Here is a 144,179-nt window from a genome sequence, read left to right on the forward strand (position 1 = left end):
CTGTGCAGGCAAGTCAATTCCGACTAGGCCGCTGGAAAAGTGAAAACATCCCCCTGTTTAAATAAGTTAGCCAAAATTACTCATAGCCAAAATCGCTGGTAAAGTTAGTCAAAATCTCCTACTGCCAGTTCAAGGGAAAACGCTCAGTCAAAGGCCCTCATTCCGAGTTGTTCGCTCGGTAAATTTAATCGCATCGCAGTGATTTTCCGCTTACTGCGCATGCGTAATGTCCGCACTGCGACTGCGCCAAGTAAATTTGCTATGAAGATAGTATTTTTACTCACGGCTTTTTCATCGCTCAGGCGATCGTAGTGTGATTGACAGGAAATGGGTGTTTCTGGGCGGAAACAGGCCGTTTTATGGGCGTGTGGGTAAAAACGCTACCGTTTCCGGAAAAAACGCGGGAGTGGCTGGAGAAACGGAGGAGTGTCTGGGCGAACGCTGGGTGTGTTTGTGACGCCAAACCAGGAACGACAAGCACTGAACTGATCGCAGATGCAGAGTAAGTGTGAAGCTACTCTGAAACTGCTAAGAAGTTTGTAATCGCAATATTGCTAATCTTTCGTTCGCAATTTTAAGAAGCTAAGATTCACTCCCAGTAGGCGGCGGCTTAGCGTGAGCAACTCTGCTAAAATCGCCTTGCGAGCGAACAACTCGGAATGACCTCCAAAATCTCTTCGTGTGTATGCACCTTAAGTGTGGGTAAAGACATAATGTCCCAGATGTAGCTCTGTTTAGTTCAGTGTCTGGATTTATGATAATATGAATGTGAACATTCTCTAGCCCAGACATAGTAGACAAAGTGATAGATATCTGCATTTGTGGTAGAGTTTAACAATAGCACAGATAATGGGGGGCTTATATGATGTACAGTATATGGTGCTCTCTATATGTTCTGTGATAGATAGATAGATAGATAGATAGATAGATAGATAGATAGATAGATAGATAGATAGATAGATAGATAGATAGATAGAAAACAGTCGTCTGCTCTTCAGCATTAAAGGTGGCTTAGTCCTTTATATAGGCTTACCATACTATTACTTTAATGAATTACACAGGTCCTGTGAGTTATCTGGATTCATAAGAAGCTACCCAGATTCAGCTGGTGCAATTTATTCTGGAGATGTCCACTAGCTCACACAGCATTCAAACCACCTTATCCAGAAATGGTGCAACTCTACCTCCTCCCGCTAATCCAGCTCCAACTGTGCCAGTTTCTTCTCCAGCAGTCAATACACCTTCTCGACTACAGCTATCCGTGTCTAATAAATTTGATGGAAACCCCAAGATGTGTTGAGGATTTCTAAATCAATGTAAGATCCACTTCAAGTTGCAAGCTGTCAACTTTCTGACTGCAAAGACTTGGGTGACATACGTCATTTTGTTGCTCATCTGACATTTTATAGATTGGGCTTCCCCTGTCTTTGAAAGGTCTGATCCTATTCTAACTAATTACACATAACTCATGGCTACTTTTTAAAGAATCTTTGATGAACCTGGGAGAACCTCTTCACCATCTGTAGATATTCTGCATTTAAGTCAAGGAAACAGAACTGCGGCTTATGGGGTAATTCCAAGTTGATCGCAGCAGGAATTTTGCTAGCAGTTAGGCAAAACCATGTGCACTGCAGGGGAGGCAGATATAGCAAGTGCAGAAAGAGTTAGATTTGAGTGTAGTGTGTTCAATATGCAATCTAATTTGCAGTGTAAAAATAAAGCAGCCAGTATTTACCCTGCACAGAAACAAAATAACCCACCCCAATCTAACTCTTTCTGCACATGTTATATCAGCCCCACCTGCAGAGCACATGGTTTTGCCCAACTGCTAAAAAAAATCCTGCTGCAATCAACTTGGAATTACCCCCTATATGTAGTCCAATTCCAGACCTTGGCATCTAAATTGAATTGGAATGAGGATGTGCTCATCTCTGTCTTCTGGAATGGTCTTTCTGACAAAATGAAGGATGACTTGGTCTCACGAAACCTGCCTACTAAGTTGGATGATTTAATATCCCTATGCAACAAGATCTACAATACAGGCAACAAGCTTATGAAAAAAGTCATAGTGACCGATACAAGCTTCGAACCATTTCACATTCCTGTCCGCACACAACTAATAGGAAGGAACCTATGAGAATTAATAGGTTTTGTCTCACTCCTGAAGAGAAGTAACATCATCAATTTGAGAACTTATGTACTGTATGTATTGTGGCTCACCTGTGCACTAAATCAAGACTTGTTCCCAGCAACTGGGAAACTCCAGCTATTAGCCTGCTTCTGATTCTCCACAGGAGGTCAGAATCTACTATTATCAACATTCTTGAACATCCAGGCAGTCCAGAGTCTCTCCAAGCTCTTCTGAACTCTGGAGCTGCTGCAAATTTCACTACTGCAGATTACAGATTGAGCCATGCTCATCTAAGCAGCTCAATCACAAATGTGCACTCCCGGTGCGGCTAGGCGATCCGGCACGGGAGTGCACAGTGATGCTCTTATTGCAGTGAATGGGGCATGTGCACATCTCCCACGCACATGCACCCAGGACGATGCGATAGGCATGCCTCGGTGGGTGCACTGCGGCGCAGCAATTAGCATGGCTCCATCTGTATGTCAGGCAGTTCCAATTACCCACGCAATATCTTAGAAGACCAGTTAGTCTCACAGCAGTGGATGGTAGCCACTCTCCTAAAGGTCTAATTACCCGGCCAACCACCCCGGTAAGACTCAGAGTTGGAGCGCTGCACTCAGAGGATCTAACCTTTCTGGTAATTCCTAAAGCTTCACAAATACGGGTTCTAGGGCTTCCTTGGCTGCAGAAGCATAACCCACATGTGGATTGGTCAACACATCAGATAACCTCCTTCAGTCTGTCCTGCTTCAAGACCTGCCTCCACAAAGTGGTTTTACTTCAGGACTCTGAGACTGCTTTGCAACTACCCCAGACTTACAAATTATTTAGAGATATATTCAGCAAACAAGGGGCTGAGAATCAAGCCATGGAGGAATACATCAAAGAGAATTTACAAAAAGACTTTATACGTCCTTCAATTTCACCCTCTGTAGCAGGATTTTTCCTAATCAAAAAGAAAGATGGCGGGTTATGTCCCTGTATAGATTATAGATGCCTTAATGACATAACTTTGAAGAACCAATACCCATTACCATTAATCGCAGAATTTGTTGATCGCGTCAAGGGCGCTACAGTTTTTACCAAACTTGATTCGAGAGGATCTCATAATCTCATCAGGATATGTGCTGGAGATTAATAGAAGACTGCATTTAACATCAGGGATGGTCATAATGAATACAGATGTAGCCTCCGTTATCTTGACTGTTTCTCCGCCTAGATGGGCGTTTAGTCACGCTAAGGCGATAGCTTAGCTTGCTGAGTTTAATCACGGGCAGGCGCATCGAGGCGATACTAGATACTCAGAATGCATTACACATCTCCACCACTGGGTGGCTGATGTTCCACAGTACTTTCTACAGTACTTTCGATCGTATAGCGGTGGATTTATCTACAGCTCTGGCAATTGGTCAGTGACGACTGTAATGTTAATACTGTAGATGGTGACCAATGGTCAGACGGTGAGAGTTCTTAATATACAGTACTGTAAATACTGTAGTTTATACAGACACAAACAAACATGTTAAAACACTTGTGTATGCAGACACAAGTTTGTGTATGGAGTACTCTGTGTTTGGAGACACAACTAATTGTGGAAAAGGAAGAATGTACAATGCATAAACACCATGCTTTTGAAATACATATACATGAACGTCTGAGTTCCCTAAAGTGTAATGGGGATGGTGGAAAATACTGTGCTTTAGAAATGAGAGCGTCCGAGTCCCCTAAGGCATAAACCAACACCAAAGGGGAGGGGTCACTGTTTGCAGTACTTTTATACATGATATTGTGAATCTCTCATGAGGCTTCGTGGGCTAGCAATGAAGGCTCCCACCTCCCACGCTGGGGGTCCAGGGTTCGAGTCCTGAAGTGCCATATTTTTTTTTATGTGTTACCGTGACATTCACTTACAGTACAGTACATATTTTTTTTTCTTTGTAAGACATTCAATGGAAGGGTGCACACAAGTTTCACATAAATCAGAGTAAATCTGCAGGAGTGATTCTTTACGCTAAATGCAAATACACAGCGTTAATGAGTGTAAATGAGTGTATTCTGACTGAGCAAAACAGTACTGTAGATCTTGGGGGTTTGTGTATTGCACATGATCTGATCTGCCTCCCTGTCTACTGCATGACCTGTGCAGGCTCCCAGGGGGGAAGGGAAATGGGCTAGCAGGAGGCAGTGGAAAATACTGTGCTTTAGAAATGCAAGCGTCCAAGTCCCCTAAGGCATTAACCAACACCAATGGAGAGGGGTCGCTGTTTGCAGTACTTTTATACATGATATTGTGAATCTCTCATGAGGTGTCGTGGGCTAGCGATGAAGGCTACCACCTGCCATGCTTGGGGTCCAGGGTTCGAGTCCTTAAGTGCCATATTTTTTTTTAATGGAATTTATGGAAAAGAAAGGTATGAATTGGGAACGCACACCACCAGAGTGAGTATTCTTTCAACACTGTACAAGTAAAATTTTGGCTAGCACTCTAGTACTGTAAATGTACACTGCTCAAAAAAATAAAGGGAACACTAAAATAATACATCCTAGAACTGAATTAATGAAATATTCTTATTAAATACTTTATTCTTTACATAGTTGAATGTGCTGACAACAAAATCACACAAAAATTATCAATGGAAATCCTGCAAGATGAAGGCATTGATGCTATGGACTGGCCCGCACGTTCCCCAGACCTGAATCCAATTGAGCACATCTGGGACATCATGTCTCGCTCCATCCACCAACGCCACATTGCACCACAGACTGTCCAGGAGTTGGCGGATGCTTTAGTCCAGGTCTGGTAGTAGATCCCTAAGGAGACCATCCACCACCTCATCAAGAGCATGCCCAGGCGTTGTAGGGAGGTCATACAGGCATGTGGAGGCCATACACACTACTGAGCCTCATTTTGACTTGTTTTAAGGACATTACATCAAAGTTGGATCAGCCTGTAGTGTATTTTCCACTTTCATTTTGAGTGTGACTCCAAATCCAGACCTCCATGGGTTAATAAATTTGATTTCCATTGATAATTTTTGTGTGATTTTGTTGTCAGCACATTCAACTATGTAAAGAACAAAGTATTTAATAAGAATATTTCATTCATTCAGATCTAGGATGTGTTATTTTAGTGTTCCGTTTATTTTTTTGAGTAGTGTATTTTTTGGTTTAATAAACAGTACAATACCATATGTTTAATTTTCTCTATTTAACGTCATTAATTGACTAACATTTTTTTCTGTACTCCTTTTGTTTTTTGTTTTTTTAGATCACCAGACATGAATCCAATTGAATTAGTGTGGGCTCAATTGAAGAGATACATTAGGGGGTATATGCAATTGCGGTCTAATTGACGCGAAAGTCGAAAACCGGGACCTTTTCGCCTCAAAAACCCTGTCGAATTGGAGTCGTCTATGCAATACAGTACTTTTCACCTAAATACCAGCCTTTCAAGATTCGACTTTTAGCAATTCGCTTTTTTCAAAATTCGACATGTCTGCAATGGTGAAAATCCGTTTTTTCGCCTAAAGTATATTCAATTGAAGAATGACTATTCGACCACAGTGCATTTCGACCGCAAATTCGCCCTTTTCAGTCCGCCTCATTTTGCTGGTGGGATCTAATAAAAAAAATTTTAAACCTGATTTTTTTTTTCCTTTTTGGATTGCTAATAGCATATCTATTTATATTTGAAGGGATTATCTACTTGGTTTGTCTTTTTTTGACTCACAAGTATTATTTACTTGATTTTTTAAACAAATATTTTTTTCTTCGCTCTGCTGAGGGAAATGTACCCATGATTCCACAGTTTTACCCAGGATACACTTCTGCAAAGCCCCTCCTATCTCATCACTCCCGGGTTTGAGACTACAGGGAGAAGAGCAGCCATTACAGTCAGCTCTCTTGTGGAATCGTTTTTTTAGGACAATCCCTGCGTTTTAACTCATTTATATCCTATTTTTGTACGGACTACAATAATGGAGCCTTTTTCTGACACGATTGTGATGTTCATGTTGGCTGCTAGCATGGAGGAAGAAAGGGAAGTTGAACATTAGGATCAAGGTCAGCAAATGTCTGCATTGGGTGAGCCAGTACTGCGTGTTTCATTCCCACGTCCACGCCAGTATCGCACTAGGCGTGAACTGGAGGATCTCAGCGAGTTCGAGGTGATTCAAAATTATCGCTTATCGACTTGTGACATATATTCGCTGTACGCTCTGTTGGAGGCCGACCTGGAACCTCGTGCACGGACCAATCGCGCAGTCAGCGGTTTCCAGAAACTGCTGGGTACGTTACATTTTTTGGCGTCAGGCACATTCCAGCCTACACTGTCTCAAACATGCGGTTTTTCACAGTCGACACTGTCGCGCTGTATAACCCAGGTCATTAGGGCTTTCCGCAAATTGAAGATCCAGTTAATTACATTTCCAGAGACGGACAGCGAATGTCGTGAGATCAAATTAGGCTTTTTCACCAAATACAAATTTCCCAATGTTCTGGGCGCGATTGACTGTACCCACGTGCAGATCAGACCACCCCATAATTCGGAGGAATGTTTTCGGAACCGAAAACATTTCCATTCCATGAATGTACAGGCGGTCTGTGATGCCAACATGAAATTTTTAAATATTTTTGTGGGATTTCCTGGATCGTCTCACGACTCCTTCATTCTAAGCCAATCATCCCTGTTTGAGAAGTTCGAAACAGGAAACATGCTGGGTGGCTGGCTGTTAGGTATGTATTTTAATTGTATTTTTTTTAATTTATTTATTTATTTTTATATTGCACACCATTTTTTTCATTTCCATAGGCGATGCGGGTTATCCCAACAAATCGTGGCTCTTGACCCCATTGTCTAATCCTGTTGGTAGAGCAGAAAAACGTTACCAAGAGACACAAAGCATCGAGGCAAATAATTGAACGTGCCTTCAGTGTACTTAAAAGCCGTTTTCGATGTTTAGACACTTCCGGTGGTGCTCTTTCGTACTCACCGGTGAAGGTTTGCGGCATGGTAAATGCATGTTGTATTTTACAGAACATATGTGTCGCAAACCATTTGCCGGTGACTCTTCGTCGCAGTGCTTTCCGACGCGGGAACTGTTCTTCTGCTCTACCGGTGGGTATGGATGAAGGAGATGATTCCCGATGGACAGTGATCCAAGGTTATTTTTCCGTTGCCTGTTAGTATACTTGTAATATTCGTATTATCGTGTACACAGAGATTGTAATATTCTAAAAAAAAAATCTTTATTTATGTATTTCAGAGTTTGACGTCCTGTTGACGCACTTTCCCAGGCCTGTTTGCCAAGTTTTGACCTACATGTTACCCCCTGTTTTTTTCTGTTGTTGGGTTTCCTCAAAAATTGGATCCGTTATCCAAATGTTCCGAGGGTGACCTACTTGTGATGTGGACTTGAATATCTGCCATGTAGCAGACAACCCCGCTCAGGTGAGATGTATTGCCCTAAACTCCCCTTTGTCCAAAGTCACCCCGCCGTGTCCCAAGTGCAGCCCTCCGGCACTAGCAAAACTGCACACCCAATCATGTCCTGACAGCAATGCTTACGGTGCATCAGGGAATGCTTGGATGTGTAGTTACGCAAGTGCCGGAGGGCTGCATTTGGGACAAGGCTGGTGGAACCTGCTTGTGTCAAGAAGTGTTGCTGTTACCTTGTCTTTTCCTTTGAAGGGTGACACTATTACCAATTGCTGGAACCTCATACTATTCTCTTCCACAGGTCTTGCGGAGTATCCTTCCCAAGTGGCGTTGCTGGATGCAAAGAGACACGACATGTCCCCTGATGTTCCATAGGTGACCTACTTGTGATGTGGACCTGACACTCCGCCACGTAGCAGACAACCCCGCTCAGGTGAGATGTATTGCCCTAAACTCCCTTTTGTCCAAAGTCACCCCGCCGTGTCCCAAGTGCAGCCCTCCGGCACTAGCAAAACTGCACACCCAATCATGTCCTGACAGCAATGCTTACGGTGCATCAGGGAATGCTTGGATGTGTAGTTACGCAAGTGCCGGAGGGCTGCATTTGGGACAAGGCTGATGGAACCTGCTTGTGTCAAGAAGTGTTGCTGTTACCTTGTCTTTTCCTTTGAAGGGTGACACTATTACCAATTGCTGGAACCTCATACTATTCTCTTCCACAGGTCTTGCGGAGTATCCTTCCCAAGTGGCGTTGCTGGATGTGAAGAGATTCAATGTTCCATGGGAGACCGAACACAATACCACTTCATCTCATATTTAACATTGTATTTACTAATAATTTGAACAAAAACCACACAAAACTTCTCTTTTTGAAAATTTATTGGAAAAAAATTGACATTTATTTTTTCAATAAAAAAAATATGAAGAAAAAAAATATGTTTGTTCTTCTTTTATATTTTTTTCTTGTGTAGATATCTGTGAAGACAAAAAAAAAAAATTAAGTAAGGACACGAATGTCATGTTCCTTTCCCAAGAACATTTGTGGAACCGCACAGCCCAGCATGACTCATTGCTGGGTTGTGTGGTTCCACAAAGGCAGGCGGCCCAAAGTGGAATAGTGGTGTCAGTGGTCAGCACTTTGGTCCGTCTGCACTTGTGGAACCGCACAGCCCAGCATGACTCATTGCTAGGTTGTGTGGTTCCACAAAGGCAGGTGGCCCAAAGTGGATTAGTGGTGTCAGTGGTCAGCACTTTGGTCCGTCTGCACTTGTGGAACCGCACAGCCCAGCATGTCTCATTGCTGGGTTGTGTTTTTCCACAAAGGCAGGCGGTCCAAAGTTTCTTGAATATATACAATGAAATATGGCTCTACTAACCTTGGTACGCACAACACGAGCTATGCTGTCCACTTCAAATTTCCATCCAATCCTATGAATAACACAAAAAAAACCCACTAGTGAATAGTAAATTCACACAATAGTGAAAGCCGATTGTACACCAATACAAAAAGGATTTTTGTAGTCAACCAAAAAATGGGGTATCAGAATAGCTCTTTGGCCCATCAGCTTTCATCCGTTACCACCTGCGCCCGCATACATGCCCGCGCATGTATGCCTATACAAAGCTCCTTGGTAGTACCTGTTCACAGGTGGGGGAGCCCAACACATAAAACAATAGTAAGAAGAAAAAAAAACTAATGGGAGGGGGAGAAAGGGATACATGTAAAACATAAGCGTAAATAAAACAATACGACCGGGCTTATGGTGGTCTTCTGTCCGGATCCTCGCCTTCCTCCTGATAGGGTGTCGATGTCCTGGGTGGCTGGGTAGTGTGTTGACTTGGCATAGGTGCCTGTGCAGGTAAAGATGTGGCCGGTGTTGGTGGTGGAGGCATCTGGTGGGTGGGGTACATCCCTGTATATCCTTGGTATAGCTGTGACCGTCTATACCAGGATGGTGGTCTAGGAAGGGCACAAGGCGTCCATGTGGCTTGTGTTGGCGGAATTGGTGGATCACCAGCGTGTTGATGAGCTGGCTCTGGGAGCTTATCATACATCATCTGCAGTGTGGTTGCGATGATGTCTTGGCTGGATGACGAATGTCGATAGCTCTCCGACATGTTGTCTACACTGTGTGCCAGGCATGATGTGTTATCCACCAGCTTGGACATGGATGTGGCCAGAACATGAAGGATGTCCATAGTCTCCCTGTGATCTTCACGTCTGGTCCTTTGCATTTCAGCCGTGCTGTCGGTAAGAGCCTTCTGCATTTAAAACAGACCATTTGCCATCTTCTCCATTGTCCTCTCAATGTTGTCTAGTCTGTTTCCAACGACATGCGTGTAATTATCCTGGCGCGAAGAAATCTCGGATGCCAGGTTGTGTACCCTCTGAACATTTGAGGGATCCTGCCCTTCCTGTATGTCTGCTACCACCTGCAATTGTGCAGCTGAAAAGAAAATTATAAATTATTATACCCAGTCATACATTTGTTTGATGGCTCACAAATCGATATTTACTTACACAGGGATGTAGTAACAGCAGACTGCTGCACTTCCACCTTGTCATCCTCTGACGAATCCTGTAGGAGATCCGGCCTGTAGAAGGAACCAATCCCCGACGAAAGTCCTCTGCTGGTCCTTGGCACCTCTGTTTGCAATAGAATTTTTTTTTTCAATAAAATATATAAAACTGGTGCACCCCAACACCACCCCTCCCATCACACCCCAAAAAGTAAATACAAACCTTCTCCAGCCTGAGGTGCCGCTGCTCCAGGAGCTTTGCTTGGCCTCAATTCTGGAGACTTTTCAAGGGTCCGGCTGGATAATTCTTCACGGCTGTCTTTAAACCCACGAAAAGTCTCATCCGTTACCCCTGTCGACTCAAACAGTTCAGGTGATGGGTTCACAAGGGTAGTGTCTTGTTGAGGCTCTTCGGTCACAGTCCCAGAGCTCCTGGAGAGATGACGATCTGGTGATGGCCTGCGCACAGGAGCTGTAGTTCGGCGCCCATCTTGTGGTGTGGTCGCCGACGGTGTCTGTCGCACAGGTGACGTTCTGCGCGCTGATGTCTGGCGCACAGGTGATAGTCTGCGTGCTGACGTCGTCTGGTGCACAGGTGACAAACTGCGTGATGACGATCTGTGGCGCACAGGTGACGATCTGCGCGCTCCTGATGCTTGCTGCGCAGGTGACGGTCCGCGCGCTGCTGTCGATGCCTGCTGCGCAGGTGATGGTCCGCACGCTGGCTATGTCCTGTGCGCAGGTGATGTCCTCTGGGCAGGCGTGTCTGTGTAAAAAAAAAAAAATACATTAGCAAATACTAAAATTAAAGTTTTTGTACAGCTCATCTGAATGTATTCTTACCATCAGTCCTCCTTTTGGACTGCTTGTCTCCCGCCTTCTTCCGTCTTCTGGGCGGTTCTTCCTCCTCGGGAAATCCAGCAGGATGGCTAGAGTTCACACCTCCGTGAACTCCTTCGACCATAGCAGGGTTTATGTGCCTTTTTATAACTTCCTCCCAGGGTAGCCACTTCAAATTGAGAGCCGGTCCACCTCCCGTAGCTGTCTCATGTCGGCGCTGAATCCCCATCTTCTTTTTGGTCTGTCTGCGGCAATCACTGTACCGCTTCAGGCAGTTTCTGGTGATCCGGTGGTTTCCAGATACTGCAGTGACTTGTCTCGCGATGGCCTCCCAGATGTTTCACTTCGTCTTTGGTGCTGTGGTCTGTGCCCTTGGTCCATACAGAACGTCGTAGGACCTGTCGACGCAATCCACTAGGGCACAGTTTTCCGCCTCAGTGTATCTGGGTCCACACGGCTTCTTTGGTCCTGCATCTTCACCAGAGGCTTCCTCCTCCGACTGCTCCTCTGGCTGGCTTCTTGCCTTTAGGGATTAAAAAAAACAAAATACATGCATTTACTAAGATCTGTATGTACCTGTGAGTGTCATTATCCCTGGCAGTGCGCAAAGATACCTGTAGGTGTGCATGGCAGTGCGCAAACTAGGGTGTGTCAAGTTGGATGCTATTGTGTCTGCAGGTGTTGTCAGTATGTACCTGTCTAGGCTTTTTCTTTTTCTTGGACTTCTCCGGTTGGGCCCTTGACGACCGCGGCTGGTCACTGCATGCCTGGTCGGTCGTATCCTCCTCATGGGTCAGCTCCCACTCCTCATTGCTATGCAGGGAAAGTTCTTCTGAGGGGTGGGGGGAAAGGGGGGATCGGGGCTGCTTGTCTCTGGACATCTCTGTTGTAAAATGAGGGGGGAAAAAGGACAGACATTAAAAAAAAAAAAAATATATATATATTTTAACACATTCCAAAATCACATGCAACCACACATCATGCTGCCGGGAAACCAATTTCTCAAGCAGGAACCAAAAAAATAAAAAAAAGGTGGAACAGAAAATGGCTGCCACACACAAAATGGCTGCTCCAAGTACACCCAAACAAGCCAGAAAGCATCCCTGCAGATTCTGGAGGTACACTAGTGCTAAAATAGGAGGGAAAAACATGTTTGGCAAACAACCGACATGAGCCGTCGACCACATGTATGACACAAAATTGCTCAAAGTCACCCCAAACAAGCCAGAAAGCATCCCTGCACATTCTGGAGGTACACTAGTGTTAAAATAGGAGGGAAAAAACATGTTTGGCAAACAACCGACATGAGCCGTCGACCACATGTATGACACATAAATTGCTCAAAGTCACCCCAAACAAGCCAGAAAGCATCCCTGCACATTCTGGAGGTACACCAATGCAAAAGCATGACCCAAAAAGTAATTTTAAGAAAAAAAACGTGAAAAACTAACCAAAAACACAAAACACTCCAAAAAAACAGCAGCAATACATGAAGGAGCTATACACATACCTGCACACATATACATACCCCAAACACCCAATGTACACCTCATGGCAAGCCCCACTACACAAACACAGACATGCAATACAAGACCCACATGTGGTACTTACCTAATAATGTAGAAATCGCTCCAAAAATGACTCTCCTCCGGGGTAACAGGTCTCCTCCTGTCTGTCCTGGATTAAAGCCTGCTGGGTTTCAAAACGATACCACAGCAAACAAGAACCAATTTGCTAGCTCTGCACCTCCACACACCTCTCTGCAGGTTCACAAAATGGCTGCTGAGCATGCAGCAAACAAGCCCTATAAAGGGCTCAAATCGGCGGGAAGTCGAATTGAGGACGCCCACTACTCGCCTATTGGTCCGTTATTCGACTAGGGGAGTGTCGAATGCGTTTTGGATTGCATATGGTGAATTCATGGTCCCGGCGGGAGGGCTGCGGCTGTCGAGTGCGGGCAAATTTTAAAACGGGCGGGAAAAAGACGCAATTCGGTCAGAATTGCATATACCCCTAGGAGTGTTGCAAAGCCAACAACAAAAACAGCAGCTGTTGGATGGGATACAGAAATTTTGGCTAGAAGTACTCACACCTGAACATTGTAATAATTATATAAATCACCTGTATAAAGTATTACTTGTTATAGTCAAAAGAAATGGTCAAGCCACAAATATATAGTTCTGTACTGTATTTTCTGTTTAAAATTTTAAATTGGTGCATTATTAAAAATGTTTATAAAATTGCCTTTGTATGATTATTGCATAAGCTAATGTATAATAGTATACATTATACTATACAGTAGTAATGTTATTGACGTGTATGAACAGTTATTTTCAGTTTTATAAGTCCTGAATAAGAGTACTGTACATTTTTGATCAGTACAGTACATGGAATCAGATGTTGTAATAAATACTTTTTTTACATTAATATTGATGCTTTTCCAATAAATATTCCATTATAAAGTATGGTATGGTACAGTACATGAGGGTAAATGTACAGTATAATGTTCCGTTATGGGGGAGAAATACTGTAATCACTAAATGTACAGTAAATTGTTTTGTTTTTTTATTACAAACACACAAATGCATCCCAGACGGAAATCTGCTATACAGTACACAGCAGACAGCTTATGGTGACAGAACTCACTTACTGTATCCCCACCCATAGTCGTGGTATATTTTAGATAGCCTAATGAGACACTCCTGCAGCATTGCCAATGATTCATGTAAAACCTGTGTGCAAAAAGTACCTCTATTGAATGCAAAGTACAGTAACAGTACAGTATACAGTATTACCAGAGCCGTACCTGACCAACATGATGCCCAAGGCTAAATTTTGGCTGATGCCCCCTTGCACATATGCTAGTTCCGCCTCTAACCCTGCACCCCTTTCCCAGCACCATCACCCATTTTTGTACTCCTATCCCCTATATTTTAAATATGAACAGTGTGCACATTTAGTGCCAGCCCAAAACGGTGCATGTTCTTGCTGGGAAGGGGCATGGCAACACAATAATTCCCCCAGTTGAAATGACACAACACAGTACTGCAACTTTATTCACATTATGTCATGCAATAGTGTCTCTTATTCTCATTACATCATATGGTAGTACCACATTACTCCTCACAGTAGTGCCCCTTATTCACATTACACCACACCACATTGCTCTTTATTCATATTAGACCATGCAGTAGTGCACTTTTTTATGTTACGCCAGAAAATATTGTAGTACACCTTATACACATATTGCCGCACATTAGTAATGCATTTCAGATTTCAATTTTCATATTTCATTTCATAGAGCTGCAGTCACACACAGAATATAGGCATGTAGCATCTCATTTTATTCAGCAGAAGCTGATTATTCCCCGTTTGGCTAGTTTGCCGGCTCTGTATATTACAATAGAAAAAATAATAGTGTCAGTGAAAAAAACACCTCATGACAAGCTCATGTCTAGATGTACAGTAAGCAGTGATCCCTTGCCATTGGTTCTATATTAAGCCCTAATGGCTAGGGGACTTGGCCGCTCACATACTATACTGTATCACATCCCTGACTTTAATAAACCACACTGTTGCTTAAACTCCCTGTTTTGGGTCTGTACATTATACAGCATTTATTATTTGATCATTCTATGGGACCTCATTGCCTCTGTGTACAGTATTTTAGCTAGGGGATTGTGACGCTCATTCAGCATTGCCACGTAGCCTGCAAAATTTATGTCATCTCTCACTCCATATCCGAGCGCTGCCTGCCACGTGGTGGGGGTTCAGGGGCGGCGGACATTTTGCCAGTGTGCTATGCGATCGAGTCTGGTGTACCGTAATGTGCATAGATCTCGCTTATCCCTATCGCCCCTGTGTACAGTATTTTAGCTAGGGGATTGTGACGCTCCTTCGGCATTGCCCCTTGGCCTGCAAAATGTATGCCATCTCTCACTCCATATCCGAGCGCTGCCTGCCACGTGGTGGGGGTTCAGGGATAGCTGACATTTTGCCAATGTGCTATGCGATCGAGTCCTGTGTACGGTAATGTGCATAGACCTCGCTTATCCCTATCGCCCCTGTGTACAGTATTTTAGCTAGGGGATTGTGACACTCCTTCAGCATTGCCCTGTAGCCTGAAAAATCTGGGCTGTTACTTGCTCCATAGCCTAGGGCCTCCACGTGGCAAGAAGTCACAGGCGGTAGCCATTTCTATTGAGTCTGCCCTGCTACAGAATTGTATGTGTACCGTACGGTGCATAGAACCTTAACAGTAGAACCGCTCCTGCAGTTTTGCCATGGTTTATGTGAATTAGAAAAAAAAATAAAGTGTCTGGAAAAAACTAACATGCATTCGTACTTTAGGAATCGAACTCGAGACTCTGAGTATAGGAAGCGGAACACTTCACCACTTTGCCGCAGACAGATGAATAAATCCATCGGTTTTGATTATGCTGTAATGCAGGCTTTTTCAACCAGTGTGCCCTGGCACACTAGTGTGTCGCGACCAGTTGCAAGGTGTGCCGCGGAGCCAGAGCAGCTTCCTGCACATTCAGAGTGAACTGTTTGCCCAAGTTCTTCTTAGAGGATCAGTCGTGTTCCAGCCGTGACCTTTGCCTTGAAAACGGTGTGATATCATAGGTCACGGCCGCCGCGTCTCACCACCCAGCCAGCCCACCTGCCTGCATACACATCTTCCAGTTCCCGTCTGCTTACACAGCTTTCCTTGACAACCCACATCCACACCTGACCGACTACCCGATGCTCAGTATTCGCAGAACTACACTATGAACAACCCCCGCTACTGAGGAACAGGTAGGAGGACAGCTGATAATAATATTTGTTATTTTATTTATCCTGTGCGGAACAATAGGATTTCAATAGGATTTCTGTTGGGAATAAGAATTTATGGATCTATGGGGGGAACAATGTGAATAATTCATGTGGGGAGCAATAGGATTTATGTGGGGAGAAATGTGATTGATTTATGTGTGGAGCAATAGGATTTATGTAGGGAGCAACGTGATTTATGTGGGGATCAATGTGATTGTTTTTTTCTGTGTAGGCCAATGTATGTGTGGATTTTTTCTTACTGTGAGGGCCAAAATGTGTGTTTTGTTTTTTTCCTGTGGGGAACTGATGGTGTGCCTTGGCAAGTTTAAAATATTGGAGGTCATTCCGAGTCGTTCGCTCTGTAAATTTCTTCGCATCGCAGTGAATTTCCGCTTAGTGCGCATGCGTAATGTCCGCACTGCGACTGCGCCAAGTAATTTTACAATGAAGATAGTATTTTTACTCACGGCTTTTTCTTCGCTCCGGCGATCGTAGTGTGATTGACAGGAAATGGGTGTTACTGGGCGGAAACAGGCCGTTTTAAGGGCGTGTGGGAAAAAACGCTACCGCTTCTGGGAAAAACGCGGGAGTGGCTGGAGAAATGGGGGAGTGGGCGAACGCTGGGTGTGTTTGTGACGTCAAACCAGGAACGACAAGCACTGAACTGATCGCAGATGCCGAGTAAGTCTGAAGCTACTCTGAAACTGCTAAGAAGTTTGTAATCGCAATATTGCGAATACATCGTTCGCAATTTTACTATGCCAAGATTCACTCCCAGTAGGCGGCGGCTTAGCGTGTGCAATGCTGCTAAAATCGTCTTGCGAGCGAACAACTCGGAATGAGGGCCATTGTTCGATGTGCCGCGAGTAAAAAAAGGTTTAAAATCACTGCTGTAATGGCTACGGGATTAAGACGCTAACATACTGTACAATATTCCTAATCTCAAGAGGCAATAGTGAACTTCTAAAGCGTTCATTTGTGACAGTGTACACTACTGGTTTTATGTTGTTTTGTCTGCGGGACTTGGATGCTCACATATTCATAAAGTACTGTAGATGGATCATGTACTGTATGCTGTACTATTTGCGTCTGTACCGTATATACTGTTTTAAATAATACAGCGTAATGAGTATTTACTGTATGCAGCGTAATGAGACGCCTTAGTAAAGTAGTTCTTACTATATATTTCAGTATTGTAATTTACGGGAGACCACATGCATGCGCAGTGGTGATTGTAAAAAGCGACATCTGGTGGATGATCGCAGGTATTACATGTAAAGGTAACGCCAAACGCCCAGTCTGCTCAGTGCGATTGGGCATGCCTCTCTGTGACTAGGCACGCCTCCCTGCATCCCGGTACGCTGCGTATGCCTGATCGGGACAAACGCCTCAGCCAGTCAAGATAACGGTGGCTACATCTGTACCTCAGGATGCCCTTCAGTTTATGTTATGCTCCCACCATATTCCAGCTCTTTGTTAATGATATTTTCTTCATGTGTAGTTGTCTCTTTAGATAACATTCAAAATTTTTTTAAAGATCTTAAGTCCCAACGTTAGCAGGTTAAGTTGGTACTCCACAGACAGCGAATCAACCAATTGTTCTGCAAATTAGAGAACTGCGTCTTTGAAAATTCCTCTTACCCTTCTTGGGGTACATTATTTCTGGCTCTGATCAGTCATGTGGTCACTATGCTCTAAAGTTTTTGCCGGCAGAGAACAACTACTCTATTGGTGACCAGGAGTTGCTTGCCATTAAGCTGGCAATAAATTAATGGTGACATCTTTTTGAGGGTGAAGTTCCCTGTGATTGTGTTCACCAACCACAAAAATATTCTGCACTTAAAATCTGCACAATGCCTAAAGGCCCCCATCCACTAGTGCGATATCGGCTCTTTGTATGCGATTGAGACGAACTGCTGAGAAGTATTCCATGAAAAACGTCACATCGCATGTCATTTTCATGCGATTGCGATGTAAGATGGGTTCCCACTTCCCATGTGCCTCGCATTGCAGTCGCAGATCACACGGGCTGACCATGATATTTAAATCAATCACACAAAAATAGGTTTAATAACGTTAGACCGCATGAGATAAATCACTTGTAAAAAATACACTCATGTAGCAAATTGCAAGCTCCTGGCCAGATTGTAGGAAAAATGGATCCAACTCATTGCTGAGATAAAACTTCTTAGTGGAAGGGGACCTTAAGAACCAGGAATGATCGGTAGGTGAAGTTTTTTTCCAGATTTAATTTCAAGCTGACCTGTCCAGTGATAAAAAACTGTAAATCTGATGCCTTATCTCATTCTTTGTATCCTGAAACTGAGTCCAAACCCTTGTGAGAAACCAAGTGTGGACCCAGCTACCTTTGCTTCTGTGGAGTTGTTTCCTTGTCCACCTCCGAGAAAGTCGTTTTTAGCCCTGAATTTATAGAAGAAGCTCCTTCAATAAGCTCAACCTTCTTATTTCTCTAGAGCAGAGGTTCTCAAACTCGGTCCTCAGGACCCCACACAGTGCATGTTTTGCAGGTAACCCAGCAGGTGCACAGGTGTATTAATTACTTACTGACACATTTTTAAAGGTCCACAGGTTGAGCTAATTATTTCACTTGTGATTCTGTGAGACCTGCAAAACATGCACCGTGTGGGGTCCCGAGGACCGAGTTTGAGAACCTGTGCTCTAGAGGCATACAGGAGTCCAGAAAGTTACAGTATTTAATGAATGTTCTTACTAGTGGCCTACATTGAAGTAAGATGTAAAAGAATTTGTATTATCTTGCAACAAATGTGTCAACATAAATTTCTCATCAATCATCCATGGGCAGCTCCAGTCACCTATGGGGGCAGTGTCATCAGCGGCTGGGGTGGGGCAGCGGCAGGGGGTTGGGTGTCAGCTAAGCCAAGCAGCTAAAGGACCAGGACAGTTACTAGCGGGGACAGAAGAGGAGGCAGCCAGCCGGCTGCAGTGACAAGAGAGCATGGGAAAGACAAGTAGCAGCAGTGGTGAGAGCATGCGCAAAGACAATTTCACTGTATTTTTTGCAAAAAATATAGTGAGAAATGTGTGAAGGAGATTCACCGGAACAGAGCTTTCTCGCAAGCCCTGTACCTGATGCATTCAAGTGATATTGTGAATTTTGGCAAAAATATCAAATAGAGACTTTATTAAGCTAAAAATATATATATATATTTTTTTAAATGAATAGTTTCCCGGTGACTGTCTCTTATCTCAGATAGTAGAGCAGGGTTCTGGAACAGCGGTAATAGTGGGGTGAAGTCACGGTTCTCAGGAGCTAAAAGGATGATGTCCATCCTCCACCTTGTAGCTCTTACACAGTGGAAAGATGGCACCGCACTTACAGATGGGTCCACGGTTATCTTGGCTAGTTTGCTGCACCTAGGCACAACATGGTTCATCTATTGTTCTCAGCTGCAATACAATACAGAGAACAATACAGCAGGGGATTAAGTCCGACTGCCCAGTCTCAGTTAATCCTATTAAAGGTCAAGATAAACATGGACTCATCTGTATGCAGATACACTTTAGAGAGCCATCTTGGTTAGGGAGTGAAGTTTCCCTAGAGGAGCCATTTTGTTAGAGTCTGCACAGTATACACCCTCATGTGGAACTTCCACACCCGCTTTTCTCAATAAAGTTAGGTTCCAGTAGTAAATTTACGAATTATATACAGTATAAATGAGGATTGGATTCTAGAGGGTATATTTACTAAAGTGCAGGTTTTTAGACGTTGAGATGTTGCCAATAGCAACCCATCAGAGTCTAGTTATCATTTATCTAGTACCTTCTAGAAGATAATAGCTAGAATCTGATTGGTTGCTATGGGCAACATCTCCACTTCTATATCCCACACTTTTGTAAATATACCCCCTAGGACTTCTAAAGCTCTCTGGTGTATATTTACTGTGAATCTTGTAGATAAAGCTACCCTGACTGTGACTTGTGCGTGGTCACCTAGTAGAAAGCAAACATTTGTTGAATTCACCCTTTAGTTGTCTTATTGGTTGATTTTGGATGGGATTAATTTATACTCACGTTATAAAGGGTGGGTGTAGCAGTTGTTATTATGGGTTGGTATCGAAATATCGGTGGGTGGGATTCCCGATAGTCAGAATCCCAACACTCAGAATGTCAATGGATCCCAGTAACTATTTCAACACTAACCCTACCCTACCCCTGACTCTGCCGTCCCCTCCCGCAGTCCAGCTCTGTCTCTACCCCTAGTGCCTAATCCTAACCCTAATACTCAACTTGGGTATCAGTCAGCATTGTCAGAATCAGCATTCCGGTGTCAGGAATCTGACCACTGGGATCCTAAGTGCATCCCGTCATTACTGCCTCATGGCTCTGAGGTCAGGGGGTAAAGTTACTAAAGGATCATTTAGGTAGATTTGTTCTTTTTCTGCGATATCGTGGCGAATTTTCAAATTGGAAAATTTGTGAGATCGTGTGCGATTGCAGTTTAACACCTCGCGCATAGACTTACCGCTGTGCGCGCATGCGCAGAAGTTTAGGAATTGGCAAATAGAGATTTCCACACTTCTGCGGGACTTACTGAATTAGGCCCTATGTCCAGCAATTTGGTTTAAAATTCAAACACAACTGTTAATAAATTAAACCCATAGTGTTCAATTCCCAGTCATTGCAGCTATGTGTGGAGTTTGTATAGTCTCCCCATATATGCATGGGTTCCGGGGTTTACTCCCACAGTCTAAATTTAAATTGGTAGGTTAACTGGCACTGACTGCTGACAAAAAAAATGATATATTATCACCAGCGTATACAGTATGTGTGTCCATGTGATAGATTGTAAGCTCCAATGTGACAGGAACTGATGTGGATGACTGAATCATTCTCTGTAAAGCCAGTGGCAAACGCAGGATTTGCATGGGGGGGTTTCCAGAACTGGGTGGAGCCAATCACGGGGGTGGGGACTGAGGTGACCCAGTATATGCAGGTTCCGTAAAACTAGTGAACTAGTGTGTCTGTGTGTATATATATATATATATATACACATAAATATCTACACATACATATCTACACATATATAGGGTTCACTATGGTATGCCGGCGGACGGGCTCCCGGCGACCAGCATACCGACGCCGGGAGCAAGACTGCCTGCTTACCGACAGTGTGGCGAGCGCAAATGAGCCCCTTGCGGCCTCGCTGCGCTCGCCACGCTATGGCCACGCTATTTTATTCTCCCTCCAGGGGGGTCGTGGACCCCACGAGGGAGAACAATTGTTGGTATGCCGGCTGTCGGGATCCCGGTGCAGGTATACTGTGCACCAGGATCCCGTCAGTCTGCATACTGAAGACCACCCCATATATATACCGTGTGTGTGTGTATATATATATATATATATATATATATCTCTATATATACACACACACACACACACACACACACCCACATACATATACACAGCATATTAAACATGCATATATTTATATATATACATATATACATATATACACACACATACAGTACACGTATATATACACATGTATCTATATCATGTGTGTGTGTGTGTGTGTGTGTGTGTGTGTGTGTGTGTGTGTTTATATGTATGTATGTATATACATGTTTATATATGTATGCACAAGAATATATATGTACTATAATTCAAATAAAGTAAACTTTTATTGCACTTACAAGTGCCACCAGGAAGACAGGAGGCTGCAGAGGACGCTAGACAGCCATTAATAATACTCATGCAGCTAAAAAAAAATATATATATATATTTTTTTTTTTAAGTGGAGGGGGTTTCTGGGTACTCGGAAACCCCCCAACGGTGCGCCACTGAAAACGCTACATAATATGTGTCTGTGTGCGCTGTAAAAATACCTGTTAAAAAATAAATAAATGTAATATGAAAAGTGAGAGATCAGCAGGAATACAGAGGACCCAGCACTAGGGAGAAGAGGAGGTATTGGACTGAGATGTGTTCTGGGATAGGAGGGAAGATTATGGAGTAATAATAATAAACAGGACAGAGGTGAGCTGAGTTCTGTGTGTGGGATAAAGGTGAGATACGGTACAATGTAGTAAAATCTAGTAAAGGTGAAGTGTGAAGGTGCAATGGAATGTATACAGCTGTTTCCAGTTCAAAAATAATTCCTACATTAACACATATGTAACAAATTACTGAATACACAAAGCTATAACTTAAAAATATAACAAAACTGTACCCACATGATGCAGTGTGAAAAAGATCTACTCTACATTGTGAATTTGTAAAACACTGCTGCATCATTTGGTGCAAAAGTCATAAAAAAAACAACAACAACAGTCTCTCTCCTATCTGAATTTCTTACATAGGATAGGATCAGCAAACATACACATGAATAGAAGAATTAATACATTCATTATGAATTGTACATCACATATATATGGGTGTGACATCACTGTGGGGGTATGGTCAGTGGTCTTTGAGTTGCTGTCTATGCCCCCTGTCCATCTCTCGCATCTACTCAGCAAGTGAGAGAGGGTCTCCCAAGTGCCCCGCACACCACGTGACACTGGGTACCGTGGATGGAACAACTGGAAAGCCCAAGAAAAACGGGCATGACCTGCAAAGATCGGGACAGTTGGGAGGTATATATATATATACAAACAGAAAGTTCAGCACTCACCATAGCAAGCTCACTTATCCTCACAACATCAATAAATAAATGATGGGGGTTTAGTTAGTGGATTGGCCAATGCACGGAAGCCTGCATACCGCTCGCCAAGGTACCCCACCTTCATGCAGGTCCTACACTATCACAAAGTCTCAAAAATTAAAACCTGGCAACTGTATAATATACTGCACACATGCCCACCAGGTTTAATGTGTATCTGCCATGCATCTTATTGCTTTTAAAGGTACACTAGTCACCTGACACTGGCTGATAAATTACTAAGGAGCAGCTGACACAGGTTTAGAACAAGTGAGATTACACAGGGGTGCATCAAAAGGCCTGTGACCATGGTTAATAAGAGTTAACCAAAGATTAACCCCGTCATATACAAACAAATCTAGAAAACCACAGCACTCGCCACCCCAGAAGCGGGGTGCAATATCTGCACTCCCCACTCATAGGGTGGGGTGCATGCAGCCCATGGTCACCAACCCAAATACAGTATATACAAACAGAAAGTTCAGCACTCACCATAGCAAACTCACTTATCCTCACAACATCAATAAATAAATGATGGGGTTTAGTTAGTGAATTGGCCAATGCACGGAAGCCTGCATACCGCTCGCCATGGCAGATACACATTAAACCTAGTGGGCATGTGTGCAGTATATTATGTGTGATACAGTTGCCAGGTTTTAATTTTGGAGACTTTGTGATAGTGTAGGACCTGCAAGAAGGTGGGGTACCTTGGTGAGCGGTATGCAGGCTTCCGTGCATTGGCCAATTCACTAAACTAAGCTCCCATAAATTATTTATTGATGTTGTGAGTATAAGTGAGCTTGCTATGGTGAGTGCTGAACTTTCTGTTTGTATATATTTGGGTTGGTGGCCATGGGCTGCATGCACCCCACCCTATGAGTGGTGAGTGCAGATATTGCACTCCGCTTCTGGGGTGGCGAGTGCTGTGGTTTTCTAGATGTGTTTGTGTATATATATATATATATATATATATATATATTATACACACACTGCTCAAAAAATTAAAGGAAACACTAAAATAACACACCCTAGATCTGAATGAATGAAATAATCTTTCTTAAATACTTTGTTCTTTACATAGTTGAATGTGCTGACAACAAAATCACACAAAAATTATCAATGGAAACCAAATTTATTAACCCATGGAGGTCTGGAGTTGGAGTCACACTCAAAATTAAAGTGGAAAAACACACTACAGGCTGATCCAACTTTGATGTAATGTCCTTCAAACAAGTCAAAATGAGGCTCAGTAGTGTGTGTAACCTCCACGTGCCTGTATGACCTCCCTGCAATGCCTGGGCATGCTCCTGATGAGGTGGCGGATGGTCTTCTGAGGGATCTCCTCCCAGACCTGGACTAAAGCATCCGCCAACTCCTGGACAGTCTGTGGTGGATGGAGCGAGACATGATGTCCCAGATGTGCTCAATTGGATTCAGGTCTGGAGAACGGGCGGGCCAGTCCATAGCATCAATGCCTTCGTCTTGCATGAACTGCTGACACACCCCAGCCACAAGAGGTCTAGCATTGTCTTGCATTAGGGCCAACCGCACCAGCATATGGTCTCACACGGGGTCTGAGGATCTCATCTCGGTACCTAATGGCAGTCAGGCTACCTCTGGCGAGCACATGGAGGGCTGTGCGGCCCACCAAAGAAATGCCACCCCACACCATTACTGACCCACTGCCAAACCGGTCATGCTGGAGGATGTTGCAGGCAGCAGAACGTTCTCCTTGCTGTCTCCAGACTCTGTCACGTCACGGGACATTTACGCTCCATGCCCGTGACGTGCGTTCGGAGGCCCTCTCTTCCTGCCCATGGAACGCAGGCCTCTTCCTGCGTTGCACATGAGATTAAGTTCCACACAGTATTTCCTTCTATTTCCGGGCACTATAGAGGCCGGGACCGGATATCCGCTGGAAGTTGTCTGCGTTCCAAAGGGCCGGAATGCAAATGACTAATTTTATAAGAATATTTCATGTTTTAAAGTTATCCTTTCAGGTATTAACATACAGTTGTATTCTTGTAAAACACCTATCACAGTTATATCCCAGTATAAGGGATTTAGATACTGGTTTTTGAGCTAATTACCTTTCCCCGCCCCCTAAGGGGGTGGATCTATAGCTTAAAGTATATATAGATACCATTTGCAATAAACATTTACCTTGATAAAGACTGCTTTTCGAAACGCGTTGGTTTTACTGCTGGAGGACATATGATTTTGGAGGGGTTCAGTCCCTGGAAGCGTGACAGTCCGGACCTTATCTCCATCCAGATTCTGTTTCATTTTACCATCTGCCCCCCAAAGTTCATTGTGTCTCCCTTTTTATAACTCACATTACTTAGGATGTGACCTTCTTTTATTTGTTTGTATCATTAAAACCTTTTAACCCACTTTCTGGATCAACCCCTCCTGATTTATTCATAAGATATTCAGAGGAAAAATATAGGAAGGGATTAGCGAAAAGGAGGGGTCTGAAAGGAACCTCCATATACCTTGTGTCCCTACACCGGCCAGTGTATACCCTACCATTGGTTCCTTGTTTCTGCTTGCCTTTGTGGGTGCCACGAGAAAAGCTCCAAAGAGGGGACCACTGGAACAAGATACACTGCAGGAAGGCTAACGCTGACCATTAGATAATAGAAGCCATAAGGGAGAGAAGATTGTAAAGATACCTTTATGAGCACGGTTCACCACCTGCCTGATGTGAGTAGGGTACGCTTAACCCAGAAATACTTCCTTCCACTTCTCCTACTTCCTCCATCTGTTAAAGATACCTTTATATAAAGATCCACACACGTTTCCACGTAAGTTTGGTACGTTGGGAATCCTTCCACTACCCATATAGTTCCAAGTTTCCCCCTCCATTCATCTTCCACACACTAGTTGGGATATACTATACCATTGGTCTTTTTATTGTCTATATTTTCGGTTCCACATGGGAGGATACACACCACCATGAAGAAATCCATCCAAACATACTCCACCTAGACGAGACCTCAACTGGAAAAGAAACCTTTATGAGCACTGATTAACCTCCCCCAACGTGAGTACGGTGTGTACCCCGTGGAACTTTTTCTTGTCCTTAAGAACGCTCCTTTTTGATGATCACCCACCCCACAGGGTTTTCATCGCTTTGAACATTGACTCATTCACTTCATAATTTTATTTTATCATTGTGTTGTCTATACAAACGTTAAATTGTTTATTTTCTGTATTGTGTTGGATAGCGCGTAAAGGTGTTAGCATTTTTATTCTCACATGTCTGTCACATGTGCTCAGTGAGAACCTGCTTTCATCTGTGAAGAGCAGAGGGCGCCAGTGGCGCATTTGACAATCTTGGTGTTCTCTGGCAAATGCCAAACGTCCAGCACGGTGTTGGGCTGTAAGCAAAACCCCCACCTGTAGACGTCGTGCCCTCATACCACCCTCATGGAGTCTGTTTCTAATTGTTTGAGTAGACACATACACATTTGTGGCTTGCTGGAGGTCATTTTGCAGGGCTCTGGCAGTGCTCCTCCTGTTCCTCCTTGCACAAAGGCGGAGGTAGCGGTCCTGCTGCTTGGTTGTTGCCCTCCTACGGCCTCCTCCGCGTCTCCTGATGTACTGGCCTGTCTCCTGATAGCGCCTCCATGCTCTGGACACTACGCTGACAGACACAGCAAACCTTCTTGCCACAGCTCGCATTGATTTCTCATCCTGGATGAGCTGCACTACCTAAGCCACTTGTGTGGGTTGTAGACTCCGTCTCATGCTACCACTAGAGTGAAAGAATCGCCAGCTTTCAAAAGTGACCAAAACATCAGCCAGAAAGCATAGGAGCTGAGAAGTGGTCTGTGGTCACCACCTGCAAAACAACTTGCTAATTGCCTATAATTTCCACCTGTTGTTTATTCCATTTGCACAACAGCATGTGAAATTGATTATCAATCAGTGTTGCTTCCTAAGTGGACAGTTTGATTTCACAGAAGTGTGATTGACTTGGAGTTACATTGTGTTGTTTAAGTGTTCCCTTTATTTTTTTGAGCAGTGTACATACATATATATATATATATATATATATATATATATATAGTAAAACGAATGCCTGCACGTTTCATGAAAAGGGTACACACATGAGTATTGAGAGTCCCTCTTATTGAGAGTGAACACTATGTAGAGAGATTGCTATACTAACACAACAGGAGATAAAGGGGCTCATAGCGGAGAATATGACAAAATAGGAGAAAAGCATCGAGGGACTTTTCACCTGTTTTTTTCCTGTTTTGGGATCATGTTGGCTTTGATTCCACAGTAGGTTTTTCAGAGTTGTTCCACCAAAGAGAAGGTTTCCTGCCCTAGTGTCCCCTGTTTCCCATCACCCAATCTACTCCCCCGATCTCCCTTGTCCCTCTCTCTCCCCACCAGTCCATGTTAGGCGTGTTGCCTTTGCTTTTGTGGTGACTTGCTAATGTGTTTATTGTGGCCCTGACTTTGTTCCTTTCAGGTGCCATGTGTGATTACAAAACTGTTCAGGTATTTGGACGCTATGTCCTCTTTTGCCTCAGACACGGTTACATTCTTGGGTACATATGGGTTCAGATGGCATGGCTTTCGGGGTCTTTGTAGGGACACCTTTAAAGATAGCCTACTGGCAATGGCCATGCAGTTTGGGATCCCCATACAGTAGTTCTGGAAGTTCACATAGGTGTCACTGACTTGCGTAAGATAACATTATTGACTTGAGAGTAATCATAAACTGACTGATGTAAATGTGGCCTTGATCTACACTGTTGTGGGTATTATTATTCCTCAACATTCATGGCATGGCCATCAAGTAGGAGGGCTTCTAGCATCTAGGGTAGGTTTGTGGACCGGCATGATCATATTTCCTTCTCAATGCGGGATTTTCTTAGGGTTTTAGTTTGATAGTTGTGCTAGGTGGTGACCATGCTGTGGATCTTAGAGAAAGTCTTGCATGGTGCTGGTCAGGGGCAGAAGATTTTGTGATGTATAACTGGTATACTGCCCTTCACAGAATTGCTTGGCTGATATCTCAAATCCAGGAGTTAGTGACAGCATCCTGCTTGGTAGGTCATCATTTTAGGCATGATATGGAGGAGTAAGGAAAAGCATGTTGATAGGCAACAGGAACTGGTCACTGCCCCCTTTTCTTTATACATTTGCGTCTTCTGCTTCATTGTTGGCCCTGATACATATCTCCCAACTGTCCCGCATTTGGAGGAACAGTCCTGATTTTCAGGGACTGTCCCTCCATCTCACCAGAGCAGCAGAGTACCGTGTGCATTCACAGCAGAACAGCGGGTGATCAGATGCCTAGTGCATGCGGGAGTTGGGAGTTATGATGCTGCTGTTCTCCCATCCCCCTTTTACTTGCCACCATACAATTTTCTTATTCTGGTTATATTTATGAATAAATTGATGTCCATTGCATCTTTATTATGCCACATTGCAATTAAGTATGTGACGATATGACTGAGGTTTTATAGCTGGGAAGGAATTTAACAGTACAGCATTGTTATTAAACACTGCATTATTAACATTTATTATTATTACATTTATTTATAGGGCGCCACAAGTGTTTTGCAGTGACTTACAAAGGACAGTACAGGGAGATGAAACTTAGCATGACAGTAAATGAATAACAAAAATAAAGTACAGGTAACAAAGAGCACCGCAATTCTTAAAACATAATACGGCTTAGATGTAAGTAGCGAGGGAGTAATCATTGTACTACTTGGGGCTGGCGGCCATAGTTAGAGAGGAGCCTTTACCAGTAGGAGAAAAAGCAGGTAAAGCTGGTTGCTGAGTGAAATGTGTTGAGAAGAGGGCTTAGACAACAAGAGGAAAGAGGGCCCTGCTCTGAAGAGCTAAAAATCTAGTGGGGGAGGGGCGACAGACAGATGACATGAGATGCATGCAAGCGGAAGGAAACCTGATGGCAGTATGCAAGCAAAGCAGAGATGTTCAAGGCATGGGGCAGGGGGATGGAGAAGCAGCCTCAGGACTAGGTTATGCATCGGAGGGCATCGGAGTCTTTTATATATTTATATATTTATATATTTTGAATCTCATGATTGGACAGTCAATCTAGAGGGCTATACACTGTTTAGGAGAGACAGACTAAATAAAAAGGGTGGAAGGGTGTGTCTTTACGTAAAGCCGTTTTTAAAACTTAATATATGGGAAGATATTCAGGAGGGGACTGTAGACACTGTCGAGACATTATGGGTAGAAATTGCATGCGGGGAAAAAGGAATAAAAAAGTTAGTATTGGGTGCATGCTATAGGCCGCCTGGTATCAACGCATCTGATGATAAATTGTTACTAAAGCAAATTGAAAGAGCAGCAGGAGTAGGAGACATAGTAGTGATGGGAGATTTTAACTATCCAGAGATAAACTGGAATAACGATTCATGTGATACTGCTAGGGGTAATATGTTTTTAAACACACTTAATGATAACTACTTAGTCCAACTAATTGAGGAACCAACTAGGTACAATGCAATCCTAGACCTGGTATTAACAAACAATGGGGATTTGGTATCAGGTATTATAGTAGGGGAACCCATAGGAAACAGCGACCACAATATGGTCACATTCAATATCAGTTTCTATAAACAGCCCTATACTGGCTCAACTAGGACTTTAAACTTTAGCAAAGCAAATTTTGAAAAGATGAGGGTATTTTTCAGGGATATTGAATGGGAAGGTTTGTTTTTAGGAAAAAATACTACGGATAAATGGGAGGTACTAAATTTCCTGCTAGCTAAAAATACACTCAAATGTATTCCTATGAGTAGCAAAAAAAGGAATAAAAATCATAAACCGTTGTGGCTTAACAAAAAGATTAAGGAATTTATGGGCAAGAAAAGGCGAGCATTTAAAAAATACAAATCTGACGGGGAAGCAGAGTCATTTCAGCACTATAAGGAATGTAACAAAATTTGCTAAAAGGAAATAAGAGCGGCTAAAGTAGAAACTAAAAAACTAGTAGCAAAGGAAAGCAAAGCGAATCCCAAAAAAATCTTTAAATACATTAATAGCAAGAGATTAAAGAAGGAGAGTATAGGCCCTTTAAAAGACAAGTTGGGAGTCTTAAGCAAAAATGATAATGACATAGCGGGCACACTAAATGAGTTTTTTTCAACAGTATTCACTCGAGAGGACCCAATTCAGGGACAAACACACAATCTCAATAATGAGAATGTCACACTGATAGGTACTTATTTAAGCGAGGAAGTAGTCTGTGACCGATAAAACATTTAAAGATTAATAAATCACCAGGGCCCGATGGTATTCATCCAAGGGTTCTAATGGAGCTTCACTCTGAAGTGGCAAAACCGCTATCTTTGATCTTTAAGGATTCAGTTATATCTGGTATGGTTCCCAAAGACTGGCGTATAGCGGAAGTAGTGCCTATATTCAAAAAGGGAAGTAAAGCTGAACCAGGTAATTATAGACCAGTTAGTCTTACATCTATAGTGGGGAAAGTATTGGAAGGTATTCTAAGAGATAGTATTCAGAAGTTCCTTGAAACCAATAAGGTCATTAAAAGGAATCAACATGTGTTTATGAAGGACAGATCCTGTCAAACCAACTTACTTGGCTTTTATGAAACAGTAAGCGCAAACCTAGATCAGGGTAAAGACGCGGATGTAATCTTTTTAGACTTTGCCAAAGTGTTCGATACTGTACCACACATGAGACTTATCTACAAGCTACAAGAATCAGGGCTAGGTAGCACAATATGCACTTGGGTCAAAAACTGGTTAGATAATAGGAAGAATACAAGGGAATAAACAGAAAAAGACACCTGTCCTTATCTGTTATTCTTCCGGCGCTGATAACAATTAGTAATTAATTACATAAAGTGCATCAATAGCAGCTGAGTAGGACAACTTGCTAGGTTGCCAATTAATTGGAAAACAAGAAAAGAATTGTATACTCTGCGCTATATAACCACTATATCAGATTGAACTATAGTGTGCAGTCTGTCATATAGAATAATTGACTCAGTAGAACTGTGAAAGTATAACAATAAATTCTTTATCTAATATTAAAAAGCAGTATACATTTTGTACAGAATAAGCAGCATGTATTAAACAACAATTAATCTATAATCACAATTAATATAGCATATAATGAGATAAAATATCTTTGTTGTATTACTAAAAAGATGATGAATGAAAGTACACTGGCGTCCCAGTGATTAATAAATGTCTCGTAAAAAATAATCACAGCTTTATTTAATAATGAGCTTTTGTGTATATTGAGGTATATTTACCCATGTGCAGATTTCTGAGAGTATGGATAAACCGGATCCGTTAATATATATGTGCACATCAATGGGTATGCAGTTTAATTAAACTGATTAAAGCTGGTTTTGAACAGGCCGTATATTTTTCACGGCTACATTCCGGATAGATATAGTTCTTATTAACCTGTGTGAAGATCTCCAAAGAACCCACCTCCTCAAACCGGGTGTTAGACCTCACTGCAGAGGCCAGTAGCAGTCACTCGGTACGGGAGAGCGGAAAGCTGGACGTCTGTGGTAATGGCAATCTCCTCAAGCCGGGTGTTAGACCTTAATGCAGCGGCCAATATCACTCACTCGGTACAGGTAGGAAGAGAACCTGACGTCTGCAGCACAGCACTTGGACGGATGTCAGCGTCCTCGCCGAGAGCCGCTGGCCGGAGTGCCCGGCGTGTAACCAAGCCGTAATGGGATGTAGCTGTGGAGATCGTTGGCTGTGAGACAGTTTAGCAAGATGGGTCAGCAGGTAGTGCCGAACAGCTGAACTTCGGAAAGTGGGCGTCAACGCGTTTCGTCTCCTTGGCAACCGGAGACTTCCTCAGGACGAAAGATAATAGGAAGCAGCGCGTTGTGGTTAATGGATCTTTTTCAACTTGGACTGAAGTGCTAAGTGGTGTGCCGCAAGGCTCAGTATTAGGACCGCTATTGTTCAATATTTTCATTAACGACCTAACAGAAGGTCTAGAGAGCATGGTGTAAATATTTGCAGATGATACCAAATTGTGTAAGGCTATAAATACAGAGGAGGATGCCGAGTCTCTTCAGAACGACTTAGTTTGAATTAGAAGCATGGGCAGCCAAATGGAGAATGCGCTTCAACACAGACAAGTGTAAGGTAATGCACTGTGGTAACAAGAACAAAAATTACACCTACCTACTAAATGGGGTAAAATTAGGGGATTCTGTACTGGAAAAGGACTTAAGTGTCCTCATAGATAGCAAGCTAAGCAGTAGTACCCAAAGTAGGACTGCAGCAAAGAAGGCTAATAAGATATTAGCATGCATAAAACGGGGTATTGATGCTAGGGATGAGAGTATTATACTCCCGTTATATAAATCACTAGTGAGGCCACACCTTGAATACTGTGTACAATTCTGGGCACCGTACTACAAAAAGGATATCCTGGAGCTTGAAAAGGTACAGAGGCGGGCGACCAAACTAATTAAGGGCATGGAGACGATGGAATACAAGGAAAGGCTTGAAAGACTAGGCATGTTTACATTGGAAAAGCGGAGACTACGAGGGGATATGATCAACATCTACAAATATATAAGGGGACAATAGACAGAGCTTGCGCGGGACCTGCTTTTGGTTAGATCAACACAGATGACTCGTGGACACTCGCTCAGGTTAGAGGAGAGGAGATTCCGCACAATACGGCGTAAAGGCTTTTTCACGGTAAGGACAATACATGTTTGGAATTCTCTGCCCGAGGGAGTTGTAATGGTGGAATCTGTCAACACCTTTAAGAATGGGTTAGATAAATTCCTAATGGATAAGGATATCCAGGGGTATGGTGCATAGTCATGCATTATAGTTACTATAAATAGGGATAAAATGTAACGGCTGACAGCATCATCAGTCAGAAATTTTAGTCAAATCATCATGCATAGGAGACCACAAATAGGTTGAACTCGATGGATAATTGTCTTTTTTCAACCTCAGATACTATGTTACTATGTTACTATGTTAGGTGGGTTTTCAGTGCCCGTTTGATGCTTTGCAAGGTCGGGGAGAGTCTAATGGAGCGGGGGAGCGCATTCCGCTGAAGGGGTGCAGCACGGGCAAAATCTAGAACTCGTGCATGGGAAGCAGTGACCAAGGCAGAGGAGAGGCAATGGTCATAGGCCGACCGTAGTGGGTGGAAGGGAGAGGAGGTTGGAGATGTAGGGAGCAGTGGAATAAGAGATGGCCTTGTATGTGAAGGGGAGGAGTTTAAAGAGGATTCTGTAGGGGAATTGGAGCCAGTGTAGATTTTGTCGAAGGGGAGTGGCAGATGTGGAGTGGTGGGAGAGGAAAATGAGCCTAGCTGCGGAGTTGAGGACAGATTGGAGGGGAGAAAGATGGGAGCAAGTGAGGTCAGTGAGGAGAACATTGCAGTAGTCGAGTCGTGAGATGACCAGTGAGTGGATGATAAGTTTTGTTGAACTCTGGGAGAGAAATGGCCGGATGTGAGCAATGTTGCGTAGCTGGAACTGACAGGATTGCCCCAGAGATTGGATGTAGGGTGCAAAGGAGAGGGAGAAGTCAAGAGTGAATATTGAGGGAATGATGCCGGTAGAGAGCGATAGGTTAAAGAGGTGAGCAAGGTGGGAGCAGGCAGTGGGGGGGGGGGGGGGGAGCGGAGAAGACGGGAGGGGAGGGGGTCCAGGGGGCAGGTTGAGGGGGGGAGGATAAGATGAGAGAGTGGACTTCCTTTTCTGAGGTGGGATGGAAGCAGGACAGGGTGGGATAGATGGAGGAGAGGGATGATGTGGGTAGGGGGGCAGCAGAGAGGGGGGCAGCAGAGGGGTGGCGGGAGGAGATTTCATTTTGGATATCCTCAATTTTGGAGATGAAGTAGGAGGCAAAGTCAGTGGCAGTAAGGGAGGAGTGGAGGGGATGAGGAGGGGGGTAAAGGAGAGTGTTGAAAGTTTCAAAGAGTCAGCGTGGACTGGAGGACTGAGAAGAGATGAGTGCTTGGAAAAAGGATTGCTTGGCGAGAGAAAGAGCAGAGCTGTAGGAGGAGAGAATAAACTTGAAATGGAGGAGGTCCGCCAGAGAGTGAGATCTCCTCCAGGAGCGTTCTGCGGAGCGTGAACATTTTTGTAGAAATTGTGTAGTTTGGTGTGCCAGGGTTGGGGTTTGGAGCGGCAGAGGGGGACAAAGGAGAGGGGGGCCACAGAGTCAAGAGCAGCGGTAAGGAAAGAGAAATAGAAGGAGGCTGTCTGGTTGGGACAAGTCATAGGGGAAAAAGGAGAGAGGAAGGTCTCGAGGGAGGACAGGATAGCGGGGTTGAGAGACCCGAGAATGGGTCTGGTGATGGTGGGTCTGGGCATGGAGAGGAGAGGGGAAGATGAGAGGGTGAAAGAAAGTAGATGGTGGTCAGAGAGAGGGAAGGAAGAGTTTGTGAAATCAGAGAGATCACATCGGTGGGTAAAGACAAGGTCGAGGGAGTGACCGAGATTTTGAGTAGGGGTGGAGGACAATTGAGAAAGTCCAAAGGAGGTGGAAAGGGCAAGAAGATTAGTGGAAGCTTCATTAGTGATGATGATAGGGATGTTAAAGTCACCGAGTATGATAGAGGGGAGGTCGGAGGAGAGAAAGTGGGGAAGCCAGGCAGCAAAGTTGTCAAAAAAAGGTGAACAGCAGCCAGGGGGGCTGTAGATCACTGCCACATGGAGGTGAATGGGGTAGAAGGGGCAGATAGTGTGGACCTCAAAGGTGGAGGAAGTGAGAGAGAGCTCAGGTGGGATGACATGAAAGGTGCAGTTTGGGGAGAGAAGGATGCCCACGATTTCACCCTGGCAGCCATCAGCTCTGACCGTGTGGGTGAAGGAGAGGCCTCCATACGAGAGGGCAGCAGGGGAGGTGGTGTCAGAGGAGAAGAGCCAGGTTTCAGTGATTTGCAAAAAGGTTAAAAGAGTGGCAGATGAAGAGCTTGTGGATAGTTGGTTGCTTGTTGCAGATAGATCTAGCATTCCACAGTGCACAGGAGAAGGGACAAGGGAGATGGGGATCAGGTTGGCTGGGTTCTGAATGCGTGTGGGCGGTCTGGAAATTGGAAGGGGGGGGGGGGGTGACCTAGCTGTGAGGATTGGTATGGGACAGGATTGAGGAGCCATAATTCCAGTACAGTAGTGTTGTTCAGAGGAATAATATAGAATGTAGTGGGTGTAATATAGAATGAACAATGAGAAGGGGGTGTAGTAAAAGCAAAGACAGTGTAAACCGCTTTTTTGGTAAATAATGGAAGGAACAGAAAGCTGAGAATGTTACACAGTGGTTGTAGAGAGTATAAATGAGGTGCAGAACGCAATGTGTGAGAGCAGTATGGCTGTTACTTAATCAGACAGGGAGGTCAGTGTCCAGGCTGTGCAGTCTGCAGGCGTTGGTTGTACTGGATTAGGGTGGCACTCATTCCGAGTTGTTCGCTCGCAAGCTGCTTTTAGCAGCTTTGCACACGCTAAGCCGCTGCCTACTGGGAGTGAATCTTAGCATAGTAAAATTGCGAATGAAAGATTAGCAAAATTGCGAATAGACACTTCTTAGCAGTTTCTGAGTAGCTCCACACTTACTCGGCATCTGCGATCAGTTCAGTCAGTTTAGTTCCTGGTTTGACGTCACAAACACACCCAGCGTTCGCACAGACACTCCCCCGTTTCTCCAGCCACTCCCGCGTTTTTCCCAGGAACGGCTGCATTTTTTCGCACACACCCATAAAACGGCCTATTTCCGCCCAGAAACACCCACTTCCTGTCAATTACATTACGATCACCAGAACGAAGAAAAAACCTCGTAATGCTGTGAGTAAAATACCTAACTGCATAGCATATTTACTTGGCGCAGTCGCACTGCGGACATTGCGCATGCGCATTAGCGACTAATCGCTCTGTTGTGAAAGAAAAATAACGAGCGAACAACTCGGAATGACCACCTAGGTTACTCTCTGTAGGCTGTTGATTGCAGGTGGGGAAGATAGTCTGCTGTCCTTCTGTTTCTCTTCTGTTTATCTCCAAGTATCTCCAAAGGTCATTGTTATTCCTAGTGTTTGTATGTGTCTAGTGTGGGGAGGAGTCATTTGGACTTTATATAGACCTTTGTGAGTCAGATGTGTTGCAATAGAATGGATTAAATATTAACCAGGTGTCTAAAAGCAGACACACACATACTGTACATACACACAAACACACAACTCACTGCAGCCGTACAGGAGAGAGAAGAGAGAACCAGCACACAGTCTAATCTCCGCAGGACTCAAGGTAAGCAATAAATTCTCTGGATTCTCATAAAACATTTTGCCTTACCTTATACTGTAAAATGCCAGTGTGCATCTGATTTACAGACACTTCAATGTAACCAGGGCTGCCATCAGAAATTGTGGAGTCTGAGACTGACAAAATAGACAGGGCCCTTCCTCCCAACAAAAAAGATTCTGCCGCCACACTCTACCCCTAGGTAATGCCATACATTGTCATGTTACATACTGTATAGATGGGAGCATTGCAGACCTACAGGTACGGGTCACAGAAAGCTGATACGCAGGGAAAGATTGTTTTAAGAATTCCTCCCTGTGCATCAGTCCGCTGTTGTTTCACAGCCTGGTGCAGCTCTCCTGGTATTGGCGGTAGGAGCCAGGGGTGGGCCCCCCACTCTGTATGGGCCCAGGTCACCAGTACCAACACCAGCACCAGTACACCGCCCCCCCCTTGATGACTGCCCTAAATGTAACTATACAGAATGCACCTGTATATACCAATCACTATACAGTTTGCTGAAATGAGTATATCAGATTAGTTAAAACATGTAAATGGTTATCAGGATTTTAGGTTGTGTGTCTAACATCTGTCTCTGGGTCTGATTCTTATTTGGCAATACATAGGCTTACCATACTATCCCTTCAGATGAAATTGTTACTTGTGGACAGCAAAGAAACTAGTTAAGGAAACCTGTTTGGTCATCAATTTCCCTGGTGCTGCTACCACTTGAACCATACCTGCCAACATGATCACCTCCAGGAGGGACAGAATACTCTGTTTCTGGACTACCCTCTAAACGTATGATTGCCATCACCTGTGCTGAAACACCTTTCTTATCCATTACCTGTTCAACACAGGTGCCGGCAATCATAGAGAAAGAGAAAAGTTCAGAAGCAGAGCATTATGTCCCTCCTGGAAAGGGTCATGTTGGGAGGTATGCTTGAGAACAAGGGTGGTCATTCCGAGTTGATCGCTCGCTAGCAGTTTTTAGAAGCCGTGCAAATGCTATGCCGCCGCCCACTGGGAGTGTGTTTTAGTATAGCAGAAGTGCGAACGAAAGGATCGCAGAGCGGCTACAAAGTTTTTTTGTGCAGTTTCAGCGTAGCTCTAAACTTACTCAGCGCCTGCGATCACTTCAGACTGTTCAGTTCCTGTTTTGACGTCACAAAACACGCCCTGCGTTCGCCCAGCCACGCCTGTGTTTTTCCTGGCACGCCTGCGTTTTTCCGAACAGTCCCTGAAAACGGTCAGTTGACACCCAGAAATGCCCTCTTCCTGTCAATCACTCTGCGGTCAGCAGTGCGACTGAAAAGCTTCGCTAGACCTTGTGTGAAACTACATCGGCCGTTGTGAAAGTACGTCGCGCGTGCGCATTGCGCCGCATACGCATGCGCAGAAGTGCAGTTTTTTGCCACAGCGAACGAATGCAGCTAGCGATCAACTCGGAATGACCACCCATATACGGACTGCTGCGTTTTCCCTCATTTCAGTGCCCAGTGTGAATTGGAGCATCAACGCCAGACTACTCAGCTGGTGATATCGCTTCCGGCTGCTCATAACGGACCACTGGTGCATTTTGAGCCTGGTATAAGGAATATGGCTTTTGTATCTGCCTATATGAGTTGGGTATGGGTTACAGGTGTTCAGCATCCCGACGCTGGGATCCCGGCCGCAGAATGCCGACGGGGGTGGGCGAGCACAACAAAGCTCCTTGCAGGCTTGCTGCACTCCTGACTGCCGGTCACATAACTTCATCCCACCTATATAAATAAACTGCGCTCAGACACTGGATGGTGAGCTAAGTACAGCTGCATTATACTGGAGGTTGAGCATGATGCAAACTGCCCTATTTACTGTATATATGCCACTTAATAATAAGGACAAACAATTGGACTGTGAAATTGTTTGTTTCCAGGGAATTGATATATACATGCAATAATTGTATTGTGATGGAATTTGATCTACTAATATATTGATATTAAATAATAGCATTTTAATATGGTAAACCCTTTTATAGTGCTGCACTATATAATAATATATTGCTATTTTACAAGTATTGTAATAACTGCTCAATATTTAACTGACAGAATTTTTATGTTCCTGTTTTTCTATGTTTGCTACATTTTAGTAATACATTCTTACTTATTTATATTGAAACAATCTGGGTGAGGAATTAAACTTTTAAGGTTCCTGTGATTTAACACAATATTCAGCAGATAAAAAAAACCTTTGTATTGAAACCACACATCCCATACAGTTTTCTCCTTGTTCCTACTCACTAATATACCCCTACCATATTCCCCCCCATATCCCCCCCCCATTTATTACAATACCGCATCATAGCAGATAATGGGGGTCATTCCGAGTTGTTCGCTCGTTGCCGATTTTCGCAATACTGCGATTAGTCGCTTACTGCGCATGCGCATGGTACGCAAAGAGCATGCGCTTAGTTATTTTACTAAAAACTTAGCTGTTTTGATGTGGCTTCTGCGGCGCTTTTCCGTTGCACTGGTGTTCGGTAAATGATTGACAGGAAAGGGGTGTTTCAGGGCGGCAACTCAGCGTTTTCCCAGCGTTGGCTAAGAAACGCGGGAGTGTCTGGAGAAACGGGGGAGTGGCGTGTATGTGACGTCAAACCAGGAACGAAACGGGCTGAGCTGATCGCAGTGTAGGAGTAAGTCTCGAGCTACTCAGAAACTGCTGAGAATTTTCTATTCGCAATTCTGCTAATCTTTCGTTCGCAATTCTGCTAAGCTAAGATACACTCCCAGAGGGCGGCGGCCTAGCGTGTGCAATGCTGCTAAAATCAGCTAGCGAGCGAACAACTCGGAGTGAGGGCCCATATCACATATTTACTTTTCTTTCAAAGGATTGTGTATAAGGCTGGATACAGCATCCCAATGTTTGTAAATAATAATTTTTACCATTGCTCATTGGAAATTGTTGGAATTTTTTATTTTTTTATTTCTTAGATTACAGAAGATCTTCTCTTTTTAAATTATCTACTTTATTTTTTGCATTTTCCAGTTTTGGTCTTTATAATTCTTTTGAAGTCCTCACTCATACATTCTACCTGATCTTTTATTTTATTTTTTCATTGATCTCAAACTCAGTACATACATTATTCTTTTTAACTACAGTGCCCAGCTGCATAGTGCTGATCCTCTTCATAGGAAAGAGTGGACCTGGTCATCTACAGTACAGTATATTTTCGTTGTCTCTATTTTAAAATTTCTGCAAAAACCTTAATACTAAATAATCATCTTATAAGAAATTTGATATTTCCCGCAGAATCCCCAGAAATTATTTAGCCGCCAGTAACGCGTATGTATTCTGAGCTTATACTCTGTAGCTTTTCTCAATGTGTCATGGACTCGGCGACTCTGCCTCACCAGGGATCTTTCTTGCAGAAAATATGCACCTTAATTCCATGTATGAAACAACTGGGAGTGCCAAAACTACTTTGCTAGATTACGCTGATCAATTTGAAGTGCGACATTTGTACATCTGTGTCGACTGAGTCTCAATCGATACAAAAAGGGCTCCAATGGCTCCATCTTTTTCTCACGCCAAGTTCCATTGTGCTTAATCTGTTAGTTTTAGGTGTGTAAAACCAATTCCTGTGCTGCTAATGTCACAGCCCAGTGTCTCTGGTACACAGGCTGTCTTGCACCGTATGGCATATATAGACACAAGGTTTATAAAGCATAGGCAAACGCAGGGGGTGTGTGGGGGGGTGGGGGGGGTTCCGGTTGCCCGAAACCTGCCTCCTCTTGGCAAGTGGTTTACATGATGACAACAATAGCAATGGTATACTATATAATACAATTACTAGAGTACTAGAGCTGCCACAACATCATGCAGTTTAAGGGACATGACCAGTGGCAGCAGCTTCTTCTACCAAGTTTGCTGTGTATGTGGATCTGAGTCCTCAATCTGTGCATTAGACCAGAGAGCAGCTACCAGGAAGAAGAGACAGGAGCCTTACAATGAGGTGGAAGAATGTGTGCTTAGAAAGTGCAGTACTCTGCATCTATAGTGTTCAAGATTAATACTGTTTTCCATACAGTATGCACTGCAGTGTATAAAAAGACCAATGTTTACATTAATGTCCATGGTCGTTACTAGGGTTCTTCTACGGCTCCCCCAGACTCCTGCACTTGCCCCAGTGTTCTACAGAGTGGGATATTATGGACTATATTTGGAAACCCCCCTCTAGAAATCCTGCGTTTTCCACTGTAAAGATACATCAGGATTTTGCTGGACGAGTTATTCTCAGTAACTGCCAAGTCTAAATGATGGAAGGATGAGTCAGTGAGGAGACAGATTAAAGAGGCATTTGGATTCCAAATTTTGTTTAGGTAGCAATGGTACATTGGAGGGTGGTGGTGGGGGAGGGGGGTCTCTGAGTAGACAGAAACTACCCATGATGCATCAACATTGATTTTTTTATTGCTGATTTATGGACAGCGATCGTAGGCCTGCCCTCTCGTAGTATTAGGCCATGCCCCTCCTCCCTTCCTCCACAGCATTTTGCAACAATTTGATGGCCTGTGAGGAGGAGGGGGCCGAACCAAAATTCAACCAAACCATACATTCAGTCATTATATACGGTTGATACGAATCAGGCAAAGTTGAGGTACTGTTCAGCAAGCTACAGAGGAGCCATGTTCCGATAAGTAGTTCTTCACTTTCTCTAATCCCTAACTCTTCCTCTAGACCCTCTAGTGTCTAACCCTAAATGCCCTTCCTCCCCTGCAGCCTAACCCTAATCCTCAGACTGTCAGCATTTCACATGGCGACGTGTCATATGTCGAAACTGTGAACTTGTTGACAGTTTGCGGATGTGTTGATGTGGTGTCTGGCAACAGTTTGACCTTAACTGACATTTTGGGGGGAATTCAAATTGTTTGAAAAGTTGGTTGGGTGTCTTTTTTTCCTGTTTATTAGATAGGACAAAAGTCACCCAAATGACTTTTCAAATAATTGGATATCCCCCTTTGAATGTTGATAGGGTTACTAATGACCTTCTGATTCAATGCAAAACCACACACACATATAATATTATATAGAACCCCCCCCCTTACATATCCTGAGTTTGCCCCTGGGTAGAGCACCCATATTCTGGTCAAACTCTGCATATGTCTCAGAGGATACTTTAGCTCTACGGAAGTTCTTAATACCTAATATAACATTTTGTGAACAGCGGCTCAACTACAGTTAAATGCACTGAAAGTACAAGTGACAGGATTGGCTATAATATTACTTATCTATGAAAAGTTACATAGAAATCCCAATAGACTCTGATCCCATACAACAATGTTACTTGCATTAAGGTCCATCCACAACCTTCCAGTTTCCTCTACATGTCCCTTGTGGTAAGACCAGAAAGAGGACAGAAGAAAGAACTTTGTGTATTGCTTGTACTCTATATAGACAAAGACATTTATAACAAACTACCTATGTTTTATCTCTCTTTTACAGTAGACTCTGTTCGCCATGGACCCTGTCACAGTTCTTCTGTCCGCTGTGGTCATCATATACTTGGCCTATGTTTATAACAATCAGAAACAACACAAGTACAAGAATTTCCCCCCGGGACCAACGCCTTTGCCGATCATTGGGAATATGCACATGATTGACATGGCAAAGCCTCAGAACACATTTGTAGAGGTAATACAGCACCCCTGCTACACTGTCACTAAATTATATATATATACAATGAATATATATATACATATATATATATATATTTAAACATTTGTTTTCTACACTAGTCCAGGTTACTTAAATAAGGAAAAATCAAGGAGAGTACATTAATTTCCCCACATTCTTTATTAGAGGAGTAATGGGAAGACAGTTGCTTGCATTTACTAGCCTGGACCTCAAACGGCCAGGGTCTAGTTGTGTAGGAGACTGTAAATGTTGAATGGTCATTTGCACTCTTTCTGGATTACTGTGGGCGGGTGTAGTATGAGTGGCCAGCGATCGGGATCCCGTCGCCAAGCATACTAGCACCGGGATCCTGACCACCGGCATGCCAGCAGTGAGGTGAGCGCAAATGAGCCCCTTGCGGGCACGGTGGCGCGCTACCGCTATGCCGCGCCACACTATTTATTCTTCCTCCAGGGCAGTCGTGGACCCCCAAGAGGGAGAATAGTTGTCGGTATGCCAGCTGTCGGGATTCCGGCGCCGGTATACTGAGCGCTGTGATCCCAACAGCCTTCATACTGAATACTACCCCTGTGGGCATGGGTTGGAATTAGGGTGTGTGACTGGTGCGGCCACCCAGGATGCAAGGCTGAGGGATTGGCATGGTTGCTTCTCCGACAGTACCATGTTACCTTCTTCTACCTTGAGAGTTGCCTGGAGAGGCACTGCAGAGAAAGCTGCAGGATGCCCCCTTCTTGTTCCTCCTCTGGGGTAAAGAGTTGGGATGTCATGCCAGGGCACAAAGGTGCTCAGGTAGAGTACTGGTTCGGATCCTAGCCATTCTGATACTTAGGAGGAAAAGTTATTAAATTCCTTACAAAACCCCAGATTCTTATTATATATTAATGTGTGTGCACTTCTTAGTAATTTAACTTACTTCTTAGTATTACCAATGATGTATAGACTGGCCAGCTCCCGATTTATATAATTTGTTTTTAAACCCTCACTTGGCGATTGGCAGTTAAATATAATAGTAAAAAAAACCATGAGCTATGACCTTTTTCTAATAATATATGCATATTTACTATATAAGATACCTAACAGGGGAAGTCTGCATATGCCTTAACCGTCCACGCTCCATATAAGATGGTGTGCCGTACAATACAGTGAAAGTTTTTTGTAGTTACTGGGAAATTTTGCCTCACATGCCCAATGGGAAATCCATCACTTGTGAGTGGAAGTCATTACAATACAGTAAAATGACACATAGTAATGTCCATTGGTGTCACACTACGGGAGAGGAGGCCGGCGCGCTTACCCGTCCGCCGAAGCTGGGTATATCCGGGGGCGTCTCCGTTGGTGGGCTCTGGCTCCCGAGGTCCAGCTGGTATCTCTCCAAATCACGGTCGCCGCCATTGTGCCCGGCATCCTCGTGGGCAGCATGGACCGATAGCGCAGCCGGATCTCTCTCCCCCAATTAGAGGGGGGGAGAGCTATTCAAAAGGAGGCACTTAGCAAAGCTCCTGTGTCTAAATATCGTCGCGGCATAGCGTCTCCCAGGCTCAGCGTGACTCTCAGCTCACGGAAGTCACAGTGCTTCCTGCACCCCACCGTATCTCTCAGTCCTCAGAGTCCCAGTGCTTCCAGCATCACAGCGTGCCTCTCTGCTCACAAAGCTCTAGTGCTTTAGGCATTAATTTCTTCATTCTGAGTTCTTCAACATCGTTCTCAAATCATTGTTAATTTCTTCATTCAGAGTTCTTCAACATCATTCTCAAATCATCGTTCATGTCTTCATTCAGAGTTCTTCAACATCGTTCTCAAATCATCATTCATTTCTTCATTCAGAGTTCTTCAACATCGTTCTAAAATCATTGTTCATTTCTTCATACATAGTTCTTCAACATCGTTCTCAAGTCATAGTTCTTTTCTTCATTCAGAGTTCTTTAACATCATTCCCATTAAATAATTAATTATAAATCTGCATGAGGAGGACCTACATCTGGCCGTCTTTATTACGACCCAGCTCCGGTTCTTCTTCCCGACCATCGGAAGAAACCCCGGGTCCTCAACTCCCTCATTCCAGGTCCCTGACAGTATACTCAGGCCTAATGGATTCGGAGGATCGGAACGTGGAAGCAAGCGCCATACAGAGTTTGGCTTCTCGTGTACAGTCTCAGGAAGCGGCACATGGACAGGTGATGCAGTACCTCCGGGAATTATCTGGTCAGCTGGATCAAATACAAGCAACCTTGGCCTCAACGGCTCCGGGTCCTGCTCCGGTTTCCACTCCGGCAGTAGTCTCCAGTAGTGTCCAGCCTCAGGCAGCGGTTAGGTCTCGTTTACTGCTTCCTATCCCATCTCGATATAATGGAGATTCAAAACATTGACGCAGGTTTCAGAACCAGTGCAAGGTGCATTTCAAACTGCTATCCCATAACTTCCCTACAGATCGATCCAAAGTGGCATATATCATTTCTTTGCTTGAGGGATCAGCAGGGCAGTTGACAGGCTGTCTAGGCCCAGGTACTTTTCAGGAGGCGTGGCCTAATCACAGGAGGCATGGTCATGCAGCCTAAGAAAAAAACACTGAAATAAATTGTATCTTAAGTAGTGCTTCCTTGGTCACGCTGCAGCTCAGCTCACAGCAGCATGTTCTGGGCTGAGGAGAAGAGCTGCAGCTGCTGCAGCCAGGTAATGGGGAGGAGGTCAGGGCCCCCACTGGGCCCTTACAAGGCCCCTCCATCAGACCTGGGCCCTGGTAATTTGTACCCCCCCCCCCCCTCTCTCGGCACCACTGGGGATCAGCTTTGGTTTGGGTTTCTCCATTGTGGGAAAGTTGAGAAGCATTAGTTTCCAATTACACCAACTTCATAGCTTTCATTCCGAAGAATTTTTGATGAACCTGGGAGGTCCACCGCAGCCTCTATCGAATTACTCCATGTTCGACAAGGCTCTCATTCCATAGGGTAGTGTGTGGCCCAATTCCAGACTATCGCATCAGAGCTGCGCTAGAATAATGAAGCTCTCAGAGCTGCCTTCTTGAGCGGTCTGTCGGATCGTCTTAAAGACGAGTTGGTGACCAGGGATCTGCCTGATCAACTTGATGAGTTAATCTTGCTTTGTGTCAAAGTAGATCTTCGCTTGCGGGAGCGCGGCAGTGAGCATAGCCGGTCAGATCAGCCGAAGTTCCGGATTCTTCCTCCCAGACGACCTTCACCACCGAGTCAGGAAGAACCTATGCAAATCAATTGTTCACGACTATCTCTGGAGGAATGCCAGTGTCGCCATGAGGGGAAGCTTTGCCTCCACTGTGGAGCCGCTGATAACTTTATTAAATTTTGCAAGTCTCGTCCGAGAAACAGGCAAGCCTAGCTTGTTCAGGAGCAGTCAAGTTGGGTGCCCCATCAAAATCTTCTCCAAGAAAAGACTGTTTACTCTTTGTGCGGTTGTCTGCTGACTCAGCCGCTAAATCTTTCTATGCTTTATTGGATTCTGGGGCCGCTGGAAATGTTATCTCTGCCAATTGCGCCCGGGAGATGGGTCTGAAGCTGAAATCCATCGTTCAAACTATTCTGCTAACCGCTATCAACGATACCCAAATCTCCAATTGAGTCGTTTCCATTTGCACAGAGTCCATTAAGTTACAGGTCAGAGCTTTGCATCTAGAACTTTTAGAGTTTCTAGTTATTCCTGAAATGTCTCATGATTTAGTCCTCGGCTTTCCCTGGCTCAAGATTCACAATCCCACACAGTGATTGGAAGTCTTCTCAAGTCCTATCCCGGAGCTCTTACTGTCATTCAAGTTGCCACACGCCCGTTTGTCCGCCCCGGATGTCCTCCAAATCCGACATGGAGCTTCTTCCAGAAGTCTATCGGGAATTCGCAGACGTGTTTTCCGAGCAAGCAGCTGACCAATTGCCACCCCATAGACCGTGGGACTGTCCAATAGATCTAATCCCTGGGAAGATGCCACCCCAAGGTCGCACGTACGACCCAAAATTGTGACAGATTATATCTGTCACGATCCTGACTGTAGTTCTCATATTGGGTGACTTACACCTGCCATCTGTCCTGGATCCTGTGTCTTTTCTGCTCACTGGGATAAACAGCTTGCTATTACAATGAGTTTTTTGAGTCCTGAGTTCTCTGCCAGGAAGGTAAGAGTTAACGAGCCCCACCTATAGTGACTAATCTTCTCCTGAGTCTGAATTCAGCAATCTGAAGTTTAGGCCTAAAAGCCAGCATTCTCTGTTTGTTTGCAGAAGTTAAGGCTTCAGTGTTCTTTCGGCCTGCTAGGCCTCACTCCACATCACAGCCTAGTCTAGAGTACTCACATGACAGTGACTGTTCACCTGACCCAGAGATGTCCAATCCTGTGCCAGCCTGAGACTGTCTGAATCACCTGACACTGCTCACCAATCACCAAGGACCAGGAAGTATAAATCAGGAGACTTGAGTTGGAAACTCTGCCAGTTCCTCCTGTCACACACAGCTCTGTGTGAGCTTAGAAGCTGAGATCCCTAAAGGTGACACTTGTACTTCAGTTCCTGTATAACTCTTCTCCTTTGCTACCAAGTTTGGATTACCGTTGTGTTACCATTGATATTCAGTATTTCTATTTCATCTTAAAGTGACAGTTGCAGTATTCCACAGTCTCCTCTTAAAGCCACAGCTGCAGTATTCTACAATTTCATCTTAAAGTCACAGCCGCAGTGTTCTTCAGCCTCGTCCTAAAGTCACAGCCACAGTCATCGTTCTACTTTCAGTTGCATTTCCAGTTATATCCGGTACCAGCCCGTATTACAGTTGCATCTCAGTCTCACCGGTAACCAACCTGGTTCTCACCAGTAACCAGTCCATCTTACTATCTCGCCAGTAACCTTGAGTACATAAGCACCTACTCCTGTGACACTATATCCAGTTCAATCTCACCTATACATTCATTATCCTGCTATCAAAGTCCCTGGTGATCCAGTGGTCAGGATACGGCTTCCTCTGCCGAGGCCTGGGTTCGATCCCCAGTCAGGGATTGCTCCTTCTTCTCACTGACTCCTACAGACCAGCCTAATATTCACATAGTCCTCCAGTAGACCGCACAGACTTCACTAACACCGAGTTCACCAAAACCACAGTCTTGACAATATCAAGTCGAATCTTCAAAAGGGTTTAATTCGTCCCTCTACCTCTCCAGCTGGTGCTGGGTTTTTTTTTCGTAAAGAAGGATGAAGGATTAAGACCATGTATCGACTATCGTGGCTTGAATGATATCACCATGAAGAATAGACACCTGTTGCCATTGATCACGGAGCTGTTTGATAAGGTTCGCGGAGCCCATGTTTTCACAAATCTTAATTTAAGGGGAGCTTATAACCTCATATGCATTAGACAGGGGAATGAGTGGAAGACCACTTTTAATAGACCACTTTTATACCAGGGATGGGCATTATGAATATTTGGTAATGCCGTTCGGTCTTACTAATGTTCCTGCCGTCTTCCAAGGATTTGCAAACAAAATCTTTCATGACTTATTGTACCGGATGTACTGGTCTATTTGGACGACATTTAGATTTTCTCCAGAAAACTCTCGGAACATACAGATGGGTCCACCTTTATCTTGGCCTTTAATAGGATTAATTGAGCCAGGGCAGTCTGACTTAATTCCATGCTGTAATGACTTAATCCCCTGATATATTGTTCTCTGTATTGTATTGCAGCTGAGAACAATAGATAAAGGGCTTCTGTTAATAAACCGTGGTGTGCCTAGAAGCAGCAGAGAATCCAAGATGAGCGTGGACCCATCTATAGGGTGCAGGTCAAAGAAGTTCTTTATCGTCTCAGCAAGAACCGTTTGCATGGCAAACTCTCTAAATGCACCTTCGAGGTGCCATCAATTCCGTTCCTCGGGTATATCATCTCAGGCACAGAGCTTCAAATGGATTCAGAAAAGGTTAAAGCCATCCGGGATTGGACTCAACCACTCTCCCTGAAAGCAGTGCACAGGTTTTTGGGAATTTCTAGCTATTACAGGAAATTCATTAAGGGGTTTCTCCACCATTGTAGCCCCCATTACCACCCTGACCAGGAAAGGCTCTGATCCAAATCTATGGCCTCCAGAGGCGATAGCAGCATTTTTCCATTTAAAGTTGGCTTTAATGTCTGCTCCAGTACTTCAGCAACCAAATTTTGAGAAGTCCTTTTGTGTTGGAAGTAGATGCATCCTCAGTCGGTGTCGGAGCTGTTCTTTCACAGTACTCTTCAGCTGGGAAATTGCACCCATGTGGCTTTTACTCTCATAAATTTGCCCCTGCTGAGCTAAACTATTCCATATGAGACCAAGAACTTCTAGCAATAAAATCTGCCCTGGAAGAGTGGAGGTATTTATTGGAAAGTGCTAAGCATCCTATTACCATCTACACCGATCACAAGAATTGCTCTACATCAAGACTGCTTAATGCCTCAATCCCCAGTAAGCCAGGTGGGTACTCTTTTTCACTCAATTCTCATTCATCATCAAGTATCTGGCTGGAACTCTCAATGTAAAAGCTGACGTGTTGTCTCGTTCCCTGACCGCTTCTGACGAAGAAAATTTGGTTGAAAAAAGCCTTATTCTCAATCCAGTATCAATTACTGCAGCTCCCAACTCTTTGGGACCCCCTCCAGGAAGGTTATCCGTTCCGGCTGAACTTTGTCCGAAATTATTACACTGGGCTCATGTCTCTAAGTTTTCCGGTCACCCAGGTGTACAGAAAATGTTTGAGTTTTTACGAAGGGCCTACTGGTGGCCCAACATAAGGAAAGATATTCAAGATTATGTCAATTCGTGCTCTCAATGCACCCAACACAAAGTTCCATCGTCTTACTCCTGCAGGGTTGCTTCGCCCATTGTCTATTCCTAGAAGACCCTGGAAGGACTTTATCAATGAGGGATACAATAGCATCTGGGTAATCATTGACAGATTCTCAAAAATGGCACATTTTATTCCCTTAACAGGTCTTCCCACGGCTTCTAAGTTGGCCTAACTCTTCATCCGGGAATGTTTCCGGTTACATGGGTTACCATAGGAAATGGTCTCCGGCCGAGGGGTTCAGTTCACCGCAAGATTCTGGAGAGCTCTCTGCACCGCCCTTCAAATTAAACTCAAGTTTTCCTCCGCCTACTACCCACAAACCAATGGACAAACCAAAAGAGTCAACAAAGACCTTGAGACTTTCCTGTGTGTGTGTGTGTGTGTGTGTGTGTGTGTATGTGTATATATATATATATATATATATATATCTCCTTCACAGGATGACTGGGTAGAGTTGTTGCCTTGGGCGGAATTCGCTCATAATTATCAGTACCATACTGACTGACGAGACCCCATTTTACATCAATTATGGATACCATCCGCAAGTTCCTGAATTATCGCATTCTCCTTCAAAGGAACCTCCATGCTACAGCACTTCAGTCACATCTGGAACAAAGTTCATGCTAACCTCAAGAGAATCTCCATCAACTATAAGCTCTTCATGGATAAGAAGCGGCCAGAAGCTCCTCAATACAAGGTTGGCGACAGAGTATGGCTCTCCACCTGCAACCTTCGTCTAAAGGTACCCACCATTAAATTTGCTCCGAGATTCATTGGTCCTTACCCTGTTCTGCAGGTTCTGAAACCAGTAGTCTGCAAATTGGGCTTGCCCTCTCACTTTCGAATACCAAACTCTTTCCATGTTTCTCTTCTCCGTCCTTTCATTCTAAGTGGTTTCCATTCAGATTCTCCTAGACCAAGCCTGGTGGAGACTGAAGCTGGAACAGAATTTGAGGTCAAGACAATTCTCGATTCTCAATCTTATCATAAGAATCTGCAGTACCTGGTGGACTGTAAGGGTTATGGACCCATGTAGAGAAGTTAGGTAAAGGCTACCAATGTTTCTGCTCCACATCTGATTCAGATCTTTCATTCCAAGCATCCAACGAAGCCATGAAAGTGTCCAGGAGCCACTCCTAGAGGAGGGGGTACTGTCACACTATGGGAGCGGTGGCTGTTGTGCTTACCCATCTGCCGCATGCTGGGTCTCCGGGGGAGTCTCCGTCGGCAGGCTCCGGCTGGCGTCTCTCCAAACCATGGGTGCCGCCATTCTACCTGGCATCCTCGTGGGCAGAATGGACCAATGGTGCGCCTGGAGCTCTCTCACCCAATCAGAGGCAGGGAGGGCTATTCAAAAGGAGGCACTAAGCAAAGCTCTCCCAGGCTCAGCTTGACTCTCAGCTCACAGAAGTCCCAGTACTTCCAGCATATCAACGTGATTCCCAGCTCACAGAAGTCCCAGTGCTTCCAGCATCCCAGTGTGTCTCTCTGCTCACAAAGCTCCAGTGCTTTCGGCATTCATTTCTTCATTCTGAGTTCTTCAACATCGTTCTCAAAGCATTGTTCATTTCTTTATTCAGAGTTCTTCAACATCGTTCTCAAATCATCGTTCATGTCTTCATTCAGAGTTCTTCATCGTCGTTCTCAAATCATCGTTTGTTTCTTCATTTAGAGTTCTTCAACATCGTTCTCAAATCATCATTAATTTCTCCATTCAGAGTTCTTCAATATTGTTCTCAAATCATCATTCATTTCTTCATACAGAGTTCTTCAACATCGTTCTCAAGTCATCATTCTTTTCTTCATTCAGAGTTCAACATCATTCCCAAGCATTAATTATGAATAAATCTGCAGGAGGAGGACCTTCATCCGGCCGTCTTTATTACGACCAAGCTCCGGTTCTTCTTCCCAACCATCGGAAGAAACCCCAGAGTCCTCAACTCCCTCATTCCAGGTCCGTGACAACTGGTTAACGTAGTTCTCCCATGTCCATCTGGACATCTCTTGGCATGTTGGATTTAGGAGCACCTGCCCTTTAGAAAACTGTCCCTGGAAATTGTATTAAAATGTTGGCAACTATGGGGGTGATTCAGATCTGATAACTGCTGTGCACAGCGGGCGATCAACGAGAGACCGCGCATACACCAGAATGCGCATGCACATCGGCAAACAACCGGCATTGCCGGACAGAGACAGGCTGGTGCGAAAATCACAATCGCACAGCCATTCGCAAGCTGATTGACAGGAAGAGGACGTTTGTGGGAGGTAACTGACCGTTTTCTGGGAGTGTCAGAGAAAACACAGGCGTTCTCAAGCGTTTTCTGGGAGGGTGACGTCAGCTCCGGCCCCGATCAGCCTGTTCTCATCGCACTGTAGGAGTACGTCCTGGGCTGCGCACAGACTGCACACACTGGAAATATCATTCAATAGTGAGAGAGGTGCAAATGGATTTGCAGCTGTCCGCTGACTGAAGGATTTTTTGCAGCTCGCCGTACACATGCGATCACACACTTGCACAGCGAATATATACTCCCCTTGGGTGGTGACTCTCTGAACATAGAAAAACAAATTTAGCAGCCCAGCGATCAGTTCTGAATCACCCCCCATGTTTTAAGATTCTCCCGTTACTATAGTAACACCTAAAATGAGATTACTTGATATCGAATGGAAATTTCTGCTTCTGTGCCTGGTAATCTCCAAGGTACAGGTTCTAACTGTAGCTCACCATTACTCCCATAATGCAACTCTGCATATAGGTCGTCATTCTGAGTTGATCGCTAGCTGCATTCATTCGCTATGCAGCGATGAGGCAAAAATACGGCACTTCTGTGCATGTGTATGCAGCGCAATGTGCACGTGCGACGTACTATTACAACGAACGATGTAGTTTCACACAAGGTCTAGCAAAGCTTTTCAGTCGCACTGCTGGCCGCAGAGTGATTGACATGAAATGGGCATTTCTGGGTGTCAACTGGCCGTTTTCAGGGAGTATTCAAAAAAACGCAGGCGTGGCTGGGCGAACGCAGGGCGTGTTTGTGACGTCAAAACAGGAACTAAACAGTCTGAAGTCATCGAAAGCGCTGAGTAGGTATTGAGCTACTCTAAAACTGCACAAAAAATATGTAGCCACCGCTCTGCGATCCTTTCATTCGTACTTCTGCTAAGCTAAAATACACTCCCAGTTGGAGGCGGCATATCGTTTGCACGGCTGCTAAAAACTGCTAGCGAGCAACAAACTCAGAATAACCACCCCTAGCCCAAATAACTTCAGCTTTTTGCTCTATTTACAGATGGCTAAGACGTACGGCCCAGTATTCAGCGTCCAGTTCGGCATGTCAAAGACGGTCATCCTATGGGGTTATGATGCTATTAAGGATGCTCTAATCAACCATGCTGAGGAATTTTCGGACAGGCCGCACGTCCCCATCATTGCTAAAACAATGAAGAATAATGGTAATTATTGTTATTTTATTTATTTTTTAATGGCAACTGGAGAAAGCTCAGGATGACCTGTGCTCAGCATTTGTGGGTTATATCAGAGACATCGGGGACCTGATTCAGAGCTGCATGCAAATGACTTACATGAAAACAGATGCGGATGCCGGCATTCAGAGTAGGATACATATGGGCCGCCATATTGGGCCTGTACTTCTGCCTGTAAAAGCAGCCGCTACCATTATCAGTATGTAACTTCACCAGCCATATACTTGTGTTTCGTATAACATTCATTATGTTGACATTGTTGATAGGTCGACATGCACCACATTGATATAACTGGCATTTCCACATCGATAACGTCAATATTTGTCATGTCAACCCTGATGAAATGTTGACATGATTAGAATGTCGACAAAATGTTTCTGGTGTACAAACAGTAATTTACCATGTTTGAAGGGTCCAGCGGCTCTAGAAGTATCTTCCCGGTCAGGCGGTCAGCTGAAGGTGACTTCCAGCAGATTCTGCAGCAATTGGTTGTATTGGTAGATCCTAACCCCTAACCTAAATCCACAACCTATCCCTAACCTCAGGTCTAGCAGCCTTACCCTTTCTTTAGTGCCCAACCCTTCCCTTCAACTGCCTATTCCTAACCCTTCCTTTCCACAGCTTAACCCTTACCCTCCCCCCAATTACTGACCCTCCCCATGAGCAACCTAACCCTAACCATTTCCAAAGTCTATCACTAACCCTTCCTCTAGTGCCTAACCCTAACCCTTCCCTCACTAAGCCTAACCCTAACCTTCCCCCAGGTACCTAACCCTTCCCTTCTCCAGCCTATCCCTGACTGTCAGCATTCTGGGAATGTTGTCATTTCACATGTGGACATTATCAACATTCTGCAGATGTCAACATGTTTCATGTCAGCAATTCAACAATGTCCATATTATAACTGTCAACAGTGTGGTGTCGACATTATGCCTGCATACTTCAAACAATTACGGGTGATTCATAGTGGTACAGATCTCAGCTTTATTTTCCAATTTCAACTGAGTTGGGTGTTAACGGGCAGTTACGGGACATTTGCATGTACTGTAGGATAAGCCTGACCTGGGCTTGTTGTGAGCATGCTACGGAATATTGTGTTTATATCTGAACACCGAAAGTAACTGCAGCTCTGAATAAGGCCATTTGTTTCTTACTAGTACCACATATTGGTCACACGAAGAAATCTAATTTAAAACTAATATAAATGCTTAAATAAGTATAATACTAGTGTCTTTTCCTCACCACTGTACAAGTAAAGTTTCAGCTATACTGTATAAAACCTGGGGAATGAGAAGGTGGTTTTGGCTCAGAGTGCGTGATGGGCTGACTATACTTGGTGACTGGCAAGATCCACTCTGGGATGTTCCTGGATAGGATGTGCCAGCTGGGCAGGATGGGGTGGGGTGCCACGTATTGCCTCATCGCAGCCACACCCCATGGCAGTTTGCCACAATTCCCTACTTTGAGAAGCTGGGGCAGTAATTATGCAATTCATAGCGAAACACATCATCATGCTCCATTACCCCGCCCACTTTCTCCAGTAAGCAGTGGGGGCCACCAGGTTGCATAGACTCTCCCCATAATTTGTGAGTCTCCTGGAGGATCTGGGATAGTGGACAAGTATGTACTGTTCACCAAGGTATGAAGGAGTTTGTATTCTTGGTAAAGTCACACATGGGCAAAATGATTGCCACATACACGGGAACCCCGCTGAGCATTCAGCGGGATCAGCACACCTCAGATCTATATCTCAGTGTTGTTATACTCCACAAGTAAGACTTCTTATCTTTCCCTTCTCTGCACTCTCATTGGTGGGTGCGATTCCGCACACATGTTCCCTGGATACTCTGATTCTCTCCTCCACTGCATGCAGTTTGAAGCAGGTAGGATGGCCAATCCTGGGGTAAGCAGGATCCCGGGATTTTGGTCTAAAATTGGCCCAGATTGAATCCAGGGATTGGAGCTTCAGCATACAGCTCAGACGCTGCCCAGCTCCCCCTGCCCCCGGCTGCGCACACTGTGAAGCATGACATGGTGTTATAGGTCACGCTGTGTAGCACTGTCGCAATGCCCGCACCTGTCGCCTGCTGCCCAAACTCGCTGCCAGCCAGACCCACCGACATGAGGCGGTCCTGAGAAGGGTGAGTATGTCTTTTTCTTTTTTCTAGCTAATCCCAGGAATTTCGTAGCCAATCCCAGGCTCTGGATTATATACGCACACTGTATCTTATCTGACCTTAGATCCTGGCTAAATATTACCTTATAAGCCTCTGCAGAGATGTTACCGTAAACCGTTTTTCCCCCAGTTTTGCAGCACTAATGTGCACTGTATTATAAATAAGCTCTTTAACATGTATCCACTTTCTTCAGGTCTTGTCTTTGCTAATGGTGAAAGCTGGAAAGTGATGAGAAGATTTGCACTTTCAACCTTACGAGATTTCGGGATGGGAAAGAAGGGCATAGAAAACAAGATCATTGAAGAGGCCGAATATTTATCAAAGATATTTAAATCCTATGGAGGTGAGATTTTACTGCGTAATATCCTGTATGTATGTATGTATGTATGTATGTATGTATGTATGTGTATATATATATATATATATGCTACATATGTTTGTGTACGCCTCACAAATTGACATCCATAACAAGTAAGATTTAAACATTAAAATATATAATGAATAGTGTCACCTGCTTTAGGTTTATGTGCACCTATCAATTTCACAGAGGAGGGCGCTATTTTGTGGGCTGAACAAATATTAGTGAAACTGCAGCCTTTCAGTTCAACAAGAACATGTGCCTCGTATGGTATGTAGTCAAATGGTCAACAATAACAATGTCAACACAACAATATTGACAGTTACGGATGTCTAGATTCTCAGACTGTTGACAGGTAAAATGGTGGCAGTTACAATGTAGGCGTTATGGTTGGGCTTCCGAGAAAGGTTAGGCTTAGTTTGTGATGGGGCACTAGAGGTAGGGGTAGGGATAAGGATAATGGAGAAATACTTATCGGAATGCCTAAGGATCAGAGGTCTGACAAAGCCTTGGAGGTCAAATAACTGATGGAACCCGCAAGAATCTGTGGGAGTTGCCACAGCTGCCAAAAGTTAAGTCATTATGCAACCAGTAACCGTATGTCAACATTTTATCACTGACTACATGATAAGTGTCAATGTGGTTAGTATCGACATTATGTCCACGTCAACATTTTCATGTAGATGTGATGCAGTGTATAAAAAAGAACACCAAGGCTGAAGAGCAAACTGTGTTCACAAACTTGATATAATCCATGCGGAGAGTCTAAGGGTGTCCACGAGAGCTATGTCAGAGTCCGACATTCTGAGTCTGACACTAATCTCAGAGAAGCCTCCTTCCACAATGTCTAAACCCTCTGCAATTGTGAGGATGAGTAGTAGTAAAATTAAGGAGAGTGATGATTTAAAGTCAAATGTGGAAATTGAGGATGCTACTATGGAAGTGCATCTGATACTAATGAGAAGGATGATGATGATGATGATGGAGAATATACTCAAATTTAGTAAGAGAATGGTATTTGTGTTGAAGGAAGTCAGACTCTAGTGGCAGCAGCTCTTGCCAGTGATGATAAGAAGGATTTTGTGATACCTGTGCATAGGATCAAAATATCCACCTTTTATTAAGTGGAATTTTTTTTACCAAATCCTGATCAAATATTTTACCAAAATCATTTCTCAAGGCATCTGTGCCATTTGTGAGGCCAAAGTTATTAGAGGTAGTAATATTAACCATCTAGGCACCTCCCTTCTGTTACATTATTTGCAGCAAGTTCATGCAAATTATTTATCAAGATCTGAAAAAGTCTGAAAAATAATAACAAGCAGTCCAGTATTACCTACCAGCAGTTTGGACCAGAACATGCAATCTCCACCCCTAACACCTACATCATCAGTCTCCTTATTAATAACTGGAGGCAGTCCTGCTGTTACCAATTTGTAAAGGGGAACAGATTCCTCCACTATTCAGGATTCCCAAGAAGAATTCATCCGCACTAGGGCTGCTATTGCTGTGGGAGCATAGGCGTGCGCAGCACATTTTATTAGGGGGTGCATTGTCGGAGGGGTGTGTCTAGCACCGCCTTTTGGGCGTGTCTAGAACCATCTATTGACATCAACGCAATATAAAATATCCACCTTTGTGCCAATCCTAATAAAGCAGATACATTGTCAGATGTTGTGGTGTGCTCCAAACAAACACCCATGATGGCACTCACTGCAATTACACTGCTCCTCCTCAGCCTGGTCTGGCTGCCCCTCTCTTTCCCCTGCAAGCTGCAGCAGCTTACTTACAAGTCAGTCACTCACTGACACTGATAGTCGCAGACTAGCACTTCTGCTGCTGGTAAAAACGAGTGACGTGTCAATGCTGCTGCTGACCGCCTGCCAGTATTGAATTTGTCTTCCTAAGAGGAACGCTGGCTGCATGTTGATCCTTATCAGTGTCTGGAGTTGGCATAGCATAGAAGGAGAGAGGTGGTCATGTGGCGGGTGTGACGGGTGGGCGGTGGCATCCTTGATTAACCCAGGCGTCTGGTCAGTAATGCAGTCCTGACAGGGTGCAGCGCAGAGGGGACAGTAATCAGCCTGCTCGGCGATCGCTGCATCAGGCATGTGAGATCGAGGTGCCAGACATTAGGGGGTGCCTGTGCGCACCAGGCACCCCCCCTGCGCACACCTATGTGTGGGAGACTATTCATCCCAGAAGGGGACAAAGATGACAAGTAGTTTCAAACTACAATTGGCTGTTAAATAAGCATTTGCAAGGGGTTCGGTATGATTTACCTATGGACACAATACCGGCAGTCATAATCCCGACAGCCATTGACCGACAGTCCAAATACTGACAATCATTATGCCGACATGTTCAAAATGCCGACATAGTCAGAATAAAGACATTTCAAAATACTGGCATGAGTTTTTATTTTATTTTTGTGTCAATGTGAACATATGTCGACATAGACACCATATAAGTGTGCTGCGTCCCCTCGCATGGCTCACTGCGCTTGCCATGCTTCGGGTACGGTGCCTCGCTGCACTCGGCACACTATTACATTCCCCTTCCAGGTCCACTGGGATGGTAAAGCATGAACAAGTCTGTTTTGGGGCAAAAATTCCTTAAAAACAAATGTCGGCATTTTGACGTGTCTGCATTTTAAATGTCGGTATTCTGACTATGTCGGCATTTTGGACATGCCGGTATAATGAATGTCAGTATTTTGACTGTGTCAGTATTTTGACTGTCGGTCAATGGCTGTCGGGATTATGACCGTCGGAATTGAGTCCATCTGTAAATCAAGTGCTACCCTGCGGTTTCGGTATAATTTACCTTCGGACACAATATTGACGGTCAAAATACAGATACAGTCAAAATACTGACATTCATTATGCCGACATGTTCAAAATGCCTACAGGCAAAAATTAATAAAAAACATATATCGGCATTTTGACACGTTTGTATTTTAAATGTCGGCATTTTGGACATACCGCCTACAGGGTAGGGGTAAATCGCTGTGCAGGGGTGCGATCAAATGTGCAGGAGAGCTGCACAAACAGAAGTTCTCTCCCAAAGATCCGAGGAGCGGAGGCTGGAACTGGGGGATAGCAGCAGCGGTCGGAAAGCAGGAGTGGGGCTGGTGAGTATTTATTTATTTTTATTAGCAGTTTTTCTGTGTAAGCGCCGCTACTAAGGGCACAGCAACAGGGGGCACAACTACTGAGGGCACAGCAACAGGGGAAAAAACTACAGGGGCACAACCACTGAGGGCACATCAACAGGGGGCAAAACTAAAGGAAGCACAGCTACTGGGAGCAAATCTACTGTGGGCAAAGCTACAGGGGGTACAACTCTACAGGGGGCACAACTCTATTGACAGCACAGCTACACGGTGCAAAACTACAGGGGGAAAATCTACTGGGGGCACAGCTACAGGGGGCACAAATACAGGGGGGCATAACTATGAAGCCACATCCCTATTTTTGATGCGTGCCTACGCCATGCACTAATCCTGTTTTATCTATCATGGTGGGTGTGGGGCGCCAAAGGAAACTTTCGCCCTGCACGCCACAAGGTCTAGAACTGGCCCTGCAACTGACGGAACAGTAACAAGCCATCCAAGTGTACATATTGGTGCATGAGATAGGGAAAGGGGACATGTTACCTTAGTCCAGCACAGTGGAGAATACTCTGTTTTATGCAAGCTGCTGAAACTATTTGAAGTGAGTTCACACTGCAAGTAAATTTCCATAATTAAACTACTGAAAAAGAAATGAATGGAAGAGATTCTGCTAAGTACAGTATGTTGGACTTGTGGATCAAGTTCTTTTTTCATTTAACCAGGATAGAAGGATTTGCATATCTTGCCACTCGGTCATTAACTTTTACCAACCATGCTTGATACTATTTTTAAGTCCTATGTAACATCTTTCTTCTCTTACAAAGATCACTTTGTAAGCATGTTGTCAGATCAGGTGGCACATGATACAACAAAGTCTCCTGCTTCAGCTTTTCCTGCTCCAATTGCTGCTGCCATGAAAAAAACTGACCTTTTCCAAGAGACCCACTGGTAGTGAAGATGATGGTGATGAGTCAACTCAGTGTACTGGAGTTAAACAAGATTATGACATCTGGTCAGGCTTTAAAGAATTGCACACAATTATGGACCACTCTATCAAAGTTACTCAATTACAGTAAGCATCAATAGGATGGTGGAGGATTATTTTAATGACAATGTACAAATTAGCATTTCACACAGTCCCTTTGAATACTGGGAGGAAAAAAGGCAATTTGGAGCCTCTTGTACAATATCGCTTTGGTGTACTTAAGCTGCCCACCATCCAATATGTAATCAGAAAGAGTTTTTTGCACAGCCGTCAACCTTGTGAGCAATCGGTGGAGGAGGCTATTACAAAGGACTATTTAATCATGCACCACTTTCCTTTTCAATATGTATTTTAGGAACATTGTCTCATAAGCTTGATCTCTTGTATTGTTCTTACTCCTGATGCATGTGAACGCTGAAAGGACCAGATTGATTTTGCATTACAATGTAATAATTTAGATATCAAACCTCACATTAGGATTCTTGTTTTTTTTTTTTTTATATAATTTGTTCCATACCTTTCTTTTTTTTTTTTTAAATATATTTTATTCATAAAAATCAAAATACATAAATCAAAATAACATTTTAGTGAATCAGATTTAATGAATAATAATTTGGCAAACTAATCTCACATCCGGGTGCTTTTTTTATAAATCATTTGTTACACATCTCTCATTTTTCCATTTTTAATCAATCAGTTTTTTACTTGCCTTCCACTGCATAATACACCTTCATTTCCCTGTACTGCCCTCGGGCCTCTGATCTAGTTCTTGATTAATGAAAACATTCTATGGGGGTCATATAATTTATTAAACTGCTATCCTGCCTGCCACTGCTGTACCACAATGTTTCATAGATGTGCTACTGTACTGCCACTGCTGTGTCACTTTGTTTAGCCAGCCAGCTCACTGAAGCCTTTGGCCAATATTGGTGATCAATATTGTGAGCTGACCAATATTAACTGGAAATGTAATGTTATTGATGTTAATAATACTGTTGGAACAAAAATAGGTCCACATTACATGATTTTAGCTGTTTTTATCAATTTTCAAGAAATCTAAAACCAAAATTAAATTCTAATCCAAATAAGAACACCTGAAGGTGGTTTTGCCAAAACCAAAAAAAACAACAACAAAACACTGAGGGTGGTTTAGGCAAAACCAAAACATGAGGGTCAGCACACACTTAAATATATATTTTTTTTAAACTTGTCTTTTTCCATTTCTAGGAAAGCCCTTTAACAACATGACCATCATGAATGCTGCTGTAGCCAATATAATTGTGTCCATACTACTCAGCCGTAGATTTGAATATGATGATCCAACCCTACTGCAGCTCATGAGATCGGTTAATGAAAATGTCAAACTCCTGGGAAGTCCTACGGTCCGAGTAAGTTATTATTATATCGCTGTTTCAATTAATTATTTTTTTTAACTTCATTTTTATTTCTACTTTCTTGTGACAAATAATCTCTCCGTTCAAAGCCTATTCATTAAAATAACTCGGAAATCTGCCAAATTCCCTTAATTGTTGAAAAAACTAAAACTAGACAGTTATTTCAGGAGCCGCTTGACCAACTCAAATCTTATCTTATAAAGATTCATTTATTCATTTTTACAGTAAAACATAAAAAATTAATCAACATGTATAAAGATTATAGCAAACATTATTACTAAATACAGCATTGTAGGGCTTGGTTCAGAGGACACAGTGCTGATGTATGCACATATTTTTTTTTGTTGCTTCTACGCATGTGTGAAAAGTCTGGGAAAGCCTTAATGAGAGGAATAGTGCTACAGTAGTAGTAGAATACAAGGGTAGCATGCCTTTCACATGGGGGCTTATAGTCTATGAAGGAGAGGGTAACTAGGAGGGTGAACTGGGAAAGCAGTTAGGTGGACTCACAGAGGTACTGAGTAGTGAGGACTAAGAAACTTGTATGTAGGTTCTGAGATTAGAGAGTCCATTTGAAGACGTGGAGGCTGGCCAAAACTCAGAGGGAGGGATGGAGTTCCAGAGCAGTAGTGTAGGAGGTTTGTTATTTTTTTGTTCTTACTTCACTTCTATTCCCAGAATGTGCACCTCTCTATAGCCGCAGTGTGGTTGGGGTGGCACCCTTGGGAGAGGCTGGTGCAAGTTTTTATTTTTATATGGGCCTGGTGGTTATGTGTGCCCCACAGATTCCTCCAGTGATTGTCCTTTGCTGGCTGTTTCCCACCCCCCTCCTCCCGCTGACCGCATGGTATTTGTGTGTGTCCTGGCATCTGCATAGACCCCTGCAGGGAACAGTGGGCAGAAGTACAGGCGTCAGCTGGCAGCGGGTGGATGTCCTGTTGACGGCTGGTAGAAGGCAGACATGCTTTTGACGTGACTGCCCTATGCGCCTGCCCCCTTGTTAGGTGTCAGAGGCATAAAAAAGATGCTGCCACTCACAGAAGGTTTATGGAGCTGCTTCTGGCTTTCCTCTCACTGAAGACAGCTAGCTGTGTTTCCACACTCGAGGTACAGTAAGTCCCAGGGTACTTTATTCCTGCAGTGGTTAGTTAGTGAGTATTGTAATAGTGAACATTTTATTCTGCAGTGTGTCTCCTGATATGGGAGCTAGGAAGAAAACTTGAAAGAAGAAGCATCTTTCTAAAATATGTGTGGCATATGATAGACCTTTCTCTGGAAACCAGGATACAAGATTTTGTAGTGAACGTGAGGGAAACTACACCGGCTGTTATTCAGTCTAATCAGTTGCAGGATTTCATGGACAGGATGAAAAAGTAATTTGTTACTAAATAAGAATTTATGGAATTGCAGAGCTCTAACAGCTCTAGATCACAAACTAGTTTGGATTTTGATGCTGGTTCAAAAACATCAGAATTTAATTTTGAAGATGAAATAGAAACTATTTCCAGTGAAGAATCTGGTGAAGTCCATGATGATACATGAATGTTTAATCTGGATTTTGTGTATAGCATGCTGAAGAATATATTAAAATTTATGAATTATAAAGACACTGGGAAAAAATTAGAGATGAGCGGGTTCGGTTCCCTGAGAACCGAGCCCTACCGGACTTCACTACCGGGTACCGGATCCAAGTCAGGCTCGGGTTTTCCCGCCTGACTCGGAAACCAGAACGAGGCAAAACGTCATCATCCCACTTTCAGATTCTCGCGGGGTTTGGATTCCATATAAGGAGCCGTGCATCACCGCCATTTTCACTCCGGCATTGGAGAGTGTAGAGAGAGGACGTGTCTCCGTACTCAGTGTCCTGCATCAGTACAGTGGTAGTGTCTTGTGCTGCATCAATCCAGTCACAGTGGTTGTGTACACTGCTGTCATTTGTCCAGTGCTGCTGTATAAGTTCCTTACAGTGTTGCTGTGTTGTGCTGCATCAGTCCAGTGGTGGTGTCTTGTGCTGCATCAGTTCAGTCTCAGTTGTAGTGTCCTCTGCTGCCATATGTCCAGTGCTGCTGTATAAATCCAGTCCAGTGGTGCTGTGTTGTCCTGCATCATTACAGTGGTAGTGTCTTGTGCTACATCAGTCCAGTCACAGTGGTGGTGTCCTCTGCTGCCATATGTCCAGTGCTGCTGTATAAGTCAAGTCCATTGCAGTGGTGCTGTGTTATCCTGCATCAGTCCAGAGGTGGTGTCCCTGTGCTTCTGTATATGTCCAGTGGTATTGTCATATATATGTCCAGTAATACTGCCATATATGTCCAGTAATACTGCCATATATGTCCAGCGGTATTGCGGTATAAATTCAGTGATACTGCCGTATAATTCCAGTGGTACTGGCATATAATTCCAGCAGTACTGGCGTACAAATCCAGTCCAGTGATACTGCCGTATATATGTCCAGTGATACTGCCGTATATGTCCAGCATTACTGCCGTATAAATCCAGTGGTACTTGCGTATAATTCCAGCGGTACTGGCGTGTACATCCAGTCCAGGGATACTGCCATATATGTCCAGTGGAAGTAACAGACGTATAATTCCAGCTGTACTGCCGTATAATTCTAGTGATACTGTTGTATAATTCCAGTGGTACTGGCGTATAATTCCAACGGTACTGGTGTATAAATCCAGTCCAGAGATACTGTCATATATGTCCATTGGTATGGCCATATAATTCCAGTGATCCTGCCGTATAAGTCCAGTGGTCATGCCGTATAAATCCAGCGGTACTGGCGTACAAATCCAGTCCAGTGATACTGCCGTATATATGTCCAGTGATACTGCCGTATATGTCCAGCATTACTGCCGTATAAATCCAGTGGTACTTGCGTATAATTCCAGCGGTACTGACGTGTAAATCCAGTCCAGGGATACTGCCGTATATGTCCAGTGGAAGTAACAGATGTATAATTCCAGTTGTACTGCTGTATAATTCTAGTGATACTGTTGTATAATTCCAGTGGTACTGGCGTATAATTCCAACGGTACTGGTGTATAAATCCAGTACAGTGATACTGTCATATATGTCCATTGGTATGGCCATATAATTTCAGTGATACTGCCGTATAAGTCCAGTGGTCATGCCATATAAATCCAGTTGTACTGACGTATAAATCCAGTCCAGTGATACTGCCGTATATGTCCAGTGGTACTGCCGTATAACTCCAGTGACACTGCAGTATATTTCCAGTGGTACTGGCATATAATTCCAGTGGTACTGGCGTATATATCCAGTCCAGTGATACTGCCATATAATTCCAGTGATACTGCCGTATATGTCCAGTGGTCATGCCATATAAATCCTGTGGTACTGGCATATAATTCCTGCGGTACTGGCGTATAAATCCAGTCCAGTGGTACTGCCGTATATGTCCAGTGGTACAGATGTATAATTCCAGTTGTACTGCCGTATAATTCTAGTGATACTGCTGTATATGTCCAGTGGTACTGTCGTATAATTCGACCGGTCCTGGTGTATAAATCCAGTCCAGTGATACTGCCGTATATGTCCAGTGGTACGGCCATATAATTCCAGTGATACTGCCGTATAAGTCCAGTGGTCATGCCATATAAATCCAGTTGTACTGGCGTATAAATCCAGTCCAGTGGTACTGCCGTATAATTCCAGTGATACTGCTGTATATTTCCAGTGGTACTGCCATATAATTCCAGTGGTACTGGCGTATAAATCCAGTCCAGTGATACTGCCATATAATTCCAGTGATATTGCCGTATATATGTCCAGTGGTCATGCCATATAAATCCTGTGGTACTGGCATACAAATCCAGTCCAGTGATACTGCCGTATAAGTCAAGTGGTACTGCCTTATAAATCCAGTGGTACTGCCGTATATATCCAGTGGTACTGCCATATAAATCCAGTGATACTGCCGTATATGTTCAGTGGTACTGCTATATAATTCCAGTGGTACTGCCGTACAATTCCAGTGGCACTGGCATATAAATCTAGTGATGCTGCCATATATATCCAATCCAGTGTTACTTCCGTATAAATCCAGTGGTACTGCCATATAATTCCAGTGATACTGCCGGATAATTCCAGTGATCCTGCAGTATAATTCCAACGGTACTGGCATATAAATCCAGTGATACTGATGTATAAATTCAGTCCAATGGTACTGCCATATAAGTCCAGTGGTACTGCCGTATAAATCCAGTGGTATTGCCGTATAAATCCAGTCCAGTGATACTGCCGTATAAATCCAGTGGTACTGCCATATAATTCCAGTGAATATAATTAAAAATAAAAATAAACATAATATTATGAATAAGAATATAAATAGTTCATCAATAAATCTTTATTCAAATGCAAGTATAATTATTTACATAATTTAAGGACAACTTTTCTTGGTGTCCGATTACTAGAATTCGACTTGTGTAACCACACTCAATTGAGTGTTCTGCTTGCTCCTCGATACACCCGTGTCGCACTGATGTTTTGTGAATATGTATAACGAAAGTTTTCCAGCTTATGATAAATTACAACATAATGCACTTTTGGGTAGAGTTTTCCTTTATCCAAACTTGCGGTCGTCTAGCAACTGATTCAGTTTACACTTTGATAGGTTCAAATGAACGGAGGTCTAATGGACAGCACTACGTATAGGTAGCTTAGCAACCGATTCAATACAACAAGTCCGACCACGTGACCGGAAACCCTATGCGTTCCAACTAGTATTTCACTTCCTGATAAACGAAGAGCTTAACAAACTCTTTTGGGTAGAGTTTTGTTTTATCTAAACTTGCGGTCGTCTAGTAACTGACTTAGTTTATACTTTGACAGATTTAAATGAACGGAGATTTAATGGACAGCACTACGCATAGGTTGCTTAGCAACCGACTCAATACAATAGGTTTTAAAACACTGATAAGCAATGCACGGTTAGAAATGACGGAGCGGGTCACGTGATCGACGTCAGTCTGATCACGTGAGTCTGACTTCTTCACTATATAACTTTATCAACCTAAATTGTCTACCAGTCACGTGACCGGCTAAGTCCGACCACGTGACATGTTTTCTTAAATTAGATCCTGCGCATCGCCATATATAGAACCATTTCAGTGTGAGCGTGTCACGTGGCCGGCACAAGTCCGATCACGTGACCGGAAAACCCTATGCGTTCCAACTAGTATTTCACTTCCTGATAAACGAAGGGCTAACTTACAGAACATGTGACATAGACACATGACTCATAAACAACTCCATATTGGCCATTCAAAATCACATGACCGGAATTCCTGCATTCAATACAATAAACTAACCAGTTATTTCTCGTTTCCAACCTCGTTTTTTACAATTAAACAACTAGAATGATGTCTCATAATAATATTAAATATCAGATTGAATTTTTGCACTATTTTTAGCAATAAGTTTAGATTAACAATTAAACATCAGCTGTCTCTAATGATGACATCACTTCCCCTATAAAAGGGTGATCAGTCTCAATGCCACATTACCTTTGACAAAGCTGCCTGGAGCAGCGAAACGCGTTAGGCAAGGACTTGAGCAGACACACGCTGACCAGCACCTCCATCACGCCACCTTCTACAGTCAGGACCTCTGTGTACATTCTCCTCTCCGTGAACCAGGATCCATATGGGCATTGCCACTGCCTACGACATCTAAAGGACCCATTTAAAGGAACACGGAGCCCCAAGTCAACTGTGAACCAGGACCCTAATTATATCACCGTTGCCATACGGATTGACATCAAAACGGGACCCATTCTAAACGGAACACAGACTTGGTAAATACATCCAGTAGGATGAACTTGTCACTACTTGGTCCAATATTATGACTGTGCTTTTATTGGTGTGTGCCTAAATTAATTGATTGTCAGCAAAAATACACTCTCAAGTCCACCTGTAGTCATATAAGAGACGTATAGTTTTTTATAGTTTTTTTCATTTTATTAAAATATTTGTATTTTTATTCCATAAAAATCTGTTTTATTATACATATCAAAAATATACATTTATAGACATTACTGTGTCAAACAGCGCTGTATATCTTTCTTTCCTTCCATAATTCCAACGGTACTGGCATATAAATCCAGTGATACTGATGTATAAATTCAGTCCAATGGTACTGCCATATAAGTCCAGTGGTACTGCCGTATAAATCCAGTGGTATTGCCGTATAAATCCAGTCCAGTGATACTGCCGTATAAATCCAGTGGTACTGCCATATAATTCCAGTGATACTGCCATATAATTCCAGTGATCCTGCCATATAATTCCAGTGGTACTGGCGTATAAGTCCAGTGATACTGCCGTATAATTCCGGTGGTACTGCTGTATAAGCCCAGTCCAGTGGTGCTGCCATATAAATTCAGTGGTGCTGTCCTGTGCTGTATATTATTTACTTCAAATAAAGGGATTATTAATATTTAATCCAAATAAATTTTACAGGGTTTGTCCTGTGTGGTGTAGGGGTACGCTCTCCTGTACCGCATATAGTGGGTCATTCCGAGTTGATCGCTCGCTAGCTACATTTAGCAGCCATACAAACACACAGTCCCCGCCCACGGGGGAGTGTATTTTCACTTTGCCTGTGCAACCGTGCTCTGCAAAAACAGTTTGTGCAGTTTCTGAGTAGTGCTGGACTTACTCAGCCCTTGTGATCACTTCAGTCTTTTTGGTGCCAGAATTGACGTCAGACATCCACCCTCCAAATACCCGGACATGCCTGCGTTTTCCCTACCACTCCCAGAAAACGGTCAGTTGACACCCATAAATGCCCTCTTTCAATCTCCTTGCGATCGGCTGTGTGAATGGATTCTTCGTTAAATCCATCACTCAGCAACAATCCACTTTGTACCCGTATGATACACGTGCGCATTGCGGGGCTTACGCATGCGCAGTATAAACCTGATCGCTGCTCTGCGAAAATCAGCAGCGAGCAATCAACTCGGAATGACCCTCATTGTTATACAAATCCAGAAAAATAATGGAGAACAAAAATTTGGAGGATAACATAGGGAAAGATCAAGAACCACTTCCTCCTAGTAGTAAAGCTGCTGCCACTAGTCATGACATACAGTAGATGATGATATGCCATCAATGTCGTCTGCCAAGGCCGATGCCCAATGTGATAGTAGAGGGCATGTAAAATCCAAAGTCCAGTCCAGTGCTGTCTTGTGCTGCCATAAGTCCAGTGGTGGTGTGGTGTGCTGTGCTGTATATTATTTACTCCAAATGAAAGGCTTATATTACTTATTTTACTATCCAAATAATTTTTACAGGGTTTGCCTTGTGTGGTGTAGGGGTACGCTCACCTGTGCGGCTTATTATTATAATAGCTCCAAATAAAAGGGTTTTTATTATCCAAATTAATTTTACAGGCTTTGCCGTGTGTGTGTGGTTTAGGGTTACGCTCTCCTGTGCCACCAATATTGTGCGTGTATTACATCTGGGCAAATTCCAGCACGTCCCATGTTGTTTGTGCCGCACACTTGTGTCACTTAGCTTAGTCATACAGCTACCTCATTGCACCTCTTTTTCTTCTTTGCATTGTGTGCTGTTTGGGGACTAGTTTTTTTAAGTGCCATCCTGTCTGCAACTGCAGTGCCACTCCTAGATGGGCCAGGTGTTTGTGCCGCACACTTGTGTCACTTAGCTTAGCCATACAACTACCTCATTGCACCTCTTTTACTTCTTTGTATGAAATGCTGTTTGGGGACTTTCTTTTTTTTTTAAGTGCCATCCTGTCTGCCCCTGCAGTGTGACTCCTAGATGGGCCAGGTGTTTGTGCCGCACACTTGTGTCGCTTAGCTTAGTCATACAACTACCTCATTGCACCCTTTTTCTTCTTTGCATGATGTGCTGTTTGGGGCCTATTTTTTAACTCTGCCAGCCTGTCTGCCATTGCAGTGCCACTCCTAGGGTGGCAGGGCCACTCCTAGGGTGGCAGATGGGCCAGGTGTTTGTACCACACACTTGTGTCGCTTAGCTTAGTCATACAGCTACCTCGTGCAACTTTTAGGCCTAAATACAATATTGTGAGGTGTTCATAATAGACTGTAAATGAGTGGAAATTAATGTCATTGAGGTTAATAATACCGTAGGAACAAAATTACCCCCAAATTCTGTGAATTTAGCTGTTTTTGTTTTTTTCAAAAATCATCCAGACCCTAAACCAAAACCAAAACACGAAAAGATGGTTTTGGAAAAACCAATCCAGATCCAAAACATGAGGATGGAACCAGAACCAAAACCAAAACAAGAAAAGTGCCCGCCACACATCTCTAGAAAAAATTTGATAATCAAGACCTACTGTTTGAAGATAAGTCTAGGAAAAACAGATATTTCTTGGTGCATAAAGTAAAGAAAGAAATCATGTCTAAAGAATGGCAGAATTTGGAAAAGTGTATGGGTAATATGAAGAGAATTGATTATATGTGTACGGTTAATGATAAGTAGCTATCCCAAGAATTGATGCTACAGTAGCATAAGTTGTATCAAAAACAACCATTCTTCTCAAGGGTGAAGCTATTTTGAGAGAGAGTATGGATAAAAGAATTGAGAGCTCTTTGAAGAAGTTGCATAGCTCAACAGCTATTTCATAAAAGTCTGGTGTTTCATAGCTTCAGTATCAAGGAAAATCTCAAGGCATTATTTGCAGAGAAGTCTGGGAATTATTCAGAAGGCTTTAGAGTACCTGTGAGAAGCTTCAGGTGATGTTTTAAACTTTTCAGAGAAGTCTATGTCTACAGGTATAATGGCAAGAAGAGCTCTGTGGCTATGTGCATAGGTGGACATATGTGCTCTCCAAGAACCGGATGGTTTCCTTAGCATATGAAAGCTTCCTGCTGTTTGGTAATATGTTTGATGCAATAATACAAGAGATGACAGAAGGAAAGTCAGCAAGACTACCTCAGGATAGACTTAACAGGTATTTTGTGGCGTCTTCCAGACAACAGTTTAAAGAAGCTTGAAGTTGTAGGCCAGGACATCAATATAGTGGCAGATTTTCAACAGGGATGACAAGGCAGTCTTTTAACCAATCCTTCAAGAGAGGCAATAGATAACAATGACTACTACAGATTCCCTGCATTAGTACCAGTAGGGGGCAGACATTTAAAATTTGCCAAGCAATGGGAAGATTCAGTTCAAGACAGATGAGTTCTGGATACAGTGTTTCAAGGAGCTCATATAGAATTTTCAGAAATCCCAAGACTGGAAAAATTTGTGGAATTGGAAGTTCCAGTGATAACTTCAGAAATCAAGGCAATAGACATTAGCAGAAAGAGTGGTTTTTATTCCTGACTACTTCTGGTAGAAAAGTTTACAGGAGGAGCCACAGAGAACTGAACAAATTTGTGAAGACCAAGAAATTTCATATGGAAACCCAAAAGGTGGGTACACACTAATAGATATATCTGCAGATCAATTGATCTGCAGATATATCTATGGACGGATCGGGCAGTGTGCTGTACATAGACACTGCCCGATCCGTTGGGGACTGAAGTCATGAACTGGGTGGGCGTGTACACACGCCCGCCCAGTTCAGCTGTCAATCAATGCCGGCCGCCGCAGCACGTGTACGGGCGGTCGAACGACGATATGTCTGTGAACGACGGAGTTCACAGACGTATTGGCCGTACACACTGGCCGACGGTCCCGTGATATATCGGCCGTTCAAGAGAACGGCCGATATATCGACCAGTGTGTACGGGCCTTAAGATCCATTTTAGAAGGTATAAAGAGAGAAGAATTTGTTGGCTTCAATGTACTTAAATGATACATACTAATTCTGAAAATATCTGAGGTTCTGAATCCTAGGAAAGCATTTCCAGTTCACGTCTCCCATTTGGCAACAACAACAATAACATTTCTTCAGTCTCTTGGTTAGCTAATAAACAGGGAGAGAAGCGAGTTGAATACTGTATAATGGATGCAATTTCTGGGCGCACAGATTGACACTCTGCAATTCAAGGTTACGTTATCGAAGGAAAGATGCAGGAAAATCCAAGAACTGGCCACATTGGTACAAGCATGCAGTAAAGTGACATCATGCCTAGGATAGTGTCATCCATTATAGACATTATTCCTTGGGCAAAGTGGAGAATGAGAAAATTGCAGACGAACTTGCTGAAGTACAGCCAAAAGGGGACTCCTTTGTGTTACCAAGTAAGTCTGGATCAAACCACAAGAAAGTCTCTCTCCTGGTAAGCAAGCACAGAACAGATTGACAGAGCTATATTGCCATAACTACAGTGGTTGTTACTACTACCAATGCAAGTTCCACAGGATTGGGTCCACATTTAATGCAACAAAATCAGAAGGGAATCTGGTCTTCACAAGTGTTGATGTGTTCATCCAATCAGGATGAGAAATGAGGGCTGTTTGGAGAGCAATACATTTTCTGAACCAACAGTCAGGAAAGCATCTTAAAGTTTTCTCAGAAAATGATGCTGTAGTGGCATATTTGAATCACCAGGTTGGCACAAAGAGCTGGGTTCTGCTGAAGAAAGTGACAAGTATTATGGAAGGGGCCGAGCAGCGTTTGCATTCTCTATCGGCCTGCATGTGTTTCAAAGGATAGTAAGATTTGGTCATCCAGAAATAGACTTGATGGCGACTCATCTCAAAACAAAGGTACCTCTTTTCTTCTCCTGATATCATCTGCCACTGGGAGCCAATTAATTCTACCAGTACATTTCTGGATTGTGGGAGGAATCTAAAGTACCTAGAGGAAACTCATGCAAACACGGGGAGAATATACAAGCTTTACACAGTCAGAACCATTGTGGGAATTAAACCCATGACTTCAACAGTGTGGGGCAGTTATGCTAACCATTACACCATCCATGCAGGAAGAATAGAGGTGAAAGTGGTAAAATAGAATGTGGAACGAACTATAGGTTGGAGCAAGAGAGTGCCATGATTTGGAAACTAGCAGAAAGACAAGAGCAAATGGGAGCAGCAGAATGCAGGGATGATGGGTGATGCAACAGCATTCAATAAGACAGGCCCTACCGCATGGCCATATAGGCTGTGCCTTCAAGCTTATGCATTTTTTTTCCCACAGTGATACATAAATGTTTTTTTAACAATTTTTTTTAAAATCTCTGTAAAACAATACAGTACTTCTGCTTCTTGCAGGACTTCTCAGGGGTGGTCTTCAGTATGCCGACTATCGGGATCCCGGCGCACAGTATACCGGCGCCGGGATCCCGACAGCCGGCATACCGACACTTTTTCTCACTCGTGGGGGTTCACGACCCCCCTGGAGAGAGAATAAAATAGCATGGCGCACGTAGCGAGCCACTGTGCCCGCAGCGAGCCCGAAAGGGGCTCATTTGCGCTTGCCACGCTGTCGGTATAAAGGCAGTCGGGCTTCCGGCGCCGGTATGCTTGTCGCCGGGAGCCTGGCCGCCGGCATACCATACTACACCTCTTCACAGTCCTACAAGCACATCATCCAGCAGACAGGGGTGATACTAAGGTTTTCCCATGACTCACTGCTGGCTGGTAGGTGGTGGCAGACAGCCCAGGCTGGTGGGAGTTCACCCGCCCCCCACCCCAGGAGTGACTATAGCTGGGGGATACACAGCTTTCCTGATCTACCTGAACCCAGGCTGCAGGAATATTGTCTTCCTGCAGCTGCAGGTGAGTGATCCTTTTAGGATCTCCCCCTGCTGAAGCTTGAATGGAAGATTCGCATATGCAGCAACATATAGTGTTCTTGCTGCAAGGGTAGTTTATAGTGTGACAGTGACATGATGATGGCAAAATTATTTTTTATTTTAACTAATTTTTTTTGTGTTTTAATAACTTAGATTATAATGTTAGACTGTTTCTATGATATGAGAATAAAGTAAAAGTTAAATGTAACTTTCAGATTTGTATTAAACGACATTCTTCTTTTAAAGCTGTATAACAGTTTCCCAGCTGTGATGGACAGGCTGCCGGGTGTTCATAGGATAATGTTTGAGAACACTAGAAAGATTCTGAACTTTATCAGAGCGACATTTATGAAACAGAAGGAAGAACTGGATGTGAATGACCAGAGGAATCTGATTGATGTGTTCCTGGCTAAGCAGCTGGAGGTATAACTTCATCATTTCATTTATACCCCTTTCAGACCACCAGCTATGAACACGGCAGTGACGTGCGGTGGGATGAGGCAGGTGAGGCAGAGCCTTTCCTGTCATACTAATGTTTGTACCAGAGTTCTTACTGTATAAAGTATATGAAAAATACAAAGAATATGTTTGAAATATCTTCTTTGCATTATTCTAATGATTTTTATAGCCAAAACTCAGGAGTAAAAAGTCTATGGCAGGTGAGGCAGTGCCTCCCCTGCCTATCTTACCCGCACATCTCTGTTCAAAACTCACCAAATTTCCAGGAGTTTATACTGCTGCACCTGTGTATAATGCCCACATGTATATACTGCTGCACCTGTGTATAATGCACCACATGTATATACTGCTGCACCTGTGTATAATGCCCACATGTATATACTGCAGTACCTGTGTATAATGCCCACATGTATATACAGTACTGCTGCACCTGTGTATAATGCCCACATGTATATACTGCTGCACCTGTATATAATGTCCACATGTATATACTGCTGCACCTGTGTATACTGCCTACATGTATATACTGCTGCACCTGTGTATAATGCCCACATGTATATACTGCTGCACCTGTTTATAATGCCCACATGTATATACTGCTGCACGTGTGTATAATGCTCACATGTATATATTGCTGCACCTGTGTATAATGCCCACATGTATATACTGCTGTACCTGTGTATAATGTCCACATATATATCCTTCTGCACCTGTGTATAATGCCTTCATGTATATTCTGCTGCACCTGTGTATACTGCTTACATGTATATACTGCTGCACCTGTGTATAATGCCCACATGTATATACTGCTACACCTGTGTATACTGCCTACATGTATATACTGCTGCACCTGTGTATAATGCCCACATGTATATACTGCTACACCTGTGTATAATGCCCACATGTATATACTGCTGTACCTGTGTATAATGCCCACATGTATATACTGCTGCACCTGTGCATAATGCCCAGATGTATATATACTACTGCACCTGTGTATAATACCCACATGTATATAGTGCTGCACCTGTGTATAATGCCCACATGTATATATACTACTGCACCTGTGCATAATGCCCAGATGTACCCTTTGGCTCATATACTGTACAGTATTTCATATAAATCTGGCTCTGGTGCTAGCCAGTGCCTCCTGAGACATTTTGCTCACCGCACGTCCCTGGAACATTGAACGCTTGTGCAGTCTGAAGGGTGTCAGGGCTGAAGTATCAGGTAGCGAGCAGGGTTGAACACGTGTTCAACCGGGCTCACTATGCGGTGTGAACAGGAACCGGGGTGATGAAACCCGTTTCCCGTTCACTGTATGTGGATGGGCGGCGCTTGGAGATCATGTGAGCTCCAAGCGACCCCAACATCTGGGTCACCGCTGATATCACCAACCGGGAAACATACTCCAGTTTCAGGCTCCCTAGTGCGACCCGCCTCAGTTGGTCTGAAAGGGGTATTAGCATTAATATAATGTAAACATTAGCGACTTAACTGAAGTCCCCAAATATGTTTGCTAAAAGTTACCTATAGAAGATCTATCCCTAAAATAACAACACACGTCTCTTTCATGTTTACATATTGTCTATTTCACAACGCTGTAATAGTACACAAATGTCATGTATGAATGTAATAATGTAATTGATGATACCTCAGACACATGGTGCAGTCAGTCATTCTATTTACAAATGCATCTGAGATTAGATGCACCCAGGTAACTGCACACTCAGCAGTCCTGTCTCTCTGCCACGTGAGTGCTACAGTGGTGCTTGAAAGTTTGCGAACTCTTCAGAATTTTCTATATGTCTGCTGAAATTTGGCCTCAGATTTTCTCACAAGTCCTAAATGTAGATAAAGAGAATGAAATCAAACAAATGACACGAAAAAAAAACTTAGACAAGCTCATTTTGTTATTGAGAAAAATGATCCAATATCATATATCTGTGAGTGGCAAAAGTATGTGAACCTTTAGGCTTAGCAAATATTTTGAAGGCGAAATTAAAATCAGGTATTTTCAATCTATGGGATGAGACTGGAATCCATACCTAAACCTTCACTCATCAGGTGTGAGTGGAAAATCTGTCTTTTTAAAAGAACAGGGATCTATCAAAGTCTGATGCTCACAACACATTTGTAGAAGTGTATTATGCCACGCACAAAGGAGATTTCTGAGGACCTCAGAAGAAGAGTTGTTGATGCTAATCAGGCTTGAAAAGGTTACAAAACTTTCTCTATAGAGTTTGGACTCCACCAATCAACAGACAGATTGTGTACAAATGGAGGAAATGCCAAACCATTATTACAATCCCCAGGAGTGGTTAACCAACAAAGATCAGACCAAGAGCAAGGTGTCTAATAGTTTGCAAAGTCACAAAGGAACCCAAGGTAACCTCTAAGCAACTGAAGGTCTTTCTCACATTAGCTAATGTTAATGTTCATGAGTCCACCATCAGGAGGACACTGAAGAACAATGATGTGTATAGCAGGATTGCAAAGAGAAAGCCACTAGTCTCCAAAGAGAACATTGCTGCCCATCTGCAGTTTGGTAAATATCTCCTGGAGAAGCCAGAAGGCTATTGGAACAATGTTTTGTGGACAGATTAGTCCAAAATAGAGCATTTTTGCTTGAATGAGAAGAGCTATGTTTGGACAAAGGAGAACACTGCTTTCCAGAATAAAAACCTCATACGATCTGTGAAACACAGTGATGGCGGTGGTATCATGGTTTGGGCCTGTGATGCTGCATCTGGCTCAGGATGACTTGCCATCATTGATGGGACAACTGATTTTGATTTATACCAGAATATTCTAAAGGAAAATGTCAGGACATCCGTCCATGAGCTGCATCTCAATGTTAAGGACTACTCAGCAATTACCGGAAATGCTTACATGCAGTTATTGCTGCACAAGAGAGTCATACCAGATACTGAAAGCAAAGGTTCACAGACTATTGTCACTCACATATGTGTGATATTGGATCATTTTCCTAAATAAAAAAAAATGAGAAGGTCTACATTTTTTGCCTTATTTATTTGATTTGGTTCTATTTGTCTACTTTTAGGACTTGTGTGGAAATCTGAGATAGTATTAGGCCAAATTTCAGCAGAAATATAGAAAATTCTGAAGGGTTCACAAACCTTCAAGCCCCACTGAAGGTAATGTCTTTAGAGTAGGGAGGTGAGTGCCCGTTTTGTGTAGTTATTATTGGGCATGGCTTTGGGTAGTAATCATGCTTGCCTTCTTTATAAGAAGCATTTCAAGAGGGTGTGTACTGCCCAAGATGAGACCTTTATGTCCAGCTGTAAATGTGCCCCAAGGCAGTTACAGTACATAACAAAATAAAGAATGGATTATGAGCTCCTAAATTGGGATTGTGATGAGTCTTTATGTATTGTCTCTTGTAAAGTCTTGTGTTGGTGACAATGGGAACTCTTCGTTATATCCTCAGAATATCCTCAGAAAAAAAGACAAACAAGGACAGGAAACACTTCTCATAGTGTGCATCAGATAATCTTGCTGAAATGAGCGTGAAAGGCACAAATAGAGAAAAACAGAGACGAGATTTACTTTGTACCCTTTTTAGGCCTCCACTAGGGCAAATTTCACGTATAGGACATACAATTCATCACATGGCTCCTTTTGAATTCACAACTGGTGACCTTCACGCACTATGATGGATCTTGATGTAACCAATGTTAATCTCCCTCAAAGAGATGTAAACATGCTCCACATAGTGTAATAAGTAATCAAAAAAAATGTGATATTAAAAATCACATTAAAAATAGAGCATGGTACCGTATAAAGCCTTGTTGGTCCCAAAGCATAAGTAAACACATGGACAAAACAGATGGTAAGACCCAGGTAGATCTGCCCTCCTGATTACTCTGCAAGGATCCTTCAATGGCTTGTTCAAGGTACACCAAAACATCAAGATCCATCGTAGTGCATGAAGGTCACCAAGTGTGAATTCAAAAGGAGCCACATGATGACTTGTATGTCCTATATGTAAAATTTGGCCTAGTGGAGGCCTAAAAAGGGTAAGAAGTAAATCTCATCTCTGTTATTCTCCATTTGTGCCTTTCACGCTCATTTCATCAAGATTATCTGATGCACACTATGAGAAGTGTTTCCTGTCCTTTTTTGTGTTTTTTTCTGAGGTTATTCTGAGGATATAAAGAAGAGTTCCCATTGTCACAATCACAAGACTTTACAAGAGAAAATACATAAAGACTCATCACAATCCCAATTTAGGAGCTCATAATCCATTCTTATTTTGTTATATCATTGCCGTTTGACATCTCTGTGGGTGGGTGTCAGAATTATTTGTACCACCTTTTTTTTAGAAGCGCAGGGTATCTCGTACTTGTTTTCCCAGTTACAGTACATAGTTCATTTGCCACAATTTACCTTGTAATCCAAACTTTCTGTCCTGTAATGAAGTATCTGAAATCCATGAGGGAGATATATCAAGTCTTGGAGAAAGACAAACTGAAGCTGATTGGTTGGTACCTTTTATATGTCTTCGCTTTATCGCTCTCCAAGTTTTTATGCATCTCTTCCCATGTTTCATTGCTCCTAGTATGTGATGGTGCTCGAGTGGCTGGCTACAATATTTAACCATTGGTTTTGTTATATTATTAAATAACATGGTAGCCACCAATAGTTGCATAAGTGTGAATGTGTGTTATATGTATATTTATTATACAGTGTACTAGTAAACAAATCTGTATGATGACATTCTATTCATATTGCACAGGGGAAGCCAGAATCCACTCTGTATTACCACAACGACAACCTGACGGCAGTGGTCAGCAATCTGTTTGGTGCTGGGATGGAGACCACCTCCACCACTCTGAGATGGGGCCTCCTGCTGATGATGAAATATCCAGAGATCCAAAGTGAGGAATATATATGGTATATGTGCTCCTGTTGTGATATACAAGCCACTATAGAGTTCCTTGTGCATCATAAAGAATATTGCAGCATCATAGCAGAGTGGTTAGCATTGATTCATTAATAGGTAACATATTTGGCCCTATATTTGTGGAGTTTATGTCCTCCTATTGTTTTCATGGATTTGTACTGGTGCTCTGGTTTACTCCCACAGGCCAGAAATGTACCGGTAGGTTAACTGGCTGTTGACAAAATGGACCCTATTGTAGTTTGGTTTCTTATAGAAGATAAAGCGAAAGTTGACTGGTGTCAATTTTATGTGATACAGTTTATGTTGAAAATGATGTGTGTGCAGGTGTTGTTATTGATATTGTTATATACAGTAAGCACAACACCAGTGCATGACTCAAACTTTGAGCAGCCCAGTTTCTAAACCGGTGGTTTGGTTTAGTGATAGATAGCCGGTACAGCCGTACTCACTGTTATATGTACACTGGTAATATGTTCGGGATTGCAGGTAACTGTAGGTTCCTGCCATGTCACACTGGACCGTCTCAAGAAAGTTCCGCACATGCTCAGCCTCCCTGAAGAACAGGACGATATGGGTCTCTGCAGTAGTGCACTCCTCTTTGTTATGTGCATAATAATGCTCCACATAGTTTTATGGTACTTGAGTTGAGAACACTATGCGGGGAATTCGGTTGCATGTGTTAATTTACCAGGGCTAATTGATCCACCGTGGCTATCCAATTAGCACTAAATGCAGCCCAAAGTCAGCACGAATCCATGATTTTTTGGGGGGACACGCTGAGGTCCTGAAAAAGTCCCTGATAAATGCTCTGTTTTCGTGAAAAACTCATGGGTCCATGAACTTAACATGTGTTTCCGTCCAAATACAGGTAATTTTTTTGGGCTGCAATAGCGGGGTCTAATTGGATTGGGCAAAAAAAAAAAAAATATCGGTGAAGTTCTGTTTTTACTGCCTGAAAAATTACTGCAGGCATTTTAATACCCCCTATATCTCTATATTGTATGTAAATAACTAAAGAATAAAACCAAAAAAAATTGTTAAAACTAGAGATGAGCGGGTTCAGATCCCTGATATCCGAACTCTACCGAACCTCCGGAACCGAATCCGGAACTGAGTCAGGCTCTGGTTTTCCTGCGTCATCATCCCGCTGTCGGATTCTCGCAGGGTTTGGATTCCATATAAGGACCCGAGCGTCGCCGCCATTTTCACTCCAGTCTCGGAGAGTGTAGTGAGAGGACGTGTGTCCATCCTCAGTGTCTGTGTGGGGGCAGGAAAGTGGGGTGGCGATTCCAGTGCAGTCTTGTGTTGCTCAGTTCAGTGTAGTGTCTTATGCTGCATCAGTCCAGCCAGTCACAGTGTTGGTTTCCTCTGCTGCTATATGTCCCCAGTGCTGCTGTATAAGTCCCTTGCATTTTTGCTGTGTTGTCCTGCATTAGACCAGGAGTAGTGTCTTGTGCAGCATCAGTTCAGTGACCAGTCACAGTGGTGGTGTCCTCTGCTGCCATATATCCAGTGTTACTGCCATATAATTCCCATGATACTGGTGTATAATTCCCGTGATACTGGTGTATAATTTCTGTGATACTGGCGTATAATTCCCGCGATACTGGCGTATAATTCCAGTGATATTGCCGTATAATTCCAGTGATATTTCTGTATAATTCCCGTGATACTGACGTACAATTCCTGTGATATTGCCATATTATTCAAATAGTCTCCTAACTGGTCTTCCCAAAACGAGAATCTCACCACTTCAATCCATTCTGAATGCAGCGGCAAGGCTTATCTTCCTCGCTAGACGTTCATCGTCTGCAGATCCACTCTGTCAGTCCCTCCATTGGTTACCTTTACTCTACCGCATACAATATAAAATACTTTTACTCACATACAAGGCCATTAACCAAACTACACCAACGTACCTCACTTCGCTTATCTCAAAATATCTCCCAACCCGACCTCTTCGCTCTTCACAAGACCTGCGTTTCTCATCCACACTCATTACTCGCTCCCACTCACGATTGCAGGACTTTCATCAGGCTGCACCCACTCTGTGGAATGCCCTACCACGCACAATAAGACTCTCCTCTAGTCTCCAAACCTTCAAGCGTTCCCTGAAAACTCACCTCTTTAGGCAACCATATCAAATTCCAGAACTGCCCACATAACTTTCATAAACCTTCTTATCAAATTGCATCCACTCTGTACAGTTCACACATTACCTCACATGTCTTCTCATTCTTCACTTTCCCTTCCTCTCAAACCCAATTCATCATTGCTGTATGACCATATCATACAGCCCTCCAAGAACCTTTGCAATCTGGTGAACAACTATGCAATAGAAAGCACCTTTCCTTGTGTACACATGCCTATTTCCCTATAGATTGTAAGCTTGCGAGCAGGGCCTTCCTACATCTATGACTGTTTGTTATCACCCAGTTTGTTATTGTTATTTGAAATTGTAAAGCGCAATGGAATTTGCTGCGCTATATAAGAAACTGCTAATAAATAAATAATAATAAATAATAAATAATTCCAGTGATATTGCTGTATAATTCCAGTGATACTGGCGTATAATTCCAGTGATACTGGCGTATAATTCCTGTGATACTGTACTTGTTTATAATTCCAGTGATATTGCCGTATAATTCCAGTGATATTGCTGTATAATTCCTGTGATACTGGAATATAATTCCCGTGATATTGCCGTATAATTCCCGTGATATTGGCGTATAATTCCAGTGATATTGCCATATACTTCCTGTGATATTGCCGTATAATTCTAGTTATACTGTCATATAATTCCAGTGATATTGCCGTATAATTCCAGTGATATTGCCATATAATTCCTGTGGTAATGGCGTATAATTCCAGTGATACTGGCGTATGAATCCTGTACACCGTCGTATAATTCCAGTGATATTGCCGTATAATTCTAGTGATATTGCTGTATAATTCCCGAGATACTGGCGTATAATTCCATTGATACTGACATACAATTCCTGTGATATTGCCGTATAATTCCAGTGATATTGATGTATAATTCCTGTGATACTGGCGTATAATTCCCGTGATACTGGCGTATAATTCCAGTGTTATTGCCGTATAATTTCAATGATATTGCCGTATAATTCCTGTGATACTGGTGTATAATTCCAGTGCTATTGCCGTATAATTCCCGTGATATAGCTTTATAAATCCAGTGATATTGCTGTATAATTCCAGTGATATTGCTGTATAATTCCCGTGATACTGGTGTATAATTCCAGTGATATTGCCGTATCATTTCAATGATACTGCCGTATAATTCCCGTGATGCTGGCGTATAATTCCAGTGATATTGCTGTATAATTCCAGTGATATTGCTGTATAATTCCTGTGATACTGGTGTATAATTCCAGTGATATTGCCGTATAATTCCCGTGATGCTGGCGTATAATTCCAGTGATATTGCTGTATAATTCCCGTGATACTGGTGTATAATTCCAGAGATACTGACACTGTTGCTGGCGCTGAAGAGGAACTTGATGATGAGGATTCTGATGGTGATGTGGTTTGTTTAAATCAGGCACCAGTGGAGAACCTGTTGTCCATGGGATGAAGAAGCTCATTGTGATGCCTGGGCAAAATCCCCAAAAAGCCACCTCTTCAATGTGGAATTATTTCTCCACAAATCCAGACAACAGGTGTCAAACTATTTGTTGCCTCTGTCAATGTGTAATAAGTAGGGGTAAGGATGTTAACCACCTAGGAACATCCTCCCTTATATATCACATGCAGCGCATTCATCATAAGTCAGTGTCAAATTGTGAAACTTTGGGTAAGAGCATAAGCAGTCCACTGACACCTAAATCCCATCTTCCTCTTGTACCCAAGCTCCTGCAAGCCACACCACCAACTCCCTCAACTTCAACTTCCTTCTCAGTCAGGAACGTCAGTAGTCCTGCAGGGCATGTCACTGGCAAGACTGAGGAGTCCTCTCCTAACCAGGATTCCTCTTGAGGATCCTTGAGTGGTACATCTGCTGTTGCTGCCACTGCTGTTGTTGCTGCTGGAAGTCGATCTTCATCCCACAGGTGAAGTCAGAGGACCACTTGTACTACTTCAACTAAGCAATTAACTGTCCAACAGTCCTTTGTGAGGAAAATGAAATATGATAGCAGTCATCCTTTTGCAAAGCGGATATCTGAGGCCTTGACAGCTATGTTGGTGTTAGACGTGCGTCCGGTATCCGCCATTAGTTCAGTGGGACTTAGAGAATTGTTTGAGGTACTGTGTCCCCAGTATCAAATCCCATCTAGGTTCCACTTTACTAGGCAGGCGATAACGAGAATGTACAGAGACATCAGAAAAAGTGTCCTTAGTGTCCTACAAAATGCAGCTGTACCCACTGTCCACTTAACCACGGACATGTGAACAAGTGGAACAGGGCAGACTAAGGACTATATGACTGTGACAGCCCACTGGGTAGATGTATTGCCTCCTGCAGCAACAACAGCAGTGGCACCAGTAGCAGCATCTCGCAAATGCCAACTCATTTCTAGGCAGGCTATGCTATGTGTCACCGCTTTCCGTAAGAGGCACACCACTGACAAACTCTTGCGAAAACTGAGGGACATCATTGCACATTGGCTTACCCTAATTAGACTTTCCTGGGGATTTGTGATATCGGACGCCACCAATATTGTGCGTGCAATGCATCTCAGCAAATTCCAGCACGTCCCATGTTTTGCACATACTATACAATTAATTTGGTGGTTCAGAATTTCTTTAAAAATGACAGGGGTGTGCAGGAGATGCTGTTGGTTGCCGAAAAATTGCAGACCACTTTCGACATTCAGCCACTGCGTGCCGAAGACGGGAGCGCCATCAAACACACCTGAACCTGCTGTGCCATCATCTGAAGCAAGAGCTGGTAACGAGGTGGAATTCAACACTCTATATGCTTCAGAGGATGGAGGAGTAGCAAAAGGCTATTAAAGCCTATTCATCTGCTACGATATAGGCAAAGGAGGGGGAATGCACCTGACTCAAGCGCAGTGGAGAATGATTAACGTCTTGTGCAAGGTTCTCCAACCCTTCGAGCTTGCCACACGTGAAGTCAGTTCAGACACTGCCAGCTTGAGTCAGGTCATTCCCCTCATCAGGCTTTTGTAGAAGCAGCTGGAAAAATTAAAGGAGGAGCTAAGACGGAGCGATTTTGCAAAGTATGTGGGACTTGTGGATGGAGCCCTTCATTCGCTTTGTCAGGATTGAAGGGTGGTCAGTCTGTTGAAATCAGAGCACTACATTTTGGGCACCATGCTCGATCCTAGGATTAAAGCATATGTTGTATCTCTCTTTCTGGCAGACACAAATCTGCAGTGGTTCAAAGACTTGCTGATGAGAAAATTGTCAACTCAAGCAGAACATGACCCGTTAACAGCTCCTCCTTCACTTTCTTCCGCCACTGGGGCTGCGAGGAAAAGGATCAGATTTCCTAGCCCATCCGCTGGCGGTGATGCAGGGCAGTCAGGAGCGAGTGCTGACATCTGGTGCGGACTGAAAGACCTGCCAACGATTACTGACATGTCTACTGTCACTGCATATGATTCGTCAGCATTGAAAGAATGGTGGAGGATTATATGAGTGACAGCATCCAAGTAGGCATGCCAGACAGTCCGTACATATACTGGCAGGAAAAAAAGGCAATTTGGATGCCCTTGCACAAACTGGATTTATTTTACTTAAGTTGCCGTCGTCCCCCTCAAGTGTGTACTCTGAAAGAGTGTTTAGTGCAGCCGGTAACCTTGTCACCGATCGGTGTAGGAGGTTATTTCCACAAAATGTGGAGAAGATGATGTTCATTGAAATTAATTATACATTTCTGCGGGAAGAACTTGACCAGCAATTGCCTCCAGAAAGTACACAGGGACCTGTAATGGTGGATTCCAGTGGGGACGAATTAATACTTTGGGAGGAGGAGGAGGAGGTACACAGTGAAATGGGTGAAGAATCGGAGGATGAGGTCGATATCTTGCCTCTGTAGAGCCAGTTTGTGCAAGGAAAGATTGATTGCTTCTTTTTTGGTGGGGGCCCAAACAAACCAGTCATTTCAGCCACAGTCATGTGGCAGACCCTTTCGCTGAAATGATTAGTTTGTAAAAGTGTGCATGCCCTACTTATACAACATAAGGGTGGGTTGGAAGGCCCAAGGACAATTCCATCTTGCACCTCTTTTTCTTCTTTGCATCATGTGCTGTTTGGGGCCTAGTTTTTGAATAGTGCCATCCTGTCTGACACTGCAGTGCCACTTCTAGATGGTCCAGGTGTTTGTGCCGCACTTGTGTCACTTAGCTGAGTCATTCGGCCACCTCAGTGCAGACTTTTGGCCTAAAAACAATATTGTGAGGTGTGAGGTGTTCAGAATAGACTGGAAATGAGTGAAAATGAATGTTATTGAGGTTAATAATACTGTAGGAGCAAAATTACTAAACTTTAAAGCAGCATATCATGGAGTTCAGTAATGTCCTTTTCACTCTCATTACTGGTTTTGACTGAACATTTTTGCTGATGGTACTAAGCTATGTAGGGTAATTAACATAGAGCAGAATAGTAAATTGTTGAGGATATAGGCCATTAGGGCTGGACGTAATGACGCCCAAGTTTGGCGACCCTGCGGGATGCACAGTTTTTGAAGGAACTGAGCAGGGAGGTTGTTCTAAACATCTTGGAGAACTCCCAGAGAGACTTGATGATATTGAGGTCAGGGCTCTGTGGTGGCCATATCATCAATTCTAGGACTTCTTGTTCTTCTTTACACTGAAGGTAGTTCTTAGTGGCATTGGCTGTAGGTTCAGGGTTGTCCTGCAGCAGATTCAGTTTGGAGCCAATAAGATTGATAAGTACCGGCCTGTATTTCATGGCCTGCCTGTGAGAATATGGCCTCCACACTTGCCTTGTCTTGCAGTGCCGTCACTAAAAAAGATTGCTACTGCGTCGGCTCAATGTGCAAAACCTATAAAAGGACAATCAAGGAAAATATTTAATGAATGATACTAAGGGCCATTTCATCATAATTCAATATCCAAATTGCCATGAGTTGCCGCAGTGATTATTTAACTACCAGTGCAATTCATTAATGCTCTGGTGGAGGACCAGCTGCTAGGAAAAGCCTGAGTTAACGCAACACAGCCTCAGGGCACACCATGAGGTGGTGACAGAGGGGTCCACTTTGGAGGGCATGTCGTAAAACTGTTACAGTTGAAAAGAGGAACAGTATACAGATGTGGTCACATCACATTCATTTGTGAATCAACACAGAGGACATGTCAAGAGTGTGGGTGAACTTCTTTCCCCAAAATACCAACTGGCATAATCTATCCCTAAAGAAGGAAATGACTATGGACTACTTCACCACAGTACACTATGGGAGTCATTCCGACCCATTTGCATGCAGCAGTTCTTCGCAGCGTTGCAAACTGGTCGGAAATGCGCATGCGCGGTGGTCGCAATGCATACGTGCATTGTTGCCCGGCGCCGGGCAACGACCAGAAGAAAGAAGAAAGTGATTGCTAGTTCGATCGCAAGAAGATTGACAGCGGGGAGGCGTTCCGGGGTGTTTACTCACCACTTTCCGGGCGTGGAGATCCAAACGAAGGTGTGTCCAGACGTTTGGAGGGCGGATGTCTGACGTCAATCCCGGGACCTTCGTCGCTGGTTCACAAGCGATCGCAGCCCTGCTATGCTAAAATACACTTCCCATAGGCGGTGTCAAGTTGATCCACAAGCAGCTAAAAGTTGCTACGTGCGATCAACTCGGAATGACCACCTATATACTAAATAGTCTTTTTTCAACATAAGTGTTTTTATATGGATCTAATTAAAAGTTAGTTTTTAACCCCTATATGTTTTTTTCTTAATGAGTGCGCCAACCAAGGGTCTTTCTTTGTTGTGTCTTGTACATCTATAAACCTGCAGGATTAATTTGGTAATAGGCTATAGAATGTGATAGCAATTCATAATATCTCTTCATTGACAGAAAAGGTGCAGAATGAAATAGAGAGAGTGATCGGATCAGCTCAGCTACAAACAGAGCATAGGAAGCAATTGCCGTACACCGATGCCGTCATCCATGAAATTCAGAGGTTTGGTGACATTGCGCCTAATAATGTGCCACATGCAACTACTCAGGACATCACATTCAGAGGCTATTTCCTCCCAAAGGTCGGTTTAATTGTTATCTAAGCGTATCGTAATATATACTGAAAGAGAGCGCTTAGCGATTGGATAATGTATTATATATACACAATATTAAAAAATTAAAACATAAAACATTCCTTATTAAAACACCCTTAATATAGTACCAGTATAGCTGGCAAATTACATAAATTAATAACAATATATCTTATAATGAATTATTTGTATAGCTGCCAAATTGTACTTAGTGGGTCATTCCGAGTTGATCGCTCGCTAGCTGTTTTTAGAAGCCGTGCAAACCCTATGCCGCCTCCCACTGGGAGTGTATTTTAGCTTAGCAGAAGTGTGAACGAAAGGATCGCAGAGCGGCTACAAATAAATATTGTGCAGTTTCAGAGAAGCTTCAGACCTACTCAGCGCTGCGATCACTTCAGACCATTCAGTTCCGGATTTGACGTCATAAACACGCCCTACGTTCACCCAGCCATGCCTGCATTTTTCCTGGCACGCCTGTGTTTTTATGAACACTCCCTGAAAAGGGTCAGTTGACTCCCAGAAACGCCCACTTCATGTCAATCACTCTGCAGCCAGCAGTGCGACTGAAATGCATCGATAGACCTTGTGTGAAACTACATTGGCCTTTGTGAAAGTACGTCGCACGTGCGCATTGCGCCACATAAGCATGCGCAGAAGTGCCTTTGTTTGCATCATCGCTGTGCAGCAAACATTTACAGCTAGCGATCAGCTCGAATGACCCCCTTAGTGCACCAAAATTTGTGTAGGACAGCGCCGTGGTCCACCTCTCAGTAAGCCTTGTACTTATTTTCACTAGTGGGCCCAGACAGTCTCTAGATAAAAGATAAATAGTATCCAAACTCTTCTAGACTCAGTTCATAGCAGCAATAGTTGCACACACAGGTGAAAGAACTTGTACTCCGGTATTCACATAGCAAGTGTCCGGGTAATGACTACCTGTTCCAAGTGCAATACAGAGTCCATAGCAGCAAGGAGAGTGGTGTTCCGTGTGAGACGTCATTCGGGCAGCGACACAGTGCAGCAACGAGGGAGAGCGTTGTCCGGTGGTGGGCAGCGTTTCCAAGGTCAAACTGGTATAGAAGTCGGGTGAGGATCCCTTAACATGTTTCTCCGTCCTATACCTTATGACGGTTTCCTCAGAGGTGCTTTCATAAGGAATGTTATGTTTAATTTTTTTATATTGTGTACACATAATAAATTTTCCAAACGCTAAGCGCTCTCTTTCACTATATATTCTATTTTTTGTAAATCTCTTTCAGATTACTATACTGGGAGCAGGCTGCATATGATTGGTTATAGGTGGTCAGCACAATTATACATTTTTGCAAGAATTTCTAGTGTTTTCTGTGTATTTAAATATACATACAGATAGGTCCACAATTATCTTTACTAGTTTGCTGCGCCTAGTTACAACATGATTTATTAGCATAAACCCTTCATCTATTGTTCTCAGCTGCAATACAATACAGAGAACAATACAGCAGGGGATTAAGTAATTACAGCAGGGGATTAAGTCCAACTGGCCAGTCTCAGTTAATCCTAAAAAAGGTTGAGATAAATGTGGACCCATCTGTATGTGTTCCTTTTTACGCCTGAATTATTCTTGGGGCCCACGGCTGTGTGAGTGCGAACACCGCCGATCGGCTGCTGTTGTTTGCACGCACCCAGCATTGTGTCCTCTGAATTCTTACTTTTTGTTTTAAGCGTATCGTAAAGTTGCAGGTTGGCTACATGATAGACGTCAACAACAGTATTCATTAAAAAACAGATGATTGCTGGCACCAACTCTATAAAATGAAACACATAGACACTCAATAAATGTAATAATGTCAAAAGTAATGTGTTATGTGAAAAATAATGCACTGACAAAAATAAAGGTTCTACATGAGTAAAACTCAGCACAAATAGGAATTGATACAGTAGAGGTTCTCCTCAATTTTCTTTACATACAGTGGACAAGCGAAGAAGTTGCCAAGTGGACAGCCAATCAGATTCTAGCTAGCATTGATCAAGTACTTTCTATAAAATGATAGGTAGAAGCTGTTTGCTAGGGGCAACTTCCCCAATGCTCCACTCTTTAGAAGGTATGATACATCTAATTTATATATTCATGATGAGACATAGCCATGCCTCCTGCATACATAACAGTGTATGGTTTACAGGATGGCTTGTGTTTTAATAATACTAATACAAATATTAGTAACATTTTATAAAATAATTTGTTCTTCATGGCTTACATCACAGATGGGTCCACGGTTATTTTGGCTAGTTTGCTGCACCTAGGCACAACATGGTTTATTTACATAAACCCTTCATCTATTGTTCTCAGCTGCAATACAATACAGAGAACAATACAGCAGGGGATTAAGTCCGACTGCCGAGTCTCAATTAATCCTATTAAAGGTCAAGATAAACATGGACCTATCTGTAGGTGGTGTTATATTCCATCATTTGTTTTATAGATATTTTTGTAGGCTCCATTTGTAATTGAATTATCATTAACACATAGCTGTCCTTTCTTGTTTTGAAGTTTTATTTCCAGAAAAATACCATCTAGTTTTTATCAATCGGGTTATAAAATCTTCTGGGCATGTGAATTGTATGTGATCATTAGGTATTGGGACTGTGTGATCTGGGTTCATATTGTAGGATCAGTCAAAGACTTGATCTTTCGAATTTGGTAATCCACATATTATTAGAACTTTGTCCTGCAACAGTTAGGTGTGCCCAAATATGGGTCCAAAAATGTTCTACGGTTTGAATTTTTTTTTATCTGTTACATAATGGACTACTTGTAAATGGGTGTTTGCCCCCAGGGGACCACTGTGATGCCAATACTGACTTCTGCACTGCATGATACTGCCTACTTTGAGAAACCAGATGAGTTTTACCCAGAACATTTCCTCACCTCAGAAGGACAATTCAAGAAGAATGAAGCATTCATACCGTTCTCAATGGGTAATAATAGTTCTGATCAGATTTTGTTGATTGTAATTTTAATAATGGACAGGGCCACCTGTAAATGTTACTTGACTGGTCCTTGGTCAGTTGTAAAGGTTGAAAAGAACGTGGAATGTACATATTTGTAGACAGTAATCTTTCATACTCTTTTGAATATCTACAATATTGATGGCCTTTATTAGTCCTAAAATCAAAGAATGGCATTTAGTTCTACTGACATTAATATGATACTAGGTACTGTACATTATATAAAAAGCTAGAATGGTTAACAACTCCTAAATTCTGGACTTACAGTATATTTATTTAACCTACAAAAGTTATTTGTAGAGGCTAAAGGAAGGTTATTTTACAGTTTTATATATAACTATATTGTCACGATTTATACTGTAAGGATGTGTAGTGCATTTAGCTACAGTATGTGCTGAACACATATGCTGTGTACACCTATTATCATGTACATACCTGTATGGAAAACATACCCAGGCCAAGATGGAAGTGATCACGGTAGAAAATGTCAATTAATAGACCTATTGGGGTAAGAGCAGAGTGCTGACCATAAAATTCTTTAATATTTCACATTCAGCAGAAACATTTTCCACATTCTTCCCACTGCAGTTTTGTCTAAAGTGTTCCCAGACCTACCCCACCCACACCACTCAGAATAAATTGCCCATCATTATCCCAACATTATTGCCAATGAATAACTCTGTCTCCAGATGCACAAGTCCCAGACCTGGAGGAAACAGAAAGCAGAACTTGCATTGAGAATAATGCAAGTAAGGTTGTCCTGTAGATGAAAAGAATACAAGCCTGGCAACTTCTGTATATCAAAAGACAGCAAGCCCAGATATGAAAGTATCACAAGCCAACAAATGTCTGGGCCAAATGTTGACTGATCTGGGTTGAATTTGAACAAAATGATTAACTTAACATTTAAGGAGCTCCTCAAGAAGCCAGGATTAGCCATGTTAATATGACTTTGTCTACCCAAGTTGTATCTGAAGTAAAAAATATCAGATTATTCTCAGCAATAATTCTGTTTCTTCATGAGACTCCATGGCAGCCTGGTATATTTGACCTATATATGACCTCTTCCCCTTAAGTATAGACAGGAAGTGTTTTAAGGGCCACCTGTTGTATATAGCCTGGCACTTTCTCTTTACGCTTATCTTTTTGAGTGTTTTATTTTATTAGTTTCCTGAAAAAACATACTCCGGGGGTGGGGGAGATGGGGACATACCAAAATCAGAATACAGTGAGGACTAATAAGCAGTCAAGACTTCAAGGTATATACTTATACCTGTGCAATTTATTATTTGCGCCTATCATATGTAAAGCAGTGTGGTTCCATACCGTTTGTATAGCTAGTGAAGCTGGTGCTGCACAGATGTATTTAATGACCCCTGAGTCTTCTTTGCCCCATGAGGTCAATACTGTCCTAGTTAAGAGCACCTAAAGGACTTCTGTTACATTATTTCCTTCTCTGTGATAATGAAGACAATTCATTTTATATTTCATCTTCCAATGGTCTGTTTTAGGAGGTTCACAAACTTACGTTGTTCCTGCTGGAAGAACCAACAATTACTTTGTTTCCAAAAATTCCTTCACTCTTGTTAGTCAGATATTGCGCTGTCAATATTCGGCGTATGCAATTTCATCCTTAGGTTGAGGGGAAAATGATGGCAGTCCGATTCAGATAGAATGAGGGTATTACAGTACTTTTGGCAGAAAGGTTGAATTTGTTCTCATCACAACTCTGGCCTGAAATTCATCTACCTGTAGACCTTGCCATTTCCACACTCTGCTCACTGAGGTAATTGTAATTAGGAATACTCCTTTCCAGATTAGGAATATATGATAAGATTCCTGCAAGGACTTGAATGGTGATAACATCTGAACATACAATATATTTTTTTTATATCCCAGTGATTATAATGATCTAATTTGTAGACACTTATCATGATATCTTGACAAAGTCTACAGACAAGCCCTCTTCTGTTAGCCTCTAGTCCGGAAAGATGCTCAGAGTGGATGTTTGTACTTCTCTTGTTGATACCGCTAGACCTTTCCTAAAGCCATAGTGCAAGAATTGCCGGATGTGTGACATTTCTGTTTTCATAACAAAAAATCTAGGACCTGTCCATGAAATACATTTCTTTAGATTCAATACTATACGTATGAGGAGGCTCTTTTTCCTGCCTATATTTTTGATCAGTTGAATTATTTGATCAGACAGTACTTTTTGTTTCAACAATTTATTTTTTAGGGGGACATTTACTAAGCAGTGATAATAGCGGAGAAGTGAGCCAGTGGAGAAGTTGCCCCATCTACTAATCAGCAGCTCTGTATCATTTTACAATATGCAAATTATAGATGTTACTTAAGTGCTGTTTGGTTGCCATGGGCACTTCTCCACTGGCTCACCTCTCCGCTCTGATCACTCCTTAGTTAATGTCCCCCATATATCTCCATTCCAGTAAGTGAAACTCAGTAGACTTGAATGGAGTGATAGCCCCTGCTGCAATAGATTCAGTGTGATTGGTAATAATGTCCCTGGCTCGGGTCTACTATGATATCCCGGAATGCCAGCAGTGGAGCGAGCACAAAAGAGACCCTTGCGGGCTCACTGCACTTGCCATGCTGCGGCCATGGTGGCCCGCTACCCACACCATGCTACTTATCCTCCCTCCAGGGGTGTCGTGGACACCCCAAGTGGGAGAATAGTTATTGGTATCCCGGTGGCGGTTTACTGAGCGCCGGGATCCCAAAAGCCGGGATATCGAATGCTTCCCCCCTGGCTCTGCTATTCCCAATTCTAGAGTGTCTGATAATCCTTCTCCTTTCAGCCAGTATGGTAGAATTGCTACGACTGTATATCCACATGTTCTTTGATTTTCTACAGCTTTCTAGTTATCATAGGGAATAGTGAATATACATAACCCAGATGAAAACACTACACCTTAGTGAGAAAATGTCAATACCCTATTTTGACAGCGGATACAAATCACTCTGTGTATATACCTGTGCCGTGATCAGAGAGGAATTGGTTCGTTTTGGAAACACTCATTTCTTTGGAGATCTTGTATTGAACTGCAGTGTTTAATGGCTCATTAGCAAATGTAACATCTGCAGTATATTGTGTTTCTGTATGATTGGGAACAGTGGGAAGTCAATATTGTCAAGTATCAGCTGTTACTAACTCTGTTGAGGCACCTGTACTGGATACTTTGACAGCTGATACAAATCACTCTGCTTGTGTATATATCTGTGCCGTGATCAGAGAGGAATTGTTTCATTTAGAAACATTCATTTTTTATTTAATTTTTTTGAGACCTTGTATCAAACTGCAGTGTCCAATGGTTCATTAGCAAACGTAACATCTGCAGTCCTGACTAAGGGTGTGTACACACGGTGAGATTTTTTTCTTACGATTTTGACTATGTAGTCAAAATGGTAAGAAAAGTTAGTGCAGATCGCAAGGTGAAAGTCACCTTGCGATCCCGATGCGATGCCGATGCGCGGCCCGGCCCTGTGCGGTCGGCATCACAAGCCTAGATAGACTGTGCAGGCAAGTCAATTTTGACTATCTCGTAGAAAAGATAGTCAAAATTGATGCTTAGCCAAAATCGCACATGGGGGGTAATTCCAAGTTGATCGCAGCAGGAATTTTGTTAGCAGTTGGGCAAAACCATGGGGGTAATTCCAAGTTGATCGCAGCAGGAATTTTGTTAGCAGTTGGGCAAAACCACGGGGGTCATTCCGAGTTGTTTGCTCATTATTTTTTTCTCGCAACGGAGCGATTAGTCGCTAATGCGCATGCGCAATGTCCGCAGTGCGACTGCGCCAAGTAAATTTGCTATGCAGTTAGGTATTTTACTCACGGCATTACAAGGTTTTTTTCTTCGTTCTGGTGACCGTAATGTGATTGACAGGAAGTGGGTGTTTCTGGGCGGAAACTGGACGTTTTATCGGTGTGTGCGAAAAAACGCTACCGTTTCTGGGAAAAACGTGGGAGTGGCTGGAGAAACGGAGCAGTGTCTGGGCGAACGCTGGGTGTGTTTGTGACGTCAAACCAGGAATGAAACTGACTGAACTGATCGCAGATCCCGAGTAAGTGTGGAGCTACTCAGAAACTGCTAAGAAGTGTCTATTCGCAATTTTGCTAATCTTTCGTGCGCAATTTTGATAAGCTAAGATTCACTCCCAGTAGGCGGCGTCTTAGCGTGTGCAAAGCTGCTAAAAGCAGCTTGCGAGCGAACAACTCGGAATGATGGCCCACGTGCAATGCAGGGGAGGCAGATTTAACATGTGCAGAGAGAGTTAGATTTGGGTGGGGTGTGTTCAATCTGCAATCTAATTTGCAGTGTAAAAATAAAGCAGCCAGTATTTACCCTGCACAGAAACAAAATAACCCACCCAAATCTAACTCTCTCTGCACATGTTATATCTGCCTCCCCTGCAGTGCACATGGTTTTGCCCAACTGCTAACAAAATTCCTGCTGCGATCAACTTGGAATTACCCCCATAGTCCGTATCGCAAGCACAGTCATTATGTGCTTGCGATACCGACCTAGTCCCTATCGCTCAGTGAGAATCGGGGTTAGCCTGAATCTCACCGTGTGTATGCACCTTAAGGAGGATTAGAGCCAAATGGATACACCACCTATTGTCTCAGAAAGAATACAGAACATATAAGGATACCTATATGCTTGGCTACACCAATCTCTATATTATTTAAGTATCTTTCTTGTACTACATCGATTATTGTTAGCTCTTGTATAATGAAGAACAACCGCTACCTGCTGCAATCAGAACAGATTACTGTCCTTTTCTACGCGTGAGAAGAAATATCCAGTTATTATGGACTAATCCCGCCCAATATTCTCACCACTAGGACGAATACCACGTCTAATATTAGAACGCTAAGGGAATTAGCTTGCTAATCACACTTAAATTGTACTTCCCACTTATTTTATAGGTAATTTTGTTAAATACAAGTTAAGTTTTAATTGAAATCAAACATTTCAATATTCTTTGAAAGAGTGCTCCAAACAAGGGAATTTTCTTCTTTCCGACGTGTTATGGTCTCACCACCACACACACACACCGGATATATGTGTATCGAGCCCGATACTTCTAGTTTCCTTATATATGTCGTGAAGATTACAACATCCTTTGTTATTGTCGTTGGTGAGGCTGCCAAACGCAATAGGAGTCAGATCAATTGGAAAATGTCTACCTAGGACTTGGACCTGCAGGTAAGCTGCACCTGACTGGCACTTGGAAGTAGACATCCTTCAGATCTATTGAGAGCAATTCAAATTATTTATGGTCAATGTAATAGGCAAAACCAGTGCTGGTGGCTTCCAGTCATAACATATGTGCACAAACAGAAGCAAATCTTATCCCCCACCATATAACTGACATTAAGGATGACATCTAAACACAATTTACTTAATTTAATATTTGTTTCTAAATTTCTCAGTAAAATTTTTGGCCTAGGGGTGCCAGGAAAACAATTCTGATACTCTAGGACGCCGTGATTCAGAAAAGTTTGGTAACCACTGTATTGATGTTTTACATTTATAATGCCTGCAATAATAAGAGAATGTTCCATCTTATATCTAATTTACAGGGGTAAATTTCAAATTGAAACTGATATACTTTGCAATGCCAATGGTATATCATATGAAAAATTGTGCTGATTCCTGAGGTGCAAAAGACCCACACCTCTCCTAGTGACACTGGGGCATATTCATCATCACTTAATTTCTACAAAAATAGCTAAAACTGAACATGTTCACCTACTTTTGTAAAAATTAAGTTTTGGGGCTATTCATCATGAAGGTAACACAGGAATATCACTGATACCTCCTGCTTACCTTTCACATTCAATCTGGCCCGAGGTCACCATACACTAGTATGGGGACCTCATTCATCAAGCTTTGAAAATACAATATTTTAGGAGCTTGACTGTGGGTGCATTTGCCATCTACAGAAGGCTAATGCTCCCTCACCCTCACTGCTTACCTATTGGAAGCAGTCCCGGCTTGCGATGAGGGATCCGTCTGGATCCCTCCGCCACTGCATAGCTTCTAATAATAATAATAATAATAATATTAATAATAATAATAATAATAATTATATATATATATATATATACAGGTTGAGTATCCCATATCCAAATATCCGAAATACGGAATATTCCGAAATACGGACTTTTTGAGCGAGAGTGAGATAGTGAAACTTTTGTTTTTTGATGGCTCAATGTACACAAACTTTGTTTAATACACACAGTTATTAAAAATATTGTATTAAATTACCTTCATGCTGTGTGTATAAGGGGGGTAATTCCAAGTTGATCGCAGCAGGATTTTTGATAGCATCTGGGCAAAACCATGTGCACTGCAGGGGGGGCAGCTATAACATGTGCAGAGAGAGATAGATTTGGGTGTGGTGAGTTCAATCTGCAATCTAAATTGCAGTGTAAGAATAAAGCAGCCAGTATTTACCCTGCACAGAAACAATATAACCCACCCAAATCTAACTCTCTCTGCACATATTATATCTGCCACACCTGCAGTGCACATGGTTTTGCCCAGTTGCTATCAAAAATCCTGCTGCGATCAACTTGGAATCACCCCCGAGGTGTATATGAAACATAAATGAATTGTGTGAATGTACACACACTTTGTTTAATGCACAAAGTTATAAAAAATACTGGCTAAAATTACCTTCAGGCTGTGTGTATAAGGTGTATATAAAACATAAATACATTCTGTGCTTAGATTTAGGTCCCATCACCATGATATCTTATTATGGTATGCAATTATTCCAAAATACGGAAAAATCCAATATCCAAAATACCTCTGGTCCCAAGCATTTTGGATAAGGGATACTCAACCTGTGTGTATGTGTATGTATGTATATATATATATATATATATATATACATATATATATGTATAATTGACTGACTGATAAGCAACATTCAGTAACAACAGTCCATTTGTGCTAATATGATATATGAGTTAGATGTATTATTAATGTTATTATAATTAACATTTTAAATTCTATGTATCATGAATAAGATTGGAAAACTTCATACAGTCAACAATGTTTTTTTTTCTCTCAATAGCATGTTTGAAACAAAGGTGTATACACTGTATTTACTAAATGTCAATTTTCATCAAAACATTTTTTGTTTTTATTTCAAATTGATGAAAATTGCTCTTAATCAATGTTGTGTTTCCAAGGCTAAAGCAATTTACCAGCAAATTATTTTTTTATATTCATTTTTAAATGTGTGTTCAAACCCAGGAAATGCAACATCAATTTAGATTGAGTACCATCAATTTTCCTCATTTCTAAACAAATGATAATCGACCTTTGGTAAATAAACCCCAAAGTGTCCTCTTCTCTTTAATAAGCAAAACCCTTCAGAAAAAGTTGGACACGTTTCTGTTGATCAGACTTGAAACATGTAGTAGAAAATAAATAAACTGCTTTATATAATGGGGAAAATCAAGCATTTATACTGTATATATTTCCTATTTTGTTTCTTCCAGGTAAAAGAAGCTGTGCTGGAGAAAATCTGGCTAAAATGGAGCTGTTCCTGTTCTTCACGTCGCTGCTGCAGAACTTCACCTTCCAGGCTCCTCCCGGAGCAGAGCTGGACCTCACCCCTGCAGTGGGTTCTACTAATGCCCCCAAACCGCATGAGATCTGTGCTATACCTCGCTGCTAGAACATGTTATTATATAAACCAGAGGTTCTCAAACTTGGTCCTCAGGACCCCACACAGTGCATTTTTTGCAGGTCTTCTCACAGAATCGCAAGTGAAATAATTAGCTCCACCTGTGGACCTTTTAAAATGTGTCAGTGAGTAATAAATACACCTGTGCACCTGCTGGGTTACCTGCAAACCATGCACCGTGTGGGGTCCTAAGGACCGAGTTTGAGAACTTGTGATATAAACCAATCTGAAAGTATTGTGCAGTATGTTGTGTATGTAAGTAATTGTAGCTTCATCATATTTTCAGAGTTAAATATTACTTATGTACTGTAATACATTGTTGCAGCTGCTACTAATTAATTTGTAATGAGTGCTTTTGCTCCTGATGTATAAATGTACATTGTTGTGAGTAATATTTATTCTCCTACAGTCATGATATGCAGGAAGAGAATATACTCATGTAACATAGAAACATAGAATGTGATGGCAGATTAGAACCACTTGGCCCATCTAGTCTGCCCCTTTTTTAACCATATTGTTACCTCAAACCCTATTGATCCATAGTTATTTGTGTGGCATATAATTATCTCTAACCCACGCATGTTTAAATTGCTCTATTGTCTTAGCCTCTACCACCTCTGCTTGGAGGCTGTTCCACTTGTCCACTACACTTTGTGTGAAGTCATTTTTCCTCAAGTTTACCCTGAGCCTACCGCCTTCCAGTTTGTGTCCTTGTGTTCTAATACTTCTCTTCATTTGAAGAATCCTTCTGGACTTTGTTAAAACCCTTGATACAGTATATTTGAAAGTTTCTATCATGTCCCCGCTTTCCCTTCTCTGCTCCAAACTGTACATATTGAAATTTTTTAGTCTTTCTGGGTATGTTTTGCGATGTAGTCCATGCACCATTTTAGTTGCCCCTCTTTGTACAGTCTCTAATGTGTTAATATCCTTTTGAAGATATGGCCTCCAGAACTGAACAGAATATTCTAGATGAGGCCGTACCAATGACCTATACAGTGGCAATATTACTTCTTTCTGCTGCCGATTCCTCTCCCAATGCAACAAAGCATCTGACTAGCCTTCCTCATTGCTTTCTTACATTGCTTACCTTCCTTTAAGTCACCTGAAATAGTGACATTAGATCCCTTTTCTATTCAGTAGTTTCCAGTATAGTGTCATTAACATTATATTTAGCCCTTGTGTTTTTGAGAACATGATTTTGCATTTTTTGTAATTAAACTGTAATTGCCACAGTCTTGAGCATTCCTTTTAATCTACACAGATCATTATTCATTAATTTTACACCTCCTGGTGTGTCTACCCTGTTGCATCTCGGTGTTATCTGCAAAGAAGCATACTGTCCCTTCAATACCAGTATATTAAAAAGCACTGGTCCAAGTAAAGATCCCTGGGGTACTCCACTGGTAACATTTCCCTCCTGTGAATGCACTCCATTTACTACAACTCTCTTTTCTATCCTACAACCTAGATCTTATCCAGTCAACCATCTTAGTATCCAATCCCATGCTTTCCAATTTATAAAACAGTCGGTGATGTGGGACAGCGTCAAAAACCTTACTAAAGTCTAGATAAGCTACACCTAAGGTCCCCCCTTGAGCTATTACTTTAGTCATCCAGTCAAAATAGTAAGTAAGATTTACCGTATATACTCGAGTATTAGTCAACCTGAATATAAGCCGAGGCACCTAATTTTGCCACAAAAACCTGGGAAAACTTATTGACTCGAGTATAAGCCTAAGGTGGGAAATGCAGCTCTAGCCGTACACAGCCCTCATAGTGCCAGATATGCCCCACAGTGCCAGACATGTCCCACAGTGCCAGATGTGCCAGACATGTCCCACAGTGCCAGATGTGCCAGACATGCCCCACAGTGCCAGATGTACTCCACAGTGCCAGACATGCCCCACAGTGCCAGATGTACTCCACAGTGCCAGATGTGCCCCACAGTGCTAGATATGCCCCACAGTGCCAGATATGCCCCACAGTGCCAGATATGCCAGATATGTCTTACAGTGCCAGATATGCCAGGCATGTCCCACAGTGCCAGATGTGCCAGACATGTCCCACAGTGCCAGATGTGCCAGACATGCCCCACAGTGCCAGATGTACCCCACAGTGCCAGATGTGCCCCACAGTGCCAGATATGCCCCACAGTGCCAGGTGTGCCAGATGTGCCCCACAGTGCCAGGTGTGCCAGATGTGCCCCACAGTGCCAGGTGTGCCAGATATGCCCCACAGTGCCAGGTGTGCCAGATGTGCCCCACAGTGCCAGGTGTGCCAGATGTGCCCCACAGTGCCAGGTGTGCCAGATGTGCCCCACAGTGCCAGGTGTGCCAGATGTGCCCCACACTGCCAGGTGTGCCAGATGTGCCACACAGTGCCAGATATGCCACACAGTGCCAGATATGCCACACAGTGCCAGATATGCCCCACAGTGCTAGATACTTACCCTCAGTCGCTCCCGAGCTGTCTTCTGAAGGAGGGACACGGAGAGCGCAGCGCGCGGCTCTCCTGTGTCCCTCCTGCATCTCCGGCGGCAGCGGCGTGTGTTAAAGGAAGTGCCGGTTCGTGCACTTCCTTTGCCACTCAGACGCCGCTGCCGCTGGAGATGCAGGAGGGACACAGGAGAGCCGCGCGCTGCACTCTCCGTGTCCCTCCTTCAGAAGACAGCTCGGGAGCGACGGAGGGTAAGTATCTAGCACTGTGGGGCATATCTGGCACTGTGGGGCACATCTGGCACTGTGGGGCATATCTGGCACACCTGGCACTGTGGGGCATATCTGGCACTAAAGCTGACTCGAGTATAAGCCGAGGTGGCTTTTTCAGCACAAAAAAAGTGCTGAAAAAGTCGGCTTATACTCGAGTATATACGGTATTTGACATGATCTCCCTCCAGTGAATCCATGCTGTTTGGGATCTTGTAAATTACTGGATTTGAGATAATCTAAAGATCTTTCTTTAAAAAAAAATTACCATCTTCATATGGCGATACTGATCTGTGCAAGAATTGGAGTATTTGAGGTTTAATAAAGAGTTAAATGTGGAAAATTTTTACAAAAATAGAAATCAAAATTGTGTGGAGTCCCCTCCCCAAATGCATAACCATCCCTGGACTTTGAGCTCATTCTGGTACCGGAAAATTGGAGTAAAAACTGGCGTGGGGTCCCCCGATGCTCCAGTAACCTGCACCACTGTCAGCCAGGGGGTAATGTCATGGCAAGGAGCCCCATCTGGGACCCTCCATCAGACCTGGGCCCATGTAAATAGTAGCTTCCCTCCCCTCTCCTCTCGACACCACTGCCACTTTCACTTAGCGTTACAATGAGTACATAGAGGTGAAATTATTTAAAAAAATGAAAAACTCCATCATTATATGCACTGTTAATAATCACAATTATTAATACATAGGCCCCTGTGTGTCTTAGGCAACCTACCGAAATTGCAGTTGTGACTGCTGTAGCATTCAGCCCATTCTAACACCTTTCTCCAGTTGTAAATTCCAATAAGCATGCGTGCATAGTAACTGTATATGCATACCTTCTAACTTTCAGATGGTAAGAAGCGGGACTTCGGTGCGGCGTAGCCGTGACTGCCCGGGAAAAGGGGCGTGCATCCATAAAGGAGGTGTGGCTTCCCGGTAATACCACGCTCATGAGCCACGCCCCATTTTCCATCACTATGGGAGCATGCCCAGCGCTCTGTGAGCTGTTGGCATGCCCCCAGTCCCTCTTGTCTCTGTGAATAGACTCAAAGCAGAGCAGCGAGTGACAGGAGACTCCCAACTGACCCCCCCACCGCGGGACAATTCAGCCCGCGGGTGGGACAGCAGGACAGTCCCCAAAAAACAGAACTGTTCTGCAAAAATCAGGAAAGTTGAGAGGTATAGTATATGTATGGTTGCCATAATATCACCTTAATCCGGGACACATTATTTTCACAGGTTCTGTGGCTGAATACAGTCTCAGCATGATAGCATCTCTTACTATATGTGTAATTACAGCAGGTTGTGCAGTCCAAGATCCCCCTCCCCCATAAAACCAGGTAATCTGCAGGTTTGAATTTAGCCAATTAAAAGCAGGTGAATTCCAGGCTTGAATTTCACCAGTTATGGCAACTCTACGTTTCTAAGGCATGTGTAGAGCCAATTTATATTTCTCTTATGTCCTAGAGGATGCTGGGGTCCACATTAGTACCATGTGGTATAGACGGGTCCACCAGGAGCTATTGCCACTTTAAGAGTTTGAGAGTGTGGGCTGGCTCCTCCCTCTATGCCCCTCCTACCCGACTCAGTTTAGAAAATGTGCCCTGAGGAGCCGTTCACAGCTAGGGGAGCTCTAAAGAGCTTCTTTAGTAAAGTTTGTTTTTAGAGTTTATTATTTTACAGGGAGGCTGCTGGCAACAGCCTCTCTGCTTCTGGTGACTAACGGGGGGAGTACTGTCGGCCCTGCGGGGTCTGAGCCACTATCTCCGCAGACAGGACACTGAGCTCCTGAGGGGATAGATTGTTCCCCGCCACAGGGGATTGCTCACCCCAGCAGTATGCCGCCACCCCCTTACAGAGCTGAAGATCAATGGCGAGTGAGTCACCGACTCCCCTAACAAGCGGGGGCCCTATGTGAAGATGGTGGCAACAGGGTAGGAGCGCAGTACTAACTGCACTCCGGAGGCTTAGCGGTACTTATTGCGGTGCTGTGAGGGGGGCCCTGAGCCAGCGCCTACACCCTACACTGGTCAGAAAGCCTGTCGGGGTCCGTGGATCTCAGCCAGCACTTTACCTCAGGCCAGTATAATCCTTGTGAAGAGCGGGAAGACAGCACCATTTTGGGGGTGGAGCTTCTCCTCAGAGCAGACCCAGCAGCGTTTCAGTGCCATTTTCCTGCCTGCACAGCACTGTCCAGAAAGAGCAAGTCCCTCCACAGCAACTCCAGCTATCTCTCATGGTACCAGGGGGTTGTAGAAGGGGGGGGGGGGAGGCTGCATTAAGACTGTGTAACCTATTAAGGTGCACAGTCAGCGCTAGTAAGTCTTCCTTTACATTAAAAGCGCTGTGTGTGGGTTGGCTCCAATCTCTGTGTCTCTCTTGCCATTCTTGGGGGTGAAACTCTGTCTGTCCTCCCATGTGTGTGTGGAGTGTCTGTGGTTTCCAGTAAGCAATGTCCAGGGACTCTGTGTCATATGCTGCAGAGGATATGTCCTCTCAGGATGATCCCATTCCATGTAATCAGGATTGCACTGGTTCAGCACAGATACCAATAAGGGGGCCTGAGTGGTTATCCTCTATCAAATCTATGATTTCTCAGATTTCAAATAGGGTTGCACAAAATGAATCTGCAACTCAGGTTTTACAGAACTCTATGGCAGTCTTGGCCAGTTCTGGTACCTCAGGGCTCCCCGCTGTATATTCCCCAAAAAGTGCTCTTGCATAGATCATGCAGGATGACACAGATACCGAGTCTGACACGGCAGACGATGACGGGGATGTGTTGCGGGGAACAGCATCTCTTGCTAAAGGGGTGCAGTTGATGATAGAGGCAATTAGAGATGTGTTGAATATTGCTGATACAACACCTGAGCAGGTTGAGGAGGCTTACTTCACTGAAAATAAGAAAGCCTTGCTAACATTCCCTGCATCAAAGGAATTAAATGCTATTTTTGAAAGGGCTTGGGAAAACCCGGATAAAAAATTCCAGATACCTAAAAGGGTTCTGGTGGCATTTCCTTTCCCGGTAGAGGATAGGAAAAAATGGGAAAACCCACCTATTGTTGACGCGTCAGTATCCAGACTCTCAATAGAGGTGGTTTTACCTGTTCCAGGATCTACCACTTTGAAAGAGCTGGCTGATCATAAAATTGATAATACGCTCAAATCCATGTACACGGCTTCTGGGGCAATACTACGTCCCACTATTGCCAGTGCTTGGATTGCCAAAGCTATAGTAAAGTGGTCAGGCACGTTACTTGAAGACTTGGATACTATGGAGAAATGTGATGTTGAATTGTTTTTACGTAACATTTAGGATTCGGCAGGATTTCTGATAGAATCCATGAAAGACCTGGGTTCCATGGCTGCCGGAATTTCTTCCATGTCTGGATCAGCTCGTTGAGGACTGTGGTTGTGCCAGTGGTCTGCCGACGTGAAATCCAGGAGAAGTGTGGAGACCCTACCCTACACAGGTCAGGCTCTCTTTGGGGAAGCGTTAGATACGTGGATCTCCATGGCTATGGCTGGTAAGTCACCTTTTCTTCCCTCAGCTACACCTGCTCCAAAGAAACCCTTTTCTTCAGCTACATCACAAGGTCTGCCAAGCCCAGAAAGGCCAAGCCGTCCAACACCTTCTTTCAAGGAGGTCGGCCCAAGTCCAAGAAACCTGCAGCTGCAGGTTCCCGGGAACAGAAACCTGCTTCAAGTACACCAAAGTCCTCCACATGACGGTGGACTGCACGCCCCGGAGGAGGGGATGGTGGGAGCGAGACTCAGGCATTTCAGTCACGTCTGGGTGTCTTCCGGCCTGGACCCGTGGGTGCAGGATATTGTGTCTCAGGGGTACAGGCTGGAATTTCAAAATCTCCCTCCTCACCGATTTTTCAATCAAGCTTGCCAGCTTTGCTGGTGGACAGGACTGTCCTCCAAGAAGCCGTCCAGAAGTTGGTGGAAGCACAGGTCATTGTGCCAGTACCACCTCATATGCAAAACAAAGGTTACTATTTGAACCTTTTCATGGTACCGAAACCAGATGGGGTTCGGTCAGGCCCATTCTGAACTTAAAATAACTAGACCCCTTCCTAAGGGAATTCAAGTACAAAATGGAGTCTCTAAGGGCAGTGATATCAGGTCTAGAGGAGGGGGAATTCCTGGTATCCCTGGATATCAAGGATGCGTACCTCCAAATTCTGATTTGGCTGCCGCATCAAGCTTATCTTCGATTCGCACTGTTGGATGGTCATTTTCAGTTCCAGGCCCTGCCAATCGGCCTCTCCACAGCACCGAGGGTATTCACCAAGGTGATGGCAGAAATTATGATTCTCCTCCGCAGACAGGGGGTGAACATAATTCCATATCTGGATGATCTGCTGATAAAAGCATTGCCCAAGGAGAAGCTGTTATGGTCCATAGCTCTCAGGACCCAGCTTCTCAGGGAACATGGCTGAATCCTGAATCTTCCAAAGTCTTATTTGGAACCAACCAGGAGGTTGTCCTTTCTGGGAATGATCCTCGACACGGAAGTGCAGAGGGTGTTTCTTCCAGAGGAAAAAGCGTTGGTGATACAAACAATGGTCTGGGATGTCCTGAAGCCAACCCGGGTGTCGGTTCATCAGTGCTTTCGCCTTCTGGGAAATATGGTGGCCTCTTACAAGGCCCTGCAGTATGGGAGGATTCACGCTCGGTCCTTCCAAGTGGATCTCCTGGACAAGTGGTCGGGATCCCATCTACACATGCACCAGACAATATGTCTGTCACCAAGAGCCAGGATTTCACTCCTCTGGTGGCTGCAACTGCCTCACCTTCTGAAGGGCCGCAGGTTCGGGATTCAGGACTGGATCCTTCTAACCACGGATGCAAGTCTCCGGGGCTGGGGTTCAGTCACTCAAGGGAACACCTTCCAAGGCAGGTGGTCAAATATGGAACTAAGAGCAATCTACAACGGTCTTCTTCAAGCGGCCCATCTTCTGAGAAATCGGGCCGTTTAAGTGCAGTCGGACAATGTGACAATGGTGGCTTACATAAACCAACAGGGCGGAACGAAGAGCAGAGCTGCAATGGCATCCTCTGGGCAGAAAAACACGCGTTGGTGCTGTCAGCAATCTTCATTCCAGGGAAGCGGACATCCTCAGCAGACGCGACCTCCATCCAGGGGAGTGCGGTCTCCATCCGGAGGTGTTCAAGGAGATAACAGATCTTTGGGGCATACCCCAGATCGACATGATGGCCTCTTGTCTCAACAAGAAGCTTCAGCGGTATTGTTCCAGGTTGAGGGACCCGCAAACAGTGGCGGTGGACGCCCTAGTGACTCCGTGGGTGTTCTGTTTTTTCTCTTTTTACTTTTCATTCTAGCACCCATCTCTCCATTTTTTTGTGTATGTATGTTATGTCATATTTCTGTTTGCATGCCAGGTTTTTTCATGTACTTGTTTAGAGTACTGTTGTGGGCCGCCTTTGGTGAGTCTGTGTAACTGCAGCCTGTCTCCTGTATGTGTGGCCTGTGCTGTCTCACCTGTCAGCTATTAAGGCCATTACCTTGTGTCTGGCTTCCAGCCATCCTGATTGGGGCATGCTTCCTTTATTACCCAGCCTGCCTTTCACCTGACGCCGGTGATAGATACATGTCCTGGTCTGTACCTGTGTCCAGGCCCTGTCCTATGGTGGAATCTTGAACCTGTCAGCTCTAGGATGACCATATTATCCCTTTAACCTGGGAGACTCATGAATTACACAGGTTCTGTGGATGCTTAAAACCAGGTGAAATGCAGGCTTGTAGTCAGCCAGCCACAGAACCTGTGTAATTCATGAGTGTCCCAGGTTACAGGGATAATATGGTCAGCCTATCAGCTCGAGAGAGATTCTGTCTGTGTTGTACCCATGACCTGGAGACCCTGCTCGATTGACAACCTGACCAGATCCAGCCAGCCTTGTATTCAGGTTTTTGCTAAGCAGTGTGTGGAGTTTCAACACAGACACTGTCTTGCTTATACAGTATTTCTGTATTATAACATCTACATGCATTGGTGCATTCACAATCACTCATATATTCCGTATCTTAGCTTTCAACACTCTGTGCCTTGGTTCCTATGTTTGCATGGGTGTGGATCATTAGATCGACAGTGTCTAGGTTGACAATGTTTAGGTCGACCACTATAGGTTGATAGTCACTAGGTCGACAAAGTTTGAAGGTCGACAGTGTTTCCAGGTCGATATGTTCTAGGTCGACAGGTCAAAAGGTCGACATTAGATTTTCATGTTTTTTTTGGTGTCGTTTTCTCCGTACAGTGACCGGGAAGCCAAATTAGTGCTCCATGTCCCCTCACATGGCTCACTTTGCTTGCCATGCTTCGGGCAAGGTGCTTCGCTGCGCTCAGCACAGGTTACTATTCCCAATCGTAGTCCACGTAGATCGTTAAGTATGAAAAAGTAAAAAAAAAAGAAAAATGTGAAAAACTCATGTCGACCTTTTGACCTGTCGACCTAGAACATGTTGACCAAGAAACCCTGTCGACCTTGAAAACATGTCGACCTATAGTGGTCGACCTTAACATTGTCGACCTAGACACTGTCGATCTTCAGACCAGATCCCGTTTGGATTTCGGCGCCACATATAATCTGTTCATTGTCCTCTTTGTATTCTCTCCCATTGGTAGTCATGCTAGTCTTAGTTAGCTTCCCCCTTATTCATGCGCAGTCTCAGTTGGTGCCTTGTTACCTCGTAAGACCTGGGGGCATCGGAGTCTGGCCAAACCTAATTTGCCCATTCAAACATGGCCCATTCTGCAGGCACCAACTGACCACTGGGGGAGCAGGGCCGCCATCAAGGGGGTGCCCTGTGTACAGTTGTCCTGGGCCCGGCCACTCTGAGGACCCAGGCTGCTCAAACAACCAGCCGTGGATATTCCCGGCGGCTGCCGCCGCCAGTGATACTGACTGCGGCTTGCCGGCTGCTACCACTGTTAAACCATCCTCCATCCTTTATATCCTGGCGGCCGCTGTCATTGAGACTGCCGCCGCCCACCGCTCCCCTTCTGCTGAGAGTGCACTGTGCAGCTATCATCGCGTGCTGCCTGCACACCCACTACCGCCACCCACTGCCCCCCTTGTGCTGAGTGCACTGTGCAGCTATGCCATCGCTGGCGGGCGGGCTGCCCGCCCGCAGCCTGCCACCCGCCACCGATCACAATCAGCAAGCAGCAGCTTTGTTTCATAAAGTTTTTTTTCATCTGGATGCGGCGCAACGTGATGTCATGATGTCACGCTGTGTCAGTGAAGAGGAGCCGCGGTGATGAAGAGCTAGGGACAGGAGGTCAGGAACAGCATGGGAGAGAGAGAGAGAGAGCAGAGAGGAGGACTCTCAGTAGGATTTGGAAAGGTAAGTATGTGTTCTTTGTGTGTTTGTGATTCTGAGAAGGGGGCCCAGGGTGTCTCAGCTGTGTCATGATGTGATGTCATAGAGTATAATATAAAAAGGAATATTCTCTGAAGAAAAGTGTATAGGAGCCAGAGCCTATATAGTAAGTAGAGACAGAGCCGGCCTTCGGTATAGGCAAACTAGGTAAATGCCTAGGGCATTTGGTATGCTTAGGGGCACCAGCAGCTTCTGCTGATTAAAATGATATGCGGCATGCCTATATTCTGTGTGGGACTGCGGCTGTATCTGCATACGTGCTACGTTGCAGTGTATTCCTGGAAATCACTTTAATGTAGCATTTTGTATGCAAATACAGCCGCAGTCGCACACAGAATATAGGCATGCTGCATATCATTTTAATCAGCAGAAGCTGCGTGTGCATCCTAGCCACATAGTAATGCAAATAAGATGCACTTTCATAAACAAAAGGCGCCCGACGTTAGCAGAGCTGCCAGCTGACTCATGCCATGCATCTCCTTCAGAACTAGCGGCGGTGCTAGGGGGCACCAGCCAAAATCTTGCCTAGGGCATCATATTGGTTAGGGCCGGCTCTGAGTAGAGAGGTCAGAGGGGAAGAGAGAATTAAAATTAAGAAGTAAGATAAATATGGTGCCCCACAATTTCTAATGGCAGCCCTGGGGGGGGGGAGTAACGAAGACAGGAGTTAGAGTAGGCGTTGCTGTGGTCATTCATAACTGGCCACAGCTACACTCATGAGTACTGGAACTCCCCAGTTGCCACCCACTCCCCCGAGTTCCAGGTACTCAGTTCATAACAATGAAGATAGGATCACAGTTATAAACCCCTTCTGGTCTCACTTATTCCCGACATGCACTTCTCAATAAGGTCAAAGATCATAACCTAGATAATATGTTAATTACCTTGGTATGTGTAGTCTGGAAATTGTCTAGGACAGAAGTTCCCAAAAGCCGTCCTCAAAGTACCCTAATAGGCAGGGCCGGTGCTAGGGTGTTCGGCGCCCCCCTGCAAACTATAAAATTGCGCCCACCCATATTCCGTTGGCGTGCGCTGGGAAAAGGGGTGTGGTCTCACAACTAAGGGGCATGGCCACACAATAGTACCCCCATTTAAAATTACGCCACAATGTAGCACAATCTTATTAATCTTATACGTAATGCCCCACCCGTAGTAGTAGCGTCCTTATATGTAATGCACCCCAGTAGTAGTAGCATCCTTATACATAATGCACTCACAGTAGTAGTAGCATCCTTATACATAATGCCCCCCAGTAGTAGTAGCATCCTTATACGTAGTGCCCCCCCAGTAGTAGTAGCATCCTTATACGTAATGCCCCCCCAGTAGTAGTAGCATCCTTATACATAATGCACCCAGAGTAGTAGTAGCATCCTTATACGTAGTGCACCCCCAGTAGTAGACGCGTCCTTATATACGTAATGCCCCCCCCAGTAGTAGAAGCGTCCTTATACGTAGTGCACCCCCAGTAGTAGACGCGTCCTTATATACGTAATGCCCCCCCCAGTAGTAGAAGCGTCCTTATACGTAGTGCACCCCCAGTAGTAGAAGCGTCCTTGTACGTAATTCCCCCCTAGTAGTAGTAGCGTCCTTATACGTAATGCCCCCCCCCACAGTACTAGTAGCGTCCTTATACGTAATGGCCCCCCCAGTAGTAGCATCTTTACATGTAATGCCCCCCCCCTGTAGTAGTAGCGTCCTTATGCATAATGCCCCCCCAGTAGTAGCATCCTTATACGTAATGCCCCTCTAGTAGTGGTAGCATTGTTATACGTAATGCCCCCCGAGTAATAGTAGCGTCCTTATATATAATGCCCCCAAGTAGTAGTAGCGTTCTTATACGTAATGCTCCCCCCAGCAGTAGTAGCGTCCTTATACGTAGTGCACCCCCAGTAGTAAAAGCGTCCTTATACGTAATTCCCCATAATAGTAGTATCGTCCATATACGTAATGCCCCACAGTAGTAGTAGCGTCCTTATACATAATGCACCCCCAGTAGAAGCCTCCTTATATGCAATTCTCCCGTAGTACTAGTAGCGTCCTTATAAGTAATGCCCCCCCCAGCAGTAGTAGCGTTGTTACGCGTAATGCCCCCCCTGTAGTAGCGTCCTTATACGTAATGCACCCTCCCAGTAGTAGTAGCGTCCTTGCATGTAATGGCCTCCCCCAGTTGTAGCGTCATTATACGTAATGCCCCCCCAGTACTAGCGTCCATAAAGTGCGCGTATGCAGACATACCTCACACACACAATTCACACATATATACACACACATACACACCCACCCACCATAAGCACACACACACACACACACACACACACACACACACACACACACACACACACACACACACACACACACACACACACCACTTACCTAAGCCAGTCTCCCTCTGTACTGCAGCCTGGTCAGTGTAGCTCCGCCCCTTCTGTCCCGTTTAGCCCCGCCCCTTTCGGTCCGTTTAGCTCCGCCCCCTTCTGTCCCGTACTCAGCCGCTGTCACACGGGGAGGGGAGGCAGGAGGTTTTTGATTCTGCAGGCGCTGCTGCCAGTGACTGTCATACAGTGACAGACACAGCAGCAGCAGCAGCAGCAGGGGGGACAGGACGGCGCAGCAGTGAAGGGATTCAGAGCAGGGAAAGCGCCTCTTTGTCCCAGCGCCTCCCTGCACTGCATCCCTTCGCTGAGCGGGTAGCGCCGGGCCTGCTAATAGGCCAGGTGTATAGGAGATCCATGGCTCAGCAAACCTCTATCCCAGCACACATTTCTTTCACACAAGCAACAAAGCAGCACATTATCTACAAACCGTTCTTCATATAATGGGACAACAAGACCCATTTAACCCCTCAGACTGACATACAGAATGACCATCACTGTACCCCAGCCATATATGATATAAGGAAACCAGAGACTGCTGCTGGGGATAAGAACTGTAGCCATAAGAAATGGGAAGCACACTTACCTGGGCTAATTGTGTTGATCATCCCACGCAGTCTGAATCCTGGCTAGCCAGCAGATCTTATATCATGCACGGGTCGGAGCAAGGTTTCTCTGCACCCTAGACAAAACTTCAGCCTTGTGCCCCTAAATCCACCAATACCCAATTACCAGCCCTTCAGATTAAAGTGTGACTTCTAAGTTCCACAGCCACCACTTGGACAAGGGTGTTTCTTTCAGACTTCGTGGTGCCCCCCTCCCCCCACCCCCTTTCCCAGCTCCCTAGGCAGCTGCCTAAAGCTGCCTAATGGTACAGCCTGCCCTGATCATGCATACCTCTCATCAAAGAAAAGGTGTCTGATTGGTCACTCTTCAGACAGCACATGCAAAAAAAATGTTGGATTACAAAGGTGTATCTATTTCACTGCTTTTGCTGATGTAAATTTGTCAAGGATGTTTGTTAAGACTTATCTCATTGGCATTTCTAAAATGGGTGCAATATGTGTAGTGAACATGGGTCCCTGGGTCCAGGGGGCCCACAGCGCACACATATGTTACTACTCCCCTTACCGGAGTCCCACATCGGAGCTGCAGCCACAGTAAAAAATCACCAGCAAAATGGCCACTGCACATGCGCAGTAACGTTTTAGTCTCATGACTTCATGTTTCCGGAGACTTGCACACACTCAGTAGACTCTGGCACAATATCAGAGTCTACTGCACCATGAAGAGGAGGGGGGTACACTTGGTGTCTGCACATGGGCCCCCTCCTTTGTTAAAACACCCCTGACTTATCTAGATATGAGAATAACTTACCTTTCTGGGGAAACCCACAATGGGCCATTTTTGTACATTTTGAAGGTCAATGAAATATTCAGATGTTAGATGAAAAACACTTTTAGAATAGATGCAAACCTATTTTACAGAAATGGATAGATAATACATATCTGACTGTTTACAATGGATTGGCTTCTAGATCGCTAGAATGTCGACATAGTTCAACATTTTCAACAGTGACTATGTAATCTGAAATGTCTCAATGTGATGCCTTGACAGTTTGAGTATACAGAGTGTCAGGGTTTGGTGCTGCCAGGAGGGTTAGGCTGCTGGAGGGGAGGTAGAGTTCAGTGACGTGTGGTGAGGTGAATGGCTGGGGAGGCACAGGTGAGGATGGGTCTGAATGCAGGGAGCCTGTTTCACCCCCTACTCACTGTAACTCCTCCCTCACTACACTAAGCTACATTGTCCATTGAGTCTTCTACCTGCATCCATGTGTCTTCTCTTGCTGCTGCTGACTGAGCTCTGAGTACAGTGCACTTCCTGGTCAAATGACACATCCAAGTGTCCATCAGTGCACAAGGCCCGCCCCCACAATCAGAGACATGCCTCTATTAGCTCCCTTTCTGTGCAGCTTTACTGCCCATGTGTGGCCCCTCACCCAGCTCTGCAAAGCAGTGTCTGACTATAGAACCAAGGCAGAGCTGTTGCTGCCTCATCTCTCATCTCCCTGCAGCTCCAGGGATCTCCACAAAGCTGCTGAGTGTTAACCATAAAAAGGATTACAAAAACAAAGATGTTTATGTTATAAATGTCTTCTTTGTATTATTCTAATTGTTTTCAAATAAAATCTGTTTGACAGTGAGTGACAGACGGAGGCAGTGGGTAACAGTGGAAGGCAGGGGAGGCAGTTGGTGATGGGCGCAAGAGTAATGCGTAGCGCAGAGAACAGGGGCCGTGTGCCTTAGAGGCGGCAAGAACAAAGAAGCCTCTGCTTTGCCTGTGGCAGGGGGGACCCCCACCCCTTGTGCTTTCCTCAGCTTGGCACTGTCACGATCCGGGTATCTGGACGCCATTACTTACCCTTCAGATGCCTCCTAAGGCTGGCTCAGCGTTCCAGGACCGGATCCCGCTGTTCCTGAGTTTCCACATGCAGAATGTCAGAGTGGTGATTTCATCAGCCGCGGCCTCCGCTGTGCCCGCGTGGTTAAATGTGCACTTGTCAGTCTGGCGTCTCCTGTCTCCTGTGGCCGGCGTCGCCATTACTGTTTCAATTCTCACATGGATTACAAACCAAACTTCCCTCCAAGTGTCTGCATGGGCGCAGCCATCTTGGATTTTGTCATCTGAGCATTTCCACCAATCTGCTGTCTGTATTGTTGATTTGCATAATTGCCTAGCCAACCCCGTCCTTGCTGCAGGTATAAGTAAGCTGTGCCTGAGCAAGGAAGGCGTCAGTGCTTTGGTTGTCTAACCTAGTTCCAGTTTGTCTCTCTCCTGTGGTTGTCTTCCAGGTTCCAGCTCCTGTCTCCAGACTTCTGCTATAGAGACCCGCACCAGCATTCCATCTGCGGTGTAGCCTGACTCTCCGATCCATTCTGGACTCACCTGTTTCCAGTTACAACAATCACCTGCTTCCAGCCCAGCTTCCAGCAGTGTACAGCTTCTCTTAAAGGGCCGGTGTCCTTTCTGCAGTTTACCACTCTCCACCAGTATTATTATTTCACCGCTCTCAAACTCCAAACTTCATTATTATTTCATCGCTCTCAAGTTCGTTTATTATTTAACTGGTTCCAGCCAGTATCCACTCCGTACCAACAACAGTCTGGTTCCAGCCAGTATCCACAGCAGCCGTTTTATCTTCAGCAACCCAGCCTTTCCTGGAACACCAGCTGGTACGATCCTGGGTTCTCTCCATTGCTACAGTCAGGCCTGGTAAGGACTTTCCAACTAGAAGATTATAAGAACTGTCTCACTCTACCAGTGCCTGTGGCCCTTGCCACCCTGTAGTACCCAGGAATTGTATTTATCCTCTGTTGACTTTTATGTTTCCTTTACTGCTGCTGTGTTACGGAGTTTGTCATAATAAACATCATTGACTTTTATCCTGGTTGTCGTGGTCACGCCTTCGGGCAGTTATTCTACATGTTACTTACATGTCTAGGGGTCTGATACAACCTCCCAGGTTCCGTTACATCTCAGCCCCTACAACTGAGGCTACCTCCCGTCAGCTCAGGCCCTCAGTTGTGACAGTAAGCACTGACCTAATGAATCCAGCCGGAGACCAGGATCAAGCGGCCAGGCCAATGCAAGAACTGGCAGCCCGACTTGAACATCAGGAGGCTGCACAGGGCCACATCATCCGCTGTCTCCAGGATCTCTCTACACGGCTGGATGGGATTCAAACGACCCTCCGTGGACCTGGCACATCCGGTGCGTCCACTACAGTGACACCAGCTGTAACCCCACCCACCTTACCCATTTCCAGTCCACATCTTCATCTTCCAACGCCAGCAAAATTTGATGGATCTCCAAGGTTCTGCAGGGGATTTCTCAATCAATGTGAAATCCACTTTGAGCTTCTACCTGGCAATTTCTTCAGTGACCGTACCAAAATTGCCTATATCATCTCCCTTCTCAGTGGCTCAGCCCTTGACTGGGCATCACCTTTATGGGAGAAGTCTGATCCCCTGCTATCCTCCTATACTGACTTTGTAGCTACATTCAGGCGCATCTTCGACGAGCCAGGCCGGATAACATCTGCTTCATCTGAGATTCTCCGTTTACGCCAGGGAACACGTACTGTGGGACAGTATCTTATACAGTTTAAAATCCTGGCATCCGAACTGGCATGGAACGACGAGGCCCTGTATGCTGCATTCTGGCATGGCTTATCAGAACGCATCAAGGATGAGTTAGCTACCAGAGACTTGCCCTCTAAGTTGGATGAGCTAATTTCTCTTTGCACGAAAGTTGATCTACGTTTCAGAGAGAGAGCAACTGAGCGAGGAAGATCATCTACTCCTAAATCTTCTGCTCCTCCTCCTCGTCAACCATCTCCATCCAAGGATGAGCCTATGCAAATTAGTCGTTCCCGTCTATCTCCCGCTGAGCGCCGAAGACGTCTCTCTGAGTCTCTCTGTCTCTACTGTGCAGCTCCGTCGCACACTATCAATGCCTGTCCCAAACGTCCGGGAAACTCCAGATCCTAGCTCGCCAAGGAGAGGGCCAGCTAGGAGTAATGATCTCCTCTCCATCTCCTCATGACTGTAACCTCCCAGTGTCGCTTCAAATTGCTCAACGTTACAGGAACGTCATTGCCCTCCTTGATTCCGGAGCAGCTGGGAATTTCATAACCGAAGCTTATGTTAAACGGTGGTCCCTACCCACCGAGAGACTGTCCTCGTCCATCTCTTTGACTGCCGTGGATGGCAGCAAGATTTTTGACGCAGTCATTTCCTTAAGGACTCTTCCAGTTCGTCTGAGAGTGGGAGTTTTTCATTCTGAGTATATTTCTTTTTTAGTGATTCCAAGAGCCACACATCCAGTGGTTTTAGGCCTTCCATGGCTCCGTCTCCACAACCCATCAATTGACTGGACGACTACGCAAATACTGGCATGGGGTCCCTCCTGTGCTGAGACTTGTTTAGCCAAAGTTCTTCCTGTTTGTTCTTCCTTCCCCAGGTCATCTGATGTTCCGCCTCCTCCATATCAAGACTTCACGGACGTGTTCAGTAAAGCCTCTGCTGATATCCTTCCTCCTCATAGAGAATGGGACTGCCCAATCGACCTCATTCCAGGGAAGGTTCCACCGCGAGGCCGAACTTATCCGTTGTCTCTGCCTGAGACACACTCCATGGAAGAGTACATCAAAGAGAACCTGGCGAAGGGTTTCATCCGACCATCTTCTTCTCCAGCCGGCGCAGGCTTCTTCTTCGTTAAGAAGAAAGACGGTGGTCTGCGTCCGTGCATCGACTACAGAGGTCTGAACGACATTACCGTCAAGAACCGATACCCTTTACCCCTGATTACCGAGCTCTTTGATAGAGTTAGTGGTGCAACTATTTTCACAAAGCTGGACTTGAGGGGTGCCTACAATCTCATCCGAATCCGTGAGGGTGACGAGTGGAAGACCGCCTTTAACACCCGTGACGGACATTATGAGTACCTCGTCATGCCCTTCGGATTGAGCAACGCTCCAGCAGTCTTCCAGCACTTCGTGAATGAGATTTTCAGGGACATCTTGTATCGCCATGTCGTGGTTTATCTAGACGACATCCTCATCTTTGCTAATAATCTCGAAGATCATCGTTTCTGGGTAAAAGAGGTTCTTTCCCGTCTCCGTGTCAATCACCTCTATTGTAAATTGGAGAAGTGTGTGTTTGAAGTTAAAACCATTCCGTTTCTAGGTTACATTGTGTCCGGTTCCGGACTAGAGATGGATCCTGAGAAACTCCAAGCAATCCAGAATTGGCCTATACCCTTAAGCCTCAAAGGGGTCCAGAGGTTTTTAGGGTTCGCCAATTATTATAGAAAATTTATACGAGACTTTTCCACCATTGTGGCGTTTATCACTGCATTAACCAAGAAAGGTGCTAATCCGTCCAAGTGGTCCGAGGAAGCTACACAGGCCTTTCACCTTCTGAAGCAACGGTTTATCTCTGCACCAGTTCTGAAACAGCCCGACACCGACTCTCCTTTTATCTTAGAGGTAGATGCCTCCTCCGTTGGAGTAGGAGCAGTGTTATCCCAGAGGGCCAAAGATGGACATCTACATCCTTGCAGTTTCTTCTCCCGGAAGTTCTCCCCAGCTGAGCGCAACTATGCCATTGGCGATCAGGAGTTGCTAGCCATCAAGCTCGCTCTGGAGGAGTGGAGATACCTGTTGGAGGGAGCTTCCCACTCAATCACCATACTTACCGACCACAAAAATCTTTTATATCTCAAAGGCGCACAATGTCTGAATCCTCGTCAGGCCAGATGGGCACTTTTCTTCTCTAGGTTTGACTTTAAACTCCAGTTCTGTCCGGGTTCTCAGAATCGTAAGGCCGATGCCCTTTCCCGCTCATGGGAGCAAGAAAATGAGTCTGAGTCTGCAGACAAGCATCCTATTATTAATCCGTTGGCATTCTCCACGGTAGGGATGGACTCTACGTCTCCACCAGGGAAAAGTTTTGTTAAGCCAGTTCTAAGGAAGAAGCTCATGCATTGGGCCCATGCTTCCCGTTTTGCTGGACATACAGGCATTGAGAAAACCCTTGAATTTATTTCTAGGTCCTACTGGTGGCCAACTCTGAAGAAGGACGTTATGGAATTTATTGCCTCCTGCCCAAAGTGTGCCCAACACAAAGTCTCCCGCCAGTCGCCTGCGGGGCAACTGGTTCCATTATCTGTTCCCCGTCGACCTTGGACCCATTTGTCGATGGACTTTGTTTCCGATCTACCTATCTGCAACAAGTTTAATACCATCTGGGTGGTAGTTGACCGGTTCACCAAGATGGCACATTTCATCCCTCTCACCGGTCTTCCGTCAGCTTCCAAGTTGGCTCAAGTGTTTATACAAGAGATCTTCCGACTTCACGGTCTTCCTGAAGAGATCATCTCGGATCGTGGAGTACAATTTGTAGCCAAATTTTGGCGAAGTTTGTGTCAAGCCCTCCAAGTCAAGTTAAAGTTTTCCACGGCTTACCATCCTCAGACCAATGGTCAAACCAAGAGGGTGAATCAGGACTTGGAGGCCTTCCTCCGTATATATGTGTCTTCCTCTCAAGATGACTGGGTTCAACTCCTTCCTTGGGCCGAGTTCAGCCACAACAATCAATACCATTCCTCATCTTCTTCTACACCATTCTTCATTAATTATGGATTCCACCCTAAAGTCCCAGAATTCCAACCGCTTCCCGCAACTTCTGTTCCAGCAGTGGATGTCACCTTGCGTCAGTTTTCAAATAACTGGAGGAACGTCCGCGCAGCCCTGCTTAAAGCCTCATTCAGGTATAAGAAGTTTGCCGATAGAAAGCGTAGAGCGGTTCCTGCTCTCAAGGTGGGTGATCGTGTGTGGCTGTCCACGAAGAATTTGAGGTTGAGAGTTCCCAGCATGAAATTTGCACCTCGCTACATCGGACCCTTCAAGATTGAACAAGTCATCAATCCTGTTGCCTACAGGTTACAGTTACCATCCTTCTTGAAAATACCCAGGACATTTCATGTTTCTTTGTTGAAACCGCTGATCCTGAATCGGTTTCATTCCGCACTTCCTCCAGCTCCCAAAGTTCAGACTCAAAGGGGAGTCGAGTACGAGGTGGCCAAGATTTTGGACTCACGTTTCCGTTACGGTCAGTTACAATACCTCATTGACTGGAAGGGCTATGGTTCTGAAGAACGCTCTTGGACCAATGCCTCAGACGTCCATGCTCCTGCCTTGGTCCGAAATTTCCACGCAAAGTTTCCTTTAAAGCCTAAGAAGTGTCCTGGGGCCACTCCTAAAGGGGGGGGTGCTGTCACGATCCGGGTATCTGGACGCCATTACTTACCCTTCAGATGCCTCCTAAGGCTGGCTCAGCGTTCCAGGACCGGATCCCGCTGTTCCTGAGTTTCCACATGCAGAATGTCAGAGTGGTGATTTCATCAGCCGCGGCCTCCGCTGTGCCCGCGTGGTTAAATGTGCGCTTGTCAGTCTGGCGTCTCCTGTCTCCTGTGGCCGGCGTCGCCATTACTGTTTCAATTCTCACATGGATTACAAACCAAACTTCCCTCCAAGTGTCTGCATGGGCGCAGCCATCTTGGATTTTGTCATCTGAGCATTTCCACCAATCTGCTGTCTGTATTGTTGATTTGCATAATTGCCTAGCCAACCCCTTCCTTGCTGCAGGTATAAGTAAGCTGTGCCTGAGCAAGGAAGGCGTCAGTGCTTTGGTTGTCTAACCTAGTTCCAGTTTGTCTCTCTCCTGTGGTTGTCTTCCAGGTTCCAGCTCCTGTCTCCAGACTTCTGCTATAGAGACCCGCACCAGCATTCCATCTGCGGTGTAGCCTGACTCTCCGATCCATTCTGGACCCACCTATTTCCAGTTACAACAATCACCTGCTTCCAGCCCAGCTTCCAGCAGTGTACAGCTTCTCTTAAAGGGCCGGTGTCCTTTCTGCAGTTTACCACTCTCCACCGGTATTATTATTTCACCGCTCTCAAACTCCAAACTTCATTATTATTTCATCGCTCTCAAGTTCGTTTATTATTTAACTGGTTCCAGCCAGTATCCACTCCGTACCAACAACAGTCTGGTTCCAGCCAGTATCCACAGCAGCCGTTTTATCTTCAGCAACCCAGCCTTTCCTGGAACACCAGCTGGTACGATCCTGGGTTCTCTCCATTGCTACAGTCAGGCCTGGTAAGGACTTTCCAACTAGAAGATTATAAGAACTGTCTCACTCTACCAGTGCCTGTGGCCCTTGCCACCCTGTAGTACCCAGGAATTGTATTTATCCTCTGTTGACTTTTATGTTTCCTTTACTGCTGCTGTGTTACGGAGTTTGTCATAATAAACATCATTGACTTTTATCCTGGTTGTCGTGGTCACGCCTTCGGGCAGTTATTCTACATGTTACTTACATGTCTAGGGGTCTGATACAACCTCCCAGGTTCCGTTACATCTCAGCCCCTACAACTGAGGCTGCCTCCCGTCAGCTCAGGCCCTCAGTTGTGACAGGCACTCGGTCAGGCCAAGAGAACGTACAGCTGTCTGTATATTAGAGGCAGTGTGTAGCTGTGATCATCAGTGCAGATAGGTGGCAGGACTCCTCTAACAGTCCGGCACACACAAGGTCAGACCTGCCTACCTAAGGTAAGGGGCAGGTCCATCAAGCAGTGGGGCTGATCCTGATCTCTGCAGTGAGCGAATCACCTGACATTGCTTAAAATAGTCTGCAGGGGGGGAGGGGATAACTCATTGCTGACCTGGGCAGCATTGGGTCCCTTAGTCCTCAGGGGCCCCGGTGCAATGTACCTGCAGCACCAATGGTAGTTCCGCCCCAGACCAGGTGCCTCCTGCTGTATTTGCATATGTTTGCATCGCTGCTGCGTACAAGGACTCAGCAGCGATGTTAACAGCATCCAAATTGGAATCAGGCCCAAAAGGCATTCATATACTCATTACGGGGGCTGCTTCTGAGTCCTATGCACAGTGGCTGTAGTTGCAGGCAGCCACTGATGCCTGGTTTGCTACACTATTCTAATGCAAGTATCCATTCAACTAATGCAGGGGTCGTACATGTGCAAGAGGAAACAAGTACCACAAGTGATTTTACACTGACAGGTGCAAACGTCATCATTAGTATTGTCAATTGCACCAGACCCATGCTAGCTGCAAGAGATCTTCCCTTCCCCATATGTAACACTCACATTCACATGGAGCCTTAGGATTCGGATTTGATTTTGGTTTTAGATTATTTTAAAATTGATTTAAAAAAAGAAAAACAGCTACAATATTGTCATTTAGACCTATTTTTGTTCATACAGTATTATTAACCTCAGTAACATCAATTATACAGTATTTCCAGTCATTTTCAGTCCCTTCTGACCACCTAACAGTTCACAATATTATTTGCCAAAATAGGCCAAAGGCTGGCTGGCTAAACTAGGCAACAGAGCAGCGGTACAAACACACAGCAGTTACTTTAAAAGAATCTAGCACATCTAGGAAACATAGCGGCACAGCAGCGGCAGACAGGGTGGCAGATTAATAAACTACACGACCCCATAGAATTATTTCATTAATCAAGAAGAGGCCCCAGGGCAGTACAGGGAAAGGGAACTTGAGTATGTAGTGGCAGGCACATTAAGCATTGATTAAAACCGAATAATTGAATTAAAGACTTAGAATACAATGTTGATAGCCAAGGAATCCCGACAACAAGTGTTCAAAAACATGACAAGACAACAAACCGCTCAGCACACATCTCTCCCGCCGCTCAGCACAGCGCGATCTGTGCTGAGCATGCAGTGGGAGACCGGGGGGCCGCTCACTTCACCCAGCGGGTGAAGTGAGCGACCCACTAGATTGGCCTGCATGCAGGCCAATCTAGCACCAGCGATAGCGATGCGCGGGGCTGCGCATCGCTATAGCTGTCAGGGCTACACACGGAGCGATCTTGCTGAAAATCTAAGCAATCTAGTCAGATTGCTTAGATTATCGCTCCGTGTGTACCCCCTTAAGTGTATTAGAATGCTTAATATTTGTAGGCACTCCCTTATTAACATGTGTAAGCCCGAATCTTCAGTGATGGTCCCTAGGACCAGGGGGATGCTGGGAAGAGGGTGGTCCAGTGTGCAGTGTGTCTGGAGTTGGTGAGGTGTTCCCAATGGGACTAATATATCGTAAGTACAGTATAGTGAGTATGGAACACTAATACAGTTTAACAAATCATTTATTTACAATATCATTGACAATAATTGAAATATACTTATCCATGTTCCTTAAGGCAGTTATACAGGATAATCAGAGTCCTAGCATAAGGTGTAGTCCCAGGGAGCCTCCTGTCGCTGCGTAGCACCTAGGTCTTGTCAGTCAAAGGAACCCTATTGCCAATCTCAGGTTTCAGTGGAGGCTGCCATCAGTCTGACGTGACCCTCTATTTAACCCAGAATTCTGAGAGGTGGTCAAGGGATCAGGGGGGTAATTCCAAGTTGATCGCTGCAGGATTTTTGTGAGCAATTGGGCAAAACCATGTGCACTGCAGGGGAGGCAGATATAACATGTGCAGAGAGAGTTAGATTTGGGTGGGGTGTGTTCAATCTGCAATCTAATTTGCAGTGTAAAAATAAAGCAGCCAGTATTTACCCTGCACAGAAATAAAATAACCCACCCAAATCTAACTATTTCTGCATATGTTATATCTGCCTCCCCTGCAGTGCACATGGTTTTGCCTAATTGCTATTAAAAATCCTGCTGCGATCAACTTGGAATTACCCCCTATATCTCCATACACATGTCATTGGAGTCCCTGGTCACTTGTACAATATTGTGAAATTTATTGTTGTATTGAATTCTAATGTAGGACAAATAGCCTTTCACCGTTTGCGTATTTTAGATGTCTAGGCCACTTTATCAAAGGAAAACATCTATTTGTTGACCACAAATAGACCTATTGTCTGGCCTGTTATGTAAGCTAAAAAGGAGAACAATTTCTTATTAACATACTATAAATAACAAACAGCTTATTCCTTCAAAGATGGAAAATGAAAGCCTTACAACGCAAATACAGTATATGGCTATGTGTACACATTTTATACATAGAAGACAACTAGTTAGCTGTAGGTCAGAAATCAGTACTGTTACAATCCTCCCTTGGCTTTTATGTATTATTAAGTGTTTTGGTGATACTGGCCCTCATTCTGAGTTGATCGCTCGCTAGCTGCTTTTAGCAGCAATGCAAACGCTAGGCTGCCGCCCTCAGGGAGTGTATCTTAGCTTAGCAGAAGTGCGATCGAAAGGTTAGCAGTTCTGCAACTAAAAAAATTCATGCCGTTTCAGATTGGCTCAAGACTTACTCCTAGCTTGCGATGACTGCAGTCTGTTTAGTTCCTGGATTGACGTCATAAACACGCCCTGCGTTCGGCCAGCCACTCCCTCGTTTCTCCAGCCACTCCTGCGTTTTTACCTGGCACGCCTGCGTTTTTTAGCACACTCCCTGAAAATGCTGAGTTGCCGCCCAGAAACAGCCACTTCCTGTCAAACAACGAGCACTCGAGCGACTGAAAAGCGTCGCTCGAGCTTATGTAAAACTACAAAGTTTTGTGTGAAAGTACTTAGCGCATGCGCGCTGCGTACCATGCGCATGTGCAGAAATGCCGCTTTTCCACCTGATCGCTGCACTGCGAAAATTGGCAGCGAGCGATCAACTCGGAATGAGGGCCAATGTCCAATATTATCATACTGACCCATCAACCTGAGTGTCAAAACCTCTTTGCATTCTATACAGTACCGGATCTTGCCACGGGCAAGCAGTACTTTTGCCCGGGGCGCCGCCTTCCGGAGGGCGCCGCACCATGGCAAGATCCGCCACTGTGCTCTCTGCAGTGCCCCCCGCTGTGCCCGCCGCTGGTCCCCCGCTTTGAAGGGAACCAGACGCTAAGCGTCTAGTTTCCCTTCATGGAGAGGACTGTGCTGTGCGGTGCGCGATGACGTCATCGCGCACCGCACAGCAAAGGTCCTCTCCATGAAGGGAAACTAGACGAAGCGTCTAGTTTCCCTTCATGGAGAGGACCTTTGCTGTGCGGTGCGCGATGACGTCATCGCGCACCGCACAGCATAGTGGCAGAGACACTAGGGGTCATAATTGACCTCTAGTGTCTATGCTGTGCTATGGGAGAGACGTAATGACGTCTCTCCCATAGATCCGAGGACAGACACAACCATCCGAGTCCAGGAGAAGAGCGGCGCCGGCGGAGGAGGAGGTCTGGAATCAGGAGCGGGGATTGTAAGTATACTTTTATTTATTATTATTATTTTTTTCAGCTGCGCTACAGGGGGCACAAATGGGGGCGTAACTGACCACGCCCCCATATGAAGCCACGCCCCCATTTTTGCCCGGGGCGCCACAAGGGCAAGATCCGGCCCTGATTCTATATAACCTTACAGCATTTAAACAATAATAGAAATACTATTTTAATCACAGTATACATAATGATTATAGAAAATAAATAAAAAATTAAAAAAATTACATAAACTACGGTGTGTATAATAGTTCCAAATTTTTGATCAGTCAAATTTCCATCCTTCCTCCCATTGGCTCAACTATCTCAAGCTAACAGGAGTAGCTACATATGCAAAAGTTTTTGATGAATTTGGGGAGTGCGGATCCAATATTACTTTTCTTCCAAACTGAATCCAGTTCATAGAGTGATCTACTGGATCTTTTTACATTCTCTTTCAAAGTTAATGTCTGGTCTGCTGTATGCTGTTCAAACACGATCCAAAAGAAATAAAAAGATGAATCCAACTATCATCAAGGATGTGCCTGATTCATAGCACCATACTCCTTGGTCAGGGCGAGATCCCCTCAGGTCAGCATACATCTTGGTTCAACCTGTAAAGAAAAATAAACAAGTGTTACGTTCAGGGGCGGATTGGGAACAAAAAGTGGCCCTGGAAAAATTTGTACTAGTGGCCCCACATGGGCAGCACCAGAGGTGTAAGGTCTAGCCATGGGCCATGGCAGCAGCACCCTCCCCCCAAGACTTTCCAGATAGTGGGGATGTCCAGCATCAAGGGGGAAGTTAAAAAGAAATAAAATTACATATTATGAGCACATTATATGATACACCTTCAGAATTTAGGAAACTATACAATTCTTTAGAAATATATATTTTCTTGCTTATTACACCAACCGTATCCCAATCACTATTCACTCAATCTTATATGTCAGCCAAGCAGGCAGACAGAGCATACACTAGATCATCTGCAATCACAGGCTAAGTGGCAAAGTCATTTTCATATATGCAAATTATTTTGCATCTTATTCATTATGTCTATAAAAAGGACCACATGTCCTCAAACAAAACAGGCCCCCACGGGTGTGTCGGCCCACCGGGAATCTTCCCTGTAAACCCTATGCCCAATCCGCCTCTGGTTACGTTTCTTATCAACATGCCCTGGGATACAAATGATAGGCAGGAAAATACACTGGGTTAGCATCACCTTCAACCAGAACATAGTATGTTTTTCCTTGTCCTAATGCTACTATCTCCCCCTTCTTTTTCCTAACCTGGTTGTCACTATTGTTCTTATCAATTAGGAGCTTATACTTAGCTCTGAATATGACACAGTGAGGTGGCCTGGGTGGCGTGGGCTCTAACAATCTCTGAAAGGGGGTGGTTCCTGTAAGGACCCTTTCATTCAAACAGCATACTGCCTCCTGTAGGACACTGTCCCAACCCTTTAAAGTGTGCATGGGAATTATATTGCGTATTTGTTCCTTGAGGAGGCCATTCATTCTTCCTATTAATCCTGCTGCATTTGGGTAAAATGGAATATGGTACACCCAATACACATGGTTCTCCTTTGCCCAATCATAGGTTCTTTCTGCTCCACTATGTCCACATTGTTCATGCGCCCACCGTCCCAGGTTGTATATGTATATTTTTTCATCTTCCTCCACTGGTGATTGAGTGGCTGATTTGAGTTGTACAAGGGCATCAGCTGTGTCAATAGGTGAGAAACCTGTGTGTGCATTTACAATCATGACTAATTGATATAGACCTGGATAAGTTGCGGTTTCATATTTGATTCCATATTTCAGGCCCACTCCATAAAGGCTTGGAATGGGTTCTCCAATCTTCTTCTTTCCATGAGGGCATCCAAATAGTGAGACCTTTATACGGGGCCCAAATGTCAGTGTACAGACCATCTGTCTCTTGTAGAAGCATCAGTACAGCTTGCAGTTCTGCATTTTGGCTGGGTCCTCCTTTACCATTCACATTTATAACTTCCTCCAGTACAGATTGGAATGCTGTGGCAGTCCAAGTTCGGCCCCTTTGTGTCAGGGTAGGGGAGCCGTCTGTAAACCAAGCAATCTTCTGCTCTTCATCTGTTAAACTGGTTCTGTACCATGGGCTTCTGTGCAACAGCAGAACGTGATTCAAATCATTCTTGCCGCAGCCATCCTGCAATAGGGAGGTCTGTACGTATTGCGATTGGCTGTTGTTTGGTTGTGCTCTCTACATGTTGGAGAGCAGTATAAGCAGCTAGAAAAGTCTTTTCTAAGGGAGAGTATTGTCTTTGTGCTGAGGAAAACTGCTTTGCCCAGAATCCAATGGGCTTCTTCTTTTGTCCCTTGATTGCATTTTCCTGCCATAATCCCGAGACATTCCATGCTCTGTGGTAGTTACATCCAGAAAGAATGGCTGATTTGACTGTAGTGGACTCAGAACATTATGCACCGTGATAGCTTGCTTTGCAATTTGAAAAACCTCTTCTTGTTCAGCAGACCACATAAATTCTTGACTGTCTGCTGCAAAGGGTACAGAATCAAAAGTTTCTCTTACGTCCTAGAGGATGCTGGGGACTCCGTAAGGACCATGGGGTATAGACGGGCTCCGCAGGAGATATGGGCACTCTAAAGAACTTTTAGTATGGGTGTGCACTGGCTCCTCCCTCTATGCCCCTCCTCCAGACCTCAGTTAGATTCTGTGCCCAGAGGAGAATGGGTGCACTACAGGGGAGCTCTACTGAGTTTCTCTGGTAAAAATAATTTTGTTAGGTTTTTTATTTTCAGGGAGCACTGCTGGCAACAGGCTCCCTGCATCGTGGGACTGAGGAGAGAGAAGCAGACCTATTTAAGTGATAGGCTCTGCTTCTTAGGCTACTGGACACCATTAGCTCCAGAGGGATTAGAACGCAGATCTCACCCTGCCGTTCGTCCCAGAGCCGCGCCGCCATCCTCCTCGCAGAGCCGGAAGATAGAAGCCGGGTGAGTATAAGAAGAAAAGAAGACTTCAAGGCGGCAGAAGACTTCAGATCTTCACTGAGGTAAGCGCGCAGTGACTTCAGATCTTCACTGAGGTAACGCTGCTCGCCATTGCTCCCACTCGTTACACACACTGACAGGCACTGATGGGTGCAGGGCGCAGGGGGGGGGGGGGGGCGCCCTGGGCAGCAATATAAACCTCTGTATTGGCATTTTTTCACATAGGGGCTGCAGAGTCAGTAGATATGTACATCCCCCGCCATTAATTGTAAATTTGAGCGGGACCGAAGCCCGCCACTAGAGGGGGCGGAGCTTGGTCTCACAGTACTAACCAGCGCCATTTTCTCTGCAGTGATCTGAAGAGAAGCTGGCTCCCCGGACTCTCCCCTGCTGAACGGTGACACAGAGCTGAAAAAGAGGGGGGGGGGGCATATTTAGGCGCAGTGAGTGTATTACACTTTAATATATATAGAAAAGCGCTATATCTGGGAATTGTTCCAGTGTCTGTTGGCGCTGGGTGTGTGCTGGCAAACTCTCTCTCTGTCTCTGCAAAGGGCCTTGTTGGGGAACAATCCCCTTATAGACATATCCCTGTGTGTGTGTGGGAGTGTCGGTACGCGTGTGTCGGCATGTCTGAAGCGGAAGGCTCATCCAAGGAGGAGGTGGAGCAAATGATTGTAGTGTCTCCGTCGGCAACGCCGACTCATGATTGGTATAATATGTGGAATATTTTAAATGCGAATATGACCTTATTGCATAAGAAAATAGACAAAGCTGAATCCAAGGAAACAGCAGAGAGTCTATCTGCGGATTTGACTGGGTCACAGGGCCCGTCAGGGTCTCAGAAGCTTCCCCTATCACAAATAGCAGACACTGATACCGACACGGATTCTGACTCCAGTGTCGACTATGATGAGGCAAAGTTACATCCAAAGGTGGCCAAAAGTATTCATTATATGATTATGGCAATAAAAGATGTTTTGCATATCACAGATGACCCCTCTGTCCCTGACACGAGGGTGCGTATGTATAAGGAAAAGAAGCCGGAGGTAACCTTTCCTCCGTCTCATGAACTGAACGAATTATTTGAAAAAGCTTGGGAAACTCCAGACAAAAAACTGCAGATTTCCAAGAGGATCCTTATGGCGTATCCTTTCCCTGCAAGGGACAGGATACGGCGGGAATCCTCGCCCAGAGTGGACAAGGCTTTATCGCGTCTGTCCAAAAAGGTGGCGCTACCATCTCCTGACACCGCAGCCCTCAAGGATCCTGCGGATCATAGACAGGAAACTACCTTAAAGTCTATTTATACACATACGGGTGCTTTGCTCAGACCGGCAATAGCATCGGCATAGGTTTGTAGCGCAGTTGCAGCATGGACAGATACCTTGTTAGCTGACATGGATACCCTGGACAAGGATACCATTGTACTGACTTTAGGTCACATTAAAGACGCAGTCTTATATATGAGGGACACTCAAAGAGACGTTGGGCTGCTTGGTTCCAGAGCCAACGCCATGGCAGTTGCGGCAAGACAAGCTCTGTGGACCCGCCAATGGTCGGGTGATGCAGACTCAAAGAAGCATATGGAGGTTTTACCTTACAAGGGTGAAGTTTTTTAGGGGGATGGTCTCGCGGACCTGGTTTCCGCAGCTACCGCGGGTAAATCTACATTTTTATCTTTTGTTCCCCCACAGCAAAAGAAAACCCCACAATTTCAGATGCAGTCCTTTCGGTCGCATAAGTCCAGAAGAGGTCGGGGCTCCTCTTTCCTCGCCAGAGGTAAAGGTAGAGGTAAGAGAACACCGGCTTCGGCTAGTTCCCAGGAGCAGAAGTCCTCCCTGGCTTCTGCTAAATCCACCGAATGACGCTGGGGCTCCACTGAGGGAGTCCACGCCGGTGGGGGCACGTCTTCGACTCTTCAGCCAGGTCTGGGTTCTATCAGACGTGGATCCTTGGGCGTTGGAAATTGTATCCCAAGGCTACAAACTGGAGTTCGAAGAGGTGCCCCCTCGCCGATTTTTCAAGTCGGCCTTGCCAGCCTCTTCCCCGGAGAGGGAAGTGGTATTAGACGCAATTCAAAAGCTGTGTCAACAGCAAGTGATTGTCAAGGTTCCCCTCGGCCAACAGCGGAAAGGGTACTATTCAACCCTGTTCGTGTTCCTGAAGCAGGATGGCTTAGTCATACCCATTTTAAATCTAAAATCCCTAAACCTATACTTGAGAAAGTTCAAATTCAAGATGGAATCACTCCGGGCTGTGATATCCAGTCTGGAAGCAGGGGATTTTATGGTGTCGCTGGACGTGAAGGACGCCTACCTTCATGTCCTCATATTTCCTCCTCATCAGGAGTACCTGCGTTTCGCGTTACAGGACTGTCATTTACCAGTTTCAGACGCTGCCATTTGGGCTTTCCACGGCCCCGAGAATTTTTACCAAAGTAATGGCGGAAAGGATGGTACTCCTGCGCAGACAGGGAGTCACAATTATCCCGTACTTGGACGATCTCCTATTAAAGGCAAGATCAAGAGATCAATTGCTGAAAAGCGTGTCGCTCTCCCTGGGAGTGTTACAACAACACGGTTGGATTCTCAATCTGCCAAAGTCACAGTTGATTCCAGCGACTCGACTATCATTCCTAGGCATGATTCTGGACACGGAACAAAAGAGGGTTTTTCTACCAATGGAAAAAGCCCAGGACCTCCAGAACATGGTCAGGGACCTGCTAAACCCAAAAAGAGTGTCTGTTCATCAATGCACTCGAGTTCTGTGAAAAATGGTGGCAGCCTACGAGGCCATCCTCTTCGGCAGGTTCCATGCGAGGACGTTTCAGTGGGATCTTCTGGACAAATGGTCGGGGTCCCATCTGCACCTACATCAAAAGATAAGCCTGTCCCCCAGGACCATGGTTTCTCTCCTGTGGTGGCTGCACAGTTCTCACCTTCTAGAGGGTCGCAGGTTCGGCATTCAGGACTGGGTTCTGGTGACCACGGACGCGAGCCTCCGAGGATGGGGAGCAGTCACAAAAGGAAGACATTTTCAGGGACTTCGGTCAAGCCAGGAGGCTTGTCTTCACATCAACGTGCTGGAATTGAGGGCCATATACAACGGCCTACGACAGGCGGAGAATCTTCTTCGCGACCTACCGGTTCTGATTCAATCAGACAACTTCACAGCCGTAGCTCATGTAAACCGCCAAGGCGGGACAAGGAGCAGAGTGGCAATGGCGGAAGCCACCAGAATTCTGCGCTGGGCGGAAAATCACGTAAGCGTTCTGTCAGCAGTCTTCATACCGGGAGTGGACAACTGGGAAGCAGACTTCCTCAGCAGACACGATCTCCATCCAGGAGAGTGGAGACTTCATCAAGAGGTCTTTGCAGAGATAACAAGTCTTTGGGGACTTCCTCAAATAGACATGATGGCGTCACGCCTCAACAAAAAGCTTTGGAGGTATTGTGCCAGGTCAAGGGACCCTCAGGCAGTAGCGATAGACGCTCTAGTGACACCATGAGTGTTACAGTCGGTCTATGTGTTCCCTCCTCTGCCTCTCATCTCAAAACTGTTGAGAATCATAAGACGAAACGGAGTACGAGCAATACTCGTGGTTCCGGATTGGCCTCGAAGGGCCTGGTATTCGGATCTTCAGGAGATGCTCTCAGAAGATCCGTGGCCTCTTCCTCTCAGGGAAGACCTGTCGCAGCAGGGGCCTTGCATGTTCCAAGACTTACCGCAGTTGCGTTTGATGGCATGACGGTTGAACACCGAATCCTAGCTGAGGGGGGTATGCCGGAGGAAGTTATCCCTACTCTGATAAAGGCTAGGAAGGAAGTAACGGCGAAGCATTATCACCGTATCTGGAGGAAGTATGTATCTTGGTGTGAAACCAAGAATGCTCCTACAGAAGATTTCCATCTGGGCCGGTTTCTCCATTTCCTACAGACAGGAGTGGATATGGGCCTAAAGTTAGGCTCCATTAAGGTACAGATTTCGGCTCTATCTATATTTTTTCAGAAGGAATTGGCTTCTCTCCCAGAAGTCCAGACTTTTGTAAAGGGAGTGCTCCACATCCAGCCTCCTTTTGTGCCACCAGTGGCACCATGGGACCTTAACGTGGTGTTACAGTTCCTTAAATCACACTGGTTTGAACCCCTTCAAACCGTGGAATTAAAATTTCTCACCTGGAAGGTGGTCATGTTATTAGCCTTGGCATCTGCAAGGCGGATGTCAGAGTTGGCGGCCTTGTCTCACAAGAGCCCCTACTTGATTTTTCATGTGGATAGAGCAGAATTGAGGACTCGTCCACAATTTCTGCCTAAGGTGGTTTCTTCTTTTCTTATGAACCAACCTATTGTGGTGCCTGTGGCTACGGGTGACTTGGAGGGTTCCAAGTCCCTGGATGTAGTCAGGGCCTTAAAAATTTATGTAGCCAGGACGGCTAGAGTTAGGAAAACAGAGGCTCTGTTTGTCCTGTATACAGCCAACAAGGTTGGCGCGCCTGCTTCTAAGCAGACTATTGCTCGCTGGATCTGTAACACGATTCAGCAGGCTCATTCTACGGCTGGATTGCCGGTACCAAATTCGGTAAAGGCCCATTCCACTAGGAAGGTGGGCTCTTCTTGGGCGGCTGCCTGAGGCGTCTCGGCATTACAGTTGTGCCGAGCAGCTACTTGGTCGGGTTCAAACACTTTTGCAAAATTCTACAAGTTTGATACCCTGGCTGATGAGGACCTCGCGTTTGCTCAATCGGTGCTGCAGAGTCATCCGCACTCTCCCGCCCGGTTTGGAGCTTTGGTATAAACCCCATGGTCCTTACGGAGTCCCCAGCATTCTCTAGGACGTAAAAGAAAATAAGATTTTAAACCTACCGGTAAATCTTTTTCTCCTAGTCCGTAGAGGATGATGGGCGCCCGACCCAGTACGGACTAATTCTGCAAGACTTGTATATAGTTGTTGCTTACATAAGGGTCATGTTACAGTTGATATCGGTCGTTGACTGATGCTGTTTTTGTTCATACTGTTAACCGGTTGCTTATATTCCAGGTTATACGGTATGGTTGGTGTGGGCTGGTATGAATCTTGCCCTTAGATTATCAAAATCCTTTCCTCTTATTGTCCATCTCCTCTGGGCAGTTTCTCTAACTGAGGTCTGGAGGAGGGGCATAGAGGGAGGAGCCAGTGCACACCCATACTAAAAGTTCTTTAGAGTGCCCATGTCTCCTTCGGAGCCCATATATACCCCATGGTCCTTACTGAGTCCCCAGCATCCTCCACGGACTAGGATAAAAAGATTTACCGGTAGGTTTAAAATCTTATTATTTCCTAAATCCACCCTAGCATGTAAGGCTATTTGTCCATTAGTGTTGGAGATTTGTTACACCAATGTTATCGTGTAAGGTACTGCTGCAGCTAGGGGTGGTCTCGCTTTGTTTAGTCCCCAAGAGTCAATTGACAGTCTGTATGAGCCATTTGGCTTTTCACGGGATACACTTGATCATTATAGTTTTGTGCTTCATGGAATACTCCATCTTGTAGCAGAGCCTGAACAGTGTCCCCAATTTCCTTCAAACCACCTAGTTGTTATGAACCACAGGTAGTGGTTCATTCCTATTCTATGTTTATAGCTGTCTTGCAGGCCAGGATTTCCCGTTGCTCTGGTTTTAGAAGACTCTTGTTTGCTGCCGGTGGTGAGTTTGTGTGATTGCAGCTTGTTCCCATGTGTTCAGCCTCACCTGTCTGTTGATTGCACCTCTCAGTTGTGCAGCAGGGCAGCTGCACGACATAATTAATTAAGACTCTGTTATATTCTGGCTCAGTGCAACTCACAGACGCTGGTGATATTTCCAGAGTTCCAGAGTTCTTGAGTTCTGAGCTAGTCCCTGCCAGTTCCTGAGCTCCTGTCTAGCAGTGTCTGTCTAGCTGCTACGAGTGTCGGTTCCAGTGTCGGTTCCAGTGTCGGTTCCAGTGTCTGATCCCGTGTCCTGCCGTGAAGCGTTCCTGTCCAGAAGTCCTGTGGCTTTGTCTGTGCCTGGTCGAGTATCTGGCTTCTTGGTGTCCACCGGTCTGTCGTTTGGGATTCTGCCTGTCCTCCGGTTCTGAGAGTCTGTGTCGGCTACATTGGGGGTTCCTGTCCGTTTGCCAGTATTGGTACCGGTTCCGTGAGTAGCGGCTTTGCCGCGTCCGTCGGCCTAGGCCGCAGTATTCATTGGTTATATTTTGTTACTGGTGTTTTGCAGAGGGTTCTGCTTATCTTGTCACCGCCGGTACACAACAGTATTGTGTCGGCGAGTGGACTGCATTTCCTTTGTTGTTCTTTTCCTTTGGCGGCGTGCCGCACATATATTTAGTTTTAGGGTTGTTAGTAGCCCCTAGCCTTCTGTTTGCTTTAGTTAGAGGTCCCCTTGTTATTATCCTGTCTCGGTTCACGCCTTGTCTCACTCTAAGACCTGGGGGCATCGGAGTTGGGCAGACCTAATCCGCCCTTCAAACGCGGCTGCCGTGGGCCCAAGAAACCATAGTCACTCAGGCGTGAACTGACCACACGGGTGAAACAATGGAGGTAGGGTGCTAGGGGCTATTTCCACACCACACCTTATTTCAGCGTCACGTTCTGGTGCTCTGGACTCACTACGCAACATCTCCCTTGTTCTGAGCACCAGGAACCTAACATTATCACCAGCCATACAACAAAAAAGAAATAAAGCTTTTTTCTTTTTTGGCCCAGTCCAGAGTCCTGTTAAGAATCCAGTCCTGTCTAGAACTCAGTGTGCAGAATCCAGTCCGGTGTTTAGAATCCAGTCCTGTCTAGAATTCAGTGTGCAGAATCCAGTCCTGTCAAGAATCCAGTCCTGTCTAGAACTCAGTGTGCAGAATCCAGTCCGGTGTTTAGAATCCAGTCCTGTCTAGAATTTAGTGTGCAGAATCCAGTCCGGTGTTTAAAAATCCAGTCCAGTCTTGTCTTGTCTAGTTTAAAAATCCAGTCCAGTCTTGTCTTGTCAAGAATCTTGTCTAAGATTCTTGTCTAGAATCTTGTCCTAGAATCGTGTCTAGAATCGTGTCTAGAATCTTGTCTAAGAATCTTGTCTAGAATCTTGTCTTAGAATCGTGTCTAGTCTTGTCTTGTCTAGTTTGAAATCCTCCTATGCCTACTATGCAAGCCCTGCAGGCATCTCTCCCAGCCCTGAACTCTGCTTTCAGTGCTTTAAAACCTGAGCTGCTGGAAGTTTTGCAGCAATCCTTAAAGCAACTGCAAAACCTTCTGACCAAAATTTTGCTTATTTTGCCAGAAGTTCTTGAGAGTTCATTCTCTAAAGAGACTCTTGTTCACCGTATGGTGACAAGTGAATCCTCAGGTTTAATTAGAGAGAAAAAGTTTGAAAGTTTTCTGCGGCCCAGGCTCTCAGAAGAGGAGCGTCTGCGTCGCAGAAACTTAGATTTATGCCTATATTGTGGGTGTTTAGGCCACTATCTGCAGACCTGTGAGTTGCGCAAGCCAAAGTGTGGCGACAAGTCCTGCCCTCTGGCCAAGTTTAGTCAGGATACAAGACCTACTCCTGTCTCTACTGTGGCAGAGGTACTTGTCACACAACCCACACTAAAAAGCACTCTGTCCTATAATTGGGGTCCTTGGGCTAGGGAGCCCCATTATAGATTCAGGAACCAAAGGAGTATGTTTCTCTCCTCTCTTGATTTTCCTGTTGAAGCAGAGTTGCAAACCCCTGGAGCGGTGCCCGATGCCTGGGGTCCTGGAGTGGTGCCCGATGCCCAGGGTCCCGAAGCGGTACCCGATGCCCAGAGTCCTGGAGCGGTACCCAATGCCCAGAGTCCTGGAGCGGTACCCGATGCCCAGAGTCCTGGAGCAGTACCCGATGCCCAGAGTCCTGGAGCGGTACCCGATGCCCAGAGTCCTGGAGCGGTACCCGATGCTCTAGGTTACAGAGGGACATCGAATATTATAGCTCAGGTGTCAATACCAGAAGGGGTCTCAGAAGCTGTTACCCCAGGTAGGGACTTGAAAAGCGCAACCCCAGAAAGGGTATCTAAAACCATAGTTCTGGAAGGGAACTCGAGAAGCAAAACCCCAGAAGGGATCTTTGAAGTAATATCCCCAAGTGGGGTCTCGAGAGACGCAGCCCCAAAGAAGGGTCTACAGGTCGCTTCCCCAGGAAAGAACTTAAGAGGCATAGCGTTAGTGGAGGTTCTGAAGGTTAAAGCTTCAGCAAAAGTCCCGGAAGTCATAGTCCCGGGAGAAGTTTCAATAATTATCGACTCAGAGAGGGAGGCCGACGGCCTAGCCCCAGAAAGGGAGGCCAACGGCCCGGTCCCAGTAAAAGAATCCGAGGTGATGACCCCAGCGGGGTTCCCGAAGGCCACTGCCCCAGCGGGGTTCCCGAAGGCCACTGCCCTAACGGGGTTCCTGAAGGCCACTGCCCCGGCGGGGTTCCCGAAGGCCACTGCCCCAGCGGGGTTCCCGAAGGCCACTGCCCCGGGTGGGGTTCAGAAAGTCACTGCCCCGGGTGGGGTTCAGAAAGTCACTGCCCCGGGTGGGGTTCAGAAAGTCACTGCCCCGGGTGGGGTTCAGAAAGTCACTGCCCCGGCTGGGGTTCCGAGGGCCACTGCCCCAGGTGGGGTTCAGAAAGTCACTGCCCCAGGAGGGGTTCAGAAAGTCTCAGCCTCGAGTAAGGTCACTAGTGACCAGGTCCTAGCAAAGCACTCTAGTCAGTCAGATGGGAAGGAAGCAGATCCTGACTCTGTTGATATCTCAACATCTATAATCTTTGATGGGGACTTAGTCCAATTTCTGGCGCTTTACAAACACTATTACACCATATTGTTGTCTAGACCATTTCTGGGCATCACTTCAGAGAACCTTGTGCTCTATCTGATATATTCCTTTAGAGGAGAGCCTTTTGAGTGGGCGACCAGCCTAATGAAAGCTGAAGATCCCATTCTTCAGGATCCCCCAGCATTCAGTGATGCAGTTATTAAAAGATATGGTTCCAAAGAAATTGGTTCAGGTTCCTCTAGGTCACCCGTCTTATCTGCTGAGAGTTAACCGTATACCGTAACCTCGGCACAAGAGTCTCAGCCCGTTGTTTTGACTGCAGGATGTGCTTTTCTGTCTTCTTCTAATAGTAGTACTTTGCCTGAAAGTTCAGCTCCCAAGGTTAAGAAACCAATCTCTGATTTGAACCCAGCCTTGCTGGGAGGTACCATCAGTTCAGACAATGTTTGGGGAATTACCTTGGTCTGACCTCAAGAACTTTGTAAAAATAAGAAGAAGAAGAAAAAGAAATAATTATTGACTCTTGCCTTGATATAAAAAAAAAAAAGTTTTTTTTTCCTTGTCTTGTGTCCAGTGGCCACCGTCAAGGGGGGAAGGGGGCACCGTTACAAGCTGTTGCCACAGCTTGTTTCTGTTAGACCAGTGTGTCAGGTTTTTTTTGTATCCCTTGTTTTGGAAAGTCTGAATTTTGGGGGGGGGGGGGGTTCTGTTATGAGCCACGGCTGTGGCTCATTCCTGTTTTGCATTTTGTTATGTATTTTATGTTATACTTCTGTTTATGTTCCCCGTGGGTGTCATGGGGTGTTCGGAGCTCACCCTTAAGGAGAGGGTACTGTTACGAACCACAGGTAGTGGTTCATTCCTATTCTATGTTTATAGTTGTCTTGCAGGCCAGGATTTCCCGTTGCTCTGGTTTTAGAAGACTCTTGTTTGCTGCCGGTGGTGAGTCTGTGTGATTGCAGCTTGTTCCCATGTGTTCAGCCTCACCTGTCTGTTGATTGCACCTCTCAGTTGTGCAGCAGGGCAGCTGCACAACATAATTAATTAAGACTGTTATATTCTGGATCAGTGCAATTCACAGACGCTGGTGATATTTCCAGAGTTCCAGAGTTCTTGAGTTCTGAGCTAGTCCCTGCCAGTTCCTGAGCTCCTGTCTAGCAGTGTCTGTCTAGCTGCTTCGAGTGTCGGTTCCTGTGTCGGTTCCTGTGTCGGTTCCAGTGTCGGTTCCAGTGTCGGTTCCAGTGTCGGTTCCAGTGTCTGGTCCCGCGTCCTGCTGTGAAGCGTTCCTGTCCAGAAGTCCTGTGGCTTTGTCTGTGCCTGGTCGAGTATCTGGCTTCTTGGTGTCCACCGGTCTGTCGTTTGGGATTCTGCCTGTCCTCCGGTTCTGAGAGTCTGTGTTGGCTACATTGGGGGTTCCTGTCCATTTGCCAGTATTGGTACCGGTTCCGTGAGGGAAAGCTGGTACAGATTACACAACCCTTTACCCCCACAGCCAAAAGCCCTTATGCAGAGGAACAGGAAATGCTAAGGGAGGTGACCCAAGGGGGTGGGAACACTGGGACTTCCTCCTGGCCAATGTCACAGCCCCTATGAAAGGGAGGCGGGTCCCGGGAAGCAAAGATACCCTACAGTATTTGTTTAATGAAACACCGGGACCGATGCCCTTTTGCTAATGTTAGCATACAGTGGAATCAAAACACACAAACACAGTGCATAGCCCTGCTCGATACTGGTGCTGAGGTTTCCCTATTTCATCGGGCAGGCATCCTACATGACACCCCATCAGGCAAACATACATGGGTTGCTGTAGAGGGACTAGGAGGTATGCAGACATGGGCTGCCCAGATGCAGTGCAGACTCCAAATAGGGGACGGTCCCTACTTTGATGCTTCAGTGTTGGTTTCTGAGCTCCCCGACAACATAATTGGAATGGATATCTTGAGAGGACAGTCCATAGACACATCCTCTGGTTGTTATGTTTTTGGGGGTTCTGCAAGAGCCTTCATGGTTTCTGCACTAAAGCCGGTAGTTAGAGGGAGTGCAAAATGGTCACCCATACACATACCTTCTCCTGCACAGCCAGCTAACCTGAAGCAATACCACATACTAGTGTTAGGTTCCTGGTGCTCAGAACAAGGGAGATGTTGCGTAGTGAGTCCAGAGCACCAGAACGTGATGCTGAAATAAGGTGTGGTGTGGAAATAGCCCCTAGCACCCTACCTCCATTGTTTCACCCATGTGGTCAGTTCACGCCTGAGTGACTATGGTTTCTTGGGCCCATGGCAGCCGCGTTTGAAGGGCGGATTAGGTCTGCCCAACTCCGATGCCCCCAGGTCTTAGAGTGAGACAAGGCGTGAACCGAGACAGGATAATAACAAGTGGACCTCTAACTAAAGCAAACAGAAGGCTAGGGGCTACTAACAACCCTAAAACTAAATATATGTGTCGCACGCCGCCAAAGGAAAAGAACAACAAAGGTTTTTGAGACCCAAGTGCATGATTTTGCATTTTTTAGCATTAAACTGTAGTTGCCACGTTCTTGACCATTTCTCAAGCCTAGCTAGGTCATCAATCATTTGTTTTACCCCTCCCGGTGTGTCTACCCTGTTGCATATCTTTGTATCATCTGCAAAAAGGCATCCCTTCCCTTCAATACCATCTGCAATGTCACCAACAAAGATATTAAAGAGAACTGGACCAAGTAAAGATCCCTGGGGTACTCCACTGGTAACATTTCCCTCCATAGATTGCACTCCATTAACTACAACTGTCTGTTTCCTATCCTGCAACCAGGTTCTTATCCATTTAACTGTTTTATAATCCACCCCCACGCTTTCAAGTTTATTTAGCAGTCTGCGATGTGGGACAGTGTCAAATGCCTTACTAAAGTCTAGATATGCTACATCTACAGCTCCCCCTTGATCTATTATTTTCGTCACAGAGTCAAAAAAGTCAATAAGATTTGTTTGGCATGATCTACCACCAGTAAATCCATGCTGTTTTGGATCCTGTAAGTGGTTTGATTTAAGATATTCCACAACTCTTTCTTTTAATAGTTTTTCCATTACTTTCCCCACTACTGATGTAAGGCTTACTGGTCTGTAGTTACTTGCTTCTTCCTTGCTTCCACTTTTGTGCAGTGGAACTACATTTGCTCTTTTCCAGTCCCCTGGAATGGCACCTGTATTTAGTGACTGATTAAATAATTCTGTTAACGGTGTAACCAGCACATCTTTTAGCTCTTTGAGTATCCTTGGGTGTATCCCATCTGGTCCCATTGATTTATCCACTTTTAGTTGTGAAAGTTCTGTTAGGACCTTCTCCTCTGTAAATGTACTTTCATCTACCTTATTTTTATGAATGTCCTTGCATTCATAAAAATGCATCCTTGCACAACTTAACTGTGGCCCCATCCCTTCTTCTGTAGTAAATACTGAGCAAAAATAATTATTTAGGTGATCTGCTATTGCCTTGTCTCCCTCCACCAAATGCTCACTCTCTGTCTAAAGTCTTATTATTCCTCCATTTGATTTTCTCCTTTCACTTATATACTTAAAAAAAGTTTTGCCCCCTTTATCTACTGACTGGGCCATTTTTTCCTCAGCTTCTGCCTTTGCACGTCTGATCACTTTCTCAGCATCCTTCCGTCTGTCAAGATATACCTCTTTGTCATTATTATTTTGAGTCTGTTTGTATTTCCTAAAAGCCATCTTTTTTGCTTTCACACTAGTTGATACTTCTTTTGTGAACCACACTGGCTTCCTTTTCCTGGTGCTTTTCCTAACCCTTTTGATACAAAGGTCTGTTGCCCTTAGTATTGCACTTTTCAGTTTTTCCCACCTCTCCTGCACTCCTTCCAAGTTCCACCAGTCCGCCAATGAATCACTTAAACATCTCCCCATTATTGCAAAATCAGCATTTCTAAAATCCAACACCTTTGTTTTTGTGTTCTGACACCAAATTTTGTTCCCAGTGGGACTATTATATCGGAAGTATAGTGAGAGTCAGGAACACTAATACAGTTTAACAATCATTTATTTACAATATCATTGACAATAATTAAAATATACTTATCCATGTTCCTTAAGGCAGTTATACAGGATAATCAGAGTCCTAGCATCAGGTGTAGTCCCAGGGAGCCTCCTGTCGCTACGTAGCGCCTAGGTCTTGTCAGTCAAAGGAACCCTATTGCCAATCTCAGGTCTCAATGGAGGCTGCTATCAGTCTGTCGTGACCCTCTATTTAACCGAGAATTCTGAGAGGTGGTCAAGGGATCATATCTCCATCCACATGTCACTGGAGTCCCTGGTCACTTGTACAATATTGTGAAATCTATTGTTGTATTGAATTCTAATGTAGGACAAATAGCCCTTTACCTTTTGCGTATTTTAGATGTCTAGGCCACTTTATCAAAGGAAAACATCTATTTGTTGACCCGGAATATACCTATTGTCTGGCCTGTTATGTAAGCTAAAAAGGAGAACAATTTCTTATTAACATACTATAAATAACAAACAGCTTATTCCTTCAAAGATGGAAAATGAAAGTCTTACAACACAAATACAGTATATGGCTATGTGTACACATTTTATACATAGAAGACAAATAGTTACAGTAGCTGTAGGTCAGAAATCAATACTGTTACATGAGGGAATAAAAGAGCACAACAATGAACTCACATACCTCTGTGTCCTTATGATTGGATTTACAAACATATGCACAAAACATGGTGTCAGAAGAAGTTTAACTTAAGGCCAGTACTCACGGCCCGATGTGGGAGAGATGCGTGCTGAGCGAACCGCTCAGCACACATCTCTCCCGGTGCTCAGCACAACGCGATGTGTGCTGAGCGTGCGGGGGGAGACGGGGGGGCCGCTCATTTCACCCGCTGTTAGGGCTACACACGGAGCGATCTTGCTGAAAATCTAAGCAATCTAGTCAGATTGCTTAGATTATCGCTCCGTGTGTACCCCCTTTAGATTGCTAGTGCTCTCAGAGGCCCTCTTTCCAAGTTGAACGCTCACTGGCAGTTTTTAGCAGCTGTGCAAACGCATAGTCACCGCCCACTGGGGAGTGTATTTTTGCTTTGCAGGAGTGCAAACGCCTGTGCAGCAGTGCGCCTGCGAACACATTTTGTGCAAAACAAAACCACCCCTGTAGTTACTTATCCTGTGCGATGATTCCTGCAACGAGTGACTCGGTAATGAAGTCAGATAGCCGTCCAGCAAATGCCCGGCCATGCCTGCGTTTTTCCAAACACTGCTAGAAAACAGTCAGTTGACACCCAGAAATGCCCTCTTCCTGTCAATCTTCTTGCGATCGGCTGTGCGACTGAATGCATTGCTAGAATCTGTGCAAGACCACGATGTTCTTTGTACCCGTACATCGCGCATGCGCATTGCGGTGCATATGCATGTGCAGATTAGCCATTTTTTTCATAAGCTTTTTATGGGGCACTGATTTGTCTGTGTTAAAGGTGAAACATTGAATGCGCGGTTACAGAGAAGCCTGACTGTGTTTGGCCCTGGCTTTTGCAAATTCCACAATAGGCTTTTATTACATGTAGTAGCAGGACCACCACTCGCAAAGAAAGGCCATGAGGCCTAATTCAGACCTGATCGCAACAGCAACATTTTTCTCTAATGGACAAAATCATGTGCAGTGCAGGTGGGGCAGATGTAACATGTGCAGAGAGAGTTAGATTAGGGTGGGGTGTGTTCAAATTGCAACCTAAATATCAGGATAAAAATAAAGCAATTCGTGTTAATGTTAGGGTTCAGTTTAGGGTTAGTTAGGCTTATGGTTAGGCTAGGGTAGGGTTAGGATTATGGTTAGGCTAGGGTAGGACTAGGCTTCAAACATAATAAAATTGCTTTGGCAATATTCAGAGCATGTTGACATTCTGGTGTCGACAAACTAAATGTCAACATTGCATAGCACACCAGCTTTACTCAAGAAAGTTAGGTTCCACTAGTAAGATTATGATTTTATTATGAATGAGGATTGGATTCTAGGACTTCTAAAGCTCTCTGGTGCATATTTTACTATAAATGTCTTTGGTTGATGCTAACTTGATTGTGCAGGTAACCTAGAACTAAGACACTAGTAGTTGTCATTGCGAGTTGGTATCGAAACACCAGCTTTTGCAATCCCGATGGTCTGAATCCTAACACTCAGAATGCCAACATATCCAAGGTAAGTATTTTAACCCTAATCCACCCCTTGTGCAGCCTAACTCTTCCCGTACCCTCCCACAGCCTAGGCCTAATTGTCATCTTCCGCAGCTTAACCCTAACCCTCACCTCCCTCAGCCAAAGCATCCCCTTGCGCCGCCTAACCCATCCTTGCCGCAGCCTAGCCTTAACCATCCCCTCACACAGCCTAGCACACCCCTCACACAGCCTAACCCTAACAATCCCCTCCAGCTGCCCAACCCTAACTGTCTCCACCAGTAGCCTAACCATCCCTTCCCCGCAGCCTGACCCACTCCTCCCACAGCCTAACCCTAACATTCCCCTCTCCGTAGCCTGACCCACTCCTCCCTCAGACTAACCCTAACCATCCCTCCAACAGCCTAACCCTAATCATCCCCTCCCCGCAGCCTGACCCACTCCTCCCACAGCCGAAAGGCCGCCATACACAGGGGCAATCAGGTGCGATTTCTCCTACAGGAGAAACCACAGCCGAAGCCCCTTGAGCCGCCCGGAAGCTTCCCAGTTGGCAAGATCGCATGCAATATACCGCATGCTGCCCATTTTTCATGCGACATATGCGATCCCGTTCCCTGCTGCCAGGGCCAACCCCAAGTCAGTGCTCGGACGTGCAGAACGTCCAATCTCCGACTCCGATCAGATGCGCACAGGAACGCGCTTTGGATCCGGCCTCATGTCAAAACACAGACAATGTGGCCAGTTTTTATCCGATTTGTCGGCCTGATCCGTCAGAATCGGATGAAAACATGCCAAATCAGACCTGTGTATCGGGCCTTATCCCTAACCATCCCCTCCAGCAGACTAACCCAGACCATCCCCTCCAGCCTAACCCTCACTCTAGTGCCCTAACCCTAATACTCAACCTGGGTTCCCATCCGCATTGTCAGCATCAACATTCTGGTGTCAGGATTCTCACCATTGGGATCCTGACTACATCCCATCCTCAGTGCCTCATGGTTCTTAAGTCGGGGGGTACATCTACTAAAGGACGATTTTGTCAGTGATGTGCTGTAAGGTAAAAAGCTTGCGAGGCACTGGCTAGTACCAGAGCCAAATTTACACACAATATATGAGCCCAAGGGGTCATATGGGCATTATACACAGGTGCAGCAGTATATACATGTGGGCATTATACACAGGTGCAGCAGTATATACATGTGGGCATTATACAAAGGTGCAGCAGTATGTACATGTGGACATTATACACAGGTGCAGCAGTATATACATGTGGTGCATTATACACAGGTGCAGCAGTATATACATGTGGTGCATTATACACAGGTGCAGCAGTATATACATGTGGTGCATTATACACAGGAGCAGCTTTATATACATGTGGGCATTATACACAGGTGCAGCAGTATATACATGTGGGCATTATACACAGATGCAGCAGTATATATATGTGGGCATTATACACAGGTGCAGCAGTATATACATGTGGGCATTATACACGGGTGGTAGTCATGTGACCGCTGGTCGGCTGACCGACAGTCACATGACTTCCTCCGTGAGCCCGACGGCTCACTATCCCGATGGTCGGCATGCCGACCAACAGGGACTATTTCCACTCGTGGGTGTCCACGACACCCATAGAGTGGGAATAGAACCCGTGGCGACCGCAGGTCGCCACCGAGCCCGCAGCGTGGCGAGCGCAGCGAGCCCGCAAGGGGCTTGCTGCACTCGCCCCTTCCCGCCGGGATCCCGGCGTCGGTATGCTGCCGGGATCCCGGCGTCGGTAAGGTGACCGGCGGTCAGGAGACCGCCGGTCACCCTTACTACACCCTTATACACAGGTGCAGCAGTATATACATGTGAGCATTATACACAGGTGCAGCAGTATATACATGTGGTGCATTATACACAGGAGCAGCTTTATATACATGTGGGCATTATTCACAGGTGCAGCAGTATATACATGTGGGCATTATACACCGGTGCAGCAGTATATACATGTGGGCATTATACACAGGTGCAGCTGTATATACATGTGGGCATTATACACAGGTGCAGCAGTGTATACATGTGGGCATTATACACAGGTGCAGCAGTATATACATGTGGTGCATTATACACAGGAGCAGCTTTATATACAGTACATGTGGGCATTATACACAGGTGCAGCAGTATATACATGTGGCATTATACACAGGTGCAGCAGTATATAAATGTGGGCATTATACACAAGTGCAGCAGTATATATACATGTGGGCATTATACACAAGTGCAGCAGTATATATACATGTGGGAATTTTACACAGGTGCAGCAGTATATACATGTGGTGCATTATACACAGGTGCAGCAGTATATACATGTGGTGCATTATACACAGGTGCAGCAGTATATACATGTGGTGCATTATACACAGGAGCAGCTTTATATACATGTGGGCATTATACACAGGTGCAGCAGTATATACATGTGGGCATTATACACAGGTGCAGCAGTATATACATGTGGTCATTATACACAGGTGCAGCAGTATATACATGTGGGCATTATACACAGGTGCAGCAGTATATACATGCGGTGCATTATACACAGGAGCAGCTTTATATACATGTGGGCATTATACACAGGTGCAGCAGTATATACATGTGGGCATTATACACAGGTGCAGCAGTATATACATGTGGGCATTATACACAAGTGCAGCAGTATATATACATGTGGGCATTATACACAGGTGCAGCAGTATATACATGTGGGCATTATACACAGGTGCAGCTGTATATACATGTGGACATTATACACAGGTGCAGCAGTATATACATGTGGGCATTATACACAGGTGCAGCAGTATATACATGTGGGCATTATACACAGTTGCAGCAGTATACAGTATGCTGCTGGAAGTTTGGTGAGTTTTGATCAGAGATGTGCGGAAAAGATAAACAGGGGAGGCACTGCCTCACCTTCCATAGACTTTTTACTCCAGAGTTTTGACTATAAAAATGATTAGAATAATGCAAAGGTATTTAGAATATATTCTTTGTATTTTTCATATACTTTATATAGACAAAACTCTGACGTATACTGTAGTACAGGTTTTTCTGCGATTTCGTAATTTTTCAAATTGGAGATTTATTAAAGGTGAAACAACTGAAAAATTGCAGGTGAAACATGACTTTGATGGTAGCCAGAGGAAAATGATGAGTATCTCCCCTGAATCTAAATATACATTCAAAAATACAAGTATGGCTTTGTACATTTGTGATTTTGACTTTCCAAACTGCCGGTGCTTTGGTTTAAAAGTCAAAGCAATTCTTAATAAATTTACACCCCAAGAGTTCAAATCCCCCCGAAAATATATATTAACTCCAGCGTATATTTGTGTCCATGTGATACAGAATATAGGGGGTCATTCCGAGTTGATCGCTCGCTAGCTACTTTTAGCAGCCGTGCAAACGCATAGTCGCCGCCCACGGGGGAGTGTATTTTCGCTTTGCAAGTGTGCGAACGCCTGTGCAGCCGAGTGGTACAAAAACATTTTGTGCAAAACAAGACCAGCTCTGTAGTTACTTATTCTGTGTGATGATTGCAGCGACGAAGGTCCCGGAATTGACGTCAGATACCCGCCCTGCAAATGCCTGGACATGCCTGCGTTTTCCCTAACACTCCCAGAAAATGGTCAGTTCACACCCACAAACGGCCTCTTCCTGTCAATCTCCTTGCGACCGGCTGTGCAAATGGAATCTTCGCTAGATCCAGTGCACAGCAGCGATGCTCTTTCTGCCTGTACGGCGCGCGTGCGCATTGCGGTGCATACGCATGTGAAAGTTTTGCCTTTTTTTACATGATCGCTGTGCTGCAAAAATCAGCAGCGAGCGATCAACTCGTAATGACCCCCATAGATTGTAAGCGCCACTGTGGCACGGACTGATGTGAATGACTGAAGCATTCTCTATAAAGCGCTACATAATATGTGTCTGTGTGCGCTGTAGAAATACCTGTTGAAAAATAAATAAATGTAATCTGAAAAGTGAGAGATCAGCAGGAATACAGAGGACCCAGCACTAGGGAGAAGAGGAGGGATTGGACTGAGATGTGTTCTGGGATTGGAGGGAAGATTATGGAGTAATAATAATAAACAGGACAGAGGTGAGCTGAGTTCTGTGTGTGGGATAAAGGTGAGACACGGTATGATGTAGTAAATCGAGTAAAGGTGAAGCGTGCAGGTGCAATGGAATGTATACAGCTGTTTCCAGTTCAAAAATAATTCCTACATTAATACATATGTAACAAATTACTGAAAACACAAAATGATAACTTAATAATACTGTACAGTATATCAACTTTAACACAAAACTGTACCCGCATGATGCAGCGTGAAAAAGTTCTACTCTTGCGCTTTCCTAAATTTAAAAAAAAAAAAGCCGTAACCAGCATATTATTGTCATCAATATTGCTTATTTGTAAAGCACCTCAGAATGCTGCATCTTAATGAATGCACCTCTCATGAAAAAGGTACAGACCTGAGCCTGAGTATAGAGAGGGCCCCTGCTACTGAGTTTCCAAAATACTGTATAGAGGGATTGCTATTCTAACAACAGGAGATAAAGGGGCTCATAGCGAATTTTAGGACGGTGGCTAGTTTTCCCCAGAGGAAATAATATCAGGTGGGAGAAAACCATTGAGGGACTTTTTACCTGTTTATCTCGGTTTGGCTTTGATTATCCGATAGGTTTTTCAGAGTTTTTCCACCACAGAGCAGGTTACCTGCCCCTGCTCAATGTCACCCAATCCACTCCCCCAATCTCTCTTTCCCAACCAGTCCTTGTTAGGCTTGTTGCCTTTGTGTGCTTTCATGGTGTTTTGCTAATGTGTTTATTCTGGCCCTGACTTGTTCGGGTATTTGGACACTCCTTCTGTGATTGGAGGCTATCTCCTCTCTTGCCTCAGACACGGTTCCTATCCTGGGTACATATGGGTTCAGATGGCATGAGTTTTGGGGTCTTTGTTGGGACACCTTTAAAGATAGCCTGTTGGCATTGGCCATGCAGTTTGGGATCCCCGTACATTAGTTCTTGTAGTTCACTTAGAAGTCACTGACTTGGGTTAGGTGACATCCTTGGACTTGAGGGTAATCGTAGACTGACTGATGTAAATGTGGCCCTGGTGTAAATTGTTGTGGGTAGTTATTGTTCTCCAACATTCACGGCA

General features: G+C 44.6%; 1 protein-coding gene across 3 annotated transcripts; it reads left to right on the top strand.

Moving 5' to 3' along the window:
• Nucleotides 1-35,826: 35,826 nt before the first annotated feature.
• On the top strand, nucleotides 35,827-96,047 carry LOC134908914 (cytochrome P450 2K6-like). Of its 3 annotated transcripts, XM_063915151.1 has the most exons (11): nucleotides 35,827-35,903; nucleotides 38,845-38,902; nucleotides 41,189-41,377; nucleotides 51,498-51,660; nucleotides 54,061-54,210; nucleotides 59,553-59,713; nucleotides 71,670-71,846; nucleotides 76,642-76,783; nucleotides 84,827-85,011; nucleotides 87,837-87,978; nucleotides 95,549-96,047. In XM_063915151.1, the coding sequence occupies exons 3-11, from the start codon at nucleotides 41,204-41,206 to the stop codon at nucleotides 95,725-95,727; spliced, it is 1,473 nt and encodes a 490-aa protein (XP_063771221.1). In that variant the 5' UTR covers nucleotides 35,827-35,903; nucleotides 38,845-38,902; nucleotides 41,189-41,203; the 3' UTR covers nucleotides 95,728-96,047. The 3 variants fall into 3 exon arrangements, with proteins under 3 accessions (XP_063771221.1, XP_063771222.1, XP_063771223.1); XM_063915152.1 differs by lacking the exon at nucleotides 35,827-35,903 and having other exon boundaries at nucleotides 38,845-38,907; XM_063915153.1 differs by lacking the exon at nucleotides 35,827-35,903 and having other exon boundaries at nucleotides 41,192-41,377.
• The last annotated feature ends 48,132 nt before the right edge of the window (nucleotides 96,048-144,179 follow it).

The sequence above is a fragment of the Pseudophryne corroboree genome, chromosome 4, assembly GCF_028390025.1.
Source record: "Pseudophryne corroboree isolate aPseCor3 chromosome 4, aPseCor3.hap2, whole genome shotgun sequence".
NCBI classification, from domain to species: Eukaryota; Metazoa; Chordata; class Amphibia; order Anura; family Myobatrachidae; genus Pseudophryne; species Pseudophryne corroboree.

What these genes read in the sequence shown, in the direction of transcription:
- LOC134908914 (XM_063915151.1), top strand. Translation starts at nt 41,204, where the DNA reads ATGGACCCTGTCACAGTTCTTCTGTCCGCTGTGGTCATCATATACTTG. An exon ending in TCCTGGCTAAGCAGCTGGAG is followed by an intron (nt 71,847 to 76,641) that starts GTATAACTTCAT and finishes CATATTGCACAG; the next exon opens with GGGAAGCCAGAATCCACTCT. An exon ending in GAAATATCCAGAGATCCAAA is followed by an intron (nt 76,784 to 84,826) that starts GTGAGGAATATA and finishes CTTCATTGACAG; the next exon opens with AAAAGGTGCAGAATGAAATA.